General features: G+C 40.3%; 1 protein-coding gene and 1 long non-coding RNA gene across 3 annotated transcripts; both read right to left on the bottom strand.

The window, feature by feature from the left end:
• Window positions 1-34,406: 34,406 nt before the first annotated feature.
• Window positions 34,407-36,974, bottom strand: IZUMO1R (IZUMO1 receptor, JUNO). Its single transcript, XM_016922442.3, has 4 exons — window positions 36,837-36,974; window positions 35,889-36,098; window positions 35,311-35,446; window positions 34,407-35,187 (listed from the first exon to the last, which is right to left on the bottom strand). The coding sequence occupies exons 1-4, from the start codon at window positions 36,972-36,974 to the stop codon at window positions 34,919-34,921; spliced, it is 753 nt and encodes a 250-aa protein (XP_016777931.3). The 3' UTR covers window positions 34,407-34,918.
• A 23,510-nt stretch (window positions 36,975-60,484) lies between these two features.
• Window positions 60,485-143,967, bottom strand: LOC134807370 (uncharacterized). Of its 2 annotated transcripts, none has more exons than XR_010147643.1 (5): window positions 142,811-143,967; window positions 140,247-140,397; window positions 128,535-128,661; window positions 65,534-65,686; window positions 60,485-63,878 (listed from the first exon to the last, which is right to left on the bottom strand). It is a non-coding gene; the product is annotated as an uncharacterized LOC134807370 (long non-coding RNA). The 2 variants fall into 2 exon arrangements; XR_010147642.1 differs by having other exon boundaries at window positions 128,492-128,661; window positions 142,811-142,960.
• Between the last annotated feature and the right edge of the window lie 212 nt (window positions 143,968-144,179).

The following is a 144,179-nucleotide window of genomic DNA, read 5'->3' as shown; positions in this document are numbered from 1 at the left end:
GAAGTTTTCAGGTATATTTTTTCTTCAAATATTTTTTCTGTCATGTTCTCTTTCTTCTGTACTTTTTAGACTCCAATGAGTTGTATATTAGACCTTTCGATGTTGTCCTGTAAGTTCCTACATCTCTATTTTTTTGTCAAGGTTTTCCTTTTTGTTCTTCTAATTTTTTAAAAAATCTATTTTTAAGTTTACTAACTTGTACTCCGTCATAAACATTCTATTTAGCCTACCCAATGAATATCCTATTTCACGTTTTATTTTTCATTTTTGAAATTTTCCTTTCTTTTTTCATAGTTTTTATTTGATGAGCACTTCTACTTTTCCATTTACTTCAGGTGAGACCACCTTTATCTCATGAAGCAAGGTGATAATAGCTTACTGAAAGTCTGATAATTTTAATATCTGGGCTCTCCTTGGGTTGGCATCTCCTGACTGTCATTTTTCCTTGAAAATTTGTCACATTTTCTTGGTTCTTTGTTCGTCGTATAATTTTGGATTGTATCCTAGCCATTTTGAATATTGTGTTGCTTAGACTTGAACCCCCTTATAATTCTGTAAAGAATGTTGATTTTTCGTTTTAGCAGGAAATCGATCCACTTCAGTTTAGCCTACAAGTTCTGTCTCCTCTATTTTGACCAGTGGTTTCAATCTCGGTTCAGTTTTCAAATCTTTGCTCTGCTGTTTCAGGTTTATCTCACGTATGCGCCATTCAGACTGGCCACTGAGTGGTTTAAATTTTTAATTTAGTTCTCAATGACTTTGCCGTGTTTCTATGAGTCTGTCCCACGCATGTGAAGCTTGGGGTAAGCCCAGGACCTATGCTGATTCAAGATAGGAATAATACAGGGTGGTGGCAGGAGAATAGAAAATTCCAGGCAGCAGTTTCGGATGACTAACAAAAAGGGAACTGTTGAAATAGCTGCCTAAGGTAGGGGCCAATAAGATCCTGAAAATCAGGGTGTGGGCCAAGCTGGCTAAGTCCAACCGGACCCAATATGGTACTGAATTGACCTAGGTTTCTCCTAGGACCTCATTATATGCTCATTAACAAACTAAATCACACAACCACCAGCATCATGACAGTTCCAGGAACACTCACATTTGGTATAAAAATGGGTGACACCACAGTTCAAGAAATCTTCATCTTTGTCCAGGAATCTTCATGAATATTCCACTCCTTGAAGAAATCCATAAAGGTAGAAACCTCAAACCCAGTTGTGCATCTCTCTCGAGTACTCCCACTCTCCCCTGTACTTTTTACTTTGCAGTAAATCTCCACACTTTCATTATTTTCTGACTCATCCTTGAATTCCTTATTGCCATGCTGTCAAGAGTCTGGACATCAGCTGGGGTTGAGGTCCTACCAGCATTTGGGAACCTTCCCCAGCCCACCAATAGCAGGTTCACACACAGAATTAAGAAGTCCCCTTTCGCCGGGTGCGGTGGCTCACGCCTGTAATCCCAGCACTTTGGGAGGCCGAGGCGGGGGGGGGGGGGGATCATGAGGTCAGGAGATCGAGACCAACCTGGCTAACACTGTGAAACCCCGTCTCTACTAAAAATACAAAAAAAAATTAGTTGGGCGTGATGGCGGGCGCCTGTAGTCCCAGCCACTCGGAGGCTGAGGCAGGAGAATGGCCTGAACTCGGGAGGCAGAGGTTGCAGTGAGCCGAGATCGCGCCACTGCACTCCAGCCTGGGCTACAGAGCGAGACTGCGTCTCAAAAAAAAGAAGTCCCCTTTCCAGATTCTCTCGTCCTCAGGGCACCCCCCCCCAACCACACACACACACACACACACACACACACACACACACACACACACACACAATACTCCTCCAGCTCACAGAGGCCCCTTATCAGGTTTCTCTGGCCAAAATTATGGAGTTTTGATTGAAATTTTAGGTATCTACACTACTGTTCTACCATGCAGCTTGGCAACTGGGGCAAAACCTGGAGAAAAAAGGAAAAAGCACCCCCAAACCTGGGAGTGCTACCCCTTAGAGTATCACTTCTCCAAGTTTTGACTCACCTCCACAATCGGCTTTTTTTTTTTTTTCACTTTTGAGAGTCCTTAAATAGTTGCTTTTAGAATTTTGTTTAGAGTTTTTAGTTGTGATCAGTGGGAGAGTTAGGCTGTTGCGGCTTCAGCAGCCTTGGTGGTCAGACCTCTGTGCTCAGTTCTTTTGGCTCCCAGGTTCTGCTTTGTTAAGCCTGGCTCCCTGGAGGCTCCCTTGTATTTGCATATTTGAGTGGTAAGCCAAGGATTTTGGCAAAATTTATATTCAGATTTTAAATCTCAGTCTTTCTGTAGAGTTCTAATGTCCAGAATTTCCCTCTTAAATTTTCAGCTGTTCTACCTCTCTGAAACCTGTGTGGCCCTCCCCGATGGCAAGGCTGCCATAGTTAGTTCCTCAGCAGAGCTTGGCAAAGTTGGGGAGCTCCAAGAAGAAAGAGCCATAAACTTACATTTCTTACCTGATATATTATTGGTCATTCAGGAGTAAACTCTTCACAAGTGCCTGCCAGTCACTCGAACTTTTTGTAGTACCTTCAAATAGTTGTTTTTAATAATTTTGTCCAGTTTTTATAATTGTTATCTTTAAGAGGAATTGTATGACCTTCTTATGTCATCATTACAGAAGTCCCATCTATCCCTTGTGTGATTTTTTAAGTAACATCTATTTCTCTGCAGAGATTTTCCATCTGTTCCTCCATTTTGAATATATTTTCTTTTAAAATATTAAAATATTATAATAGTTGTGCTTTAAATCTTCTTGTCTGCAAATTGCAACATCTAGGTCATCTCCAGACTGGTTTCCATTGCCTGATTTTCCTGTAGAGGGTCATATTTATCTGTTTTTTTTGTATGTCTAGTGATTTCTCATTGATTGCCTACTGGACATTATAGTGGCATGTTAGAGAGAGATTTTATATTTCCCTGAACAGTTTTGTTTTTCTTTTTTTGGTCTTGCGGGACGTTAACCTTGATGGCCCTTGTGGTGGGCAGCAGCTGAAATCTCTACCCACTTTCTTCAGCTTTCTCCTGCCGCTTTTTAGCTGGGCTCTCTGAGGCCTCCAACACATGCACACTTTAGTTGTCTGCACAGGATTTGGACCCAGTGTACATTCATATTTTAGGATTCATCCCTTCTGCACCTCTCTCTCCCCTGCAGTTTCCCCCCTAACTTTCCTACCACTCTACAAGCCCTGAGCTTTTTTTTTCTCTTCAAATTTTTTTTTTTTTTTTTTTTTTTTTTGAGACGGAGTCTGGCTCTGTTGCCCAGGCTGGAGTGCAGTGGCGCGATCTCGGCTCACTGCAAGCTCCGCCTCCCGGGTTCACGCCATTCTCCTGCCTCAGCCTCCCGAGTAGCTGGGACTACAGGCACCCGCCACCACGCCCGGCTAATTTTTGTATTTTTAGTAGAGATGGGGTTTCACTGTGTTAGCCAGGAAGGTCTCGATCTCCTGACCTTGTGATCTACCCGCCTTGGCCTCCCAAAGTGCTGGGATTACAGGCGTGAGCCACCGCGCCGGCCTCTTCAACTTTTATCTTAAGTTCTGAGGTACATGTGCGGGATGTGCAGGTTTGTTACATAGATAAATGTGTGTCTTGGTGGTTTGTTGCACAGATCATCCCATCACCTAGGTATTAAGCCCAGCATCCATTAGCTATTCTTCCTGATGCTCCCCCTCTCCCAACCCCACTCCTGACAGGCCCCAGTGTGTGTTGTTCCCCACCATGTGTCCATGTGTTCTCATCATTCAGCTCCCACTTATAAGTGAGAATATGCGGTGTTTGGTTTTCTGTTCCTGCATTAGTTTGCTGAGAATAACCGCTTCCAGCTCCATCCATACCCCTGCAAAGGACATCATCTTGTTCCTTTTTATGGAAGCCCTGAAATTTGTCCCTTGAGTTTCGTGTATATTGGGGAATGTCTCAGATTCCCAAATCACACCAATTGTAATTGCTGTATTTTGAGGGTGGACCCCTATTCAATTTCTACAGGGCCTTCATATAGTTGTTTTAATATTTTTTTCCATATTTTTAGTTGTTACTACAGAATCTGACCAAGCTATTTGGCCATTACCACTCTTATGAGTTTTAAAGTTGTTTCTCAGCTTAGGCTTTCCATACCCTGTGATTATTGTGAATTTGGCCTTACATCCAAACATGGAGCTGTCCTCGATTTCCAGTTTCTTGTGGGTAACTCTATTTTTCCATCCATGGTGCAGGATGAATGAGAAGCTTCTATATCATTACTCATGCCAGTAGTCCCCCTTCCACCATTCACTCTGATAGCACATATATAGGCTTCTACCTTTAGGCAGGGAGTTCCAGCTTCCCCTTCCCCACCCATGAATGTAGCCTCCATATTCATAAAGGCAATATAAATTCAGCATCTAAAATGTATATTAAATCCTGATATCACCATGAGCAGTTATCGCATCAATTCCTACTCCCCATTTAGATGTTAGTTTACTTCTTGTTGATGACGTCTGGACCTTTCCATTTCTTAGTTTTAAAGAACTTTTCTATCTGTTTATAGTAGTCACAGAGCATCTTGCCTCTGCCTTATCATGCATCTTTAACAAAAGTCCCATAATTCACTTTGCATAAGTATTCCTTGAAGAAGTTTTTAAAATCCACCTTCTCTTACGTATTAATTATTTAAGACATGGTGTGCAACTTAGTCAACTTAAAAGCTTACTTAGGTGTCACCATAAACAGAAAATCAAGCAGAAAAGATGCACACATTTCAGACATGATGTGTATTCCAAGAGAATTTGCAATTTAAATAAATGAAAGCATATTCAGGCCGGGCATGGTGGATCACACGTGTAATCCCAGCACTTTGGGAGGCCGAAGTGAGAGGAGGTCAGGAGATCAAGACCATCCTGGCCAACATGGTGAAACCCTGTCTCTACTAAAAAAATACAAAAAAGTTAGCCACTTGTGGTGGTGTATAACTGTAGTCCCAGCTACTTGGGAGACTGAGGCAGGAGAATTGCTTGAACCTGGGAGGCAGAGGCTGCAGTGAGCTGAGACTGCACCACTGCACTCCAGCCTGGTGACAGAGCGAGACTCTGTCTCAAAAAAGAAAAAAAAAACATATTCAGAAAAAAAAATGATGAGAGACCACTACACACCTATTAGAGTGGCCCAAATCCTGAACAATGACAACACCAAGTGCTGATGAGGATGTGGAGTAACAGGAGCTCCCATTCATCGTTGGTGGGGATGCAAAAAGTTGTACAGCCACTTTGGAAGAGAGTTCGATGGTTTCTTACAAAATTAAACATACTCTGATCGTAATATTCAGCAATTGCACATCTTGGTTTTTACCCAAAAACTTTGAAAATTTATGTCCACACAAAATCCTGCACATAAATGTTTATTTTGGCAAGCTTTATTTATACTTGCCAAAATCTAGAAGCAAACAAAATGTCCTTTAGTAGGTGAATGGATAGACAAACTGTGGTACATCCAAACGAGGTAATATTATTCAGTGCTAAAATGAATGAGCTATCAAGCCATGAAAAGACACGATGGAAAACTTAAGTACATATTACTAAATGAAAGAAGCCAGTCTGAAAAGGCTACATACATACTGTAGGATTCCAACCATATGACAGTCTGAGATAGGCAGAACTATAAAGACTTTAAAAAGATCAGTGGTTTCCAGGGGCTGGGGGAAGGGAATAATGAATTAATTAATGAATTAATGAGCATAGAGAATTTTTAGAGCAGCAAAACTACTATGTATAATACTATAATGGTGGATACATGACTTATCCAATGTCCAATGTTTACACAAATGTCCAACACCAAGATTGAACTTCAATGTAAACTGTGGACTTGGGATGACAGTGATGTATCTTTAGGTTCATCAGTTGTAACAAATGTATCACTCTGGTGGGGGATGTTGATCATGAGGGAGGCTGTGTGTGTGCGCAGGCAGAGGATATATGGGAAATCTATACCTAAAACTGCTATTTAAAAAATGAAGCCTTTTAAAAACAACAAGCAAAACCCATGAGTAATTACCTCACTTACAATGCTCCACTTCCTCACTTCTCCCAGACTTTGCTTCCAAACCCTCACCAGTTCCTACTTTTGTTGGTTAAAAAATCATTTTTAATTATATCCAGTGGTATTGTATTGGTCTGTTAAAGCTGCCATAGCAAAAAAAACCAAACAAACAAACAAAAAAAGAACAAAAAAACACAGGCTGGAGGGCTTTATATAAGCTTGTCCAACCCACGGGCTGCAGGCTGCATGCGGCCCAGGATGGCTTTGAATGCAGCCCAACACAAATTCGTAAACTTTCTTAAAACATTATGAGATTTTTAAAAAGCATATCAGCTGTCACTAGTGTTAGTGTATTTTATGAGTGGTCGAAGACAATTCTTTTCCTTTCAGTATGGCCCAGGGAAGCCAAAAGATTGGACACCCCTGGCAATAGAAATTTACTTTTTCACAATTCTAGAGGCTGGAGGTTCAAGATCAAGGTGACATCAGGCTTGATGTCCAGTGAGGGCTCTCTTTTTGGCTTGTAGATATCTGTCTTCTTGCTGTGTCCTCACATGGGTTTTCTTCTGTGTGTATGCAGAGGGAGAGAAAGAAAGAGCGAGAAATCTGGTATTTCTTCCTCTTTTTGTGAGGACACTGGTTCGATTAGGTTAGGGCCCATCCTTATGATTTCATTTAGTCGTAATTACTTCCCCAAAGACCCTACCTCCAAATACAGTCGCACCACAGGCTAAGTCTTGAACACATGATTTTTTTTTTTGGTGGGGGGCGGGGGGGAATTCAGTCTGTAACAAGTATTATTATAAATAATTTTCTTAAACTTCCATTTCTGTTTTATCACATTTACACCACTTACTTTGATTACTCGCCATGAAAAATGACCAAAGCAGCTTCCTACATTTACTTCTAAGACGAAGTCATTGTGGTTGGCCAGAGATTCAAACTTCAAGTCACTTTAAAGTGGGGAATGTTAGAAAGGGCTCAGGTGTCTGATGTGAACAGGACCAATCCATACACTTAAAAAGAGAAAAGAGGACTTCATGGTACTTTGAGTGAGTGCCCAGACAGCCGCAATTTGCTTATTAAGAGGAAGCTAAACCTTCAGTGAAAAATGACTACTTAATTATATTGCAAGGTTGTATATAGGAAACATGTCACTTTTGATAAAAATGTAATTTGGAGGGCAATTAGGTTCCAGTATAAACATTTTCACATACGTCATTCTGAGGGATTTGTCAGTCTTGGGAATGCTTCTTGAAAATGTCAAGGATCTGCTGTCTTGTGTCAATGAGACCCTAGCAGTGAGTCTGCTAGGGTCAGACTAACTGGGCCTTAAATCCAGCTAAGTCATTTACAACGGCTTGCTTTTTCTTCTTTTGAAGGTACAATAATGCAAGTTGGGTGTATGGTGTTTGGTGAATATTTGGCATTCCATGTGGTGCTACAAATAGACATATCTGAGGCAGTGCAGGATGTAAAGCCACCCTCAAACTTCAGCATGAATAAAAAAGCACAGCAATCGGAACAAAGCACAAAGAAGAGGTGTCCAGTCATTAGGAAAGCAAGCTAGTTTCTTTTTCATAAATTCTATTCAAGAAAAAATGATTTTTGAGCCTCAGTCCCTTGGCAATGAATAATTTTATTTTGTTACCCCCAAAATACATTTTATTTTTACCAACTGGGGCATGATCTTGAAAGTCAGAAATGAATCACTGTTGTCCATGAGTCCAAAGGATGGAGCTGTTTGTGATGAAGAATGGTGACATAAGTATTTTGAAATAACATTTTAATTTCGTATTATTTCAAGCTTTTCCAGCTCAATTAAATAAGCTGCAATGAGTTGAAATAAAAGCAAGAAACAACTAGGTTTTGACAGCAAAGAGATGTTCTCAGAGTAGTCCCAGTGAGAGGCTTCAAGACATGAAATTGTTTCCTCAGGAAGGCTGAAAAATTTCTCCTTGGAGGTGCTTGTCTGGGAAACAGGGCTCAGTGGGAGGTCCTTTGCCAGGTATTTGTCTCATCCTGTGGCTCTGAAGCCAGGAGAGGCAGTAGGATGCAGTGGTTAATGTCATGGCTCTGCTAGGGTCAGACTAACTGGGCCTTAAATCCATCTAAGCCATTTACTACTACGTGCCCTTGGGCAACTAAATTAACTTCTCTGAGCCTCAATTCATTATTTGTAAAATAGGTTATTGTAAGGATTAAATAATGCAGATAAAGTGCTTACACTTTTGTAATTGTTCAACAAATGATAGCTCTTATTATCACCTATCAGATTCCCTAAATAGCTCAAAATGAAATTATGAAATGAACATCAAGGGAACAAAAACTGTGGGCATTGTGCTAACAGGACTTTCCATTCACTTTCTCACTTAATTTTCACAACAGCCCTTGAGGCTTTATTTTTCCCGTTCTTCACCTCCGTTTGTTCTCATCCTCGAGGCTTTTGTTATGGTTGGTGATTTGTTTGTTTAGAGGACATCCGAGGAAATATGTTTGAAGACCACTGGTGAAGCACGCGAGTGGATATCAAGAAGCTTCAACTCCATTCTTTTCTAAGGCTGCCTTGCACATGGATGAACACTATCCTCCTTCGCATGATCTTGGCTCTTAAAACTGTGCTACCTCCCACACTGAGGAGCCACCGTCTCTCTTGATAAACTTGTTCCCACATCAGAAGAAAAAGCATCTCTGTTTCCTCCATTGTCATTACACTTTCCCAAGCGTCTCATCCTGAGCAGTCAACCCCATCTTGCTCACCGCAGGAATGAGCTCTTTTTATCATACTCATAGGTGTGTTTATGTATGCTGTTGTATGTTGGGTATAGCAGCATTTTACAGGGTCTCATTTTTAGTAATTACCCCTCCAGCTAGAGGGTTTTCATAAGCACGAATACCTCAGCTGACAGGTAAACGATCAGTTATAAATTCAGCAGTTCATATTCTCAGCGAGCTGGAACTGGGGTGAGGCAAGTTAGGTGCAAGGATGCAAATTTTTATTTTATTTATTTATTTTTATTATACTTTAAGTTCTGGGATACATGTGCAGAATGTGCAGGTTTGGTACATAGGTATACACGTACCATGGTGGTTTGCTGCACCCATCAACTCGTCATCTACATCAGGTATTTCTCCTAATGCTATCCCTCCCCTAGCCCCCCACCCCCTGAAAGGACACAAATTTAAGCAGGCACTTGCACAACCCTGAGAATGAGCATCTCTAAATTTTGTACCCACTATGCCTCCCCTTGGAACACACGATGGTCTCCAAACTGGCCTCCATGTGCCAGCCTTGCCCCTCCAATTAACTCCTCATGCCATGTATTAAAATGACTCAAAGCCAAACTTGTCATGCCTTGCTTAAAACTCTTTCATGGGCCAGGCGCGGTGGCTCACGCCTGTAATTCCAGCACTTTGGGAGGCCGAGGCGGGTGGATCACAAGGTCAGGAGATCGAGCCCATCCTGGCGAACACGGTGAAACCCTGTCTCTACTAGAAATATAAAACAATTAGCCAGGCGTGGTGGTGTGCACCTGTAGTCTCAGCTACTCAGGAGCCTGAGGCAGGAGGATGGCGTAAACCTGGGAGGTGGAGCTTGCAGTGAGCCGAGATAGTGCCACTGCACTCCAGCCTGGGCGACAGAGCAAGACTCTGTCTCAAAACAAAACAAAACAAAACAAAACAAAAAAACTCTTTCATGGCTCCTGTTGCCTACCTACCTATGGAGCCTCACCTCTCACCTTCTCTCCCTGCCTTGGCTCCTGCAAAGCCCAGATCTGGTAACCTCATTCACAAAATGGGGATGACAATAATACTAACCTCCCAAGGGCTATGGAGAGGACCGAGAAAGATAATGCGTGTATTCATATTTACTGAAATGGTGGAGGCTGAAGGTTAATCTTTACAGAAGTCTATTTCCAAACATAATAGCTTTGTGCTGCCCTGAAAACCAAAATTTTTAAGAATATGCTTACCCTCTACTCTGTGCGCTGTGTTTTAACAAGTGATTTTGCCGAGCAAGTGAGTCACATTTTCCCTAAGGCCAAACAGCTCTTAATGTTGTTTATGTAATCACCTGCCTTTGCTACATTCTGTATTTCCTTTTATCTGTAGTGGTTTATGGCTCTCCTGATAGAAAATTATTTCTCATTGAATTTAAAATATTATGGTAGGTGCCAAGAATTCAGAAATGGTTAGAGAAGCAAGGAAGTTATTGGAATGTTAAGGAGTTCTAGAAAACTGTGGAAAGGAGAAAAACACCTCAAACAGCCAAATATCAGAAGTCTCCTTGCTTGCCCATTTGTTTTATTATAGGATGTGAGGTGTATTAGTGGTGGGACTGGGGAGGGGTGGCATTGGTAGAATGTTGCAGAAGATATTATCATAATGAAAAGAGCCTGATCTGTACAGCTTTTGTAAAAGTTTCCTTTTCCGAGATAGACTCGAGGCTTTGTGTGTCCTGTTTCTCCCAAGTTCTGTTCGGCCACCTGAGAAAATCTTTTAAGATTCTATTAACCCAACACAATGTTCACTTCTTCACTGTCAGGTTTTACAGATAAAAGACAGAAGACTCAGGAAGTGGCAAAAATGTATGGGTCACTCAGCCCGCAGTCTGTAAATAATTTATAAGTTATAGCGCTATAGTTTAAATACTGGTGTCTCCCCAAAATTCATATGTTGGAATTTTAAGAGATGAGGCCTTTTCAGAAGTGATTGAGTCATGACGGCAAAGCCCTCATGGGATTGATGCTCTTATAAACGAGATTGATGGAAGCTGCCTTGCACCTTTCACCATGTGAGAATGCAGCAAGAGGCACAATCTGAAGCGGAGGACAAGCCATCACCAGATGCCCAATCTGCTGGTGTTTTGAACCTGAACTCTTCAGCCTCTAGAACTGTGAGAAATAAATTTATATTATTTATAAATTACCCAGTCTAAGGTATTTTATTACAGCAGCCTCAGTGGACTAAGACAGAAATTGGTACTGAGAAGTAGGGTGCTGTTGTAACAAACACCTAAAAATGTGGAAGCAGTTCTGGAACTGGGTAATGGTCAGAGACTAGAAGAGTTTGGAGGAGCAGGCTAGAAAAAGTCTCTATTGCCATGAATAAGCCATAAAGGGTGGTTCTGGTGAGAGTTAGAAAAAGAGGAAATCTGTAGAGAGAGCCTCAATCTTCTTAGAGATTGTCTAAGAGATTGTGATCAGAATGTTGGCAGAAATATGGACGGTACAGTTCATTCTGATGAGATCTCAGATGGAAACAAAGAGTATATTATTGGAAACTGAAGCCGAGACTATTCTTGTTATAAAGTGGCAAAGAACTTGACTGAATTACGTTCTTGTCCTAGTGTTTTATGAAAGGAGGAATTTATGAATGAGAAATGAAATTGGATTTGGCAGAAGAAATCTACAAGTAAAGAGTTCAGAGTGCAGCATGGCTTCTCTTGACTGCTCATAGTAAATACGAGAAGAGAGAAGCAAATTAAAGATGGAATTTATAACCAAAAGGGAAGCAGAACTTAAATATTTGGAAAATTGTCAGCATGGCCATGTTGTAAGGAATAAAATGGCACAATAGAGGCCGGGCACAGTGGCTCACGCCTGTAATCCCAGCACTTTGGGAGGCCGAGACGGGTGGATCACGAGGTCAGGAGATCGAGACCATCCTGGCTAATACAGTGAAACTCTGTCTCTACTAAAAATACAAAAAATTAGCCGGGTGCGGTGGCAGGCGCCTGTAGTCCCAGCTACTTGGGAGGCTGAGGCAGGAGAACTGCGTGAACCCAGGAAGCGGAGCTTGCAGTGAGCCGAGATCGTGCCACTGCACTCCAGCCTGGGTGACAGAGCGAGACTCCATCTAAAAAAAAAAAAAAAAAGGCACAATAGAGACAGAACACCAAGGGTGTGACCAAGCAAGATTAATATGGGTGGGCGGAAGCCAAATGCTCTTCATTAAGACAATACAAGAATGACCCTGAACACATTTCAGAGATAGTCAGGATTGCCTCTCCCAGCACAGGCTCAGTGCAACGCCTGGAAGACAGAAATATGTCAAAAGAGGGGTTTTGGGCATTTGCAGAACCTTGGCATCAGGCCACCTCCAGCCTCTGCTGCCTGCATTCCAGTGCAGCGCTCCTTAGCCACCTAAAGTGTGGCTCAAGCACGCCCAGGTGCAGCAGTGGCTGTTCTTATGGAAGGCACAAGTGGTAAACCATGGCAGTGTCCATGCAGTACCATCTCCACAGGTGTGTAGAGTGTGCAAATCGTAGGAGCATGACTACCTCCAGCTAGATTTCAAAAAATGCCCTGAAGAGCCTTGGCGCCTAGGCTGAGAAGTGCCACAGGGATGGGGCCACTGCAGAGAATCCCCACTAGAGCAATGCTCAGTGTAGTCATGAAGGCAGGTCCACTGCCTAAACCCCAGGCTGGTAGAGCCACCAACATGTAGCTCCAACCTGGGAGAGCTGCAAGCATGTGACTCCAATGCATGACAGTTGCTGTATGGGATGTGCTTAGCAAAACCCTGGAGCCTTCAGGGCCTAACCCTCACCCCAGTGTGTCTGGAAGGTAGGACATTGAATTAAAGATTATTCTGGAGCCTTAAGATTAAATGTTATTTGCCCTGTAGTGTTTCAGACTTACTTGGAACCCATTATCCCTTTCTTCCTTACTATTTCTCCTTTTTGAAGTGGGAATGTCTATCCTATGCCTATCCCGTCATTGTATTTGGAAGTACATAAGTTATTTGAATTTACAGGTTCACAGTTGGAGAGTAATTTACCTCAGGGTGAATCATACCCTGAATCTCACCCACATTGATTTAGGTGATATTTAGATGAGACTCTAGGTTATAGACTTTTGAGTTGGTACTGAACAGGTTAAGGCTTTTGTGGCTACTGGGATGGAATGAATATATTTTATATGTGAGAAGGACATGTCTCTCACTTTAAATCAAAATCTAGAAATGAATAGCTTAATAAGGAAGGCATGTTGAAAGCTGAGATAGGCTGAAACCTAGGCTTCTTGCACCAGTTAGCCAAATTGTGAATTCAAAGGAAAAGTCCTTGAGGGAAATTAAAAGTGCTGCTCCAGTGAACGCATGAATGATAAGAAAGCCAAACAGCCTTCTTGCTGGTATGGAGAAAGTGTTAATAACTTGGATAAAAAAATCAAACCAGCCACAACATTCCCTTAAGCCAAAGCCTAATCCAAAGCAAAGTGTTCAACATTGAGGCAAAACTCTCCACCAGCAAAAAGATCACAACTTGCTGAAGGTTCAGATGATTGTCAGCATTTTTTAGTTATAAAGTATTTTAAAATTAAGGTATGTACACTTTTTTAGACAGAATGCTATCACTCACTTAGTAGACCTCAATATAGTGTAAACTTTAATGTGTTCTGGTAAGCCAACAAATTTGTGTGACTCACTTTATTGTGATATTCACTTTATTGTGGTGGTCTGGAACCAAAGCCACAATATCTCCAGGTTATGCCTCTATTTGACAGAGTTTTGTGATTAGACAACCTTCAAGACAGCCCCCAATGATCCCCATTCCTGGTGTTCATTCCCTTCTATAATCCCCGTCCCACCCCCCACCACCGCACCCAGAGTTGATCTTTCTGGGATAGACCTAATACTTTGCTTCTAATGAATAGAATATAAGGCAAAAGCGATTCAATGTCTTTTCTGAGACTAGGTTCCAAAAGGCTATCATTTCTGTTTTGATTGCAGAGTCTGTTTTGATTCTCTTTCCCTGGCTCTTCTTGGTTTGCTGACTCTTGTGAAATGAGCTGCTATATTATGAGCTGTTCTGTGGAGAAACACATGTTAAAAGGAATTGAAAGTGGCCTCTGGCCAACAGCCAGTGAGGAACTGAGGCTCTTGGTCCAATAGCCCACAAAAAACTAAATTCTGCCAACAACTATGTGAACAGCAGAGTTGTGAGTGAGCTTGAAAATGGATCCTTCCCCAGTTGAGCCTTAAGATGATTACACAACCAGATGATACTTTGACTGTGTCCTTGTTAGAGATCGTGAGCCAGAGTATCTGCTAAACCATACCTGAATTTCTGGCCCATAGAAAATGTGTGATAATAAATATTTTAAGACACTAACTTTTGGGGTAATTTGTTACACTGTGCTTTGGTTCAGATGTGTCCCCCAAAAAGCAGGTGTTAGAAACTTGATTCCCAATTCAACAGTGTTGGGAGGTGGAACCTGATGAAAAGTGATTAGGCCAAGAAGGTGAAGTGAATGGATTAGTGCCATTATTGTGGGAGTGGGTTTGTTATAAAAGGGAGAGCTTGGCCCCCTTTACGCACATTCTTTCTTTCATTCTTCCTCCCTTCCTGCCATCATATGACACAGCAAGAAGACCCTTGCAAGATGTCTGCACATTGATATTGGATTTTCTACCCTCCAAAAGTGTGAGCCAATAAATTTCTGTTTGTTTTAAATTACCTAGTCTCATGTATTCTGTAATAATAGCACAAAATATACTAAGACACGTAGCAATGGATAGCTAATACAAAGTTGATGATGGGAGTCCTCTATGGGAGGACACAAAGTCAGCGTCCTATTGATCACCCATGGGTAGCTGCAGAAAGGGCAGACCAAGCATGATGTTGAAGCACAGAGTATACAAATGGACTGAATATATAAGTGGACAATGGCAGACTGTATATTACAATAGAACTCTGCAGCAACCTGGCCGGGAAGCCAAACCATAACCTTTGTAGCAACTTTCACAGAATGGGGAGGACTTGGTCAATGGCCGCCAGCTTCCTTATTTTTTGCCCTCACTTCCAACTGAGGCCCAAACATAGAATGCTCCCCAAATTAATCATGTAAGGTGCTCCACTTCTAATTATCCTGCCTACAGCTTCCCACACTGACAAATTAAAATCAGAGCATACTTAAAGCTGTTCCACCAACTTTTTTTTTTAACTATAAAGTTTTCCCACTCTCTTTTGCCTGCCTTGAGCCTCTGTCATAGGATAAGTGAGGGTGGCTGACCCCCTTGTTATAACCACCTCTGAATAAATAGCCTCTGCTCGTTCTCATGTTAGCGATCTTCATTACCACAGCACCCTCTTCCCCAACTCCCATGTGTTCTGCTGCCTCCTGCTGGCCACCTGAGGAAGACCAACCTTGCTGGGGGCCACACTGCTCTGGATGTTCCTACAGAAACAGGAGCAGCAACCCAGATGGCTAATGACCAGTCATCCTCTCCCTTCTCCACCTCTTATGCTAGCGTTCACTGTGAGTTGTCTTTTGACTAGTTGCTTGTTTACTGGAGCCTTTAATTAATCCAAATGGGGATTACTGTTTTCTAAGAAATATGCCAAAAGAAGGAATTTGAACTTTGTAATTGCTTGTATTGAGAATAGGAAAGTCTGAAGAAATACATGAATTTTCATGGTGGTAAAATATGTTTCATTTCAGATACCTTGGGGGGTAAAAATGCAACTCAGAGTGGAAAACTTATCATTCCCCCACATTCTCTCCTTCCAGCACTCCATGTCCCAAGTCTCCCCTCCCCATGCCCTCACTTTCTAGCAGAATCAGGGGATGGTAAGATCAATTCTACTAAGTTAGATTAAAGCCATGGACAGTCATATGCAAACAACCATGGTACACTAATGTCCAACAAAGATATAAGGGATAGATTCTTCTGAAAGGAGGGTCAGGCAGGGCATTTGAGGTCTTACAGAGAGGGATTATGGGAAGAAAAGAGAAGAAAAAGAGGAAGAGTTGGGAAGTGGCATGTCTTTGAAGCTTCAGTCAATAAGGCTTTATTCTATTATTCAAAGACTGAAAGGCACATCAAGGATGAGTCTATCACTTTTTTTTCAACCCTGTGTGGCTTTTGGCGGTAAAGATCAGCTTAAATTTTTATCCAAATCCAACGAAGGGAAGGTAAGAAAACAGGAATGAGGTGATACAAGAGCTCATCCACCAGGCTGAGGGAACAACCTAATTACAGACCACAAAGTGGTGAGGATACATCCTTAGAAGGATGGCCCAGTTGGAGAAGTAGTAAGATGGACTCCTTACCTCCCCTCTGCCTGTTTCTCCCTTCCTGGTAGGTGATTAGAAACATAATTTGTGAGAGAGAAAAAGGAGGCACCTGCCACATGGGTTACGTCAATGAGTAAATCTGACCTGAATCTTGTGATGGTTCGTTTGTCCTTTCTTATCTCATCTCTTGGACTCTCCTGGCCTGCAAAAGAAACTTGGGGCTTGGGCAAGGGTGCATTGTACTGAATGGTGTTTCCTATAACAGAGGTGGTTATAAGGATGAGAAGGAATGTTATACCTGGAAATTCCCAGCACAGAACTCAGCACATGGGAGATCCTTGGTAAACTGTAGCACACTCAGGATCTAGGAACCAAAATGTGATATGGGATGAAAGGTTGCTCTTGTCTACAATCTTTTCTTCAGTAGTGTAGTGCTCTGGAAATATTAGTACCACCTCAGTGAAACATAGAAAATGTTTCTTGCCACTGAGAAGTAGGGGGCAGCTGGAGGAAGAGTGGCTCTCCCTTACAAGAGTCTTCCTCTCTCTTTCCTTGTGGCAGGGGCCTTTGCCTAGGATCTACTTCTATCTACTTCACCACATTCAACTTTTCTTGTGTTCTTTTAGAGCTGTTTTCCTTAGGCAACAATTCATGTTGTGTGTTATGTGTCAGTAAAAGGGTGCTGATTGAAGTTATTAAATTAAAAATAAATATGTTGGGAGGTATGTATGCCTTCCTCTTCAAATTTCTAGGAGAGTTTTTGTAGACTTGGTATAATTTCTTCCTTAAATGTTTGTTGTAATTCACCAGTGAATCCATTTGGACCTTGTATTTTCTTTGTGGAATAGTTTAAACTACAACTTTAGTTTCTTTAATAGATATAGGGCTATTCAAATAATCTATTTCTTTAAAAAACTTTTTTGGAAAGAGGGGTTCCTACTATGCTGCTCAGGCTGGTCTCAAACTCCTGGCCTCAAGTGACCTCCCACCTCAGCCTCCCAAAGTGCTGGGATTACAGGCATGAGCTACAATGCCCAGTGAAATAATAATTTCTTGAGTGAGCTTTGATAATTCATGTCTTTCAAATAATTCATCCATTTCATCTAAATTGTGCAATTTATTGACACAAGGTTGTTTTTAATAATCCCTTATGTTCATTTTTATATCTGTAGAATCTAGAGTGATGCTACCTCTCTCATTCCTAATATTAATAATTTGTGTCTTTTTTTCTGATCAGTCTGGCTAGAGAATGATCAATATTATAATCATCTGAAAGACTCAGTTTAAAAATATATGTGTATATATTTGAAGTGTTACTTTAATAAAGATGATACATTTTGTTAAATGAATGCAAAGCATAATTATGAGTAAATGCACATATATACACATACAGGTTTACACATATATATTGATAAAAAAAGATTTGCATTTGCTTTCATAGTGTCAGGGAAGGCTTAGTCTTGAAAAAAGTCTGCATTAATTACAATGAAAGAATCATTGATTTTCTTGAGTATTTTTTCTTTTTTCTTTTCTTTTCTTCTTTTTTTTTTTTTTTTTTTTGAGATGGAGTTTCACTCTTGTTGCCCAGGCTGGAGTGCAATGGCGTGATCTTGGCTCACCGCAACCTCCGCCTCCTGGGTTCAAGTGATTCTCCTGCCTTAGCCTCCTGAGTAGCTGGAATTACAGGCATGCACCACCATGCCCGGCTGATTTTGTATTTTTAGTAGAGATGCGGGTTTCTCCTTGTTGGTCAGGCTGGTCTCAAACTCCCGACCTCAGGTGATCTGACCACCTCGGCCTCCCAAAGTGCTGGGATTACAGGTGTGAGCCACCTGGCCCAGCCCGTTTTTCTGTTTTCTATGTCATTGATCTCCGCTCTAATCCTTAGTATTTTCTTTCTTTTCTTACTTTGAGTTTAATTTGCTCTTTTTTGAAAAATGTAATTTCTTACAGTAGAAGCTGAAGTCATTGGTGTCATGCCAGACTCATGTCCAAGAGGCTGAAGAAGAGACCCAAAGACAGCAAATGAGTTTATTGAGAACTTACATACAGGGTGTTCTAAAAGTGGTGGGCTGGACAGGAGAATTGCTACTGTTCATGAGAAGCAAGTTTCACTTAGCACCCTCCACCTAGCAAACCTCACGAACCTCCATTTAACCCAAAACAATGGGTCTCAGTTCCTTGCACATCCTGTGTTCCAAGAACAGGTCAGGGATTCTGATGTCCTTCATAGATGAGGAGTGAATCTGTGGGTTGGCCGCTCCCAGATTCCTTAGCTGAGAACTTTGAACACACACTCTTAAACCATAGGGTCATCCTCAGGGTATGCTTAAGTTACTCCTCTCAGGGGCATTGGCCATACAATCAATTTGGCTTGAAACTTTTCTTCTTTTCTTTTCTTTCTTTCTTTTTTTTTTTGATGGAGTTTCGCTCTTGTCGCTCAGGCTAGAGTGCAATGGCATGATCTCGGTTTACCTCAACCTCCGCCTCCCAGATTCCAGTGATTCTCCTGCCTCAGCCTCCCAAGTAGCTGGGACTACAGGTGTGCGCCACCACGCCTGGCTAATTTTTGTATTTTTAGTAGAGACAGGGTTTCACCATCTTGGCCAGGCTGGTCTTGAACTCCTGACCTCATGATCCACCCACCTCACTCAGCCTCCCAAAGTGCTGGGATTATAGGCGTGCGCCACTGCGCCCGGCCTCTTCTTTTCTAATATAGACATTTGGTGTTATGAATTTCCCAGTAAATACTGCTTTTATAGTATCTCATGAATTTTTGATATGGTGTGTTTTTATTTTCATTCAGTATAAAGTAATATCTAATTTTTCTATGTCTTTTTTGATCAATTATTTAAAAGTACATTGTTTAGTTTCCAAATACTTGGGAATTTTTCAGAGTTTTTTTATTGATTTCTAATTTAATTCTGTTATGGTCTAAAAATAAATCTGGTATGACTTGAATTTTTGTAAATATATTGAGACCTGTCTTGTGACCCAGAATATGGTCTGTATTGGTAAATATTCTGTATGACTTGAATATGTAGTCTTCCATTCTTAAGTGGAGTATTATAGAAATGTCAATTAGGTTAAGTTGGTCGACCATGTTGTTCATCTTATATATCCTGATTTTCTGTGTACCAACTGTTATACCAATTATGGAGATAGAAGATAAACATCTCTGACTAAAATTATACACTTTTTATTTCTTTCAGTTCTGTCAGGTTTTGCTTCACATATTTTGAAGCTCTGTTATTTGATATATAAGAGGTAAGGATTGTTATGCCCTCCTGATGAAAACCCTTTTTCATTATGAAATGACCTTGTCTTGTAATACTCTTTGCTCTCAAATGTACTTTGTCTGATGTTAATATAGCTGATATAACGATCTTTTGGTTAGTGTTAACACGGTATATCTATTTCCATTCTTTGACTTTTTGTTTTTAATGTGAGACAGGGTTTTGTTCTGTTGCCCCGGCTGGAGTGCAGTGGCACAATCATGGCTCACTGCAGCCTCAACCTCCTGGGCTCAAGAGATCTTCTCACCTCTGTCTCCTGAGTAGCTGAGGCCATAGTTGCACACCACCATACCCTATTAATGTTTTTTATTTTTTGTAGAGGTGAAGTCTCCCTATGTTGAACAAGTTGGTTTCAAACTCCTGGGCTTAAAATTTAAGTAATTTTTAAAAATCTTGGATATCTACCCACATAGTTCATCTTTCCAGTGTTCCTCATTCCTTTGCATAGATCTACATATCAATCTATTATTTTTATTCTGCCTATTTAACACTTCTTATTGTCTGGGTCTGCTGGTGATGAATGTTTTAGACTTTGTATGTCTAAAAATGTCTTTACTTTGTCTTCATTTAAAAAAGATATTGTGTTAGGTTTCTAGGGCTGCCATAACAAAATACCACAGAGTAGATGGTATACACAACAGAAATTAATTTTTTCATAGTTCTGGAGGCCAGAAGTCAAAGATCAGGGTTTGGCAAGTTTGGTTTCCTCTGAGGCCTCTCTCTGTTGTTTGAAGAAGGCCATCATCTCACCATGTTCTCAGAGGGTTGCCCCTCAGTCTGTGTGGTGTTCTAATCTTCTCTTCATATGAGGACACCAATCATATCGGATTAGGGTCCACCTGTATCACTTTATTTTACCTTAATTACTTCCATAAAGGACTTATGTCAAAATATAGTCACATTCTGAGGAGTTGCTGGTTAGGACTTCAGCATATGAAGTTTAGGGGGTGAGGGAACACAATGCAGCCTGTAAACAGATATGTTTTCTGGGCATAGATTTATAAGTGAACAGTTCTCTTCTTTCAGCACTTTAACAATGTTGCTCCACTGTCTTCTTAATTTTGCTCCTCTGAATGTATCAAATGTTTTTCTCTCTTTGCTTAGAGGTTTTCTCTTTATCACGTATTTTGAGCAATTTGATTATGATTTATTTTGATGTCACCTTCATGTTTCTTGTGCTGGAGATTCATTCAGCTTCTTGGATCTATGGATTTATCATTCCAGGCTGAAGTAGAAGTGACATTTCCTTAGGATTTTTCATGGAAGTAGAATTGTGAACTAAAAAGATTTGACAATTTTATATTTTAATGCATTTGAACAGTTTTCCTTCTATAATGCATCCATCAATTTACATCCCCAGAAACAGACAGTACTATTTTTTTGTATTGTTCGAATTTTTCTTTTTTTTTAATTATTATTATACTTTAAGTTTTAGGATACATGTGCACAATGTGCAGGTTAGTTACATATGTATACATGTGCCATGCTGGTGCGCTGCACCCATTAACTCGTCATTTAGCATTAGCTATATCTCCTAATGCTATCCCTCCCTCATCCCCCCACCCCACAACAGTCCCCAGAGTGTGATGTTCCCCTTCCTGTGTCCATGTGTTCTCATTGTTCAATTCCCACCTATGAGTGAGAACATGCGGTGTTTGGTTTTTTGTCCTTGTGATAGTTTACTGAGAATGATGATTTCCAATTTATTTATTTATTTATTTATTTTTATTATTATACTTTAAGTTTTAGGGTACATGTGCACAATGTGCAGGTTAGTTACATATGTATACATGTGCCATGCTAGTGCGCTGCACCCACTAACTCGTCATCTAGCATTAGGTATATCTCCCAATGCTATCCCTCCCCCCTCCCCACACCCCACAACAGTCCCCAGAGTGTGATGTTCCCCTTCCTGTGTCCATGTGTTCTCATTGTTCAATTCCCACCTGTGAGTGAGAATATGCGGTGTTTGGTTTTTTGTTCTTGCGATAGTTTACTGAGAATGATGATTTCCAATTTCATCCATGTCCCTACAAAGGACATGAACTCATCATTTTGTATGGCTGCATAGTATTCCATGGTGTATATGTGCCACATTTTCTTAATCCAGTCTATCATTGTTGGACATTTGGGTTGGTTCCAAGTCTTTGCTATTGTGAATAGTGCCGCAGTAAACATACGTGTGCATGTGTCTTTATAGCAGCATGATTTATAATCCTTTGGGTATATACCCAGTAATGGGATTGCTGGGTCAAATGGTATTTCTAGTTCTAGATCCCTGGGGAATCGCCACACTGACTTCCACAATGGTTGAACTAGTTTACAGTTCCACCAACAGTGTAAAAGTGTTCCTATTTCTCCACATCCTCTCCAGCACCTGTTGTTTCCTGACTTTTTAATGATTGCCATTCTAACTGGTGTGAGATGGTATCTCATTGTGGTTTTGATTTGCATTTCTCTGATGGCCAGTGATGATGAGCATTTTTTCATGTGTCTTTTGGCTGCATAAATGTCTTCTTTTGAGAAGTGTCTGTTCATATCCTTTGCCCACTTTTTGATGGGTTTGTTTGTTTTTTTCTTGTAAATTTGTTTGAGTTCTTTGTAGATTCTGGATATTAGCCCTTTGTCAGATGAGTAGGTTGTGAAAATTTTCTCCCATTTTGTAGGTTGCCTGTTCACTCTGATGGTAGTTTCTTTTGCTGAGCAGAAGCTCTTTAGTTTAATTAGATCCCATTTGTCAATTTTGGCTTTTGTTGCCATTGCTTTTGGTGTTTTAGACATGAAGTGCTTGCCCATGCCTATGTCCTGAATGGTAATGCCTAGGTTTTCTTCTAGGGTTTTTATGGTTTTAGGTCTAACATTTAAGTCTTTAATCAAGCTTGAATTAATTTTGGTATAAGGTGTAAGGAAGGGATCCAGTTTCAGCTTTCTACATATGGCTAGCCAGTTTTCCCAGCACCATTTATTAAGTAGGGAATCTTTTCCCCATTGCTTGTTTTTCTCAGGTTTGTCAAAGATCAGATAGTTGTAGATATGTGGCGTTATTTCTGAGGGCTCTGTTCTGTTCCATTGATCTATATCTTTTTTTTGGTACCAGTACCATGCTGTTTAGGTTACTGTAGCCTTGTAGTATAGTTTGAAGTCAGGTAGCATGATGCCTCCAGCTTTGTTCTTTTGCCTTAGGATTGACTTGGTGATGTGGACTCTTTTTTGGTTCCATATGAACTTTAAAGTAGTTTTTTCCAATTCTGTGAAGAAAGTCATTGGTAGCTTGATGGGGATGGCATTGAATCTATAAATTACCTTGTGCAGTATGGCCATTTTCACGATATTGATTCTTCCTACCCATGAGCATGGAATGTTTTCCATTAGTTTTATCCTCTTTTATTTCATTGAGCAGTGGTTTGTAGTTCTCCTTGAAGAGGTCCTTCATGTCCCTTGTAATTTGGATTCCTAAGTATTTTATTCTCTTTGAAGCAAATCATGTCCACTCATGATTTGGCTCTCTGTTTGTCTGTTATTGGTGTATAAGAATGCTTGTGATTTTTGTACATTGATTTTGTATCCTGAGACTTTGCTGAAGTTGCCTATCAGCTTAAGGAGATTTTGGGCTGAGACAATGGGGTTTTCTAGATATACAATCATGTCATCTGCAAATAGGGACAATTTGACTTCCTCTTTTCCTAATTGAATATCCTTTATCTCCTTCTCCTGCCTGATTGCCCTGGCCAGAACTTCCAACACTATGTTGAATAGGAGTGGTGAGAGAGGGCATCCCTGTCTTGTGCCAGTTTTCAAAGGGAATGCTTCCAGTTTTTGCCCATTCAGTATGATATTGGCTGTGGGTTTGTCATAGATAGCTCTTATTATTTTGAGATACGTCCCATCAATACCTAATTTATTGAGAGTTTTTAGCATGAAGGGTTGTTGAATTTTGTCAAAGGCCTTTTCTGCATCTATTGAGATAATCATGTGGTTTTTGTCGTTGGTTCTGTTTATATGCTGGATTACATTTATTGATTTGTGTATGTTGAACCAGCCTTGCATCCCAGGGATGAAGCCCACTTGATCATGGTGGATAAGCTTTTTGATGTGCTGCTGGATTCAGTTTGCCAGTATTTTATTGAGGATTTTTGCATCAATGTTCATCAAGGATATTGGTCTAAAATTCTCTTTTTTTGCTGTGTCTCTGCCCGGCTTTGGTATCAGGATGATGCTGGCCTCATAAAATGAGTTAGGGAGGATTCCCTCTTTTTCTATTGATTGTAATACTTTCAGAAAGAATGGTACCAGTTCCTCCTTGTACCTCTGGTAGAATTTGGCTGTGAATCCATCCGGTCCTGGACTCTGGTTGGTAAGCTATTGATTATTGCCACAATTTCAGATCCTGTTATTGGTCTATTCAGAGATTCAGCTTCTTCCTGGTTTAGTCTTGGGAGAGTGTATGTGTCAAGGAATTTATTCATTTCTTCTAGATTTTCTAGTTTATTTGCGTAGAGGTGTTTGTAGTATTCTCTGATGGTAGTTTGTATTTCTGTGGGATTGGTGGTGATATCCCCTTTGTCATTTTTTATTGCGTCTATTTCATTCTTCTCTCTTTTTTTCTTTATTAGTTTTGCTAGTGGTCTATCAATTTTGTTGATCCTTATACTATTTTTTTAATCATTGCCAATCTAATTAGTTTTAAAAAGGTTCTCATTATTTTAATTTGCATTTATTTAACTACTCATGAAACAAAATTTTTGTTAATGTTTATTGATTATATTTTCTCATTTTTCTTTATTCATTCATTTAATCATTTAACAAATATTTGTTGAGCCGCTACTATGTGCCAGGAAATGTTCCATATACTGGGGATACAGCAGTAAATAAGACAGGTGAGGTTCTCCCCTCATGGAGCCTGCTTTCTAAGAGTGAGGTGAGGGAGACAGTGCAGATACACATACACACAATTTTCGATGGTGATATAAGCTATAAAAAATAAGACAAGGTGACATGGAGTATGACTTGGAATGGTGACTTGAGTAATTGCAGAAGGCTTCTCTGAAGATGTGATATTTGAACTAAAACCCAAATTATGAGAAAGAGCTAGGTATGCAATGATATGGGCAAAAGCATCAAAGGAATAGAAAACAAGCAAGTACAAATGTTCTGAGGTATAAATGAGCCTAGTTTGTTTGAGAATGAGAAGAAATCCCAGGTCACTGGAGAGTGGTAAGTAGGAGCAAAAGTCTTAGGAGCTAAGGTCAGAGTTCTAGTCAGGAGTTTAAAGTTTATTCTAAATGTGAATTACCTATACAAATCCTTTGCTTATATTTTAAAAACTTTTATTGTACTAAAAATATTAACATCTGTATGTATATGTTGCAAATATTTCTTCCTATTTTTATCTGTCTTTGAATTTTATTTAGAGTGTTTTTAAAAAAACCCTTTCCTTTTTCTTTCTTGCGTTTTAAAAATATTAGTAAATATATTAATCTTTTACTTTATAGCTACTGCCTTTAGAAAACTCACCTCATCAAAACTATGAAAATATTCACCAAAATTACTATCCTACTCATTATTTTCACACACCATCAATTTTTAAGGTTTTTTTTGTGTAGTTATTAAGTCATGTGTAAGACAAATGTTTTTATCTTACCTCTGAACTTCCTTGGGCTAGGAAATGGGTTAAGAACTGGGTGGTGTCATACCTCTTACTTAATAGTAAAACCATAGCAACAACTATTATTTAATGCCTTGCTGTGGCTATTTTGGAGTCCTAGAGTAAGGAGGGGGAAGGGGACCAACCACATTTGACTTGTATCCACAGAGGATAAACTCAACTTAGCTATTGGTGAGAAATGCGACCCTTCTGCTTGCCTTTCTTTGTTCTTGTCTATGATCTGGCTTACTGGGGCTTGTTGTTAAGGCTCCAAATTCCATTCCAGGGAAAATTGCTCTTTCTTCCCAAAGATCTCCTTTGAATTGAAGTAATCAGAGCCTGATAAGTGCTAAGTTCTTCCTTCATGAAGTAGTCAGCAGGACTAACCCCATCAGCTTTACAATCAGGGGTTGTTCTAGGATCTGGAACCATAGCCCCTCTCTCTATAGACAGATGCAGAGCTCAGAAAAGGTGGAAATGAATTTGTTTTTTGCTTTTTCATTGCTGGTGCCAATTTTTAATCTCTAGTCATAAAATGTCCTGACTCTGAATATAATCCTGTCTCAGTTTTTAAAATCTCACTGATAGCAACAGGAGGCAGCCAAATGCCTAGGCAGATAGGGGCAGGTCCCTGGTGAAAACCCACCTCTGAGCCAAAGTCAGTTTAAAGCCTGAAAGGAAAGCTACAAATCAAATCTACGCACTGGATTGAGAACCTGTCTTCCCATTTGGCATACTTTCCTCTGATTGATCCCCACCCTTTGCCTCTTTTACCTTTATCTACCCTGTCCTAATTTGTTTTCTACACTGTTATGCCCACCTTTGAGTGGCGTCTTCACTTTAACCTTTTTTGTACACTGACAAACCAATCAGCATCCACTCCCCATTCTGAGTCCATAAAAAGCCCTGGACCCAGCCACACAAGGAGAGAGACAAACCACCTGACTGCATCCTCTCTCCACTGAGAGCTTTTCCGACGCTCAATAACAGTTTCCACCCTCATCATCCTTCAATAGTCAGCATGACCTCATTCTTCTTGGACACTGGACGAGAGCTCGGGACCCACTGGGTGTGGGTACACAAAGGTTGTCACACTGGCACTTTGCCCTTGCCGATAGAGGGCAGCCAACCCATGTGACAGGGCCAGGGGCCAACTGAGCTGCTAACATGACACCATCCATAGAGTTGTGGACAGCAGAGCTAAAAGAGCTAATTATCACACTGACACCCTCTCTGGGGCTTTGGGGTCATAGATACCCTTGTCTGGGTGATGCCACATTCACCTTGAGGCCACATTCCTGGTCTGGCTGTGGGCCTCACATGGAGCTTGCTCCCGTGTCGGTGCTCAGAGTGGGCAGCCAGATCCTGCACTGGCTCACTCACATGCTCCCTCCTGCAAAGGGCTGAGCTCAGCAGGCTGAGTAGATGGGGTACCCCAGCTGTGAGTCCAGCAAAGGGCTGAGAAAAATCCCGCATTATCAACCTTGGGTGGATTTTGATTCTTTGGACATTTTACATTTACCATATGGCTGGGAATAGACGAGCTGCCCAGGCTGTGAATTTGGGAAGCTGGATGTGAGGAGTAGCTGCCCATGTGACACATTGCAGCCAGAATGTTCCCACTGGCCCACAGATATGGGCTTCTAAACTCACAGCAGGTGGCAAGCCTCAATGTTAATTGAGTCAAAGGTTACATTTGAAACATTTTAATTCTGAAATCACTTTTTAACATTTTCTTTCTTCTCTCATTTCAGTGGAAAAACTATCCCACCTCCAACAATCTTTGTGTTCAATGCTGGGTCTCCTAACCCCTTTGAAATCATGCCCTAAGTTCTTCTGCCCTGTTTTAAACCTCATCTCAGTAGCACTTTCCATTTATCCTACAAACATGAGCCCCAATCTTCAAAATGTTTTCTCAAGCTTCCTATTCCTTTAATATATCTACCTTATCTAAATTATCCACTTCTTCAACTCTCTCTGGGTCCTTGTATGCTTCTTTCCTAAGAATCATCTTATTTGTAGTTCCTTTAATTTTAACCATCTGCTTATATTTTTTAATGTATTTCTTATCATAGTATAAGCTCCTTGTGGCCAGGAATGATGTTTGTCTTCTTTGCTGTTCTATCTTGTGGAAATAAATGGAGACCACCCATATGAGAACAAGCAAAGGCTACTCATTCAGAGCTTGCAGAGAGTCAGCCACCATCACTTACATTTTGCCAGAGACTCAAGGCAAGCAGGGGAGTGGGAAAGTTTTAGAGTAAATAAAAGAGGAGGCTTCAGATCTGCTCAGATCGAAGGCTGTGAGCAGGGGCAAGCTGTAGGCAGTTGTATTAGTCCATTCTTGCATTGCTATAAAGAAATACCTGAGACTGGCTTATATATAAAATATATATATAATAGGTTTAACTGGGTCACATTTCTGCAGGCTGTACAGGAAGCATTGCAGCATCTACTTCCGGGGAGGCCTCAGGAAACTTCCAGTCAAGGCAGAAAACAAAGGGGGAACAAGCACATTATGTGGCAAAAATAGCAGGAAGAGAATTGTGGGTGGAGGGGCAGAGGTGCCACACACTTTCAAATGACCAAATCTCATGAGAATTCATTATCACGAAGACAGCACCAAGTCATGAGGGATCTGCCTCCATGCTCTAAACACCTCCCACCAGGCTCCACCTCCAGCATTGGGGATTACAGTTCAACATGAGACTTGCCTGGCTGGAGACAAATGTCCAGACTATATCAGCAGCTAACTAGAAGCAGGGCATTCCATGTGATTGGTGAGGGGGCATATTTAGCTTTCTCCAGTTGGTCCTAAGTTAAAAGCAGGAGCTGAAACAGGAAAGCTGGAAGTTATTAATCAATTCCTGATCATTTTGGGTCAATCGTTATAGGGGTTATCCTTTGGCTTCCTGGAATGGATACTGTGGATAGTAAGTTGGCTTCCTGGGCTGGCTGTTACAGGTTGTGGGTCAGAGTCCTGCTTTATACATTGCCTTGTCATTGCTCATTTGTATATTCAATCTTTCAATTCCCAGGACCAGCATTTTCCAGCATAGAGTAAGAACGCAGTAATTATGAGTTAATTAATATGAAGCGGGCAACTTCGAATTTGACATTGCCCCTCAGAGATGCAGCTCCCTTCCATCCTCTTTCTACCTGGCTTCTGCATCCCTGTGTCTTTACTAGCTCCATTCCCTGTCACTTCTTTGACTGTAGGTGAGTCAGAGAGACTCTCCACAAGCTTTTCCTTTTTCTCTCTTTATTTTCCTTAGAGAACTCATCTACTTCCACACTTCTACGAAAGTGAGTCCAGGATTCTTATCTGCAGCCCACACCTCTCTCCTGCACTGTGGGTCAATTGGCTGATGGACAACTCCTCGCTGACATCCTGCCAGCATCTCAGAGCCCATCATCAGCTCCTCCTCACTGGGAAATCCTCTCTCCTCTTCCAGATGTTTCTTTCTTTTTTTTTTTTTTTTTGAGATGGAGTTTCACTCTTGTTGCCCAGGCTGGAGTGCAATGGTGCGATCTCGGCTCACCACAACCTCTGCCTCCCAGGTTCAAGCGATTCTCCTGCCTCAGCCTCACTAGTAGCTGGGATTACAGGCATGTGCCACCATGCCCAGCTAATTTTGTATTTTTAGTGGAGACGAGATTTCTCCATGTTGGTCAGGCTGGTCTTGAACTCCCGACCTCAGGTGATCTGCCTGCCTTGGCCTCCCAAAGTGCTAGGATTATAGGCATGAGCCACCGCGCCCGGCCCTCCAGATGTTTCTATTTAGTTTTTTGTGGCAAAAGCACTATTGAACATGGTTTCTGATTCTGTGGGAGAGTAAATCTGAGGATGGATGTAAGGAAAACCAAGTAGGAGGGAATACAGAAAAAGGGCGACTGGTGTTGTTGGCAGGAAAAGTGTCCCCTGGGGATGCAAGAAGGGAGTGGACACTCAAGCTATCTCAAGGGCTGGAGCTGGGGAAAGTGATCTGACCTTTTCTCCTTACCCCCTAGTCTCCAAAGTCCATTGTATCATTCGTATGCCTTTGCATCCTTGTAGCTTAGCTCCCACTTGTAGCTTAGCTTCCAACACCAGCCTGGAACACCAAAATAATCTTCATTTCTGGGTCTTCCAACAGACAAAGCAACAGGACATTGGGAAGCAACTAAGGAAGCAGTCCTTTTTGTGGAGGAGGTCAGTGGGGGTGGGGTGGGAGAGGAATGGCAGGGGTGCTCAGTGCTCCTCCGTCAGGCAGCAGAGGCGGTCTAGGAACAAGATCTCTGTGCATGACTGTCGGGCTGCAGCAACTCCTGCGCTTGGTAAGGGATCTCACTGAGGAAAGTTACTCAGAAAGAATCTTAAAGCAAGGGCAGCATAAAAGAGGGCCATTTTGTTTTGTTTTTCATTTGCCTCCCAGGACTTCCCATTGTCCCTGAGGAAGGACTTGAATAGGGTTTGATGTTCCCACATCATCAAAAGTGACTGGGTTGCCTCCAGGAGAAGGAACACCCTCCAGTAGCTCCCTGCTACCAAGACCTAGTACGATCCAAAGTGGGGAAAGTTCCTCTTATAAATGGAAGCATCAGAGTACAGTTATCCAAGGCTGTTGGTTTCTTTGTGATAGTTCTCTGTCCCTAACGTCTTATACCTATTTTGTGGCACTTTATGCAAAAATATGCTCTAAGCTTCTATTGATTCTATCTTCTAATAGTTCCTGAATCTGCCCCTCTTGTGTCCACTGCCTCTACTGTGGCTTGGCTTCATGCCTCCTAGAAAGTTGCTCGCAATTAGGTTTCTAGCACCTGCCTTCTGATTTTCTTTCTTTCCTGCACATTCATTCTACATATTGTCCTTATCCTCCTTGTCTTCCATTTGGCTTTCTTCTAATCTACTGTTTAAACAACCGTTGAGTCTTTAATAAATCTACAGCTTCTGGTTACAGAGAGTGGAATGAATACCTGGGATTCCACTAAAATGATTATTTCCATGTTCCTTTATGAAGAGCATGTGAAGGAAACCATCAGTGAACAAGAGATTTCAACAAATATTTAGAAGACAGGAAGCACATGAGGGCACATCAAAGGAAACAAGGAGGCCAGAGAAATTGGGGGTGGCAGCTGTAGTGGACGAAGGAGCTGATTCATCATGCAGAAACTCTGAGAGGATCTGGGCTCAGAGTTGGCAGGTGTTGGGGGCAGAGCAAGAAAGTCTCTACATGCCCCTGGCCCACATGTCCTCTGCCCAAATCTAGTGCTCAGGCAACCCAACTTTAGCCCCTGGGGTAGAAGAACCTTCTCTAAAAAATTAAATTCTGGATAGTGCTGAAGTTGGGTTTTGTTTTTGTTTTTTAAGATAGGGTCTCGCTCTGTCACCAGGCTGGAGTGCAGTGGTGCAATCTTGGCTCACTGTAGCCCCAACCTCCTGGGTTCAAGCAGTCCTCCTGCCTCAGCCCCTCAAGTAGCTGGGACTACAGGTGCATGGCACCACGCCCAGCTAATTGGATAGTGCTGAAATTTCACATATGGTTGTTAGCATCCCAGAGAGAACCATCCCTATTCTGGCATGCAAAGGCTCCATACCCCAATATAGCTATATAGCTCCTGCTAACTTGGTCTCGAGATGGACAATGGTCAGACCACATATAACAATAGAACTCTAACCCATTATCTATAGTAACCAGCCCAGAAGCCATCCTACTATCTTGCAAGTCAGACTCGTAGGACATCAGTACTGTCTCTCTAGCAATTAGCCCAGAAAGCCAAACAATCAGCCCTGCAGTAGCCCCAAACAGCCAGGAGTTGATTAATAACTGTTAGGTTCCCTAATTTTTATCCCTGGGATTGAAAGACTGAATCTACAAATGAACAATGGCTAGCTGTATATAAAACAGGATTCTGACCCACAAGTAGCCCAAGAAGCCAACCTACTAACTGCACTTGGTAAGGGATCTTACCTTCAGGAAGATCCAGTCCAGGAAGCCAAAGAATAATCCCTATCACAATTGACCCAACATGGCCAAGAATTTATTAATAGCCAGCTTTCTTATTTTTGGCTCCATTTCCAACTTAGGACCAATCAGAAAAAGCTAAGTATGTTCCCTGAACCAAACACATAGGATGCCCATTTCTAGTTAGCCTGCCTACAGCTTGCCCCTGCCCACAGCCTCTGAGCCTAGCAGACCTAAAGCCTTCCCATTTTTTTTTTTTTTTGAGATGGAGTCTCGCACTGTTGCCCAAGCTCGAGTGCATTGGTGCGATCTCAGCTCACTGCAACCTCTGCCTCCCGAGTTCAAGCGATTCTCCTGCCTCAGCCTCCCAAGTAGCTGGGATAATAGGCACCCGCCACCATGCCCAGCTAATTTTTTTGTATTTTTAGTAGAGACAGCATTTCACTATGTTGGCCAGGATGGACTCAATCTCCTGACCTTGTGATCTGCTCACCTCAGCCTCCCAAAGTGCTGGGATTACAGGCGTGAGCCACCACGCCCAGCCGAAGGCTTCCCTTTTATCCACTCTAAAACTTTCCCACTCTCCTCCCTGCCTTGAGTCTCTGGCAAAATGCAACTGATGGTGGCTGACTCCCTTGTAAGCTCTGAACAAATAGCCTTTGCTTGTTCTTATTTGAGTGCTCTTCATTAATTTTCACACTCTGAAGCAAGGTCTTTCTCTCAACAAGCTCTTCTCACATACCAGTAAACCTTTACAAATTGTTACAAATAGCAGCACTGAAATGAAGATCCTTATATAAAACCATGGAGGAAACCTATACTAGCTTGCTATAAAATCAACTCGGCTCCTCATTCTTAAATATGACAGCCAAAGATAGACAGCCAAAGCCACCAGACTCAGAGAGAACGAGCAGCACGTAGGAGACGATAAAGAAAACAGAACAGATTGACCTTGGAGGAAACAGGTCATTCAGAGACTCAAAACAAGCTTAAAAACATTCTAATTAGATCTTCAGTGACATTTGAGAAGATATTACATCCATGAAACAAAAAACAGCAGGCTGTGGAAAAAAAAAAGTCTCTTGGAAATTAAAAGTGAACTGCCAGAATTAAAAAGATTGGAGGATTAAGTTGAGAAACTCAAACAGAACAGACAGCAGAAAGATAGTCTGAATGTGTGGCAGAAAAGGTAAGTCACATTTTGTCACTTTTTTATAGCTAAACCCAAAAATGGTTAGAAGGGGTGCTCCCAGGGTAGGAACCTGATGGATGAGTGAGCTGGCAGCTGCTCTCTTGCTTTGCATTAGAAATCCCTTGGCCGATGTTTGTGAGCCATGTGCATGGATCACTCTGATTAAAACACACAATCCAACTGCAAATCTGACAGTTGTACTCCTTTGCTTAAAACCCATCACTCCTCCTGTTGATCAAAATTAAGGCTATTTGTAACAATTTGTAAAGGTTTATTGGAAGCAGAAATAATTTGTAAAGGTTTATTGGAAGCCAAATGTGAATAATGACCCAGGAAGACACACTAACAAAGTTGGGAGTCTTCTGGACTCTGTCTCAAAAAAAAAAAAAAAAAATCACCCTTTTCAATGTCGGTAGGCTACACATTAATCAGTATGTCAACAATTTGGGAACTCATAATAAGATTCTTTCTCAAGGAAAGGATGTCACCATGAATCACAAGACCTACCCCAGGTGAGTTAACTTGGAAGCCTTTTTACTTTTAAACTGTCAGTGTGACCTGTGGGTTATGACTCCTAATCACATGAAGGGGTAGAACTCAGTCTCTTTCCTGACTGTGACTTGCCACCAGCTATCCCTCCCTCTCTCCCACCACTCCCAAATCCACATCAGTTCAACTCAACTACAGATCAGGCTGTTCAGTGTAAGCCTGTGAGCTGGAACCGTGGGTTCAGACTTAGCTGGTTTCTACTTATATTTATGTCCCAATCTGAAAAATGAGAATAGTAAAAAATGATATTATAATACAACAAGGATAATAGGGCTTTTGTGAGGATCAAATGAGCTAACATATATTATGTACTTCCCAGAGATCCTGGGTGCATGGTAAGTGATCAATAAGTATCAAGTTATTAGGGCTTCCAGACTACTCTTGTTTTGTCCATTCCAGTTTTAACCTTCTTTTGGCAATTCGTTATATTTAAAAACACTTTAAAAAGGGCATTAACCTCTCAGCTTTATTATCAACCACACACCCACAGACACCTCAGTTTTCAAGAGATTTTAAATTTCTTAAGCTCTTTAAGAGATTTTTGATACATTTATATGTACTTTTTAAGCCACAATTTATTAATTTAAGAGCAATTGAAGGTCCTGCTTTGTCTGGCTCATACTTTGGGGCCTCCACTGGGTTTTGACTAGCACTTCCCTTCTGTTCTCAGCTGCTCTCCTTTTTTGGGGTTCCAGCCTCACCCCTTTGTGAGGCCTTCTCAGAGACCCCCACCCAGCCCCTTTCTTTCAGACTTCCTATGAACAGCTTTGTCCCCACTGCAGCTGTCATCTATCTACTACTCTAGACACCGAGGGCCACACTTGGAAGGACGCTCTTTGTAGGTTTTGTGACTCCAGTGCCTCCCCTGAGACAAGATCTGCTCTGTGGATGGGCCTGTGAGGCCAGTGCAGAAGGAATGGAGGCCGAGTTTAAGCAATGAGCAGGGCTGGCTGGTGTCTGGCAAGAATGGACAGTTGTTAGAAAAGCCAGTCAAATCAAGTGCAGCCATGCTAGAACTTTCTCTTTGTCAAAGAAAAGGTTGTGGGGAAAGCATCATCTACTGCTGGGAAGCTGCCCGGCTCCAGGCTCTGGAAAGTGCTGGGTGGGCAGGTCAGCTGCTTGTCTACTTACAGCTGGGGTGCGAGGTCAGGGCCCCATCCCCAGTTCAGTTCTAATACTTCATTCTTGAGGTCTTCTCAGATAGTATGCTATCTGAGAAGCACACACTATCTCCTGGCAAACAAGGTTGCTAGCTTTTTCCTTTTTCTTACTTCTTTTTCATAAGTTAAATCCAACTAACTCATTCCTTTCAGCAGAGAGAGAAATTAAGGCAGTCTTAATGAAGATCACAGGAGTTGCCAAAAGTCATATAGAAAGCAAAAAGGTCAGATTAGAACTTGGGTTTCCAAAATGTTAGACCAGTGTGCTGTGATTCTGGGGGTAAAATGAATGGGTTAAAAGGAAGAGGGAACCCTGAAGGCAGTCGAGGTAGCTGCTTCAATTTTGGCAGCCAAAATAGAGCTGATGTGCTGGGTGGCCCCATCCCTCTCGCCCTGGCTTTGGGTCCTTTGTGTGGTGTCACTTATTGAAAAAAAAGGGGCATTGAAAGTACTCCCATCAGAGAGGTATTGTGAGGATGTGTGGCAGATATTAAGAAGTTAATAATTGTTAGGCAAGTAACAACCTAACTTTGAGGCTTCAGTGCAGTGGGCAAACTGGCTTCCTCTGTGTGCATGTTGGGTCCCTGCACATAAAGCTAAGACACAGGAAGTCAAGCAGAGGAGAGGTTGAGTGCCGATTTATTGAAGACACCATCGGAGGATGGGAGGCCAGGTCTGCCACCATCAGCTCTGTCACAGAAAGGGGTAGGCGTGCACTGGATGGGAAAGTCCTTGAGCCCCTTGAAAGCTCTCATCCCTCAAGGCAGGAGGTGGCCAGTCACCTTGGCACTTCCAGCCCCCAGCTGCCTCCTAGGCCAGCTAAGATAGAGCAGAGCAGTGGAGGGGGTCTCGGACCAAATGTGCAGGTTGCAGGCACCAGCCGCTGAAGCCTCAGGGGCACTTCCTTCCTCAGGCCCTCCCCTAAAAGCAGTGGCATGGGCTAGGGACTGGGTGGGACTGCAGTCCCTAGCCCATGCCACTGCTTTTAGGGGAGGGCCTGAGGAAGGAGGTAGGCCATGGCCTGGCCTGACCCACAGTTGGTGGACATGCAGGAATGTGAGTGGGAGAAGAAGGGCTCTCAGGAAAGGAACGGCAGGAACAGGGAGCAGACCATGATGGTGTAGGACAGTTCCCAGGATGGGGCAGAGCTGGCGAAGAGGCGGGCCACGGCCACATTGGGGTTGCCCTGAGCAGGCTCAAACCACTTCTGGAGACACCGCCCACTGTTCCGTCGCTCAGGGCTGGCTTTGAAGGAATTGCTCCAAGTCTTCTCACACAGGTCAGCTGGGGTGGGGAAGTAATGGGAGAAAGGGAGGCACTGGGCCCCTTTGGGGCAGCGGTTCTTCCCTGCAGGGGATGGAGGAGGGACAGCTTACCTCCTACTCCCTCATTGCTAGCCTTTGCACCTGCACCCTTGTGGGGACCACCAAGGGGCCTCTTCCCGACCAAGGCCTTGTCAGCACCACTCACCCTGACTCCAGTCCCAGCCACCACGCCAGTTGGATTTGCATGTGTAAGACATGCGACAGTCTTCCCACCACTCCTCACAGTCCTCCTGGCACAGCGGCACATTCACAACTCGCTCTCCCTGCCCACTCGGGGCTACCTGGGTGCAGTCATAGCCAGAGATTAGAACATTAATAGCAGAGATGTGAAGACTACTAATAGCTACAGTGGTATTTGTACCAGGTACCATATGTACATCATCTTCCATAAAGTCTCTAAGTGTTATTTTACAAATAATACCAATGAGGCTAAGAGATTTAATAGTTTGTCCTGGGCTATACAGCTGGTAGGGACAGAACATGAGACTGAAGCTCAGGTCTGTCAACTCCACCAAGCCTCCTGTGATGATAGCCCCTCATCCCACTGTTGTCAGAACAGTCTCCCCCATGTGGTTCTCCAGCAGGGGCCTCTGGCTCTGCTCTTGTCCATAGGGAAATAACACCTCCTGTTCCTACTAGCATCCTGGCGGCATCAGCATAAGATCGGGTGAAAGCTCTGGCTGTTAATATAATAACAGGGCATGGCACAGATCTGCTTCCTACCTCCCACCCCAGGCTTCCCACTGGCTGGATCCAGGGCCCCAGGTTTGGGGAGCACTCATAGAAGCAGATAGCCTGGATGAAGTGCTTCCGACAGCCAGGCATCAGCAGTCCACAGTGAAACAGGCTGAAGTTGTAGAGTGGGGATACGTCCAGATGGGCTTCCCAGCTTGTCGTGAGGGTGCAGCAGGCATTGTCCTTCCAGGGGATGCACTGAAGGCAGAGGAAGAAACAAAAGGCCCAGGCAAAAAGGGCAAGGATCGGCAAGTGTCTAGGGAAGAAAGGTGGTGAAATGAAAATGTCCCTTAGGAGGCCTGAGCAAGTGGGATGCCTTTGGCTAGTAAGCCCCTACATAAGAGGAACCCTGATAATCTCTCAATATTTACCCAAAGGGCAGAGGCACCTGCACAATGACCCCCTGCCACAGGCTGCTACAGTCCTCTAGGAACACAACTTCCGGGCTGTCAGCTCCTGAGAGGCAGCAGAAGCCTTTTAGGGCAAAGCAGGTAGAAGAGCCCCAGAGAGACCCAGGGGAATCTGGGGTTGCATTGGGTGGGAGGGTCTCATAGGCCAAATGCCAGCTGTGTTCTTCCTCCCATATCCCTGGCAATTGCCTTTAGGAGCTTGGGGAGGGGTCACATAAGTCATATGTTTCCCCAGGACCTGTTGGCAGGAAGGCTTGTTTTCATCTGTGCCGAGTCAACAATGGATCTCTGGGATCACCAGCGGTCCCTGCTTTCCCAGTGGCTAGAGCAGCTCAGAAATGGGAACTTTGAATCGCTTGGCTCTTATTGTCTCAAAAAGGCATAGTCTCTTTCCATCTAGTTGCCTTTGCTTAACTCCTAACCCCAGGAACCAAATGATCAGGGTTGATGAGGTTCAGAGACCATCTTGGCATTTGTGTCCCTTCCCTGATCTTCCCCATCCCATACCCAGGTCTGGCCTCTGTACCTCCTCATAGAGCTTGTCTTCTGGGCTGGGCACTCTCTTGTGGTGTTTGGCATTCATGCAGATGTTGAGCAGCTCGTCCCCAGCCCAGGTGGGCATGACTGTCCACAGCTCTAGCAGGAGCGGCCACCACCATGCCATGGCCTGCTACAGAGAGACCCATGCTGCACACTCGATGGAAATGACACCCCACTCCACCCCCTTCATCATAGCAGGCACTGAGAAAGGGGGATGGGCTTCAATCTCCCTCAAATAATTGCAACACTCTGGCTGCTCCTAGGACCTTCTGTTGGAGGCAGCATCACAGAATGTCAGGGCAGGAAGAATAATCCTTGGAGGCCTGACACAGTGCTGGAGGCCTTGCTGGCCCTGCAGAGCCAGGGGCATGCCGAGGCATGAGTCAGATAGGAGGAGCCTTCTACATCCAAAGCCTGATCCCCATCACAGGAATGAGGAGGAGGGCCCTTCCTATTTCCAACTCTGTTCTGGGTAGTAGTGGTAATGAGAGGTAGTGGAAAGAGAGACAAAACAAAGCAAAAGGCAGAGGGGCCCCAGGCCTCAAGCACCCAACCTCTTAGGACACAGGGCCCCTCACCTTGATAGCCCAGGAGCCCATGGCTCCCCCAGCCCCCCAGGTCTGGCAGGAGCCTGACCTGGACCCATCATGGTGAAACTGGAAACTTCTAGCCTACCCTGGTCTAAGAGCCTCAAACATCCTGGGGAAGAAGAGCCCAGCCCCCCTCTTCAGAGCCCAACCTCAAGTCCAAATCTAAGGCTGTTCTCTCTCCAGATGACCAGTTTCAAGCTCAGCCATGGCCTTGAATATTTTTAAAGAATCAGATCTGTTAGGTAAAAGGAGGAAAGATGCTGCCCCTTCCAGCACTCTCTTCATACTCACTTTCAAGGCAGGAGCCTCCAGGTGCTCCTGCTCCCTCCTCCCCCTGAGACTATGAGGCTGAGGGGAGTTCCATGTCCCGCCCATTTATTACCCAGTCTGATTTCTACTAGGTCCAGGTGCAGGAGGAGAACTCCACGTGGCTCCCATTAAACAGCATCTGTCTCACCCAGCTCTGCAGGCCTGTGGGTTCCGAGGAAGTTTGCTTCCTCAGAGAAACAGACCCCATCGTAGGCAAGATCCGGGGCTCTACAATAAGTTACCGGGTTCGGCTCTCAGCTCTGTTACTTACTAGCTGGCTGCCCTGGAGAAAATGACTCAAATTCTCTGTCAGTTTCTCTCTCTGTAAAGGAAGTTTTTATTATGGGATTGGAAAAATAGAAAGTTCATGAACAAAAACCTTGGCATTGTGCCTTGGATAGAGGAAGTCTTAATGGTTTTAAATTTTATTCTTTTATCCTCTCTCCACATGCCCCTCCTATGTTCTGTTCCGTAGCTCTACCTGCCCCTTCACTGTTAGCCAAGCATCAGCTCAGTCACCTGGTGGCTTTTCTGACAGTGTCCTCGCACAGCCCACAGGAACTATGGTCCCTGCTGGAGCACAGACCGAGGACACAGGATGCAGAGGTGAAGTGTGGCCTTGGGGACCCAAGAATTTAAACATACAAACAAAGCCAAAGCAAACAAAACAAAGAAAGTCCCTCCATAACCCGCCAAGCAGCCTCCCTTAGCATACAGGAATCATTGTCCTGTGAAATATTCTACAAGTGTTCTCAGCAGTGATCATATTTGCAAGACTATCCTTTTCAGCTAAGGAGAGACTGGAAACTGGGATAGGATTCTTGGGAGAGTCCCAAAGATGATAAAAATGCTGGAAAAGGAGCATATTTCTTTGTTTTTATAATATGTCCTCTCTCTCTCTGAAAGAGAAGTAGCTGAAATCATTGAAGTTTTATTGATACAAAGGAAATGAAAACAAAACACTAAAAGCATTTTTTTAATGGAATAAAATACATTCTGTGGTGTTCAGCTACACAATTGATGTGTAAAGCATATACTAATGTTGGAAAATGACATTCTCCACACCTGGGTAATCACAGCCACTGAATGCTGAGCACAAACAAGGAGCCAGGCACTGGCCTGGTACTGTCTACAGGATCTGAGGTCTCAAAAAGACCTCCAATATGAACACCCTCTTTGTTTTAGCTGTGGGGAAACTGAGGCTCAGCAGTGAGTAGCAGAGCTGGGATATAATTTCAGGTATTCTCGACTCCCTATCTAATGCTTAAGGACCAGGTGAGGGAGAAACCTCCGGGACTAAAAGAGTAGATACTGCCTGGGTGCCTGGGTCTCAAGTGAGGTCTGCTTTTTTTTTTTTTTTTTTTAACGTTAAATGCCATAATGAGGTTGTGCATGTATTGGGAGGTGTGTGTTGGCTTTATTCTAGAACAGTGACAATTATCAACCCAGTCTCCCATGTCCCCACATTAAGCAGAGCCTGGAGTCTCCTCCTTAGGGTCAGATACCAAATGGTAATAGCGTCTCTATAGCCTGACAGAGGGAGAAGCAGGCTCTCATGTTCTGTTCAGTTCCTCATGAATATTCAGGAAGCTCCAAGCATTGATAAGGTAAGAGATTTGGGGTTTAAGGTTCAGTTTAAAATGGCTGTGGAGGTGCCAGAGCCGAGAATCCAGACATGAATCACAAGAGTAATTATTGAAATGGAAATAGGTCCTCTGACAACCGTCCTTCATAGGGTGGGAAGAAGGACGAAGGGCGGCTTGCTAACAGTCTCCAGGACAAAGCTGTAGGAAATGAGCTAAAATTGCAGCCAGCGCATATGCAGGTGGAGGGAGGGAGGGAGGGAGGAAGGAATTACCCAGTGAGTGAGGCTGCCTTTCAGAGAACCATCAGGCCGGCCAGCATCTGCTCTCGGGAGACGCAGCTTGAGACCCTTGAGCAAAGCTCATTTTTGCCTTATTGTGACTGAGCCTTCCATAGCAATCTGTTTTCTGACTGAAAGCAGATAAATCAAAGCTGACTGTAGATGAAGCAATTTGAAGTGGCTGATTCAAAACAATTTTTATTCTAAAACACACACACACACAACAAAACCAACACTTCCGTTTCCAAAAGAAGAGGTACAGCAGCCTTCAGCGGGCTCTGAGGGAGGACAAGGAGGGCAGGGCAGTAGGTGAAGCAACCCAGCCTTGGCTCTGGTTTGGGGCCACTGGAGATGCTGGGCAGTGATGACTTCCTTCCCCTCTCCCATCCTGAGGTCACTCCCCCACTGAGTTTGAGAACAGACTAGGAAAGTGAAGAGCTAGAGCCAGGAGTCTTCTGGTGAGAATCTGATGTCAGAGGCCAGCCGAAGGGGACTTCAGTGATTCAGAGTTCTTACTGGGTCTCATGAATTCTTCTCACCCCAAACCTGATTGACCATCCTCATGTAAACTCTTAATTGGTTTCTGTCTAGGGAGGTAAATAGGGATATTAATTTATTCTTCGCTCTATGTCTATCCAATCGCCGAAGCTGTTGATTTAACTTTCTAAATATCTCTTGAATTCACATCCCTTACTTACTGTCTGGACCATGATCGGCTCTTGCCTCAGTTACTGCAACAACCTCCTAACTAGCTCTCCCACCCTTTTCCAGAGCTTTAATCAAGTAGCAGCCATAATGATCTAATTTCTCAGAATTTTTTTTAATTTGTATAAATTTAAGGGTATAAGTGCAGTTTGGTTACATGGATATATTGCATAGTGGTGAAGTCTGTGCTTTGTACATTGTACTCATTATGTAATTTCTTATACCTCACCCCCTCCCGCCCTTCTGAGTCTCCTACATCTATTATTCCATGCTCTATGTCCATGTGTACACATTATTTAGCTTCCACTTTTAAGTGAGAAAATGCAGTATTTGACTTTTTGTTTGAGTTGTTTTACTTAAGATAGTGGCTTCAGTTCCATCCATGTTACTGCAAAAGATACGATTTCATTCTTTTATATGGATGAATAGTGTATCATTGTATATATTTTACCACATTTACTTTATCCATTCATCTGTTAATGAACACTTAGGTTGATTCCAAATCTTTACTATTGTGAATAGTGCTGTAATAAACATAAGAATGCAGGTATATTTTTCATATAATTATTTCATTTCTTTTATCAGTATTTTAATTATGAAAGTTTTCAAACATAAAGTTGAGATAATTTTATAGTGAACTCTCTCTCATATGCCCACCACTTAGATTTCACCATTACCATTTTATTATATTTTCTTTATTATATATTTAGCCAACCATCCTTCTCTCTATTCAGGTATCAGTCTTATTATTTTTTATGTATTTCAAAGTAAATTGCAGATATCAGTAAACTGATGTCTTCCTAAGTAATTCAAACATGCATATCATTAACTAGGGTTCAACATTTGTTTGCAGTCTTTGTTTTTCAGAATGATCTTTTAAAAATGTAAAGACAATTATGATACTCCCATGTTTAAAACCTTTCTAGACCTTAAGGTAAGTCCCAGGTCCTTAACATGGCACACCAGCCCTTTTAAATGTGGTTTTTATTTACTTTTAGATCTTAATCTGTTGTACTTGCTCTCATTGATGCTCTGGGCACTCCTGAGGCCTGACGGCCTGTCATTGTCCTGCCGCTTGCAGGGGCCCCACTTTCAGGGCTGTTCTGTCATAGCCCAGCCTCTGTGTCTAGGGATACATACCCCTCAGCTCTCGGAACTGAAGGCTTCCTGTCAGGGAAGATTGTATGGCCGTCATGGGCTGGTGAGATGTCTCTTGGAGCTTATGCTGCTGCAGTCATTGCACATACCTCCTGCCCTTGGAAATGAATGCCTGCAGACAGGCTCGACATTGCCTCTTCTGTAAGCAGCTCCAGGAAGACAGTAATAGTCACAGGGTCAAACACAGTCCCTGGCCCAGAGTGCATACTCTGCAATTTGTTGAGTAAATGAGGAGAAATACCTGAGTAGAATAAAACTGCATTTCTTTTCTTTTCTTTCTTTCTTTTTTTTTGAGACAGACTCTCGCTCTGTCGCCTAGGCTGGAATGCAGTAACACAATCTCGGCTCACTGCAACCTCTGCCTCCCGGGTTCCAGCGATTCTCCCACCTCAGCCTCCCTCCCGAGTAGCTGGGATTACAGGTGCACACCACCATGCCCAGCTAACTTTTTGTATTTTTAGTAGAGATGGGGTTTCACCATGTTGGCCAGGCTAGTCTCAAACTCCTGATCTCCAGTGATCCACCTGCCTTGGCTTCCCAAAGTGCTGGGATTACAGGTGTGAGCCACCGTGCCTGGCCCAAACTGCATTTCTTAAAAACATAGTTTTAACTCAGACCCTTCTCTAGTTTAACCTCACGTATCCCATCTCTCTTTTCTGCCTCTCTTCTTTCCTGCTGCTGAGTGTAATAGCTCGTAACTGAGGTTTGTATACAGTTTTACAATATGCAATTTTTCTTGATACATTTTCAATCCACCCAGCATCTCTTCCTGGAATACTAATTCAGACACCTCCCTAGTTTAACCTGACCTATCCCGTCTCTCCCTTTCTCCTGCCTTCCTTCCTTTCCTCTCTCTCTTCTCCTTTATCATGTGCTCACCCATCCTTTTCTCTCCAACTTAAGGTGACATCTCCTTTCTCCCTCTCCCCATCCTTCTTCCCATCTCTTCCCTTCTCTCTCTCCTCTCCCTCCCTCCCCTCTCCTCTCTTCCTTCCTATCCCCTTTCTTTTCCTTCCCTCCTCTATTCTTCCTCCTTCTAGTTTATAGTGACCTCTCCTCTCAGCCTTTTCTCCCACCCCTCCCCTCCCTGCCTTTCCTCTCTCAGTTTTCTTCCTCACTCTCAGATTTTCCAACCAGAGCCTCTTCATTTTCTGATAATTTCTGTGATATTTCAGAGCGTTAATGCTGGGGCCTCTGATTGCCACTTGAAGAAGGCCACTTTTTAGGTCTAATCACCACAAGGGAAATGAATGCGAAGCTCATCAACTGTTGAAGAGAGTCCAAGTAAGGGGAGAACAGAGAGCAAAACACCAGTGTTCTATGGACAAGGAATTAACTGAAAATTACAGACAGGGGAGAAAGAACAAACGTCTTTACTCTCCATATTTTCCTTCTCGGGCCGATGGCTCCCTTGCTCACCATTACACTTATGTCACATTGTCACATTCAAACCGGGCTGCTGCTGGGTATATCAGAGAGCATTATTAACTAGTAACTAAGATTTGCATGCAGTTTTAAAATTTGCACTGTTCTCCATACATTTTCTTTCTTTTCTTTTTTTTTTTTTTGAGATGGAGTCTTGCTTTGTCACCCAGACTAGAGTGCAATGGTGCAATCTCAGCTCACCGCAACCTCCGCCTCCCGGGTTCAAGCAATTCTCCTGCCTCAGCCTCCCCAGTAGCTGGGATTACAGGCACGTGCCACCAAGCCTGGCTAATTTTTGTATTTTTAGTAGAGACGGGGTTTCACCATGTTGGCCAGGCTGGTCTCGGACTCCCGACCTCAAGTGATCCACCTGCCTTGGCCTCCCAAAGTGCTGGGATTACAGGTGTGAGCCACCACGCCCGGCCTCTTCATATATTTTCAATCCACCCAACGTCCCTTCCTGGAACTGTCCTTTGACCCTAAGTTCCACCTCAGCTACCAAACTGTCTTTTCTTCCTAGCCATGTTTTGTATAAAACCTGTGTATGTTCATGGTGGCTCCTCTGTGTCTCCTTATGCTCATTATCCCTCCCTGCTGCCTGGCTCCACCACCGTTCCCTGGAATCCACTCTGGCCATATTCAGCAGCAACTTCTAAATTATCCAATCCAGTGGGTAAGGTCCATCTGTATCCTACCTGACCCTTCAGCTGCCTTTGACCAAAGTACTCAATCCCCCTGGCCTTCTTGAAAGTCATGTCTTCTTGATTCTCAGGACTTTCCTCCTGCGTCTCAACTAGTTCCTTGTTGGTCCCTTTGATAGGTTCCATTTCTGCCTTCTGCCCTTTAAGTGCTTTCTGGGGCTCTGTTCTTGGTTGGACCTCTTCTCTTCTTACGGTACACACTCTCTCTCTGGGCAATCTCACCCCCAACATGGCTTTAGTGATCATCTATATGTGGGTACTCTTAAATCTCTATACAGTCCCGACCTGTAGAATTACATACCTACATACTTCCAATGGTATTGCACTTGAATTTCTCACAGGCACCTTACACTTACCTGTTTTAGCTCCTCATTCAATCTGCTTTTCTATGCTGGCTAATGGCACCCCTTCCCTCCAGTCACCCTGCCTGGAGCTATCCTGGACCCCTCTTCCTCTGCCACCTAATGCAAATACTTTAACATGGTCATTCGAGGCTCTTCATCATCTGACATGGGTTACAACAGAAACTTCTCACTCCCCATCCCATCCTCATCCTTCAGGCCAGCCACACTGAGCTACTCCCTGCTCTCTGAATGAGCCACCACTGCTCTGTTCCTTTTCATCTGCAGCTCCATCTGCTGGGGATGACCTTTCCCTGCTTCTCCGCCAGGCTGCTCATCATCTCGGGCTCTGCTCAGGCACCTTCATCACAAGACAGCCTGCTTTTGCCCCTTCCTCTGTGGACTCTCATGGCATTCAATGCTTCTTTTCAGCATCGTATTTAATACAGGGTGATGCAATCTTCTGCATATTTGCTTGCCCCTCCCTCCTTAGACTCTTGAGTTCCTTAAGGGTGAGGACTTTGCTTTATCCTTCTGTATTAGTCTGTTCTCACACTGCTATGAAGAAATACCTGAGACTGGGTAATTTATAAAGGAAAGAGGTTTAATTGACTCACAATTCTGCATGGCTGGGGAAGCCTCAGGAAACTTACAATCATGGTGGAAAGCAAAGGAGAAGCAGGCATCTTCTTCATAGGGTTTCAGGACCAAGTGAGTGCAAGCAAGGGAAATGCCAGACGCGTATAAAACCATCAGGTCTTGTGAGACTCACTACCATGAGAACAGCATGGGTGAAACCACTCCCATGATCTAATTACCTCCACCTGGCCCTGCCTTTGACACATGGGGATTATGGGGATTATAATTCAAGATGAGATTTTGGGTGGGGACACAGCCGAACCATATCACCTTCTGTCACCTGCTCCTGCCAGTTTATGCTACATAGAAGGGCCTCTCAATATTTGAACACATGAATGAGTGAGTGAGTGAATGGGATGTGTCAGGTGTGACAACCCACAGGGCCTGAACCTGGGGTAGAACTCAGTGTTTCTGACTCCACAGGCCATGCTCTTTCCTCACAGTCCAATTTTCAGTGGATGCCCCTCCTGCCAACCTAGTATGCTTAAAAAGATAAGTATTTGAATAGGTGCAAACTTATCAGTAGCTCCTCTCAAAGGACCTTGAAACACCCCTACATATGTTCTTTTAGACTGGGACAATTTTACATGGGTATAATACGTATGGTTCAGTGGCCCCCTGCAGGCAAGGCTGCCCAAAGCATGACTCTCAGTGTGGCTGTGTCCTCCCCCCATCTCTCCCCTTCACTTTCCAAGGATGTAAGCCAGTGTTGGTGGCAGCATTAGAATTGTATCCACAATCCTATCCTTCCTAGTGTGGGAAAGTCCAGCTAAACGGAACTATCTTCAATACTTCGAACTCTCTATGATCACTGTTGCTCCAGGCTTTTGTACATGCTGTTCCATTTCACATGGGACCTCCCCCGTCATCCTCAAAACATGTAGTATCTTCCTTTAGCTAACTTGTTATTTTCTAGATCTCAATTTGAAGATATCTATATCCAAGGAAGCCCAAATCTGGGTTAGGTGTCCTTCCAGGTACTCTCTCTCATAGCTCTTGGGTTACCTCCATCATGTCACTTGCCACACTATTCCAGAGATGCCTGCTGACTCATGTGTTCCCCACTGGGCGGCTGTAAGCTCCTAGACCAGTAGAGACTGTGTCTGTCAGTCTTACACCTATAACCACAGTTCTGGGTACATGATAGGCACTCAGTAGGTATTTGTTAAATGAACAAGGGATTGTTTTTTGGTTAAAAAAAAAAAAGATTTCTCCTATGATTCATTTTTGCCAAGAAGCATACCAGGAAAAATTCTTGGAAATCTGAGTTTCTGTGTATGGTCATATTTAGATGGTCATGTACATATGTGATTTGCAGGCGTTTCAATTTCTACTTTGTAGAAAATGATTGTTTTTCTTCTCTTTATTCACCTCTCTTATCACTAGATGTCCTGTGTCTTGCTGGGCTCATCTTCCTGACTCCCCACAGCTCTATAAACCATGAGGCTTGGCAAATGCAGTTGGTGAATTGTTTTTTGTTTTTTTCTTAGTCAAGTACACAATTTCAAGTTTGAAGAACGGAATCAGTTGGGTTATACTTCATAGCCTAGAGAAAACAAATATGCATCTTTTTGGATTTGTTTTAGTCTTTGTCTTACATTGAAAATATCTGAGAAATCTCGCAGAAGAGCTGGAAGGTCCGCAATGTATTTTACAGTTTTTATAGACAGAAAATAATGGAAAGTATATAGTTTCAAGGTGGCAAATATTTGGCTCTTTATGCCCTTGTGCTTACAAATGAAAAGACAGAGAGAGGAAAATCAATTTTCCAGGAGGCTGTGGGTAAATTGCCTTGCAATACAATCATTAAGCAGTTGCCATTTCTAGAAAAGTAAATTTTGTGATTCTTCAGAGACCTTTATTATAGACCAGTGAGATGTACCATTATGTGAAGCTCTTGAATTGCTTTAAGTTTATTTAAGACTTAAATCTCTGAAAAATGTTAATAGTTGGGAATATTCAAAGACTCCAATTTATGAAACTATAATAGATTTTAAGTTGCTAAGTGTCTTTTCATATTTGAGTTGATGCTTCCGTTTTATGATCAAAGTGTGTGGAATGTCTGGTTGCCATGCAAACTGGGGCTTAAGAGGAAACATTGAGGCCTCTTGCTGTATTTTCCTTAAAGACAAAGCATTGCACTCATTCATAGAAATGTGGAAAGCCTTTATCTCCTCCTTTATCTGCCAAATCCCTTGGCATGGTGTTTTCTTTGAATCTGGAGGAAGTGTTCTGTGATTATTTCTACTGAAGGATAAATGGTCTCTTTGGGTGAAGAAACCTAGGATATGAGGATGGTTGTTCTCAGAGCGGTGCCTTACCCATTCCATGAATAAGGGGAAGGCAACTAAGATTTCTCAAGCATTGGCTCTGTTCCAGGTCCCGTATCAAATTCTTGAGACATCTCATCTCACTGTCTGTCTGCTAATCAAGGGCAAAGATTGTATCATATATGAATGTCTTTGTGTATACAACACAGTTGACATTGATTGGTATGAATGACTGCTGAATGAAGGAATGAGAAAACAATCCTGTGTAGGTGTTTTAAACCCATTTTAAAGATCACCTCAGAGAAGTTAAATAAGTTATTCAGTCTTACCTCTTTCATAGAACAGAAGACATATTAGTAATAGTTAACTTTATTTATTTATTTTGAGACAGAGTCTCACTTTGTTGCCCAAGCTGGAGTGCAGTGGCATGATCATGGCTCACTGCAGCCTCAAACTCCTGGGCTTAAGTGATCCTCCCACCTCAGCCTTCCAAGTGGCTAGGACTACAGGCATGCACCACCACACTTGGCTAATTTTTTTTTTTTGCAGAGATGAGTCTCACTATTTTGCCCGGACTGGTCTCAAACTGCCAGGCTTAAGTGATCCTCCCACCTCAGCCTTCCGAAGTGCTGGGATTACAGGTGTGAGCCACCATGCCTGGCCAATAGTTAACTTTATATCACAGTACAGTCATGTGTTGCTTAACAACAGGAATATATTCTGAGAAATGTGTTGTTAGACAACTTTGACATCATGCAAACATCATAGAGTATACTTACACAAACCTAGAGGGTATAGCCTACCATACACCTAGGCTAAATATAGTAGTATAGCCTATTGTTTTCAGGCTACAAACCTATACAGCATGTTACTGTACTGAATACTGTAGGCAATTGTAACACAATGATAAGCATTTTTGCATCTAAACATATCTAAACATACAAAAGGTATAGTAAAAATACAGTATTATGATCTTATGGGGCCACTGTCATCACTGTCATATGTGGTCTACTCTTTGTATTTAAGCTACAAGATATGAAAGGAAAAGAGTGAATATCACCCAAGAATCTGCATTCTGTTCTGGGGAAAGGATTAGCATGTTTCTGTTTGCACACAGGATAGCTGTGTCATGTTAGGGGGAAGTATCACTTTGTTGTCTTATTTGGATATTAAATATGGCTTAAGAAGATGTGTATGGGTGCCAGGTTGTCAAAGGGTGGATTCATGTGGTCGTTATGTATGAAATTATCTAGGCTATTGCCCCCTATTCTCAACAAAATGGTAATCTAGGTGTTGCTAGGAAGGTATTTTGTATCTCTTGTTAAAGTCTGTAATCGGTGGCGAGCAATGAAACAAGAATTTGAGGCCCAATCTATCTAGCTCAAGTCTGTGTTCCCCCTATTCTATATTAAACAGAAAATAAAAGTCTGTTGAGTGTTTCATAGGCAATTTAATCTAATAAACTCTGCAAAGTTTAAACACCTGCCATGTGGCAGCCACTGGGCCAAGTGTGTCACTCAGGTTATCACACAGCAACCCTAAATGCCACCACCCCAACTATGGTCATGAAGAAACGGGGGTTTAGAATATCTCTATTTTTTTGCTTAACTTTGCTATGCACGATTCTCTAAAGAATGTTCCCTGAAGTTCCAGTCTCAAAAAGAACAGATTCTTTCCACGATGAAAATGTTTGGGAAACATTCGTGTTATCACTACCTCCTGAGGACTCAAAGTGTACTTGCACAATGTGTTACAGATTCCAATAAGTACTGCAGTAAAGACTTTAAAAAAAAATTTTTTTTTTTAAGACAGAGTCTTGCTCTGTCAGCCAGGCTGGAGTACAGCGGCATGATCTCGGCTCAATGCAATCTCCGCCTCCCGGGTTCAAGTGCTTCTCCTGCCTCAGTCTCCCGAGTGAGTAGCTGGGACTACAGGCACATGCCACCACGCCTGACTAATTTTTGTATTTTTAGTAGAGACAGGGTTTCACTATGTTGGCCAGGCTGGTCTGGAACTCCTGACCTCAGGTGATCCACCCGCCTCGGCCTCCCAAAGTTCTGGTATTACAGACGTGAGTCACCGCATCCAGCCAAGACCTTTCTTAAACTCCATTTAACCCAGCATTTCAAACATATTTGGCTACAGCAGCCCTTTTGTGTGTTATACCCATTAACATCATGGCGTGAGACTTCTGCCAAGCAGACTTAGAAAAATTTTGGCTTGCTATGTAGCACCAGGCCTCAATTTCACAGGAGCAACTGTAGGCAGGTTCTCAGACCATGTTGAACTGCTAGGTCATGCTTATTACCTAGATAATGCTTCATGTTTATTTATATTATATTTTTGCTAAAAATCTTATGTGGGCTGAATTTCTGTTCAGAGGAGTCTCATTTTGCCCACAGGCTATGTGTCATATTCCACTGAAAGCCAATTCTTGCACCTGTTGGCAAAATGAGCCAGAGGACCTCTAGATTATTTTCTTGTTTTTTTCTTGTGTGCCATTTTGATTCCCACCTCATTTCCTTTTCTGTATGTTTCTTAGTTATTTTCTTAGTGGTTACCCTGGAGATTATAATTAACATCCTAAATTTCTTTGAATTGATAGCAACTAACTTCAACAGCATAGAAATCTCTGCTCCTGTACAGCTGCTCTCCCTCTTTACATTGCTGTTGTTAACAGTTTCGTCTTTATACATTGTGTGCCAATTAGCAGAAATTTATAATTAGTGCTTTTTGCACTTATATTTTAAATAATATAGGAAAAGAAAGATGAGTTACAAACCAAAAATACAATAACCCTGGTTTTTATATTAATATTCACTTATGTTGTTACCTTTACTGGTGTTATTTCTTCATATCGTTTTGAATTACTGTGTAATGTCTGTTCATTTCATCCTGAAAGACTGCTTTTAGCATTTCTTGTAGGGCAGGACTGCTAGCAATAAACTTTCTCAGTTTTTATCTGAGAATGTCTTAATTTCATTTTAGTTTAGTTTTTTGTTTGTTTGTTTGTTTTGTTTTTTTTTGAGATGGAGTCTCACTCTGTTGCCCAGGCTGGAGTGCAATGGCGCAATCTCGGGTCACTGCAACCTCCGCCTCCTGGGTTCAAGCTATTCTCATGTCTCAGCCTCTCGAGTGGCTGGGATTACAGGTGCCCACCACCGCACCCGGCTAATTTTTGTATTTTTAGTAGAGACGGGTTTTTGCCATGTTGGTGAGGTTGGTCTTGAACTCCTGACCTCAGGTGATCCACCTGCCTCAGCCTCCCAAAGTGCTGGGATTACAGGCGTGAGCCACCACACCTGGTCTTTTTTTTTTTTCTTTTTGAATTTCATTTTGATTTTTAAAGAATATTTTTATAAACATATAATTCTTAATTTACAGGCTTTAAACTATGTCACCCCATTGCCTTTTGGCTTTCATGGTTTCTGATGAGAAATGAGCTGTTAAACTTATTGATGATTGCTTGTATATGACGAGATGTTTCTCTCCTGCCACTTTCAAAATTGTCTTAGTCTTTTTTTTCTTGACAGTTTAATTATCATTGTGCCTCAGTGTAGATGTCTTTGAGTTTATTCTACTTAGAGTTTGTTGAATTTCTTGGATATATAGATACATGTATTTCATCAAATTCAAGCCATTTTAGCCATGATTTCTTCAAATAGCTTTTTTGCCTTTCTCTGTCTTCTCTCCTCCTGGGATGCTTCTTGGTATGCTTGATGGTGTCCCACAGTTCCCTTAGACTCTGTTCCTTTTTCTTTAAAAAAATATAGTTTATTTTTTAATTTTATTTCAGTAGTTTTTGGGTAACAAGTGGTTTTTGATTGCATGGCTAAGTTCTTTAGTGATGATTTCTGAGATTTTGGTGTACCCATCACCCAAGCAGTGTACACTGTACCCAATGTATAGTCTTTTATCCCTCACCACCCTCCCATCCTCCCGCACTGAGTCCCCAAAGTGCTTTATATCATTCTTATGCCTTTGTGTCCTCACAGCTTAGCTCCCATTTATAAGTGAGAATATACAATATTTGCTTTTCCATTCCTGAGTTGCTTCACTTAGAATAATGGTCTCCAATTCCATCCAGGTTGCTGTGAATGCCATTATTTCATTTCTTTTTTATGACGGAGTAGTATTCCATGGTATGTATATGATATATATGACATTTTATTTATCCACTCATCACTCATTGGTTGATGGGAATTTAGGCTGGTTCCATATATTTGCAATTGTGAATTGTGCTATTATAAACATGCAGGTGCAAGTGTCTTTTTCATATAATGACTTCTTTTCCTCTGGGTAGATACCCAGTAGTGGGATTGCGGATCAAATGGTAGCTCTATTTTTTGTTCTTTAAGGAATCTCCATACTGTTTTCCATAGTGGTTGTACTAGTTTACATTCTCACCAGCAGTGTAAAAGTGTTCTCTTTTCACCACATCCATGCAAACATATGTTATTTTTTGATATTTTAATTATAGCTGTTCTTGCAGGAGTAACGTCATTGTGGTTTTGACTTGCATTTCCCTGATAATTAGTGATGTTGAACATTTTTTCATATTTTTATTGGCCATTCGTACGTCTTCTTTTGAGAATTGTTTATTCATGTCTTTGCCCACTTTTTGATGGGATTTTTTTTTCTTGCTGATTTGAGTTCCTTGTAGATTCTAGATATTAGTCCTTTGTTTGATGCATAGTTTGTGAAGATTTTTCTCCCACTCCATGGGTTGCCTGTTTACTCTGCTGATTATTTCTTTTGCTGTGCAAAAGCTTTTTAGCTTAATTAGGTCCCATTTATTTATCTTTGTTTTTGTTGCATTTGCTTTTGAGTTCTTGGCCATGAACTCTTTACCTAAGCTAATGTCTAGAAGAGTTTTTCTGATGTTGTGTTCTAGAATTTATATGGTTTTAGGTCTTAGATTTAAGTCTTTGATCCATCTTGAGTTGATTTTTGTGTAAGGTGAGAGATGAGGATCCAGTTTCATTCTGCTACATGTGGCTTGTCAATTATCTCAGCACCATTTATTGAATAAAGTGTCTTTCCCCCACTTTATGTTTTTGTTTGCTTTGTCAAAGATCAGTTGGCTGTAAGTATTTGGCTTTATTTCTGGGTTCTCTCTTCTGTCCCACCAGTCTATGTCCTGATTTTTATACCAGTATTAGGCTGTTTGGGTAACTATAACCTTGTAGTATAATTTGAAGCTGGGTAATGTGATGTCTCCAGATTTTTTCTTTTTCTTAGTCTTGCTTTGGCTATGCAGGCTGTTTTTTGGTTCCACATGAACTTTAGGATTGTTTTTTCTAGTTCTGCAAAGAATGATAATGATACTTTGATGGGAATTGCATTGAATTTGCAGATTTCTTTTGGCAGTATGGCCATTTTCACAATATTGATTCTACTCATCCATGAGCATGGGATGTGTTTCCATTTGTTTGTGTCATCGATAATTTCTTTCAGCAGTGTTTTGGAGTTTTCCTTGTAGAGATCTTTTTCTTCCTTGGTTACGTATATTCCTAGGTGTTTTTCCTTTCTTTCTTTCTTTTCTTATTTATTTATTTATTTTTGGTAGCTGTTTTAAAAGGGATCGAGTTCTTGATTTAATTCTCAGCTTGGTCATTGTTGGTGTACAGCAGTGCTACTCTTTTGTGTACATTGATTTTGTAACCTCACACGTTACTGAATTCATTTATCAGAACTAGGAGCTTTACGGATGAGTCTTTAGGGTTTTCTAGGTATACAATCATGTCATTGGTGAACAGCGACAGTTTGACTTCTTCTTACTGATTTGGATGCCCTTTATTTATTGTCTGATTGCTTTGGCTAGGACTACTTTTCTTGATTATTTTTTCTTTTCTCTACTCAGACTGGATAATTTTTTTTGTCTTGGAATTATTTTATTTTCCACCCTTCCCTAATTTGTAGGCTTATTACGGTGTTATCATCTATCTCTACTTAGCATTCTTTTCCCACTTACTTTCTGATGCAATGGAAAACGTGGCCATCTTCCTGTATAAAGCCAATTGACCCATCCAGCTAAACTTAATCATGATTCTCTCTCCTCTATCTTTGAACTTTCCCTCTTGCTCAGACTGGATAATTTTAATGAACCATTCCTCAAGTTACTGAGTGTTTGTTCTGCATGCTCAAATTTTCTGTTGAACTCCTCTAGTGAATTTGACAAAAGTAGCTATTATACTTTTCACCTCCAGAATTTCTATTTGGTTTCTTCTTATACTTTCTGTCTATTGATATTCTCTGTTGAGACATCATTTTCCTGGTTTTCTTTAGTTCTTTTTCATAGTTTCCCCCAGTTATCTGAGCATCTTTAAGACAGTTGACTTAAAGTGTTTACCTGCTAAGTTCAATGTCTGAGCTTCCTCAGGGAAAGCTTCTGTCAATGTCTCTTTCTTGTTCTTCCCGTGAATGGGTCATACTTTTCTGTTTCTTTGCATGTTCATAATTTTTTGCATGTTTGTAACTCTGGAAGTCAGATTATCTCCTTTTCCAATAATTGGCTACTGTTGTTTGTTTTGGGCTGCAGCCATCCATTTGTTTAGTAACTTTTCCAAAGAATTTGGCAAAGATTGTATTTCTTCTTATGTATGGTCACTGTTATGTCTTAGCAGTTAGCCAGTCACCTGAGAGATACTTACTTAAATGCTTGGAACCAAAAATAAAATGAAAAATACTTAGTGGCATCTGCAGTCTTTGCAGATTATTTTTGAGCTGGAGCATTCAATGCTTAGCCAAACCACCAACAACTCTGTCTTAACCCTTATCCTCCTGCTTCTGCAGGGCCCAAAGATCAGCCAGAGATGCAAGCACCGAATCATCCCAGATCTTTCTGAACATTTATTCGGAGCATGCACATGGCTGTCTGGATTCCCTGATATATTCAGGAGTCCTTCAAAGTCCTTATTTCCCCATTTATCTTGATCCTCAGGCTCCTCATTCCCAGGATTTTTGGTCTGTCTCCTGCTTGTCCCATTCTCCACCTCTTTCTCCAGGTGGCTGTCCATTGTATAATGTCCTTATGTGCTTTTGACAAATGCTGTCCAGGAGGCCTCCAGTCATGAGAGAATTCAAAGTGAGGTAAAAACAAAGGCAGTTCTCTAAGCCAGCCTCTCGAGGAACTGCCAAAAAGGTTAAAATGCATGCACAACCACAATTTATTGATAACAAGGTCTGTACTGATCTTTCTGGCACTAGCAACTAAACCACCAGGAACATGGCCACCATTCCTGTGGCCACCACCAAGCTAGGGTATAGGGGGTGATAGGTGGATAAGCAAAAATGCCACACAATTTCTTACTGAAATTTAGAAGTCTCCTCTTTATTAAGCACTCTCCTGGTTGTTGTAAGTTTTTTCTTATTAGATTCTCACATTCCAAAATAGTTTAACAGCTTTCACTAGCTTAACATTTGCTTCAGTGGAGGAACAGGTCCTTAGGGCTCCCTATTCCACCATTTTTGGTGACATCTATCCTCCAGTGTTTTTGAACCTGGATTCTATAATTTCCTGAATCACCTTGGGGGTCCATGGAAAGGTCCTTAGAGTCCATAAGAAGAGTTAATGAATCATCTTGGGGGTCATTGTCCTTACTCCACCATTTTTAGTGATGTCTCTTCACTAAATTCTTTTTGAACCTAGATTCTATGGTTTCCTGAATTACCTTGGGGTACATTGTAAGAAGCTCTTAATTTTAGGCCATGTTCATATTTTCATCCTGTTTTGATTGTGCGTATTTTTGAATGTTATTTTTAATGTTACATATAAATATACCATAATGTATTCAATCATTTACCTAGAGTTGACCATTTAGTTCTTTCCAGTTTTTTATTGTAAGTGAAACCATGATAACCATTCTTGTATGCAAATATTTGCTTACAAGATAGATTTGTCTGGATTTTGAGGATTTCTAGAAGTGATATTGTCAAGTCAACTTTTAAAAAATTCTTTATGTGTTAGGAAATAATTTATATTCCTATCAGCATTGTTTAAGAATGACAACATCAAAACTCCCCAGGCAGTGAGCACTAGTGTTTTAAAATCTTTGCTGATACAATATTGAAAACGTAGAAAATTTAAATAATTTTTTTATGCTTGAATTAGTAGTTCCTTCTTGGACCTACCTCATAATATGGCTTTGAGATGAAAAGTCAGCTCATAAACAGTGCCCAGAATAGCACCTGACATATCATAAGCATTATATTAGCTCTTGTTGTTTTGTTTTTGTTTTGTCATTTTGAGATGGGGCCTGGGTGACAGAGTGAGATCTTGTTATTTTTGTTGTTGTTACTTTGTAAATTGTTCACTTCTGTGACTTATTTTTAAAAATTATAGACTTTCATAGGTTTTATTTTACCTATTTATTTCTTTATCTATCTGTATGTCTATCTATCATCTAGTGTTCTTTCTATCTTTTGATTCTTTATTTTGTTTTAATGCACCTTGGTCACAAAGGTATCAATGTATCAAGTTCTGGCACTGAATAGAGAAAGCCAGCCAACTCTCAGGAGAGGAGAGATTTCTTTCTGGCGTAGTTTCTCTAGAGTTTATTTAAAGAACTCCTGCAGCAGAATCACCTGAGACATTTGTTAAAATAAAGATTTATGTGCTCTATCCCTCAGATTCTGATTCAATAGACCTGGGGCAGACCCCAGTAATATTCTCTTTCAGCACTTTAAATATGTCATCCCATTGCCTCCTGGCCTCCATGGTTTCTGATGAGAAATCAGCCCAAGAATCTTCATCTTTTAACATGCTCCCCCAGGTGATTCTTAGGTTCATGAACATTTAGAGGACCACTTTTTTGAAGGAACTTCACTTCATCTTGCCATTCAGATAACAGAAAATAAGAAAGGGCTTACTTTTTCCCCTATCCTCTCTTAATGCATGCTATTATTATTGGTTTGTGTTTGAATGAAATTCTTAATACTCTGGTATGACTCATGTATATATATCCTCCCTTGGTGAAAATCCGGAAGTCCCCTCTTTTAATAATCTGTCTTCACGGGCATTGGTTTCTCAGTCTGTGAAGCAGGAGCAGGGACTAGCAGTGGGCCTTCTTTTTTTTCACTCTCAGTCTCTATCCTCACCCTGTGATTAATGCCTGTTGCTTTACCTGTCCACATGTTCCCCTGCTTTGGGAGTTGGTAATCCCCTTATCCAGGGGTCTGATTCTCTCTCAACTTCCTTTATATGGAGGGGCTGCTGTATCCTTTCAAGACCCTCCCACTGGCATAATTTTTTGGTTTATAGGGACAATGCCTGACCCAGGCTGGGCCAGTGAGATCTTTCCCTGGATTTTTCAACATGAGATTAAATATATCAGGTTAGTCTCTGCTATGGAATGAACCTTCGTATTCCCCCAAATTCATATGCTGAAGCCTAAATCCCCTGTGTGATGGTATTTGGATGTGGTGCCTTTAGAAAGTATTTAGGTCATGAGGGTGGAGCCCTCATGAATAGGAGTAGTGCCCTTATTAAAAAAAAAAAAAAAAAAGACATGGCGGAGGCAGGAGAATCACTTGAACCTGGGAGGCAGAGGTTGCAGTGAGCCAAGATTGTGCCACTGCACTCCAGCCTGGGTGATGGAGTGAGACTCCATCAAAAAAAAAAAAAAAAAAAAAAAAAAGAAAGACATGAGAGCTTGCTCTCTCTGTTCTGTTCTTCTTTGAAATGTCATCACAAGAGGAGATGGCCATCTGCAGATCAGGCTCTCATCAGGACCTGATCATGCTGGCACCCTGATCTTAGCCTTCTCAGCCTCTAGAACTGTGAGGAATAAATTTCTGTTGTTGGATCCCCCTTGTCTATAGTATTCTTTTATAGCAGCCCAAACTAAGACAGTCTGTCTGTGATAGCTAAAACTATGCTCATATTTTCTGTCATGTAGATAAATTCAATTTCTAATGAGGGAGAATGAAATGAGAAAGAGTAGAGCTGATGTGCAGGAAAAAAGGCACTGATATGAGACGGGAAGGAGAGGTTCTGACATAATTTTATTTCATGGTTTTAGTCTTCCAAAACTAGAAGTACCGTTGATTTTCCCCACTCTTTCATGGGATACTCAGTACGGTCAAATACATTGCCTTTTCTACCCACTCTATTTCGAGTTGGATTTCTGCCATTTGCATGCAAGGATTCTTAACATACAAACTTTCTCTGCTTAAAAAAAAATTTCTAGTAGTATCATCGCCACCTTTCATGAAATTTGGAGTACAAGCTATCATTGGCAAAAATGAAATTGCTTTAAGTTGTATCATAAGTGGCTCAGCTTGAAGGTCACTTGGATCTCTAAGTAGCAAGACTGCCGTTGGCCAAAACATTTTGTCTCTAGAACTAAGACAGCAAGAAACTTCAAATGAAGAGAAAGAGATGGAGATCATCTGTGCTCAAAATATAATAATTTCCAGCTAGAATAAGATTTCATTTAACAACAATTTATTAAGAATAGTATCATGGGGCCGGGCGCGGTGGCTCAAGCCTGTAATCCCAGCACTTTGGGAGGCCAAGGCAGACAGATCACGAGGTCAGGAGATCGAGACCACGGTGAAACCCCGTTTCTACTAAAAATACAAAAAATTAGCTGGGTGCGGTGACGGGCGCCTGTAGTCCCAGCTACTCAGGAGGCTGAGGCAGGAGAATGGTGTGAAGCCGGGAGGCGGAGCTTGCAGTGAGCCGAGATTGCGCCACTGCACTCCAGCCTGGGCGACAGAGCGAGACTCCGTCTCAAAAAAAAAAAAAAAAAAAAAAAAAAAAAAAAAAAAAAAAAAGAATAGTATCACCAACTCTGTCCTGGAGAAAATCCCAGGCAATCCTTCTTATTCTGCAGCACTTTTTTTTTTTTTTTTTTGTATCTCAACTGCTTCCTTTTGACTTGGGGTCACAGTTAAGGAAACAAGAGTCTGTAATCCCAAAATGAATTAAAATAGTTTAAACTTTATGCAATATCTTGATGAAACAAATGTTTAGAAAACAAGTTATAAACTTGCCTTTTCTCTCTAACCTGTATGGCATCTTCTCTTTTACTTTCTCTCCTTCCTCATTCTGAAGTCTCCCAAACTCATAAACACAACCTGTGCAGGGCTTTTTATTTTTATTTTTATTTTATTTTATTTATTTTTTTGGTTGTTGTTGTTTCTTTATCCCTTTTCCTATAACTCTCTGCAAGCTTAGAGGTAAATACATTATGTCCATCCAGTTTCTCTTGTCATTCTCACTATTCATCATCCTAATCTGAATAATAATGTCCCAGGGTCAACCAGCAAAACAGAACTTTACCCAGTGGGTGGAGGTGTGGGAGAGGTGGCAAATATTCCATCACTGAAGCTCTTTCTGCATCACTTGCTACATAAGCTAGCCCAGGCAAGCTTATAAGCTGAATTCAGGTCTACTGGGAATGGGCCTCCCTGCTATATAGATAAGGGCATGACTCTTTTTTTAAACAAACCTCGTTCATCAGCTTTATAAACTGGACTCCCTATGCTGAATCAGGCAAAATTGCTTGAAAAGGGCAGCTTGTCAGAACCCCACAGACCTTGGGGCCTCTTCTCCTGCCCAGCCAGGTCTTTTTGGAATAAGAATGATGTAGGGTTGATTCTCTCTGACCTAAATAATTGCCTGCTAAATTTTTTAGGCAAAATCGCTTGAAAAGGGTAGCTTTTCAGAGCCCCACAGACCTTGGGGCCTCCTCTCCTGCCCAGCCAGGTCTTTTTGGAATAAGAATGATGTAGGGTTGTTTCTCTCTGACCTAAAGAATTGCCTGCTAAATAACAAGCATGTTGTTTTCTTCTTATTACTGAAGGGCTATTACAGAAAAGTCAAGTGCTGCAGGGCCACGGTGCTGTGTCTTTCTTTGAGTAGCTGCCAAAACTAACAGAGATTTTTGAGGCAAACACCCAGCATTTGCCAAGTTTTTCTTCTCTCCCTCTGTCTAACTAGCCTCTCATGAGTCCTCACCTAACATTCCCTCTCTATCCAGAAGGGGGTAAAAGTTGGGGAAATGCCAATTTCAATTTTATTATGCATTTATTCATTCATTTTAAAATTGTATAAATTTTATCCATGAGCCAGGTATTGTTGTAGGCACTGAGAGTAAAAGAGGGGATTAACAGGCAAAGTACCTGCTCCCATTGCATGTATATTCTAGTGGGAAGAGCCAGAAAATAAACAAGCAAATAAGTAAAAAGAAAAAAGATTATGATATGCTATGAGCATATAAAAGTATTGATGCCATAATTTTGGGGGTTGCAGCTACTTCCATTTGGGTGCTCAAGAAAGGACTCTCTGGGGAGGTGATATTTGAGCTTAATCATGAGAGGAACCCTGTTCTGTGATGATCTGAGAGAAGACTGTTCCAGAATCTATTATGTACAAAACCCTGTGCTGGGAACATTAAGAGGCAGAGTTAGATAAGAAGAAACTCGACGCCCACAGATACCAACGTAATAATTGCTTGGGTTAGTAGAAGCTGTGAGATATCATTGTAAGCCAGTAGATTATGAGAAACCCTAAACTAAAAACCCTAAACCATAACTAAAACAGAAAGGCATAAATACAGCACCTGAGTTAGGGGAGGGAATGTGGCATGTACGCTACTTATCTTCCTTAAGGAATGACATGTCCCATTCTCGGAAATAGCATAGAACCACAAAAGCCTATGGAATCAGATATGTGAGTTTTGAAAAATCATTGTTCCATTTGCTTAAGATGGTCTAAAAATTGCAAATGTATTGTCTTTCTAGAAAATAGCAGCAGAGAAAAGTGAATAGCACTTTGATAGGCTTCATTTGATGATGACATTGCTGTCATGCCATCTCTACCTGGTGGTGTTTATGGGGGAGAGCTTTCTCTCCCTTGGCTTCTTATGAGAGGCATCCGTCACACTTCCCCACCCTCGCATTCAAACTCCTTAGGGGGAGGAGGAGTGATCTAAATTGTGATCATGGGATGAGGGGCTGTCAAAGTGTGGTCAGTACTGGCCTCTTATTTTGGGGGGTCTACTCATCATTCCGGTTTGCTCCTTCATACTGTAAGTTTTTCAGGGGCAGGCTGCAATCAGGAGGCCTGAAGTTGCTTAGCACTGCCTGTGGCTGGGCAGGTAAGCTCTGTTTGAGGTTTAGGATTAGGAAGCCATATTTTTCATTATTAACTTAACTTTATCAGTAATAAAGCCAGTATTTGAATGCCCATCTGCTTTTTCTTCTCTATTTCTCAGTGGTTCCAAACTCAGATGGGAAAAAAGTAATGCTACTTATTTGGCCTGTCTCAAATCCCTACACAATTTTCCTCGTTTGCCAGCAGATCTTGCTTGTCCATATTGGACTGAAGACTTCCTGGTTTTCTATTAATTAATATTCCATTTATTAACAACTTTATTTTAATATTTTACCCACGGATGATTACGAATTATTTATTAGAAATGGCAATTATTTGAAAATGATTTTAAAAGAGAAGTTTTCCTCCTCATTAGCAATATCTCACTGTCTAAGATTACGAGAAACAGTTATACCTTAGGGCAGTGTTTTCCAAAAAATAAGTCAAAACTCACTCAGCCATAATAACAGTTTAATGGGTCATGACAGCACTTTAAAACAATAAAATAGAATAGAAACTATGAGACTATATCACACACAGAGGATTATTTAATGAATTTTTTGCTCTAGTTGTATTTGTGTTGAGTGTGTGTGTGTGTCTCGGTGGGGGGGTAATGGGTAACAACATAAAAAATATTTTGTGGCAAAAACAAGCTAGTGATTTTCCAATGAACTCACAAATAAGCAACATCCCACTGCCTCTTTTATTCTTAGGAATGGTTGTATGCCCGAGTTTTAATTAACAGTGACAGTGATGAATGTCCCTTCTAGATCTGGTTCATAAAAATCTGCCACACAGTTCTCTACTCTCCTTCTCTCCTCTGATATACCACCTGGAGTCTAAATACTGAGCCCAGAACAACTCTGGAAACTATATGTTGAAGATGGCCATCTTCATCAATATGAATCTCTGAATGGTTGTGTGGAACAAACCCCTTTACCACCTCCCCTCCTCACCCCCAGCACCAATGGAACCCTATGAGAACAGGAAAAGACTTCTAATATGGTAAGCTACTCAGATTTGGGGGTAGAGAGGGTTACCTACTACAGCAGATAGTGTTACCTTAACAAATAAATAATTCTTAGTATTCTTGTAAAAGCCACTGTGCGCTCTTTAATTATTCAGGACCCCGGACAGTGACACAATAGTACCCCATCACCCACTCCCATGGACTAGGACTGTCAGGGTAAGCCTGCAAATTCTTGTAATGTATGGCAAGCCAGACTGATATCTCTCTTCACATGTTGCCTTACTGACACCAAAGCCATCATATTTATTGAGTGGGAGGAATATAAGTACCTTTGGTTGGAGTTTTCACAGTCAGATGAAAAGTGAGAAGACCACATTAAGTTGGGAGCCAGCATAAACAAAAACGTGAGATCAAGGGAACTAAGTGCACTTGGCTATAGTGAGCCCATTCATATTACTGGAGCACAAAGTTTCCATGCTGTATAAGGTAGCTATCACATTTCACAGATGAGGAAGCTAAAGCATGGAGAGGTCGAATCATTTACCTGAAATTTCACCAGGTCATGGCAGAGCCACAGTTGAACCTAGACAGCTTGAAGTTGTAGTCCCGGCTGCTAGCCATAATGCCCTAGATGGCTCATCTATTGTTAATGGCCTCAGCAGCATGCAGGATATTAGAAACAGTTGGATTTCAATTACCAAGATATGGGGGCTGCTACTGGAATTCAGACACTGGTATAAATTCCAACTTTACATTAATATATGTCTTTATTAAACTCAACTAGTTCATAGTGCATACTTAGGAGGGAACATGGCATGGGGCAGGAGTAATAAACACTTTCTAGAAGAAGGCCCTCTTCTTCAAATGAAACCTCAGGCAAAAGCCCAATGTTTAACACAAACAGAAGCAGAGATGCCCTGGTTGGAGTAGAGATAGGGAGCCTGGGGCCCCATGCTGCTAGACAGCCACTCATACTAACCCTCCTCATGTTACCCAAGGCCTTTGTGGCACACAATTTAAAAACCACCCGTACAGAGGATAGAACATGAACACTTGGGTTAGACAAGCCTACCTGCTTGCTTGCTTGCTTCATCTTATTTACTCATTCATGTATTCATTGCTCAATAAATATTTATTGAAGACCATGTGCTGGGTGCACTGGTTTGAATCCTGGACCCACAGCTAATTAGCTGTATGACTTTAGCATCTTTCTTAGTCACATTGGGTTTTATTTGCTTTCTTTGAAAATATATCATACACAGTGATAACTGCCTCACAAACCTTCAGGATCACAAGAGAGAGCGGTGGCATATGTGGTATTCAGGGAGCTCCTGGCCCTTAGTGAATGCTCTCAGTGAATATTTGTTCCTTCTTCACTTCCTATGCTGATCTTCAAAGTATGATGTAATTCCGAGAAAAGTCATTTTAAAAATATATCTAGTACACGCACTCACACAAACACAGAAACATTTTTAAAACAGCTCTACATGTTCCCATTCCTTGTGGTATACTTTGTTTCAAACCTGTATGCAACTTTCAAAGTCTTCTTTGTTCCCCTCTCACCTTCAGCTTAATACCATTTCTCAATTCCTGTTCTTGGACACAGCAAGAAACCGCCCTTCCTACCAATCTTCTTCTCATTTTCTCAGTGTGAGCTTCCCCAACTCATTCTCTCAGAATCTTCTCCAGATTAGCTGATCCCAGCTTCTCTGTTAGCATCTACTGAGCCACCCTTACTTAAAACAAAAAAAAGCAATTTCCAGAGATTGAAAAAAAAATTACTTTTCTTTCCAGAACATCCAGCATCTTCCAGTTATCAGAGGATTTCACCCTCATTTCTTCTGGGTAAAATGTGTTTCTTCAGTGCTGGTAGAAGACTACACTTGGCCTGGCTTTGCAAATGGCCATTAATGAGGGGGGTTAGTACTAAACAGACTTTCAACAGTTTCCCAAGGAATAGGAATTTTCAACTAGCAACCACTATCGGATTTTTAAACTTATATCATTCAAGTCAGCAAAGAAAACTGTGCATTTCAAGTTTTCTCTAAGGTCAAACATTTCATTCATTAGACAGACCATATAATGGCCATGAATGGAGGCTCTGCAGCTAGACTGCCTGTATCCAAATCCCAGCTCTCTCTCATACTAGCTGTGTGAAAAACTAGCATTTTAATAGTGCCTGTTTCATCATACTCTTACAAAGTATAGTTACAATCATTTTAAATGGTTATTACATTGCTTCACATACAAAAAACACTGAATATATGTTATCTATTATTGTCATTGTCATTATTTTAAAATAGTGTTCTGAAGAGTGTTTTCAGAGCTCTGGTAGTGGATGAGTAAACCTCAGGCAAATTATAAGAAATAAAACATTTGCCAGGGTCTGTGTAGGAGAGAGAAAAATGAAAAAGACAAAGTCTTTACAGATTCCTTTAGCTCTCATCATGAAGCAGAAGATTGTATTCACATCCTTGGATCTTTTCCTGCCCTCTCTCTAGCGATATGGTAGGCATACAATCATGATTGTAGAATAAGTGAAAGAGAATGGATGGAGGAATGAATGAATAAATGAATGGATGGGTAAGCAAATGAACAAACAAGCAGATCACTGGTAATGGAATAAACTAAGCAGTCATGTTCCTTTCCATAATCTTTGATGTTCATAATCTTTGAAGTATGATGATGTTTATCATACTTCACCTAAATACACAGGTCTGATGTACTCCATTCTCTTTCAAATGAAGAATCCTGTTGGTCACTATATGTTGTCCCTCACCTTCCACCCACACAAACCAAAAACAGGGTTCTTGGCTTCCAGCTGTGCTTTCTGGGCTTCTTTGTGATTTTTCCTGGCATCCTCTTGGTCTGCTCCATCCTTGGCCTCTGCTTTCCAGGAAGACACAGCAGGAGCCCACGTGTCTGATATAGAAAAAAGCAGTCCTAGCACTGTCCTGGGAAGAAACAAAGACAGTGCTGTGAGAAACACATATTCACCCATCCAAACCCAAAGAATGGACTCGGAGACATGAAGAGTAGCCGAAGTGAGACTTTTGATGGGGGTCTTGCAAGATCGGGTGTCTGGTAGACAGGTACACCCTGGGCAGTTACAGCAGGTAATTTACCTCCTACCATGCAAATCCCTCCCCCAGTTCCTCATTGGTCAAGTACTGTGGGGTTACAATCTTCCTGGACGTCGCCTAAGTTTAATCATCCCCCTTATAAGGTTATACCCTGGTCCCCTTCCTGCTTAAGCTTTGATTTCCCAATAACGAAACTTTCTTCCCTTTTATGGGCTGACCCCTCCTCTACATTCTGTTTACATATCGTGACCTTCTAGATGCATGCATGCTGTTTGTTACATCTGCAGGCTGGCTGCCAGTACTTAGATTTATCATGCCTTGAAAATGGACCATTTAAAATGTTTTCTCACAGGGCCTTGTGGCTCTGCTTTTCAGAAAGACTGGAGGACACTCATAGTCACAGGAAGACTAGGATATTCATGGGTAGCAGGCCTGAATTTTCTGGCAAGAACCCTTGGACTAAGGTTTCAAAAGGGAGAGAATTTCCATGCGAGGCTGTAGAGTGTTAGCATATCTGCTGGATATTTCTCTTGTGTATTGACTCAGGTAAGCCCCATTTTTCTAAAACATGGCGGTGACATGATGCACAATTTTCTAGTGGGATGAGACAGTGTACAGGATATAATTTCAGAATCTATCAGAGTGACCTGATACAGGGGCTTCCTTTAAGTTTTCCTAATGCACTGGAAGTGGAAAGGGGCAATGCTTGCAATTTGGTCAGATCGAGGTAGACAGTAACAATGCAGTTGAGCATAGAACAGAGTGAATTCAAATTGTAGCAATTTTAACAACCTATGGCTATACTTAAGTATCTTATTTCTTTCAGCTGCCAAAGACGAAGTGATAACTTAGCACAAGGTGTGAAAAAAGAGGAGTTGTCAATAACTATATATCAAAGTGCTATGTCAACTGTTGAGTGCTTCACTGTTGTGTTAATTTAATGGCATTTATTTTTATTTATACAATTTTTCAATGATGAAAATCTAGTATGTAGAGTTACCTACGTGACTGACAAGCCCAGTCAAAGTTACTTTGACACACTGACTCCCACAGCATAAGAGGGATCAATGTAAAGTCTTATCCTTAGATCCAAAGATCAATTGCACAAATGAGGCAATAAATTACAGCTCTTTGGAGAGCTGTCTTAGGCTGAATCTGGGTTTGAATCTCACTTCCACCACTTATAGTATTGAGCAAACTATTAGACCTCTATGAGCCTCAGTTTCTTCATCTGTAATATTTGGTCAATTATACTAGCCTTGAAGAATTATTTAAGGATTCTGTAAATTAACTCTTATTAAGTGCCTGGAACTTTAGTAAATGGTCAATTATTTATCATCCCTCCCTCTACCCTACACTGGGCAGAGGATCCTCTAGGACATCCCAAGCAGAGGGCCTCCGGAGCTCCGAGAGAGGTCACACTCTTGTTTTTCAATCTCTATATCAAAGACAAGGTGAAGGGAAGCAGGAGCCTGTCTCATCTCCATTTCAGGATGTGTTTTGTTTCACTTCCCCCTAATAATTACCTGACGTAGGATTTTGACGCTTGGCCATTGTTCGGCCTATTTTCTGTTTCCATCCTGATTCTTTACCTCTCTCTCCACAGTATTCTTCCTGATGTGACTTGGTATTTACCGGGGACAATATTCTTCCTGATATCTCCTTGGTATTTGTCTCTCCTTGGGGAGAAAGTTGAGATAAGGTAATCAGCCCTTAGGACTAACGCTAATATTGCTTTAGTGATTCCTTGCAATAAGGTTGTTAAGCTTGTTTTAATGTTACCTTTAATAACTTCCTCTCCTGTAGTAAAAAGAAGCAAAAAATGATGCTGGTGGCAGTGGAGAGGGTGTGAGTTGTCAGGAAGAAAGAAAAAAAAGAAAATAGAATTGTAGCATAGGTATAGTAGATATGGAATTCTGTAATTTCTATAAGTGCAATGATAGAAAATATAGGCAATTTAAATCCACAAACAACTATAGCTTGAATTACATTTTTCTCTATGAAACTTTTACTCAGACCACATAAAAGGGTTCATCATAGATATGTATTCCAAAGAATGCATGTAGTGAGGCACTGTATGGCACAGGGGGAAGTATGGGGGATTGAAAATTGAAGGCTTTGGTTCCAGCTGTGGCTTTGCCATTGACTATCTGTGTGACCTCAGGTAATTTACTCTCTCTGGGCCTCAGACTTCTCATCTGTAAATTAGCAGTAGTATTACCTAACTGTCAGTGTGTGAGGATTAAATGAGAGAATGTGTACAAATTTCCTGGCACTGTGAACAGACCCCTTTATGGGTCCTAGCACCTTTATTAATAAATTCAGGATAATGCAACCTGCCTTGAGGACCTCAGTGCTTCTAAAAATGAGGACAGGCTTTGAAATAGCCCTACAAATGTAAAGTGTTCTTGGGTTCAACACAGGAAGGTCAGCTGACTCATAGCCTGTAATCAGCAAATGTCTAATGAGAGTAATGATGAGATGGCAGAATCTGGAGAGCTTTTGAATTGGTATCCCTGAGAAGTGTGAGCTTTGTAAAGAGTTCCCTAGTACCTTTGCTGATGTCTGCTTCATTTGAATTTACATTCAGGTGATCGCAAAACCTCAAAGTGAAGTTGTGAGCTTGACAATAGTTTATCGTGCTATGCTTAACCAAGTTAAGAACCATCCTTTTGGTTTCTGATTTTGTGGAAAAAGAGGAAGCACCATGGATCTGCAGAGGCTTGGGCCTGAGGCTCCAGCATGAGAAATATGGGCATAAATGGCATAGAAATTAAATTTTGAGGCCTGGGGATCCCATAGTGTCAGGGAGAAGGCTAGACTTGTACCTGTGCTTACACCTGGCACAAAGTTGGTACTGAATGTATATTTGTGCCACGAAAGAAAAAAAGAAAGCAAAATCTGAGCTAACGAGGATGCAGTGCACTCTCCGAGAAATCAGTAGAGCTGAGTTTCATGAATTTTATAATTTTATAAATACTGTATTTAAAAATAACTAGATCTAGAGCATGGCCAACCAATTTGGCAATTTTATTTATAATAATGGCCACAGTTTATTAAACACTATGTAAAAGTCCAGCACTATACTAAGAACTTTACAAATATTATTAAATTTAATACTACAACCCTGTGTCAAACCAAACCCCTATTGGTTACCCACAATTTAGCCATAACCTACCTCTTACTTGGTAACAAAAGCCTGATTTTTTTTTCTGAGCTGCAATGTTCCCAGCCCAGGATATGAATTCTGGTTGGTCTAAACCAATAATGATAACAATTCCCCAATCTCCCAGCTCTTTTCTAAAGAATTGTCATATGCCCTGTTTCTGGGTAACAGGAAGTCTAGTACAGAGACCACAGAGAATCCTTCTATCTTCTTGATAAAAGGAAATATATGGTTTCTTTGAATATAAATGTGATATCTGGAGCTACATCAGCCATTCTGCAAACATGAGGCAATAAGAATGAGGCAAAGGTCAAAAGAACTGGGAGATAGCATTGAGGTACTAATTCAACACAGTTAGCCACCATTTGCAGAGCTCTCGTTAAGTGAGAGAAACTATACTTCTTTCTGTTTAAGCCACTGAAGTCATATTGCTTTACTTGGAACCAAATGATGCAAACTCTGTGTTATAGAATACTATCATTCTCATTTTTAGATAGAAAAATAGATTTAAGTAAGTAGCCAACATTACACAAGTGGTAAATTGTGGTATTAAATTCAAGTCTAGCTTTATCCAAATTTAAAGCCTATCTTCTCAACCACTATGCTGTGTTTAAACTATCAGTATTGTTAATCTAATGTATGTTTTTGAACCCCTGTGAATTCTAAAAGATAGAAAAATGTAGGGCAGCAGAAAAAGAGGAAAAAGCAAGTTCCCACAGACTTTGCTGTGGAGTTTGGGCCTTTTCGAATCTGGAATGCTGATCTCCAGGAAGAGGCTGGAATGGTCCTGCAGACTTGCTTGGTATCACATTTGGAAGTTTCTCCAGCAGCAGAAGGAGACAGGGGGTGCCCACCTGGTATCGTATTTGGAAGTTCCTCCAGCAGCAGAAGGAGAGAGGGGGTGCCCACATGGGGTGAGGTCAGAGAGTCAGCAACTAGGATTGAGGTTTTGGGGTGCAGGCTTTGCTGGCTTGGTGAGGAAATATGAAGCAATGCTGGAGAGCTAGCCACGGAGCTAGATAGAGACTCAGCCTTAATAATGACTTAATGGGCATTGGCCGTGTGCCTGTGTCTCCTGCACATAGTTAGGAAGCATGGCAACTCAGAAAAGATGCAACAGGAGCCAGGGAATGCCACTCGCTTGTAGCATGCTTATCACGTAAGCAGAAAGAAGGGAGGATCTGCCTGAAAAACATACTCAAAGATGCATATCTAGGGGCAAGACACTTTGGGTCTGCCTAACGGTTATGGAAAACAACTGAATCTTGCACTCCCAGGATTTTCCAAAGAAGGGTAATGATACATTCACTCAACCCTAAGTCTACTGCACTGGAAAACAAAAATGAATAGGTTTCTGTACAATGTGCCAAATGTTGAATTGGACACTTTATGTATCTTATTTAATTTTTACTACAACCCAGGAAGGTAATTGTGTTAATATTCTTAAGTTGTCAATTTTTAAAAAATTGAACCACAGGGACATTAAGTAACTTTTCCAGGATGCACAGCTAGAAAATGATGCGGTTGGAATTCCAGCCTAAGTCTGTTTTGAAAGCCCAGGCTGCACCACACCAACTCCAAGGAAGCTCAGGGTAGAAGGAAACAGATGACGTATGTTTCTTCTATACTACAGAGAGAAGGCAATTAATATGTAATCCCAACACTTTGGGAGGCTGAGGCAGGAGGATCACTTAAGGCCAGGAGTTCGAGACCAGCCTAAGCAACATAGCAAGATCCCATCTCTACAAAGAATAAAAAAAATTAACTGGGCATGATTATGTGAGCCTGTAGTCCCAGCTCCTAGGGAAGCTGAGATGAGATGATTGCTTGAGCCCAGGAGTTTGAGGCTGCAGTGAGCCATGATCGTGCCATTGCCCTCCAGCTTGGGTGATAGAATGAGACCCTTTTCAAAAAAAAGAAAGAAGAAAAGAATTCAGGAGCTCAGTTTGCAAATGTTGAGTGAGTGGTATCAGCAAGATATTCAGACAAAGGTATCCAAGAAACTCCTCTTTTTATAAGAATTTGGGTATTGGCCAGGAACCACAGGCTGAAATCCTAACATGGTTGTCATCAGTATAGAGAATTATCAATTCTAATAGGGTAACAGAGGTTTAAGGGTGAGAATATCTATTGAGAGGAGAAGTGGGCTGTATTAATGAGTTTACTAATGTGGATGCTATTATATCTCAGTGAACCACACTTCCCAGTATTCATGCTCTTGTGAAGTTTTTCCCTTTGCACCTGGCCTGGCCCTGTGACCTGCTTTAAGCAATAAAATGCTGAGACTGTGATACTCTGAAAGTCTAGGACTAACCCTTAACAAAGGCCAGCAGCTCTACTTCGGTGCTCAGGCTCTGAGGGAAGCCAGCTGTTATTCAAGAAATCTGAACATCCTGTGAAAAGTCCAACCCAGTCATGTGAAAAGGCCATACAGACAACTAAGGCTGTCCTTAGAGAGCCTAACATTAAGATAGACTAACATTCTATCTTTCAGTTCCTATCATTCTTAGCTCTGCTGGTCAACAGACACAGCTGTGTTCCTCGTCAACAAACAGCAACAACTGCCTGCCATGTGAGTGAGAACTTCTTGGGATTTGATCTTCCAGCCCCCATTGAGCCATGCCAGTCGATGCAATCAATGTAGGGCAGAGATGAGTTCACTCCACTAAGCTCTGCTCAAAGTTCAGAATCACGAGCAGATAACTAGAATGGTGGTATTTTTTAAGCCATTAAGTTTCGGAGTTCAACATACAGGAATAAATACCCAAAACAAGTATGTACCTTGACTGATATGTATATGAGCCTGTTTATCTCCATAGATACATGCTTGCCTGAGGCTATTATTTTTTCCTTTTGAAGACTCTCTTAGAAACAGAACCAGAAGATAATTGGAGATTCAGGAAGATGAAACCTCTCAAAAGCTGTGATCAGTTTGTTTTATATTTTAAAATATAGCCTGTTATTTATAGGTCATGGTTTAGCATCCTGATGTTCCCTTTCAAAGTGCTAACATCTAAAAATATGTATTTTGTAGGAAATGAAATTATATGTATCAGTTTTATTAATGTTCACATCCTTTAGTTTCCAGGGGAATTATGAAGAATTTTTAAAAGAAGCAAAGAAATGAAAACAAAACAAGACTTTCAAAGGAGCAAGGGGCTTAACCCGCCTCCATTTACAAGATCTTTCACTGAACTTCTATGTGTGTGACTCACATTTTGTTGTATTTGACTAACATTCTATCTTTCAGTTCCTATAATTCTTTCAGTTCACCTGGCAACCTGAAATATTTATTATGTCTCATCGTATCAGTCATGTTTAATTATATAGCAGTATGGCCTCAGTGAAATGAGGCCATACTCATTTCACTGATATGTGAAATGAGTATCCTCAGACATGATACAGCCTGACTTCCAATTCTGGTTTGACCTAATCTCCTTACCATGAAACTAAGAAAATGTTCTCTGAACCGCATTGCTGTTAGATGGGGGAAAAAATATTGTCAGGCTGCACGTGGTTGCCCGTGCCTGTAAGCTATGATTGCACTACTGCACTTCAGCCTGAATGACAGAGCAAGACCCAGTTTCTTAAAAAATAAGAAAGTATTGCCTAGAGATACATTTTCAAAACCATAGCCACTATCTGTAGGCAGCTACTAAGAATGTGAAATGTGACTCCTCTGAATTGAGATGCTCTGTAAGTGTAAAATACACACTTGATTTCAAAGATTTAGTATGAAAAAGATATAAAATAATAATTTTTATATTAATTATATGTTGATATAATTTGGATATATTAGATTAAATGAAATATATTAGAATTAATTTCAGTGGCACATGGTGGCTCCTGCCTGTAATCTCAGTGAGTTGGGAGGCTGAGACAGGAGGATCACTTGAGCCCAGGAGTTTGAGGCTGCAGTGAACTATGATCACACCACTGCACTCCAGCTTGGGCAAAAGAGCAAGGCCCTATCTCTAAAACAAATAAATAAATAAAGTTAATTTTATCTGTTTCTTCTTTTACTTTTTTAATGTGGCTATTAGAAAATTTAAAATTACATATGTGGTTCACCTTTGTGGCTCACATTATATTTGTACTGGATAATACTAGTCTAGAGCACTAGGCTAAAGGTACAAATAGAGATGCAGAATTATACATTCAGGCTGATACTACTACAAAAATATCAGGAGATTTCACATTAACTGACCCCCTTATTGTGGCCTGACAATCTTCGTGACTTCACTTAGTAGAATAATGGTCTCCAACTCCATCCAGGTTGCTGTGAATTCCATTATTTCATTACTTTTTATGACTGAGTAGTATTCCATGGTATGTATGTATGGGTATATACGTACCACATTTTCATTATCCACTTGTTAATTGATGGGCATTTAGGTTGGTTCCATATTTTTGCAGTTGTGAATTGCAGTTATGAATTTTGCAGTTGTGAAACATGCATGGGCAAGGGTCTTCTTCATATAATGACTTCTTTTCCTTGGGGTAGATACCCAGTAGTGGGATTGCTGGATCAAATTGTAGTTCTACTTTTAGTCCTTTAAAGAATCTCCATACTGTTTTCCATAGTGGTTGTACTAGTTTACACTCCCACCAGCAGTGTAAGTGTTCCCTTTTTCACCACATCCATGCCAACATCTGTTTTTTTGTAGTTGTTTGTTTGTTTTTGTTTTTTTAATTATACTTTAAGTTCTGGGATACATGTGCAGAACGTGCAGGTTTGTTACACAGTGATACACATGCCATGGTGGTTTGCTGCACCCATCAACCCATCACCTACATTAGGTATTTCTCCTAATGCTATCCCTCCCCAGCCCCTCACCCCCTGACAGACCATGGTGTGTGATGTTCCACTCACACACGTCCATGTGTTCTTATTGTTCAACTCCTACTATGAATGAGAATGTGTGGTGTTTGGTTTTCTGTTCCTGTGTTAGTTTGCTGAGAATGATGGTTTCCAGCTTCTTCCATGTCCCTGCAAAGGACATGAACTCATCCTTTTTTATGGCTACATAATATTCTATGGTGTATATGTGCCACGTTTTCTTTATCTAGTCTATCATTGATGGGCATTTGGGTTGGTTCCAAGTCTTTGCTATTGTGAATAGTACTGCAATAAACATACATGTGCATGTGTCTTTATAGTAGAATGATTTATAATCCTTAGAGTATCTACCCAGGAATGGGGTTGCTGGGTCAAATGGTATTTCTGGTTCTAGATCCTTCAGAAATTGCCACACTGTCTTCCACAATGGTTGAACTAATTTACACTCCCACCAACAGTGTAAAGCATTCCTATTTCTCCACATCCTCTCCAGCATCTGTTGTTTCCTGACTTTTGAATGATCGCCATTCTAACTGGTGTGAGATGGTATCTCATTCTGGTTTTGATTTGCATGTCTCTAATGACCAGTAATGATGAGCTTTTTTTCATATGTTTGCTGGCTGCATAAATGTCTTCTTCTGAGAAGTGTCTGTTCATATCCTTCATGTACTTTTTGATGGGGTTGTTTTTTTCTCATACATTTGTTTAAGTTCCTTGTAGATTCTGGATATTAGCCCTTTGTAAGATGGATAGATTACAAAAATTTTCTCCCATTCTGTAGGCTGCCTGTTCACTCTGATGATAGTTTCTTTTGCTGTGCAGAAGCTCTTTAGTTTTAATTAGATCTCATTTGTCAATTTTGGCTTTTGTTGCCATTGCTTTTGGTGTTTTAGTCATGAAGCCTTTGCCCATGCCTATGTCCTGAATGGTATTGGCTAGGTTTTCTTCTAGGATTTTTATGGTTTTGGGTCTTATGTTTAAGTCTTTAATCCATCTTGAGTTAATTTTTGCATAAAGTGTAAGGAAGGGGTCCAATTTCAGATTTCTGCATATGGCTAGCCAGTTTTCCCAACACCATTTATTAAATGGGGAATTCTTTCCCTGTTGCTTGTTTTTGTCAGGTTTGTGAAAGATCAAATGGTTGTAGATGTGTGGCATAATTTCTGAGGTATCTGTTCTGTTCCATTGGTCTATATATCTGTTTTGGTACCAGTACCATGCTGTTTTGGTTACTGTGGCCTTGTAGCATAGTTTGAAGTCAGGTAGCGTGATGCCTCCAGATTTGTTCTTATTTGTTCTTTTTGCTTAGGATTGTCTTGGCTATGTGGGCTGTTTTTTGGTTCCATATGAAATTTAAAATAGTTTTTTCTAATTCTGTGAAGAAAGTCGGTGGTAGCTTGATGGGGATAGCATTGAATTTATAAATTACTTTGGGCAGTATGGCCATTTTCACAATATTGATTCTTCCTATCCATGAACATGGAATGTTTTTCCATTTGTTTGTGTCCTCTCTTGTTTCCTTGAGCAGTGGTTTGTAGTTCTTGAAGTGGTCCTTCACATCCCTTGTAAGTTGTATTCCTAGGTATTTTATTATTTTTGTAGCAATTGTGAATAGGAGTTCACTCATGATTTGGCTGTTTGTCTATTATTGGTGTATAGGAATGCTTGTGATTTTGCACATTGATTTTGTATCCTGAGAGTTTATTTTTTATTTTTAAATTATGGCCATTCTTGCAGGAGTAAGTTGGTATCTCATTGTGGTTTCGATTTGCATTTGCCTGATAATTAGTGATGTTGAGCAGTTTTTCATATGTTTATTGGCCATTTGTATATCTCCTTTTGAGAACTGTCTATTTACGTCTTTTGCCCATTTTTTGATAGGATTATGTTTATGTTTTTTTCTTGCTGATTTGTTTGTGTTCTTTGTAGAGTCTGGGTATTAGTCCTTTGTTGGATGCATAGTTTGTGAAAATTTTCTCCTGCTCTGTGGATTGTCTGTTTACTCTGCTGATTGTTTCCTTTACTGTGCAGAAAAGCCGTTTAGTTTAATTAGGTCCCATCTATTTATTTATTTATTATTATTATTTTTTGCATTTGCTTTTGGGTTCTTGGTCAGGGATTCTTTGCCTAAGCCAGTGTCTAGAAGAGTTTTTCCAATGTTGTCTTCTAGAATGTTTTTGGTTTTGGGTCTTAGATTTAAGTCTTTGATCCATCTTGAGTTGATTTTTGTATAGGGTGAGAGATAAATATCTTGCTTCATTCTCCAACATGTGGCTTGCCAATTATCCCAGCACCATTTGTTGAAGAGGGTTTTCTTTCCCCAATTGATGTTTTTGTTTGCTTTGTTGAAGATCAATTGGTTGTAAGCATTTGCCTTCATTTTTGGATTCTCTATTCTGTTCCACTGGGCTACATGTCTATTTTTATACCAGTACCATGCTGTTTTATACCACTACCATGCCTTGTGGCATAGCTTGAGGTCAGGTAATGTGATGCCTCCAGATTTGTTCTTTTTGCTTAGTCTTGTTTCTGTTATGTGGGCTCTTTTTTGGTTCCATATACGTTTTAGGATTGTTTTTTCTAGTTCTGTGAAGAATTATGATGGTACTTTGATGGGAATTGCGTTGAATTTGTAGATTGCTTTTGGCAGTATGCCCATTTTCACAATATTGATTGTACCCATCCATCAGCATGGGATGTGTTTCCATTTGTTTGTGTCATCTATGTTTTAAGCAGTGTTTAGTAGTTTTCCTTGTAGAGATCTTTCACCTCCTTGGTTAGGTATATTCCTAAAGTGGTGTGTGTGTGTGTGTGTGTGTGTGTGTGTGTGTGTGTGTGTGTGTATGGAGCTGTTGTAAAATGGGTTGAGATTTTGATTTGATTCTCAGCTTGGTCATTGTTGGTGTATAGCACTGCTACTGATTTGTGTACATTGGTTTTGTATCTTGAAACTTTACCAAAATTCACTTATCAGATGTGAGCTTTTTGGATGAATCTTTAGTGTTTTCTAGGCATATGATCATGTCATTGGTAAACAGTGAGAGTTTGACTTCTTCTTTACTGATCTGGATGTGCTTTATTTCTTTCTCTTGTCTCATTGTTATGGCTAGGACTTCCAGTATAATGCGGAATAGCAGTGGTGAAAGTGGGCGTCCTTGTCTTGTTCCAGTTCTCAGAAGGAATGCTTTCAACTTTTTTTCCATTCAGTGAAATGTTGGCTGTGGGTTTGTCATAGATGGGATTTATTACCTTGAGGTATGTCCCTTCTATGCCAATTTTGTGGAAGGTTTTGATCATAAAAGGATGCTGGATTTTGTCAAATGCTTTTTCTGCATCTATTGAGATCATATGATTTTTGTTTTTAATTCTGTTTACGTGCTGTGTCACATTTATTCACTTGGGTATGTTAAACCATCCCTTCATCCCGGTATGAAATTACTCGATCGTGGTGTGTTCTTTTTTTGATATGCTGTTGGATTTCATTAGCTAGAGTTTTGTTGAGGATTTTGTTCTCAAAAAATATTGAGCATCTGTGTTCCTCACTGATATTGGTCTGTAATTTTCTATTTTTATTATGTCTTTTTCTGGTTTTCAAATTAGGACGATACTGGCTTCATAGAATGATTTAAGGAGGATTTCCTCTTTTTCTGTCTTTTGAAATAGTTTCAGTAAGATTGGTACCAGTTCTTCTTTCAATGCCTGATAGAATTCAGTTATGAATCCATCTGGTCCTGGACTTTTTTTATTGGCAATTATTTTATTACTGTTTCAATATCTCTACTTGCTATTGGTCTGTCCAGAGTTTCTATTTCTTCTTGATTTAATCTAGGAGGGTTGTATATTTCCAGGAATTTATCCATTTCCTCTAGATTTTCTAGTTTGTGTGTGTGTAATGGTGTTCATAGTAGCCTTGAATGATCTTTTGTATTTCCAACGTATCAGCTGTAATATTTCCCATTTCATTTCTAATTGAGCTTATTTAGGTGTTCTTCTCTCTTCTTTTCTTGGTTAATCTCACTAATAGTTTATCAATTTTGTTTATATTTTCAAAGAACTAGCTTTTTGTTTCATTTGTCTTTTGTATTTTTTTAAATTTCAATTTCATATAATTCTGTTCTGATCTTTGTAATTTCTTTTCTTCTGGTGGGTTAGGGTTTGGTTTGTTCTTGTTTCTCTACTTCCTTGATGCGTGACATTAGATTGTCTATTTGTGCTCTTTCAGACTTTCTGATATAGGCATTGAATGCTATGAGCTTTCTTCTTAGCACTGCTTTTGCTTTATTCCAGAGGTTTTGATAGGTTGTGTCACTATTATCATTTAGTTCAAAGAAATTTTAAATTTCCGTTTGATTTCATTGTTGACCCAAAGACTATTGAGGAGCAGATTATTTAATTTCCATATATTTGTATAGTTTGGGGGGTTTCTTTTGGAGTTAATTTCCAGTTTCATTCCACTGTGGTCTGAGAGGGTACTTGATATAATTTAGATTTTCTTCAATTTATTGAGACTTGTTTTGTGGCCTATCATATGGTTTATCTTGGAGAATGTTCCATGTGCTGATGAAAAGAACGTATATTCTGCAGTTATTGGGTAGAATGCAGTGTAAATATCTGTTAAGTCCATTTGTTCTAGGGTATGATTTAAGTCCATGGTTTCCTTGTTTACTTTCTGTCTTGATGACCTAGCTAGTGCTGTCAGTGGAGTATTGAAGTCCCCACTATTATTATGTTGCTGTCTATCTCATCTCTTTGGTCTAGCAGTAATTGTTTTATAAATTTGGGACCTCCAGTGTTAGGTGCATATATATTTAGAATTATGATATTTTCCTGTTGGACTGATTTTTTCATCATTATATAATGTCCCTCTTTGTCTTTTAAAATTGTTGTTGCTTTAAAGTCTGTTTTGTCTGATATAAGAATAGCGACTCCTGCTCACTTTTGGTTTCCATTTGCATGAAATATCTTTTCTCATCCATTCACCTTAAGTTTACTTGAGTTCTTATGTGTTAGGTGAGTTTCTTGATTATTTAATAAGTAACACCATTTAGCTAAAGATAATATCAATCTCTATCTCATACCCACAAAATAAACACTAGATAGACAAAAAAACCTAAATATGAAAATCAAAACTTTAAAGATTTTAAAAGAGCACACAATAGCCAAAACCAGACAAAGACACAGCAAGAGAAAAGAAAAACCCTACAGGCCAGTATTCCTGATGAATATTAAAGCAACAATACTAAACCTAACATTAGCAAACTGAATTCAACAGCTCATTGAAAGGATCATACACCATGACTAAGTGGATTTATACCTGGAATGCAAGGACTGTTTAGTATACAAAAATCAATACATGTACTATACCTCATTAACAAAATAAAATACAAAAACTACATGGTCATCTCAATCAATACAGAGAAAGCATTTAACAAAACTCAAACCCCTTTCATGATAAAAAACAACAACAACAACAACACTCAACCAACAAGGAATAGAAAAAAATCTACCTCTGGACCAGTCATGGAGTCTCATGCATGTAATTCTAGCACTTTGGGAGGCTAAGGTGGGGGGAACACTTGAGGCCAAGAGTTCAAGACCATTCTAAGCAAGACAGTGAGATACTGTCTCTCCAAAAAAAATTTTTAAGTAGCCAGACACAGGGTGCATGCCTGTAGTCCCAGCTACTAAGGAGGCTAAGGCAAGAGGACAACTTGAGCCCAGGAGTTCAAGGCTGCAGTGAGCTATTACTATGTCACTGCACTCCAGCCTGGATGACAAAGTGGGACCCTATCTCTTTAGGAAAAAAGAAGACCTTAACATAATAAAAGTCATATATAAAAATTCCACAGCGAACATGATACTCAACAGAGAAAGCTTTCCTCCTAGTTAAGGAACAAGACAAATAAGTCCACTCTTGCCACTACTATTCAACATGGTACTGGATGTTCTGGTAGAGCAACTCCACAAGAAAAAAAAAGGAATACAAATTGTAAAAGAAGACATAATCTTATATATAAAAAACCCTAAAGAGTACACACACACACACACACACACACACACAGTAGAATAAATTTAGTAAAGTTGCAGAATACAAAATCAGCACTCAAAAATTAGTTGCATTTTTATGCACAAATAATGATCAATCTGAAAAGGAAATCAAGAAAACAATCCTATTTACTATAAATCAAAAATAAAGAAATACTTAGGAATAAACTTAACTGAGGGGATGGAGAAAGACTTGTTCACTGAAAACTACAAAATGCTGCTGAAGGAAATTAAAGAAGACATAAGTAAATGGGAAAGCATCCTATGTTCATGAACTGGAAGACTTAATATTGTTAAAATAGCCATACTACCCAAAACAATCTACAGAGTCAATGCAATCCCTTTCAAAATCCCAGTGGCATTTTCAGAAATAGAAAAAAAAATCCTACTGTTCATACATAATTTCAAGGAATACTGAATAGCCAAAACAAACTTGAAAAAAGTAGGCCAAAGTTGAAAATTTCAAACTTCCTTATTTCAAAACATATCTCAAAGCCAATAGTAATTAAGACAATGTGGTATTGGGATAAAGATAGATATATAAATAAATGGAGCAGAATAGGTAGCTCATAAATAAACCACTGCTATATGACGAAATGATTTTTGATCAGTGTGCCAAGACTACATAATAGATAAATAACAGTCTCTTCAACAAATATTGTTGGAAAAACTGAATATTCACAAGCAAAAGAATGAAGTCAAATCCTTACCTTACATCATATACAAAATGTAACTAAGAATGGATTAAGTATTTAAATTTAATACTTAAAATTATTAAACTCCTAGGAGAAAAAAGGTAAAAACTTTCAGGATGTTGGCTATGGCAATAATTTATTGGATGTAACATCAAAAGCATAGACAACAAATTTTTAAAAAGAGATTATGCAAAACTTTAAACTTCTCAGTGGGAAAGGAAACAATCAGCAGAGTGAAATGCCAGTGGGAAAAGGAGAGAATGGAAGAAAATAATTCCAAATCACATAGCTGACAATGTGTTAATATTCAAAATATTTAAGGAACATCTACAACTTAATAATGATAACAAAATGCCAAATAACCCAATTAAAATATGGCAAAGGACTTGGATAGACATTTCTCTAAAGAAGATATACAAATGACCAATAAGCACATAAAAAACGCTCAGTATCACTAATAATTAGGAAAATGCAAATAAAAGACACAGTGAGATATCACTTCAAACCCATCAAGATGGCTGCTATCAAAAGAACGGAAAATAACAACTTTTGGTGAAGACGTGGAGAGATTGGAACCCATGTGAACTGTTGGTGGGAATGCAAAATGGTGCAGCTATTATAAAAAACAGGAAGGGGGTTCCTTAAAAATTGAAAATAGAATTATCACATGATCCAGCAATCCCATTTTTTTAGTATATATCCATAATAATTCAAAGCAGGATCTCAAAGAGATACTTGCACACCCATGTTCATTGTAGCATTATTTGCAATAGCCAAGAGGTGCAAGGAACCCACATATCCACTACTGAATGCATAGATGAAGAAAATGTGGTATATATATACAATGGAATATTATCCAGCCTAAAAAATGAAGGAAATTCTATCACATACTACAACATGAGTGAATATCTAGGGCATGCTAGGAGAAAGAAGCCAGTCACAAAATAACAAACACTATATGATTTCACTTATATGAAGTATAGTAGACAAAATCAGACGAGAGAGTGACACCAGCAAGATGGCAGAGTAGAAGTTCCTTCAGCATCATTCTCCTACCAAAGTACAACTAAAAACTACTCAAAGAGAAGAATACTACCCTAAATTCACCATATATTGGGGAGGGGAGTGGAAAAGCCACCTGGACCCACAGAATCAAGAAATGCTTCAACTAGTAAGGGGAACACTCATTTTAGACTGGACTAACCCCTACCTCAAGCTGGCACAACGCCACTCACGAAAAATTTTCCTAAACCCAGGGTTTCTGAGGTGGTAGGAGAAAATTGGAGGTGGACATTAATATCCCCACCAGTCTGGGAATCTTCTTGGGAAGCCAACTCCAGTTCCATCTCACAGAAAACACTGAGAGTACCAAGAAGGCTGAACCACCTGGGGTGAATTGGGGACAAAAAGTAGGGGCACTGATCACAGCAACTGGCATGCAAATCTTGGTGGCTTCTCTGAGCTTAAATCAAAGGGGACACCATGCTGAGGAGACTGACTGCTGCCAGAGCACTATAAGGGAAACAATCCACAGGAAGATCGAAATCCCTGGCCAGATTCCCCACAAAGCCCAGGTGCTTTCATGAAGCCTTCTTCTGACCTGGAAACAATTAAGTTCTGGTGCTTATTTAAGTCTTCTTAAGACTAGAAAACAATGGTAGGGCAGTGATATAGTTCTGGTGCTTAAGTTCTGGTGCTCACTGGGAGTCTTCCCCAGACCAGGCAAGCAATGAGTTAGTTCCAATGCAGTGTTTTAGTTCCAGTGCTTATTGTAAGTCCTTCCTAAAATGAGGAGCAATAGCAGGTCAGCAATTAAGTTCCAATATTAAGTAGTAAAGGTCTAACACCACCAGAGAACACCTGCAAAAGCTGGAAGTGGTGGCTGTCTCCTCAAGTGCATGGGCATCAGTGTAAAGATGCAAGAATTGTGAAAACTCAAATAAATCTGACACCACCAAAAGAAACCAACAAAGCTCTTGTAATAGACAAAAAAGAACTGAAGAGCTATGAAGTGTCTAACAAAGAATTCAGAACATTGCTCTTAAAGAAGTTCAAGGACTCACAAGATAATATGAATAAAAAGCTAAATGAAATATGGAAAACAATCCAGGAAGAAAATTGACAAAAATTTTGTTTTTTATAAACAGAAATCCTATAAATAAATAATTCAATAACTGAATTTTAAAACACATTAAAAAGTTTTAACAGCAAACTGGTTCATACTGAGGAAAGAATCAGTGAGCCTGAAGACAGAACATGAAATTGCCAATCAGAGAGGCAAAGAGAAAATGAATAAAAAAGAGTGAAGAAGGCCCATAAGAATTATGGGACACCACCAAGTGAACAAACTTTTGCTTAACAGGAGTTCCTGAAAGAGACAATAGAGAAAAAGGCCTAGACAGCATATTTATAGAAATAATGGCTGAAAATTTCCCAAATTTGAAGAAAGACATTATCCAAGTACAGGAATCTCAGAGGTCACCAATCAAATTCAATCCAAAAAGAAATTCTTTAAGGCACATCATAATCAAATTATCAAAAATCTGGGACAAAAAAGAAAATTGAAAGCAGCAGGAGAAAAGAAACATATCATATTAAATGAAGCCCCAATATGGCTTGCAGCTGAAAGGAAATAATGCTAATGTGCAAAAAGAAAACATTTGAAGGTATAAAAAACTCGGTGGTAAAAGAAAGAATATAGAAAAATTCAGAATAATACTTTAACTGTGATATGTAACCTACTTATATCTTAAGTATAAAGACTACAAGACAAAACTATTAAAGAAAATAATAATAATCATGACAATTGGTAAAGAGATAGGCAATACAAAAAGATGTAAATCAAAATATCAAAAAGTCAAAATTTGTGTGTGGGGGGAATGGTGTTAAAGCATAGTTTATTTTTGTTAATTTTTTGTGTTCAAAGTTAAGTTATCAGTTTAAAATAATCTGTTATAACTATAAGATGTTTTAAAATAAGCCCCGTGGTACTCATAAATCAAAACCCTGTAATAGATAGAGTAAAAATAAATAGCATGAAATCAAAACATAATACCAAAGAAAAATCACTTAACCACAAAAGAAGATAATAAGAGAGGAGAAAAGAAAAAAAGGATCTACAAAACAACCAGAAAACAAGTAACAAAATGGCAGTAGTAAACCCTTACCTTTCAGTAATAACCTTGAATGTAAATGGATTAAATTCTCCAATTAAACATACACAACATACCAAAACCTAAGGGACACAGCAAAAGCAATGCTAAGAGGGAGGTTTATAGCAATAAACACCTAAATCAAAAAAACAGAAATGTCTCAAATAATCTAATGTTACACTTCAAGGAATTAGAAAAACATGAATAAATGAAATCAACAATCAGTAGAAAGAAAGAAATAACAAAGATCAGAGCAGAAATAAAATACGAGATTTAAAGAACAATACAAAAGGTTAACAAGACAAAGAGTGGGTTTTTGAAAAGATTAAAAAATCAACAAACCTTTAGGAAGACTAAGAAAAAAAGAGAGAAGACTCAAAATCAGAGGTGAAGAAGTAGGCATTACAACAGAAACTACAGAAATGCAAAGGATCATAAGACTATGATGAACAACTATACACAAACAAATTGAAAAAATCTAGAAGATATGGATATATTCCTGGACACATACAACCTCTAAGTTTGAACCATGAAGAAATACAAAACCTGAGTGGACCAATAATGAGTAACAAGATTAGAGCAGTAATAAAGACTCCTTCATCAAAGAAAAGCCCAAGACATGATGACTTCATGGCTGAATTCTACCAAACTTTTAAAAGAAGAACTGGCTGGGTGCGGTGGCTCACACCTGTAATCCCAGCACTTTGGGAGGCTGAGGCGGGTGGATCACAAGGTCAGGAAATCGAGACCATCCTGGCTAACATGGTGAAACCCCATCTCTACTAAAAATACAAAACCAAAATTAGCCAGGCGTAGTGGTAGGTGCCTGTAGTCCCAGCTACTTGGGAGGCTGAGGCAGGAGAATGGCGTGAACCTGGGAGGCGGAGCTTGCAGCAAGCCAAGATCGCGCCACTGCACTCCAGCCTGGGCAACAGAGCGAGACTCCATCTCAAAAAAAAAAAAAAAAAAAAAAAAAAAGAAGAACTAATACCTATTCTTCTCAAACTCTTCTAAAAAATTGAAGAGGAAGAAATACTTTCAAACTCATTATACAGCACCAGCACTGTCCTGAAATCAAAACCAGACAAAGACACCACAAAAAGGAAAACAACAGGCCAATATTCCTGATGAACATAGATGTAAATATTCTCAACAAAATACTAGCAAACAAAATCCAACAACACATTAAAAAGATCATCATAATCAAGTAGGATTCATTCCAGGAATGCAAGAATGGTTCAACATATGCAAATCTATAAACATGGTACATCATATCAACAGAATGAAGGACACAAATTATATTGCCATTTCAATAGATGCAGAGAAGAGTTCAACATTGCTTCATGATAAAAACTCTAACAAATTAGGTATAGAAATAACATATCTCAACACAATAAAGGTCATATATGACAAACCCACAGCTAACATCATACTGAATGGTGAAAAATTGAAAGCTTTTTCTCTAAGATCTGGAATAAGAATGCCCTGTTTTACCACTGTTATTCAACATAGTACCAGAAGTCTCTGCAAGAGCAATTAGAAAAGAGAAAGAAATAAAGGGCATCCAAATTGGGAAGGAGGAAATCAAATTGTTTCTTTTTGCAGAGAAAATGATCATATATATAGAAAATCCCAAAGACTTCACCAAAGACTATTAGAACTAATAAATGAATTCAGTAAAGCTACAGGATACAAAATCAACATATAATAATTAGCAGTCTATCAGCCAATAACAAACTTGAGGAAAAATAAATCAAGAAGCAATCCTATTTACAATAGCTACAAAAAATAAAATACCTAGAAATAAGTTTAACAAAAGAGGTGAAATACATCTTCAATGGAAACTACAAAATACTGATGGAAGAAATTGAATGAGACACACAAAAATGGAAATACATCCCATGTTCATGAATTGGAATAATTAATATCACTAAAATGTCCATACTATCCAAAGCAATCTACAGACTCAATGCAATCCCTATCAAAATTCCAATGACATTCTTCACAGAAGTAGAAAAAAAAATTCTAAAATTTATATGGAACCACAAAAGACCCAGAATAGCTAAAGCTATCCTGAGCAAAAGAACAAAGTTGGCAGAAGCAGATTATATTACAAAGCTATAGTAACTAAAATGGCAGGGTATGGGCATAACACAGACACATAGACCAAATGGAATATAAGAGAAAATCCAGAAATAAATCCACACATCTACAGGGAACTCATTTTTGACAAAGGTGCCAGGAACATACACTGGGGGAAAGGACAGTATCTTCAATAAACGGTGATGGGAAAACTGGATATCCATATGCAGAAGAATGAAACTAGAACCTCATCTCATAAACAAAAATAAAAATGAATAAAAGATTTAAATCTTAGACCCCAAATTATGAAACTACCATAAGAAAACATTTGGGAAACTCTCCAGGACATTGGTCTGAGCAAAGGTTTCTTGAATAATACCCTAAAAGCACAGGCAACGAAGGCTAAAATGGATGGATGGGATCACATAACTTCTGCACAGCAAAGGAAACAATAAACAGAGTGAAGAGACACCTAGAAAATGGGAGAAAATATTTGCAAACTATGCACCAGACAATAAATTAATATCCACAATATATAAGGAACTCAACTCAATAGCAAAAACAAAAACAAAAAACAAAAACACATAATCTAATTTTTTAAATGGGCAAAAGACCTGAATAAACATTTATCAAAAAAATACATGCAGGTATATAATAAGATGCTCAATATCACTAATTATCAGAGAAATGCAAACTAAAACCACAATGAGATCTGACCTCTTACCCCAGTTAGAATGGCTATAATCAAAAAGACAAAAATTAACAAATGCTGGTAAGGATGCAAAGAAAGGGAACTCATACACTGTTGGTGGTAGTGTAGATTAGTTCAGCCATTATGAAAAACAGTATGTTCTTGCCTGGTGGTACTAGTTTATCTACTAAAAAGGAAAAGAAAAAAACAGTATGAAGATTCCTCAAAAAACTAGAAATAGAACTACCAAAAGATCCACCAATTCAACTACTGGGTATATAGCCAAAGGAATTCAGTAAGTATATTAAAAAGATATCTGCATTCCTATGTTTATTTAAACACTATTCATAGTAGCCAAGATATGAAGTCAACCTGTGTGTACATCAACAGATAAACAAATAAAGAAAATGTAGTATAAGTACACAATGGAATACTATTCAGCTATAAAAAGGAATGCAATCCTGTCATTTGTAGCAAAATCAATGAACCTGGAGGACACAATGTTAAGTAAAATAAGCCAGGTGCAGAAAGACAAATACTGCATTCTCTCACTTATATGTGGAATCTAGGAAAGTTGAGCTCATAGAAGTATAGAGCAGAATGGTAGTTATCAGAGACTGAGGAGGTGAGGGATAAGGTGAAGAGAGGAAACTCAGCCAATGAGTACAAAATTATAGTCAGATGGGAAGAATAATTTTGGTGTTCCATTACATAGTAGGATGACTATAGTTAAGAACAATGTATTGTATATTTTAAGATAGCTAGGAAAAAGGATCTTGAAAGTTATCACCACAAAGAAATGATAACGGTATAAGGTGAAGGACATGCTAACTATCCTAATTTGACCATTATATAATGTATACATATATTGAAACATCATACTGTACACCATAAACCTGTACAATTATTGTATGTCAATTATAAACAAAATTTTTAAAAAATAGAGTAGTCGAAATCATAGAACCAGAAAGTAGAAAGGTGGTTACCAAGGGATGGAGAGAGGAGGAATTAGAGTTTAGTGAGTATGCAGTTTTAGTGTTGCAAGATGAAGAGCTTCCATAGATTTGTTGCCCAACAATAGAACTATACTTAACACTAGTGAGTTGTGCATTTAAAAATGGTTAATAATAAGTTTAATGTTACCTGGTTTTTTAACCATATTTTAAAAAGTGAGGTACAGGAAGGCAATGTTAAATGTTCAATTAGAGAGAAGAAATGGTCTTTTAGAAGAAGAGTGGATGGAGGAAGAGACTATGGTATAATTGTAAGACAATATTATGGAACCGTGTAGTCAGTGTTCAGATTTAAGAGGTTACCAGTCATCATGATTGAGTTTTTCTTCAGCATTGGTCAACTCTGCATGTGAAGATACCATGGAAGCAAAAATTTTTATTTAACCAGATTTTGATTTAGCTAAGGGAGTAAGAGACAGTGAGAAGTAAGAGGTTTAAGGATTTGTGCAAGGGACAGTGAATAGCAGTAGAATTGACAACATTTTCCACCTTATAGCTATGCAAATAATGTTTTGCTGTACTTAATAAAAATGGAATTTCAGAAGCAGTAATAAAAAAACATATAGGAGAACATCTTTATCACACCAGAGTATGGATAGAGTTTTGATAAGCCACAGAAGGTATACACCATAAAAGAAAGAATTGCTAAATCTGATGACATTAAAATTGAAACACCTGGGCTGGGTGCGGTGGCTCACACCTGTAATCCCAGCACTTTGGGAGGCTGAGGCGGGTGGATCACGAGGTCAGGAGATCGAGACCATCCCGGCTAACATGGTGAAACCCATCTCTACTAAAAATACAAAAAATTAGCTGGGCATGGTGGAGCATGCCTGTGGTCCTAGCTACTTGGGAGGCTGAGGCAGGAGAATCGCTTGAACCCAGGAGGCGGAGGTTGCAGTGAGTCAAGATCATGCCACTGCACTCCAGCCTGGGCTACAGAGCAAGACTCTGTCTCAGAAAAAAAAAAAAAAAAATTGAAACACCTCTGTGGCAAAGAGCACTATAAAGAAAAGGAAATTCAAAAACCGACCTAGTAATTGTTTTCAATACATTTACTAACAAACTCTTTCAAATAATAATTTTTAAAAATTCAATAGAATAGAAAATTGGGGAATTCACAAAGGAAAACCAAATGGCCACGTAAACATGAAAAGATGTTGACCTTCACTCGTTTATAATCAGAGAAATATACTTTAAAATAACCACATGATATTTTCACCACTCCAATTGGTAAAAAATTTTCAGTTTGATGATTGCAGGGGACTGATCCTCACTCTTGAGGTCTCAATTCAGGGAATTTTAATGCTACAAACATTTCCCAAACTCCTTTGTCTCCCTGTACTTCCCAGAGCAGAATTATTTCTTTGCTTTGTCCTTACTGTTAATACGTATTTTTTCACCATTATTTTGGTGTATCTATCTCTTTAAGTCATAGGCACATAGAAAGCACATGGGACAAAGCACATGGGAGGTGTTTTGAATTAATTAAGACAAGGTCCTATGTGGCAGAGGAAATTAAAATCATAACTTTGCTAATCTGTCTTTTTTCTGCCCCTGCCCCTGGTACTGTTCATGGCTTACAGTGGGCTCACAATGAAAGCTTGCTGCATTAAATGTAAGCCACCTTTTTTCTTCCAGAAAAGTACACAGGCCAGTCACCAACAAACTATTCTGAGTTTATGTAGTTTGGGCTTATGACTTATAAAATGTGGATGAGCCCAATCCAGAAATTTTTATGTCAAGGAATGCTGGGGAAGAAGCTGATGGTTAGGCATGGATGAGTGGAATGTTTCTGTCACTTATCTGGATTCTTTAACCTTTATTCTCAAAAGTATTTTCTCCTGGTGGGAGAGGCTAACAAGAAAAGTGATATGAGAGGCTGCTTAGGCATCAGGGGACCTTTCTATCAGGCATTAATAATTTGAATCTCATTTGGAAATTCTTTTATCATTTTAGCCGATGGGACCTGAGGCACTGACAATCAATTTTTAAAAATACAAGATGCCAATAAGGACTGGATTGTTTTGAATTAACTAAGAAAAGGTTCTATGTGGCAGAGGAAATTAAAATCATGGCTTTGCTAATCTGTCTTCCTTGTGAAATTGTTCTGTATATCTGATTTCATTTTTAATGCAGAAGTTTTAGTGGGCCTTTGAGGAGATGGAGAGACAGGAGAGTGGGGAGCTGGACATAATGTTTCTGATCAATTGTACCCTTCAGTGGAGAAGGTAATAGGGGAGGGACTTCTGGACCTTGTGTGTTGGGGGGAGTGGGGGGAATATAGATAGGGCAGTAGGGTACTGCTAGGGTAATTCACTGTAATTAAATTACAGTAATTTAATTATATATTTAGCTCTGCCACTTATTAGCAATGTGGTCTTGGGCAAACATCTTGAATTCTCTCCACCTCAGTTTCCTCATCCATAAAATATGTATAATATTAACAATGAGAATTTAGAAATGTAACATATGTAAACATTTTATGTCCCTGACACACTATAAGTACAGTATGCATTAGTTTTTGTTGTTATATAAGGGTTAGCTATTCCTGTTGTAGTACAGTCATGATGTCACACAGGATGTTTAGGTCAATAATGGACTGCATATATGACAGTAGTCCCATAAGATTATAATGAGGCTGAAAAATTCCTGATGCCTAGTGACATCACAGTCATCTTAATGTTGTAGTGCAACCCATTACTTGCATGTTTGTGGTGATGCTGGTGTAAACAAATCTGTGCTGTCACTCATATAAAAGTATAGCACATACAATTATGTACAGCACATAATACTTGATAATGATAAATGACTATGTTTCTGCTTTATGTATTTACTATATGTTACTGGTTTCTTTTTTTTTATTATACTTTAAGTCCTAGGGTACATGTGCACAATATGCAGGTTTGTTACATATGTATACATGTGCCATGTTGGTGTGCTGCACCCGTTAACTCGTCATTTACATTAGGTGTGTCTCCTAATGCTATCCCTCCCCCCTTACCCCACCCTATGACAGGCCCTGGTGTGTGATGATCCCCACCCTGTGTCCAAGTGTTTTCACTGTTCAATTCCCACCTATGAGTGAGAACATGCAGTGTTTGATTTTCTGTCCTTGCTATAGTTTGCTCAGAATGATGGTTTCCAGCTTAATCCATGTCCTTAAAAAGGACAGGAACTCATCCTTTTTTATGGCTGCATAGTATTCCATGGTGTATATGTGCCACATTTTCTTAATCCAGTCTATCATTAATGGATATTTCGGTTGGTTTCAAGTCTTTGCTATTGTGAATAGTGCCACAATAAACATACGTGTGCATGTCTTTATAGCAGCATGATTTTAATCCTTTGGGTATATGCCCACTAATGGGATTGCTGGGTCAAATGGTATTTCTAGTTCTAGATCCTTGAGGAATCGCCACACTGTCTTCCACAATGGTCGAACTAGTTTACAGTCCCACCAACAGTGTAAAAGCGTTCCTATTTCTCGACATCCTCTCCAGCACCTGTTGTTTCCTGACTTTTTAATAATCATTATTCTAACTGGCATGAGACAGTATCTTATTGTGGTTTTGATTTGCATTTCTCTGATGGCCAGTGATGACGAGCATTTTTTCATGTGTCTGTTGGCTGCATAAATGTCTTCTTTTGAGAAGTGTCTGTTCATATCCTTTTCCCACTTGTTGATGGGGCTGTTTGATTTTTTCTTGCAAATTTGTTTAAGTTCTTTGTAGACTCTGGATATTAGCCCTTTGTCAGATGGGTAGATTGTAAAAATTTTCTCCCATTCTGTAGATTGCCTGTTCACTCTGATGGTAGTTTCTTTTGCTGTGCAGAAGCTCTTGAGTTTAATTAGATCCCATTTGTCAATTTTGGCTTTTGTTGCCATTGCTTTTGGTGTTTTAGTCATGAAGTCTCTGCCCATGCCTATGGCCTGAATGGTATTGCCTAGGTTTTCTTCTAGGGTTTTTATGGTTTTAGGTCTAACATTTAAGTCTTTAATCCATCTTGAATTAATTTTTGTATAAGGTGTAAGCAAGGGATCCAGTTTCAGCTTTCTACATATGGCTAGCCCGTTTTCCCAGCACCATTTATTAAATAGGGAATCCTTTCCCCATTTCTTGTTTTTGTCAGGTTTGTCAAAGATCAGATGGTTGTAGATGTGTGGTATTATTTCCTAGGGCTCTATTCTGTTCCATTGGTTTATGGAACAGTACCATGCTGTTTTGGTTACTGTACCAAAACAGCTGTTTTGGTACTGTTTTGGTTACCAGTACCATGCTGTTTTGGTTACTATAGCCTTGTAGTGTAGTTTGAAGTCAGGTAGTGTGATGCCTCCAGCTTTGTTCTTTTTGCTTAGGATTGTCTTGGCAATATGCGCTCTTTTTTGGTTCCATATGAACTTTAAAGTAGTTTTTTCCAATTCTGTGAAGAAAGTCATTGGTAGGTTGATGGGGATGGCATTGAATCTATAAATTACCTTGGGCAGTATGGCCATTTTCATGATATTGATTCTTCCTATCCATGAGCATGGAATATTCTTCCATTTGTTTGTGTCCTCTTTTATTTCGTTGAAGAGGTCCTTCGCATCCCTTGTAAGTTGGATTCCTAGGTATTTTATTCTCTTTGAAGCAATTGTGAATGGGAGTTCACTCATGATTTGGCTCTCTGTTTGTCTGTTATTGGTGTATAGGAATGCTTATGATGTTTGCACATTGATTTTGTATTCTGAGACTTTGCTGAAGTTGCTTATCAGCTTAAGGAGATTTGGGGCTGAGACAATGGGGTGTTCTAGCTATACAATCATGTGATCTGCAAACAGGGACCATTTGACTTCCTCTTTTCCTCATTGAATACCCTTTATTTCCTCCTGCCTGAGTGCCCTGGCCAGAACTTCCAACACTATGTTCAGTAGAAGTGGAGAGAGAGGGCATCCCTGTCTTGTGCCAGTTTTCAAAGGGAATGCTTCCAGTTTTTGCCCATTCAGTATGATATTGGCTGTGGGTTTGTCATAGATAGCTCTTATTATATTGAGATACGTCTCATCAATACGTAGTTTATTGAGAGTTTTAGCATGAAGGGATGTTGAATTTTGTCAAAGGCCTTTTCTGCATCTATTGAGATAATCATGTGGTTTTTGTCTTTGGTTCTGTTTATATGATGGATTACATTTATTGATTTGCATATGTTGAACCAGCCTTGCATCCCAGGGATGAAGCCAACTTAATTGTGGTGGATAAGCATTTTGATGTGCTGCTGGATTCAGTTTGCTAGTATTTTATTGAGGATTTTTGCATTGATGTTCATCAGGGATATGGGTCTAAAATTCTCTTTTTTTGTTGTGTCTCTGCCAGGCTTTGGTGTCAGGATAATGTTGGCCTCATAAAATGAATTAGGGAGGATTCCCTCTTTTTCCATTGATTGGAATAGTTTCAGAAGGAATGGTACCAGCTCCTCTTTGTACCTCTGGTAGAATTTGGCGGTGAATCCATCTCGTCCTGGACTTTTTTTGGTTGGTAGGCTATTAATTCCTGCCTCAATTTCAGAACCTGTTATTGGTGTATTCAGGGATTCAATTTCTTCCTGGTTTAGTCTGGGGAGGGTGTATGTGTTGAGGAATTTATCCATTTCTCCTAGATTTTCTAGTTTATTTGTGTAGAGGTGTTTATAGTATTATCTGATGGTAGTTTGTATTTCTGTGGGACTGGTGGTGATATCCCCTTTATCATTTTTTATTGTGTCTATTGATTCTTCTCTCTTTTCTTCTTTATTAGTCTTGCTAGCGGTCTGTCAATTTTGTTGATCTTTTCAAAAAACCAGCTCCTGGATTCATTGCTTTTTTGAAGGGTTTTTTTATGTCTCTGTCTCCATCAGTTCTGCTCTGATCTTAGTTATTTCTTGTCTTCGGCTAGCTTTGGAATGTGTTTGCTCTTGCTTCTCTAGTTCTTTTAATTGTGATGTTAGGGTGTCAATTTTAGATCTTTCTTGCTTTCCCTTGTGGGCATTTAGTGCTATAAATTTCCCTCTACACACTGCTTTAAATGTGTCCCAGAGATTCTGGTATGTTGTGTCTTTGTTCTCATTGGTTTCAAAGAACATCTTTCTTTCTGCCTTCATTTCGTTATGTACCCAGTAGTCATTCAGGAGCAGGTTGTTCAGTTTCCATGTAGTTGAGTGGTTTTGAGTGAGTTTGTTAATCCTGAGTTCTAGTTTGATTGCACTGTGGTCTGAGAGACAGTTTGTTATAATTTCTGTTCTTTTACATTTGCTGAGGAGTGCTTTACTTCCAACTATGTGGTCAGTTTTGGAATAAGTGTGATGTGGTGCTGAGAAGAATGTATATTCTGTTGATTTGGGGTGGAGAGTTCTGTAGATGTCTATTTGGTCTGCTTGGTGCAGAGCTGAGTTCAATTCCTGGATATCCTTGTTAACTTTCTGTCTCGTTGATCTGTCTAATGTTGACAGTGTGGTGTTAAAGTCTCCCATTATTATTGTGTGGGAGTCTAAGTCTCTTTGTAGGTCTCTAAGGACTTAATGAATCTGGGTGCTCCTGTATTGGGTGCATATATATTTAGGATAGTTAGCTCTTCTTGTTGAATTGATCCCTTTACCATTATGTAATGGCCTTCTTTGTCTCTTTTGATCTTTGTTGGTTTAAAGTCTGTTTTATCAGAGACTAGGATTGTAACTCCTGCCTTTTTTTGTTTTCCATTTGCTTGGTAGATCTTCCTCCATCCCTTTATTTTGAGCCTGTGTGTGTCTCTGCATGTGAGATGGGTCTCCTGAATACAGCACACTGATGGGTCTTGACTCTTTATCCAATTTGCCAGTCTGTGTCTTTTAATTGGAGCATTTAGCCCATTTACATTTAAGGTTAATATTGTTATGTGTGAATTTGATGCAGTCATTATGATGTTAGCTGGTTATTTTGCTCATTAGTTGATGTAGTTTCTTCCTAGCCTCGATGGTCTTTACAATTTGGCATGGTTTTGCATTGGCTGGTACTGGTTGTTCCTTTCCATGTTTAGTGCTTCCTTCAGGAGCTCTTTTAGGGCAGGCCTGGTGTGACAAAATCTCTCAGCATTTGCTTGTCTGTAAAGGATTTTATTTCTCTTTCACTTATGAAGCTTAGTTTGGCTGGATATTAATTTCTGGGTTGAAAATTCTTTCCTTTAAGAATGTTGAATATTGGCCCCCACTCTCTTCTGACTTGTAGAGTTTCTGCCGAGAAATCAGCGTTAGTCTGATGTGCTTCCCTTTGTGGGTAATCTGACCTTTCTCTCTGGCTGCCCTTAACATTTTTTTCCTTCATTTCAACTTTGGTGAATCTGACGATGTGTCTTGGAGTTGCTCTTCTCGAGGAGTGTCTTTGTGGCATTCTCTGTATTTCCTGAATTTGAATGTTGGCCTGCCTTGCTAGATTGGGGAAGTTCTCCTGGATAATATCCTGAAGAGTGTTTTCTAGCTCGGTTCCATTCTCCCTGTCACTTTCAGGTACACCAATCCGACGTAGGTTTGGTCTTTTCACATAGTCCCATATTTCTTGGAGGCTTTATTTGCTTCTTTTTTCTCTAAACTTCTCCCCTCCCTTCACTTCATTCATTTGATCTTCAATCGCTGATACCCTTCCTTCCAGTTGATCAAATTGGCTACTGAAGCTTGTGCATGCATCATGTAGTTCTCCTGCCATGGTTTTCAGCTCCATCAGGTCATTTAAGGACTTCTCTACATTGTTTATTCTAGTTAGCCATTTGTCTAATCTTTTTTCAAGGTTTTTAGCTTCTTTGCGATGGGTTTGAACATCCTCCTTTAGCTCGGAGAAGTTTGTTATTATTGATTGTCTCAAGGCTTCTTCTCTCAACTCGTCAAAGCCATTCTCCATCCAGCTTTGTTCCATTGCTGGCGAGGAGTTGCGTTTCTTTGGAGGAGGAGAGGCGCTCTGATTTTTAGAATTTTCAGCTTTTCTGCTCCGGTTTCTCCCCATCTTTGTGGTTTTATCTATCTTTGGTCTTTGATGATGGTGACATACAGATGGGGTTTTGGTGTGGATGTCCTTTCTGTTTGTTAGTTTTCCTTCTAACAGTCAGGACCCTCAGCTGCAGGTCTGTTGGAGTTTGCTGGAGGTCCACTCCAGACCCTGTTTGCCTGCGTATCACTAGCAGAGGCTGCAGAACAGCAAATATTGCAGAACGGCAAATGTTGCTGCCTGAGCCTTCCTCTGAAAGCTTCGTCTCAGAGGGGCACCCGGCTGTGTGAGGTGTCAGTCAGCCCCTACTGGGAGGTGTCTCCCAGTTACGCTACTCGGGGGGTCAGGCACCCACTTGAGAGGCAGTCTGTCCGTTCTCAGATCTCAAACTCTGTGCTGGGAGAACCACTACTCTATTCAGAGCTGTAGACAGGGATGTTTAAGTCTGCAGAAGTTTCTGCTGCCTTTTGTTCAGCTATGCCCTGCCCCCAGAGGTGGAGTCTACAGAGGCAGGCAGGCCTCCTCTGCTGCAGTGGGCTCCACCCAGTTCAAGCTTCCTGGCCACTTTGTTTACCTACTCAAGCCTCAGCAATGGTGGATGCCCCTCCCCCAGCCTCGCTGCTGCCTTGCAGTTTGATTTCAGACTGCTGTGCTAGCAGTGAGCAAGGCTCCGTGGGTGTGGGACACTCCGAGCCAAGCATGGGATATAATCTCCTGGTGTGCCGTTTGCTAAGACCACTGGAAAAGCACAGTATTAGGGTGGGAGTGTCCCAATTTTCCAGGTACTGTCTGTCACGGCTTCTCTTTGCTAGGAAAGGGAATTCCCTGACCCCTTGTGCTTCCTGGGTGAGGTGATGCCCCACCCTGCTACGTGGGCTGCACCCACTGTCTCACAAGCCCCAGTGAGATGAATCCAGTACCTCAGTTGGAAATGCAGAAATCACCCGTCTTCTGCGTTGCTTATGCTGGGAGCTGCAGACTGGAGCTATTCCTATTTGGCCATCTTGGAACCTCCTCTTAGTGGTTTCTGTATTAACTTTTAATTGTGATTTTAGAGTATACTCCTTCTACTTATATATATAAGTATATATATTTAAAAAGTTAACTGTAAAACAACCTCAGGCAGGTCCTTCAGGGAACATTCCAGAAGAAGGCATTGTTATCATAAGAGATGACAGCCCCATGCATGTTACTGCCTCTGAAGAACTTCCAGTGGGACAAGATGTGGAGGTGGATGACAGTGACGTGTAGGCCTAAGCTAATGTGTGTCTTTGTGGGCTAGTTTTTTTTTTTTTGATGGAGTCTCGCTCTTTCGCCCAGACTGGAGTGCAGTGGCATGATCTCAGCTCACTGCAACCTCTGCCTCCCAGGTTCATGCCATTCTTCTGCCTCAGCCTCCTGAGTAGCTGAGATTACAGGCACCCACCACCACGCCTGGCTAATGTTTTGTGTTTTTAGTACAGATGGGGTTTCGCCGTGTTAGCCAGGATGGTCTCGATCTCTTGACATAGTGATCCACCCGCCTCGGCCTCCCACAGTGTTGAGATTACAGGCGTGAACCACTGTGCCCAGCCTGTGGGCTAGTTTTTAACAAAGAAGTTTAAAAAATAAAAACAAACAAGCAAAAAACTTGAAATAGAAAACAGCTTATAGAATAAGGAAATAAAGAAAGAAAAAAAATTTTTTGAGACAGTCTTGCTCCATTGCCCAGGCTGGAGTGCAGTGGCTCAATCTTGGTTCGCTGCAACCTCCACCTCCCAGGATCAAGCAATTCTTGAACCTCAGCCTCTCAAGTAGCTGGGATTACACATGTGTGCCACCACACCTGGCTAGTTTTCTGTATTTTTAATAGAGATGGGGTTTTACCATGTTAGCCAGGCTGGTCTTGAATTCCTGCCTCAAACTGATCCACACACCTCAGCCTCCCAAATTGTTGGGATTACAGGCATGAGCCCCACTGTGCTCGGCCAGAAAGAAAATATTTTTGTACACCTATACTATGTGTTTTAGTTTAAGCTAAGTGTTATTATAAAAAAGCCAAAATGTTTAAAACTTAAATTTAGAAGTTTGTAATGAAGTTACAGTAAGTTAAGGTTAATATGTTATTAAAGAAATAAATTTTTAAAAATAAATTTAGTGTAGCCTAAGTGTACCATGTTTATAAAGTCTACAGTAGTGTACAGTAATGTCTTGGCCTTCACATTCACTCACCACTCACTCACTGACCCACTCAGAGCAACATCTAGTCATGCAAGCTTCATTCATGGTAAGTGTTTTATAGACACAGCTATGCCATTTTTAATCTTTTATACTGTATTTTTTATGTTTAGATGTGTTTAGATACACAAATATTTACCATTGTGTTATGCTTGCCTACAGTATTCAGTACAGTGACATGCTGTACAGATTTGTAGCCTAGGAGCAATAGGCTACCCCATATATCCTAGGAATACATTACTTTTAATGGCAAAAACCAAAATTACTTTTGCACCAACCTAATAGTAGGCTATACCATCTAGGTTTGGTAAGTGCACACTATGATGTTCACATAATGACAAAGCCACCCAACAATGCATTTCTCAGAACACGTTCCCATCATTAAGCATGACTGTAGTTGTTATAGAGGCTGAGCCCTGAGCTAGGTTCGGTTAATACAATAATGAATTCTGTACACCCTATTCTTAATAAGGAATCTGGTGGTGGAGACAAGTAAGCAGGCTGTTACTATAAAGTGGTCTGTGTTACCATGGAGACAAGTGCAGGGCATCCTTGGGACTGCAAAGGAGGGGTACCATCCCAATTACAGGTGTCAGAAACTACTTCCTGATACCCGTAATTGGCTGCACATTCTTCCCTGCCATTTTTTCTTTTCTCCTACTGTGCTTTCACTGTATACTACTCATATAAGCCTCTCTGGGTTTCCTTAGCAGTCCTCAGGCCTGAAGAAGTTGGGACATCTAGGCTACTCACCCATGCCCAGGCTGAGATGCCTTTGCCAGTGCTGGATGACACAAGGCTTTGTCCAAGCTTTGAAAACTCCTAAGCCTTTCATCAGACCAACCTTAGAATTTAGCCTTACCCAGCCCTTCCTTGCCCTGGTTTCATTTTCTTTTGTCCAAACTGCCTTTGTGGTTTCCACAGAAATGAAAGCTTCTGGCTGGGCCCATCCCCGTGGAAATTTTAAGGTGATTAATAGGCACCATTGCCATATTCTATTTATTTCTCATTTGCTTGCTTGATTAAAAACTCACAATTCCACCTTCTTACCTCCCTGGTGCAAGGGAGAGGGGAATACATGACTTTTTTTTTCAAATATACATATAAACTTTGTTTATTAGGTTACATATGACATTCACGTTTGATTCCCAGGCCACTGCTCTGCAGTTGTGCAAACATCATATTTGCTGGCTTGGAGTAAAAAAATACGTATTTTCATAGATGCTGATGGCTGATGAAAATGACTGACTCTTAAGGTTCCCTTGTTAACTGATGGGATCTTGAAGAATAGACAGAACATTACTTTTGTTTCAATAGGTATGGATGGTCATGGTGGCTCTGAGCTATACTTGGTCATACCTAGCCTGGCCCCTGGGGCTGAGTCTGTTTACCCTAAAGCAACAAGTCCCCCCAGGCAGGGAGGAGTTGGCAGACAGTCTTAGAGGCTGAGGAGGGAGGGTTACGGGAAAGACAATCTTGGCTTATAAGACCCTCACTAACTCAGGGAGCTCAGAGTGTGACTAAGACCTTGACTACCTCAGCAAGCTCAGAGCTGTGACTAAGCCTGTACAGCTTGTCTTGGTGAGCCAGACTGAGAGAGTTATTGAGTCTGCACCTTTTACATCCTTCCATTAATTTTAAAAGCAGGTTTATTGAGGTATAATTTACATACTGCAAAATTCAACCTTTTTAGTGTATAGTTCTGTGATTTTTGGACAAATACATACATTTCTGTAGCCATCACTGTAATCAAGATACAGAACGGTTCCATTGCCCTAAAAATTATTTTGTCACCATTTGTAGTCCACCCCTCTTCCCACCTCTCACCTCCACTGATCTGTTTTCTGTTACTATAGTTTTGCCTTTTCCAGAATGTCATGTAATGTAGCCTTTTGAATCTGCCTTCTTTCCCTTAGTATAATGCATATTAGATTCATCCATGTTGGTGCATGTCTCTAATTCTTACAATAACTCCTCAAGGTGAGAGTTCTCTTAATTTCATAGATGAGGTCCCCAAGAGCCTCAGAGAGGATTCATGATCCACTAAAGGTCACCCAGCTCATAAAAGTGAACCTGAGATTTGAACTCAGGTCCATGTGGTTCCACAGTTCACACTCTGTGCATTGCCCTTCCAGCAAAGGTGATGCTGGCCAAGGAGGCTGCATCTCTCTCTACCTTCACCAGCCGAGGGAGGTGGAGCCATGAGGGAGGACTTGTGGGCAAAGACCAACCATCTGAGTGAGACCATCCATCCGTCCAACAGAGCTTCCTCCCACCTCTCTCCATGCCAGGTGTCAGGATGTTTGAATTCCATTAGCAGCTCAGAGCTAGGAGTGCTCCCATAAGAGAATGTGGAGAATCTCTCTTCCCATGCCTTGGAGAAGGTCTATGAGTATATCCTAGTCATTGTAATATTATAAAACTGCTATTCTGTAAGAAGGCTTTCCAGGGAAAGAATTGGGTGGGGCAACTGAGTTCCACTCATGTTGTTGCAAATGGTCAGAGAAGATCCTCTGGGCAAGGAAAAGAACAGAAGCATATGCTACTAGGCACTGTGCTTCACTTCCTTTTTAATGAGCATTGCAAATTTTAAATACAGACCAGATTTCGTTGGTGCATTAGTTATGTATTGCCTTAGAATAAATTACCCTAAAATGCAGTGGCTTAAAGCAACAACTATTTATTATCTCATAGTCTCTGTTGGTTGAGAATCCAGGCATAGCCTAACTGGGTGTCTCTGGCTCAGGGTCTCATTCAAGGCTACAATCAAAATACCAGGAGGGACTGTGGTTTCCTCTCAAGGCTCAGCTGGGGGAAGAGCTGCTTTCAAACTCACTCATGTAGCTGCTGTCAGGTCTCAAGTTCTTGCTGGCTGTTGGTCAGAGTCATCAGTTCCTTGCCATGCGGGCCTCTACATACAGCAGTTCACAATAGGGAGCAAGCGAGGCAAGAAGGGCAAGAGAGCACCTGAAAGCCACAGCCTTTTTGTAACCTCATCTCGGAAGTGACAATGCCTCACTTTTGCTGTATCTATTTGTTGAAAGGGAATTGCTAGGTTCAGCACACAATCCAGGAGAGGGAATTCCACAAGAGTGACTGTGAGTACCAGGAATCAGGGATCATCGTAGAGGCTGCCTGCCACAAGGTGTAATTTACGTATCATAAAATGCACAGATCTTAAGTATTCAGATCAATGAGTTTTGACAACTGTATGTGTCATGTACCCATCACTCAATAAGATCTAGAACATTTCTGACCCTCTGGAAAGCTTCCTGATGATCTTTTCCAGTCAATTCAACACATTCCTTTCTCACTCCCCACCACCCCTCCCCTCCATCACAGAGCCAACCACTTTCTTATTTCCACCAGCATAGACCTGTTGTGCCTGTTTGTGGACTTTATATAAATGGAATCCTCCAATCTGATTTTTTTTGTGTGGGTACATACATTTTGTGTGGGTGTATATACATTTATAGGATACATGGCATATTTTGATATAGGCATACAATGGGTAATAATTATACTAGGGTAAATGGGATATCCATCACCTCAAGCATTTATCCTTTCTTTTATGTGACAAACAATCCAATTATACTCTTTTAGTTATTTTTAAATATACAATAAATTATTGTGGACTGTAATCACCCTGTTGTGCTATCAAATACTAGATCTTATTCATTCTTTCTAACTACATTTTTACACTGATTAACCATCCCCACTTCTCACCCCGCTGACTACCCTTCTCAGCCTCTGGTATCCATCATTCTACTCTCTATCTCCATGAGTTCAATTGTTTTAATTTTTTAGCTCTCACAAATTAGAACATGCAAAGTTTGTCTTTCTGTGTCTGGCTTGTTTCACTTAATGTCTTCCGGTTCCATTCATGTTGTTGCAAATGACAGGATCTCATTCTTTTTATGGCTGAATAGTACTCCATTGTGTATATGTACTACATTTTCTTTAACCATTTGTCTGGCGATGGACACTGATCCACTTAAAAATGGCCATTGTCCATTTTTATGTTCAGCTTTTTGGTTGTTTTCAAAGACATGAGGAAAAAGATCCTGGGTAACTCTGTCCTACTTAAAATTCAGTAGCACAAGAGAAAAAGCAGGCAGGAATGGAGGCTGTATTCACTGGTAAAACCAACTTTAACAATCATCAAACATGCTGCAGGGAACCCCACAGGACAGAGGGAACATGGCCAATGCTGAAGGAAAAACTTCCAGGGCCTGGAATTAGAAGCCCTGGAATCAAAGCTGGCCATTTTGAGGCACTTAGAGACTAAAAGATGAATCTTTACGGCCAGCTTGAAATCTACCTTCTTTATTTAATGGGGATACCCTGGGTAAAGTGGGGTGGGGTGGGGCCAGGCCTTGGTCTGGAGAGATTAGGAAGGAGGCTCCTACTGGGCCTGAAAATCCCACCAGCAGTAGCAGTCTTATTACCAGCTTGGATTTCCATGGTCCACAGCTTGCACAGCCATTCTGATCATTGAGGATAAGTCCCCAAGGATGACGTGAAAAGGGAAAGTAGGAGACTGGGCCTCCCATTTGTTTTCAGGAAAGTCAAAGAAATGAAGACCTGGAGAGAACAGGCTGCCCTGAAGGGATCCCAAAGTGAAGGTGGCAGTTCAACAGAAGGAATGTCAAATGTGCCTTTTCAAGATTCTAAGGCAGGTGTGGTATGGTGAGGAGAAGGACCTCTGGTTCTACTTCTCATTCTGCTGAGTGTAAATGCCACAGAAACTTGAAAAATTCTGACAATGTACAAGAGGACATTCTGCCTCTGTGCTATCATCCTCGGGCAGCACAGAGGGAATGAACTTCCATCTTTCTAGGCTGATTCATCTAAATCTTTGTTTTCTCAGTCTGCCAGAACTTTGCTCAGGCCTGCCTTTAGGGTTGTTTTGTTTTGTTTTTCTTTTTCTCTCCCAAAATCTGCTGGGAATTTCAATTATATTTTCAATCTCTTTCATTGGTCCTCCAAAAAAGAATTTGTCTCATAAACTCACCACTTAAAATATAGAGATGCTACTATTTTCTCAAGCAATAGATTGCTTTAGAAGCCTAATTTTTTTTCCCGAAGCAGCTTCTTTTTTATTTTTTACACAAGCAGATTTTGGGAGAGAAAAAGAAAAACAAAATGTTTTATCATGCCTCCTCCATTAAAGGGAAGCAGGATTTCATCTGTCAGACAGGATGTGGGGGCTCCAGCTCTTTGGCTCTACTGCTTTACAGCCCTCCTGTCCTAAGAGAAACTTGAGTACTTCAAAGGCTCCCTGGAGTCTCACCTTTTCCAGAGAGCCTGCCCTTCTTAACTCCAGGGTTCTTTGACAGTTTCCTTCTCAGAAACACACCTATAAGAGTTACCAACAACTAGTGAGTGGAGAAGCACATTTGAGATGACTCAGGAATGATAAGTAAGTGTCTGGTGGTGCCTTTAAGGCAGTGGTGCTCAGTCTTGAATTCATTTTGGAATCTTCTGGGCAGCTCTGAAAAATCCCAATGCCAAGACCCAACCCCATTAAATCAGGCACACTAAATCAGAATCTTGGGGGATGAGGATCAGGCATTCATATTTTTTTTAAAAAGCAGGAAAGATCTAAAATTGACACCCTGACATCACAATTAAAAGAACTAGAGAAGCAAGAGCAAACACATTCAAAAGCTAGCAGAAGGCAAGAAATAACTAAGATCAGAGCAGAACTGAAGGAAATGGAGACACAAAAAACCCTTCAAAAAATCAATGAATCCAGGAGCTGGTTTTTTGAAAAGATCAACAAAACTGATTGATAGACCACTAGCAAGACTAACAAAGAAGAAAAGAGAGAAGAATCAAATAGATGCAATAAAAAATGATAAAGGGGATATCACAACTGATCCCACAGAAATACAAACTACCATCAGAGAATACTATAAACACCTCTATGCAAATAAACTAGAAAATCTAGAAGAAATGGATAAATTCCTGGATACATACACCCTCCCAAGACTAAACCAGGAAGCTGAATCTCTGAATAGACCAATAATAGGCTCTGAAATTGAGGCAATAATTAATAGCTTACCAACCAAAAACAGTCCAGGACCAGATGGATTCACAGCCGAATTCTACCAGAGGTACAAGGAGGAGCTGTTACCATTCCTTCTGAAACTATTCCAATCAATAGAAAAAGAGGAAATCCTCCCTAACTCATTTTATGAGGCCAGCATCATCCTGATACCAAAGCCTGGCAGAGACACAACAAAAAAAGAGAATTTTAGACCAATATCCCTGATGAACATCGATGCAAAAATCCTCAATAAAATACTGGCAAATTGAATCCAGCAGCACATCAAAAAGCTTATCCACCATGATCGAGTGGGCTTCATCCCTGGAATGCAAGGTTGGTTCAACATACACAAATCAATAATCATAATCCAGCATATAAACAGAACCAACGACAAAAACCACATGATTCTCTCAATAGATGCAGAAAAGGCCTTTGACAAAATTCAACAACCCTTCATGCTAAAAACTCTCAATAAATTAGGTATTCATGGGACGTATCTCAAAATAATAAGAGCTATCTATGACAAACCCACAGCCAATATCATACTGAATGGGCAAAAACTGGAAGCATTCCCTTTGAAAACTGGCACAAGACAGGGATGCCCTTTCTCACCACTCCTATTCAACATAGTGTTGGAAGTTCTGGCCAGGGCAATCAGGCAGGAGAAGGAAATAAAGGGTATTCAATTAGGAAAAGAGGAAGTCAAATGGTCCCTGTTTGCAGATCACATGATTGTATATCTAGAAAACCCCATTGTCTCAGCCCAAAATCTCCTTAAGCTGATAAGCAACTTCAGCAAAGTCTCAGGATACAAAATCAATGTGCAAAAATCACCAGCATTCTTATACACCAATAACAGACAGAGAGCCAAATCATGAGTGAACTCCCATTCACAATTGCTTCAAAGACAATAAAATACCTAGGAATCCAACTTACAAGGGATGTGAAGGACCTCTTCAAGGAGAACTACAAACCACTGCTCAATGAAATTAAAGAGGACACAAACAAATGGAAGAATATTCCGTGCTCATGGGTAGGAAGAATCAATATCGTGAAAATGGCCATACTGCCCAAGGTAATTTATCGATTCAATGCCATCCCCATCAGGCTACCAATGACTTTCTTCACAGAATTGGAAAAAACTACTTTAAAGTTCAGATGGGACCAAAAAAGAGCCCGCATTACCAAGTCAATCCTAAGCCAAAAGAACAAAGCTGGAGGTATCACGCTACCTGACTTCAAACTACACCACAAGGCTACAGTAACCAAAACAGCATGGTACTGGTACCAAAACAGACATATAGATCAATGGAACAGAACAGAGCCCTCAGAAATAATGCCACATATCTACAACTATCTGATCTTTGACAAACCTGACAAAAACAAGAAATGGGGAAAGGATTCCCTATTTAATAAATGGTGCTGGGAAAACTGGATAGCCATATGTAGAAAGCTGAAACTGGATCCCTTCCTTACACCTTATACAAAAATTAATTCAAGATGGATTAAAGACTTAAATGTTTGTTAGACCTAAAACCATAAAAACCCTAGAAGAAAACCTAGGCAATACCATTCAGGACATAGGCATGGGCAAGGACTTCATGACTAAAATGCCAAAAGCAATGGCAACAAAAGCCAAAATTGACAAATGGGATCTAATTAAACTCAAGAGCTTCTGCACAGCAAAAGAAACTACCATCAGAGTGAACAGCCAACCTATAGAATGGGAGAAAATTTTTGCAATCTACTCATCTGACAAAGGGCTAATATCCAGAATCTACAAAGAACTCAAACAAATTTACAAGAAAAAGACAAACAACCCCATCAACAAGTGGGCAAAGGATATGAACAGACACTTCTCAAAAGAAGACATTTATGCAGCCAACAGACACATGAAAAAATGCTCATCATCACTGGCCATCAGAGAAATGCAAATCAAAATCACAATGAGATACCATCTTACACCAGTTAGAATGGCAATGATTAAAAAGTCAGGAAACAACAGGTGCTAGAGAGGATGTGGAGAAACAGGAACACTTTGACACTGTTGGTGGGACTGTAAACTAGTTCAACCATTGTGGAAGTCAGTGTGGTGATTCCTCAGGGATCTAGAACTAGAAATACCAATTGACCCAGCAATCCCATTACTGGGTATATACCCAAAGGATTATAAATCATGCTGCTATAAAGACGCATGCGCATGTATGTTTATTGTGGCACTATTCACAATAGCAAAGACTTGGAACCAACCCAAATGTCCAACAACGATAGACTGGATTAAGAAAATGTGGTGAAGGAGGAGCCAAGATGGCCGAATAGGAACAGCTCCGGTCTACAGCTCCCAGCGTGAGCGACGCAGAAGATGGGTGATTTCTGCATGTCCATCTGAGGTACCGGGTTCATCTCACTACGAGTGCCAGACAGTGGGCACAGGTCAGTGGGTGCGTGCACCGTGCATGAGCCGAAGCAGGGCAAGGCATTGCCTCACTTGGGAAGCACAAGGGGTCAGGGAGTTCCCTTTCCAAGTCAAAGAAAGGGGTGACGGACTCACCTGGAAAATCGGGTCACTCCCACCCGAATATTGCGCTTTTCGGACTGGCTTAAAAAACGGCGCACCACGAGATTATATCCCACACCTGGCTCAGAGGGTCCTACGCCCACGGAATCTCGCTGATTGCTAGCACAGCAGTCTGAGATCAAACTGCAAGGCGGCAGCGAGGCTCGGGGAGGGGCACCCACCATTGCCCAGGCTTGCTTAGGTAAACAAAGCAGCCCGGATGCTTGAACTGGGTGGAGCCCACCACAGCTCAAGGAGGCCTGCCTGCCTCTGTAGGCTCCACCTCTGGGGACAGGGCACAGACAAACAAAAAGACAGCAGTAACCTCTGCAGACTTAAATGTCCCTATCTGACAGCTTTGAAGAGAGCAGTGGTTCTCCCAGCACGCAGCTGGAGATCTGAGAATGGGCAGACTGCCTCCTCAAGTGGGTCCCTGACCCCTGACCACCAAGCAGCCTAACTGGGAGGCACCCCCCAGCAGGGGCACACTGACACCACACACGGCAGGGTATTCCAACAGACCTGCAGCTGAAGGTCCTGTCTGTTAGAAGGAAAACTAACAAACAGAAAGGACATCCACACCAAAACCCCATCTGTACATCACCATCATCAAAGACCAAAAGTAGATAAAACCACAAAGATGGGGAAAAAATAGAACAGAAAAACGGGAAACTCTAAAACGCAGAGCGCTTCTCCTCCTCCAAAGGAACGCAGTTCCTCACCAGCAACGGAACAAAGCTGGATGGAGAATGACTTTGACGAGCTGAGAGAAGAAGGCTTCAGACGATCAAATTACTCTGGGCTACGGGAGGACATTCAAACGAAAGGCAAAGAAGTTGAAAACTTGGAAAAAAATTTAGAAGAATGTATAACTAGAATAACCAATACAGAGAAGTGCTTAAAGGAGCTGATGGAGCTGAAAACCAAGGCTCGAGAACTACGTGAAGAATGTAGAAGCCTCAGGAGCCAATGCGATCAACTGGAAGAAAGGGTATCAGCAATGGAAGATGAAATGAATGAAATGAAGCGAGAAGGGAAGTTTAGAGAAAAAAGAATAAAAAGAAATGAGCAAAGCCTCCAAGAAATATGGGACTATGTGAAAAGACCAAATCTACGTATGATTGGTGTACCTGAAAGTGATGGGGAGAATGGAACCAAGTTGGAAAACACTCTGCAGGATATTATCCAGGAGAACTTCCCCAATCTAGCAAGGCAGGCCAACGTTCAGATTCAGGAAATACAGAGAACGCCACAAAGATACTCCTCGAGAAGAGCAACTCCAAGACACATAATTGTCAGATTCACCAAAGTTGAAATGAAGGAAAAAATGTTAAGGGCAGCCAGAGAGAAAGGTCGGGTTACCCTCAAAGGGAAGCCCATCAGACTAACAGCGGATTTCTCAGCAGAAACTCTACAAGCCAGAAGAGAGTGGGGGCCAATATTCAACATTCTTAAAGAAAAGAATTTTCAACCCAGAATTTCATATCCAGCCAAACTAAGCTTCATAAGTGAAGGAGAAATAAAATCCTTTACAGACAAGCAAATGCTGAGAGATTTTGTCACCACCAGGCCTGCCCTAAAAGAGCTCCTGAAGGAAGCGCTGAACATGGAAAGGAACAACCGGTACCAGCCGCTGCAAAATCATGCCAAATTGTAAAGACCATCGAGGCTAGGAAGAAACTGCATCAACTAACGAGCAAAATAACCAGCTAACATCATAATGACAGGATCAAATTCACACATAACCATATTAACTTTAAATGTAAATGGACTAAATGCTCTAATTAAAAGACACAGACTGGCAAATTGGATAAAGAGTCAAGACCCATCAGTGTGCTGTATTCAGGAAACCCATCTCACCTGCAGAGACACACATAGGCTCAAAATAAAAGGATGGAGGAAGATCTACCAAGCAAATGGAAAACAAAAAAAGGCAGGGGTTGCAATCCTAGTCTCTGATAAAACAGACTTTAAACCAACAAAGATCAAAAGAGACAAAGAAGGCCATTACATAATGGTAAAGGGATCAATTCAACAAGAAGAGCTAACTATCCTAAATATATATGCACCCAATACAGGAGCACCCAGATTCATAAAGCAAGTCCTGAGTGACCTACAAAGAGACTTAGACTCCCACACATTAATAATGGGAGACTTTAACACCCCACTGTCAACATTAGACAGATCAACGAGACAGAAAGTCAACAAGGATACCCAGGAATTGAACTCAGCTCTGCACCAAGCGGACCTAATAGACATCTACAGAACTCTCCACCCCAAATCAACAGAACATACATTTTTTTCAGCACCACACCACACCTATTCCAAAATTAACCACATACTTGGAAGTAAAGCTCTCCTCAGCAAATGTAAAAGAACAGAGATTATAACAAACTGTCTCTCAGACCACAGTGCAATCAAACTAGAACTCAGAATTAAGAATCTCACTCAAAACCACTCAACTACATGGAAACTGAACAACCTGCTCCTGAATGACTACTGGATACATAACGAAATGAAGGCAGAAATAAAGATGTTCTTTGAAACCAACGAGAACAAAGACACAACATACCAGAATCTCTGGGACGCATTTAAGGCAGTGTGTAGAAGGAAATTTATAGCACTAAATGCCCACAAGAGAAGGCAGGAAAGATCCAAAATTGACACCCTAACATCGCAATTAAAAGAACTAGAAAAGCAAGAGCAAACACATTCCAAAGCTAGCCGAAGGCAAGAAATAACTAAGATCAGAGCAGAACTGATGGAGATAGAGACATAAAAAAACCCTTCAAAAAATTAATGAATCCAGGAGCTGGTTTTTTGAAAGGATCAACAAAATTGACAGACCGCTAGCAAGACTAAGAAAGAAAAAAAGAGAGAAGAATCAAATAGACACAATAAAAAATGATAAAGGGGATATTACCACCGATCCCACAGAAATACAAACTACCATCAGAGAATACTACAAACACCTCTACGCAAATAAACTAGAAAATCTAGAAGAAATGGATAAATTCCTCGACACATACACTCTCCCAAGACTAAACCAGGAAGAAGTTGAATCTCTGAATAGACCAATAACAGGAGCTGAAATTGTGGCAATAATCAATAGTTTACCAACCAAAAAGAGTCCAGGACCAGATGGATTCACAGCCGAATTCTACCAGAGGTACAAGGAGGAATTGGTACCATTCCTTCTGAAACTATTCCAATCAATAGAAAAAGAGGGAATCCTCCCTAACTCATTTTATGAGGCCAGCATCATTCTGATACCAAAGCTGGGCAGAGACACAACAAAAAAAGAGAATTTTAGACCAATATCCTTGATGAACATTGATGCAAAAATCCTCAATAAAATACTGGCAAAACGAATCCAGCAGCACATCAAAAAGCTTATCCACCATGATCAAGTGGGCTTCATCCCTAGGATGCAAGGCTGGTTCAATATACGCAAATCAATAAATGTAATCCAGCATATAATCAGAGCCAAAGACAAAAACCACATGATTATCTCAATAGATGCAGAAAAGGCCTTTGACAAAATTCAACAACCCTTCATGCTAAAAACTCTCAATAAATTAGGTATTCATGGGACGTATTTCAAAATAATAAGAGCTATCTATGACAAACCCACAGCCAATATCATACTAAATGGGAAAAAACTGGAAGCATTCCCTTTGAAAACTGGCACAAGACAGGGATGCCCTCTCTCACCACTCCTATTCAACATAGTGTTGGAAGTTCTGGCCAGGGCAATCAGGCAGGAGAAGGAAATAAAGGGTATTCAATTAGGAAAAGAGGAAGTCAAATTGTCCCTGTTTGCAGATGACATGATTGTATATCTAGAAAACCCCACTGTCTCAGCCCAAAATCTCCTTAAGCTGATAAGCAACTTCAGCAAAGTCTCAGGATACAAAATCAATGTACAAAAATCACAAGCATTCTTATACACCAACAACAGACAAACAGAGAGCCAAATCATGAGTGATCTCCCATTCACAATTGCTTCAAAGACAATAAAATACCTAGGAATCCAACTTACAAGGGATGTGAAGGACCTCTTCAAGAAGAACTACAAACCACTGCTCAAGGAAATAAAAGAGGATACAAACAAATGGAAGAACATTCCATGCTCATGGGTAGGAAGAATCAATATCATGAAAATGGCCATACTGCCCAAGGTAATTTACAGATTAAATGCCATCCCCATAAAGCTACCAATGACTTTCTTCACAGAATTGGAAAAAACTACTTTAAAGTTCATATGGAACCAAAAAAGAGCCTGCATTGCCAAGGCAATCCTAAGCCAAAAGAACAAAGCTGGAGGCATCACACTACCTGACTTCAAACTATACTACAAGGCTACAGTAACCAAAACAGCATGGTACTGGTACCAAAACAGAGATATAGATCAATGGAACAGAACAGAGCCCTGAGAAATAATGCCGCATATCTACAACTATCTGATCTTTGACAAACCTGAGAAAAACAACCAATGGGGAAAGGATTCCCTATTTAATAAATGGTGCTGGGAAAACTGGCTAGCCATATGCAGAAAGCTGAAACTGGATCCCTTCCTTACACCTTACACAAAAATCAATTCAAGATGGATTAAAGACTTAAACGTTAGACCTAAAACCATAAAAACCCTAGGAGAAAACCTAGGCATTACCATTCAGGACATAGGCATGGGCAAGAACTTCATGTCCAAAACACCAAAAGCAATGGCAATAAAAGACAAAATTGACAAATGGGATCTAATTAAACTAAAGAGCTTCTGCACAGCAAAAGAAACTACCATCAGAGTGAACAGGCAACCTACAAAATGGGAGAAAATTTTCGCAACCTACTCATCTGACAAAGGGCTAATATCCAGAATCTACAATGAACTCAAACAAATTTACAAGAAAAAAACAACCCCATCAAAAAGTGGGCGAAGGACATGAACAGACACTTCTCAAAAGAAGACATTTATGCAGCCAAAAAACACATGAAAAAATGCTCATCATCACTGGCCATCAGAGAAATGCAAATCAAAATCACGATGAGATACCATCTCACACCAGTTAGAATGGCAATCATTAAAAAGTCAGGAATCAACAGGTGCTGGAGAAGATGTGGAGAAATAGGAACACTTTTACACTGTTGGTGGGACTGTAAACTAGTTCAACCATTGTGGAAGTCAGTGTGGCGATTCCTCAGGGATCTAGAACTAGAAATACCATTTGACCCAGCCATCCCATTACTGAGTATATACCCAAAGGACTATAAATGATGCTGCTATAAAGACACATGCACACGTATGTTTATTGTGGCACTATTCACAATAGCAAAGACTTGGAACCAACCCAAATGTCCAACAATGATAGACTGGATTAAGAAAATGTGGCACATATACACCATGGAATACTATGCAGCCATACAAAATGATGAGTTAATGTCCTTTGTAGGGACATGGATGAAATTGGAAATCATCATTCTCAGTAAACTATCGCAAGAACAAAAAACCAAACACCGCATATTCTCACTCATAGGTGGGAATTGAACAATGAGATCACATGGACACAGGAAGGGGAATATCACACTCTGGGGACTGTTGTGGGGTGGGGGGAGGGGGGAGGGATAGCATTGGGAGATATACCTAATGCTAGATGACGAGTTAGTGGGTGCAGCGCACCAGCATGGCACATGTATACATATGTAACTAACCTGCACAACGTGCACATGTACCCTAAAACTTAAAGTATAATAAAAAGAAAAAAAAAAAAAGAAAATGTGGCACATATACACCATGGAATACTATGCATCCATAAAAAATGATGAGTTCATATCCTTTGTAGGGACATGGATGAAGCTGGAAACCATCATTCTGAGCAAACTATTGCAAGGACAAAAAACCAAACACTGCATGTTCTCACTCATAGGTGGGAATTGAACAATGAGAACACGTGGACACAGAAAGGGGAACATCACACACTGGGGCCTGTTGTGGTGTGGGGGGTTGGGGGAGGGATAGCATTAGGAGATATATCTAAAGTTAAATGATGAGTTAATGGGTGCAGTACGCCAACATGGCACATGTATACATATGTAACAAACCTGCACGTTGTGCCCATGTACCGTAAAACTTAAAGTATAATTTAAAAAAAAATTTCCTTAGCATTTTTTATGTCTTGCCAAGGTTAAGAATTACTGCTCTAAGGACAGTCCTGGTCCAGCTGCCAAACAGAATAAAAACAGGCCATCCTGAGCTTACTCCAAATATCCTGTCTCCCGTCTCCCAGACTGGTTTCAACTATGCCTCCCCATATACACCTCAAGGCTGGCTGTACTCCCACTTAGCTCCTGGTGTCTGTCCATCCCGACCCCTGGTACCTGGCAATCCAGGCCTCTCAGGCTGGGTGTGACTCTCACTCCCACTCTCTGCAGCCGGGACACTCCATCTCCATCTAACTTTGTATGCTATTGGGTGTGATTCCCAGATTGCTTCAGGAAAGTCTCACTTCCTTAAGGAGATTTTAAACTCATCCAAGTCAGAGTCCTAATCTATTTCCGGGAGGGACTAGCATACTATTGAGCATATAGCAGACAGAGCCTCAATGTCTTTATCTGTAAAATGGAGATATCTGTAAAATTGCCTGTAAAATAGAGATATATATAAAATTTATAGGCACAGAAATTTATACCTTATTCCAAAAGAGATACTTGACATGACGTATAAAAAGTGCCCAGGAAGATCTAAAACACAGCAAGGACCCCATAAGTGGTAGCTATTATTGGATCCATTGAAACCCAGGCATTATGACTTCTGGACCAGTGTTTCTTCTAGATCTCAAGTCAACATGACCTACCAGAAAATAACAGTATCTGAGTCATTCAGAGTACTAATGATGTGGCATCAGGAGCCCATCAGCCATGTCAGCCTGCCTGTGTACGTTATGCCAGGCCAATGGTTAACTTATTCTATGAAAGATGCAACTGGCTGGCATTGGCCTTCCTTTTTCTCTTCATTCGGCCTGAATTTTCTGAGAAGACTGTGAGGACCTGCTGTTCTGGACAGTGTGTAGGATGGGCATCTTGTTTTGCCACTCAGCAGGAGGAAGGACACATGCTTTCTGTTTTGTCATCAAAGGAAATAACAACTCTCAGATGTTGCAGTGTTGCCAATAGAGAGAGAATGCAGAACTGTCCCAATCCTGCCTCAGTTTGTCTCTTCTCTTAAGAATCAATAGTTGTCAGACTGGAAAAAGCAGGGTCATACTAGCTAGACCCTATAGAGATCCAAGAGCAAAAAAGACCATAAGAGAGTTCAGAATTCATCTAAGTGACCTTGAGGCTCCCCTGATAGAATAATTCTCACTGTGCTGGGAGAAGTTGCAGATGAAATTGCGGATCTTTTGTTAGTACTTCGGTGGAAGTAGTGGAAGAGAAGATCAAGACAAGGGAGACCACTGTTACCCTGTTTTAGTTAAAGTGACTCTAGCTGCTGTATGCTAAACCCTGCAGTCTCTGTGACTTAGCACAATATGGGTACGTCTCCCTAGGACACAGTCCGGTGTGGTGGCATGGCCCAGCAGCCTTCAACATCAACATTCAGGTGCCCAGTCTCTTTCCAACTGTGGCTCGGCCTTCCTTATGGTGGTCCCATTCAACTGGTAAATGAGGAGAGAGACAAAGAAAAAGGTACATCCACCTGCTTCTGTCCAGAAATGATACCTACTACTTCTGGCCATGTTTCATCGGCCAGAGCTCAGTCATATGGCCACAGCTGATTGCAAGAGACATGGAAAATGTGGTCTAGTTGTGTGCCCAGGAGGAAAGGGAAATGGGCTGGATATGACAAAGCAGCAAGCCAAAACATAAAGCTAACTGAAATACAAATGCATTAGTATAAATTAAGTACTCAGAATTTTAATGTTGATGTCCCAATTTATTTCAAGCTGGTAAAGACAACCCTTGAGTATTTTGTTCCATTCAAGATGCTACACGAACAGAGACATTGAAATACTGGAGTGCATCAAAAAATGAGTGCAATAATCTGAACACTTGTGTCCCCCCAAAATTCAAATATTGAAATCTAAATCCCAATGGCATGATATTGGAGGTGAAGCCCTTGGGAGGTAATTAGATCATGAGAGTAGAGCTTTTATCAATGGGATTAGTGTCCTTATTAAAGAGACCCCAGAAAACTAGCTAACCCCTTCCACCATGGGAAGACACAGAAATAAGGCACCATCTATGAACCAGTTAACAGTTCCTCACCAGTCCCTAAATCTGCCAGTGCCTTGATGTTGGACCTCCCAATCTCCAGAACTGTAAGAAATAAATTTCTGTGGTTTATAAATTAGCCAGTATATTAGTCTGTTCTCACACTGCCAATAAAGACATACCCAAGACTGGGTAATTTATAAAGGAAAGAGGTTTGACTGACAGTTCAGCATAACTGGGGAGGTCTCAGGAAACTTACAATCATGGTGGAAGGGGAAGCAAACACATCCTTCTTCACATGGCAGCAGCAAGAGGTGCAGAGGGAATTGGGGGGAAAGTCCCTGATAAAACCATCAGATCTCTTGCGAACTCACTCACTATCACAGTAACAGCACGGAGGTAACCACCCCTATGATTCAATTACCTCCCACTGGGTCCCTCCCATGACATGTGAGGATTATGGGAACTACAGATGAACTACATTTGGAACTACAGATCGCAAATGTCCCCTCCTTTGTGAGCCTTCTCTGTGGCCCCCAGGTAGTCAGAAAATCCCATTCTCTGTATTGTTGTGTCACCTTGTTTGTACATACAAGGATCCAACTCCATCGCTCTTCTCTTGACTTGAGCCATGATGGCTTGTGACCTGGGACCATACTTTATTCTCCTGGAATCTCCAGGAGCTAGAACAGAGTAGGCTCTTAATCACTGATTACTGAATAAAAGATTTCTGGCAGGGAATCATCTGAATTAATGACACAGCCCTGGCTTCCCTGCCATGGAGATGTACCACAGTTTCTACATTCCAACCTGGTGAGAAGCTGATCAAATATACATTTTAAGCATAATTAATATAGAAAAAGAAAGAAAATGCCAAGTGTTGATGAGTATGTGAAGGAACTGCAACTTTCATCGACTGCTGGTGGCTGTATAAATTGGCACAATCTCTTTGGAAAACAGCTCAGCCATATCTCCTAAAGCTGCACATATGTATACCCTATGACTCAGCATTTCACTCCTAGGTGTGTAGCCTATAAAAATGCGTATATCTACTCACCAAATGACATGTTCTGGAATGTTGAAAGCAATACTATTTATAATAGTCACAGACTAGTCACTGCCCAAAAGCCCATCAAGAGTAGAACGAATAAATTATAGTATAGGCTACAGCAATAAAAATGAACTATGACTACACACAACAATGTAGATGGACCTCACAACTATAATGTTGAGTGAAAGAAGTTAGACAGGAAAGTGTCTATATTGTTTTATCCTATCTATATAAACTACAAAACAGTCAAGTTGGAGTCAGAATAGTGACTTCCCTTGGAGGTGAATAATGCCAAAATAGGACAAAAGAGTTTTCCTGAGTGCAGATAATGTTTCTTCATCTGACAGTCGGCTATAAGAATGCATTTGTTTGTGAAAATACATTAAGTTGGAATTTTGACTTATGTTTCTTTTGCTGTGTGTATATTTTGATAAGAAATTCTTTTTAATATTAGTATCCTCAAACCACAAAAGTCTCAAATACCTTGAGACTTCACTGTGCCTAGATAGGCCTTGCATATGGTAAGTTCCAGAAAAAAATAATTTGAAAAATGTTTATTTAGCCATTGTTATGTTTAAGACCCAAGCAATCCAAAGATGAATAGGACAAAATCCCTGACCTCAAGCAACTGATAATATTGTTTAGAATAAAGCAAGATCTCCGATTATAACATGGCTAGAATGCTGTCGTGGGATATGGGAAAGGATGATAACAGCTAGCACAAAGTACACAGGTACTATGTGCTTTATGCATATTAATATTTCATTTTCATAGTAGCCCTAAATATAGATATTACTATTATTCCCATTATATAGATGAAGATATTGGGGCATGGAGAGATTGAGTGCTTTGCATCATCTTCTCTGTTCCTCTCCAACTTACTATCCTTTAATATTCAAGCTCTTCTTTGCTCTGTTTTCATCACAGTAGTCTCAGTTTCTCTAGGTGGGTCCCCTACCTCCTGCTCAGGACTTTGCAGACACTGTTTCCTCTGCTGGAACCATTCTCCCTCCTCTAAGCCCTGTTATTGTCCACTCATTTATTAGCTCTCTACAAAAACATCACTTCCCCAGGGACTTCCAGATAGGTACAATCTGACTGTTATAGGTTCTCAAACACCATATGCTTACTACCTTCACAGCATGTCTCAGCTGAAAATTTACATATTTTTAGTGAGATGATTTTATTAAGACTTTCTTTATCCCTAGACTATAAGCCTCATGAGAGCAGGAACCATGCATGTTTACCACTGTTATCTCAGTAGCTAGCGTAGTAGATACATAATAAATATGTGCTGAGTAAACGAGTTAAGTATCCACCATGGCCAATCACTATATTTTTAAGTGATACAAAATTTGGAGCAAGAATTAAATATAAATGACATGATATCATCTGGTACAATTTTCATTAATTAAGTGTAATCACTGCTTATTCTTCAAAGCCAAGCAGAACATGTTCTTCTAACTTACTCTGAGCCTTTTTATTAGAATAATAAATTCTTAGAAATATTTAGAAACACATTCAGAGGTCTGTCTACAGCCTGTTTTCCACTTTCCTGTGGTTTTCTTTCTTGCTCTGGTAGGAAAGAGAGTCTTTGAGTTGCCTGCTTAAATGTTCTCAAGGGAAAGGCCTTAGTTGTCCTGCCAACTCCTTTGATCTTTCCTCAAGGCAGAAGCAGAGAGATAAGACTGTGGGGAAAAAGATTGAAAGCATAGCATATGCCTATATATCAGCAGTGTGCATCCCAATAATTGTGTTTTTCCAGTTACTGGTTTTCCCAACAGTAGACTGGGCTACCATTCTAGAAACTTTTTCTCCCATAAGATGGCTTAAAATTCCCAGATAAATAGTATCTTCAGTAAACTCTTGGGTTTCCAGAGGTTATAACTGGGTCTCTGACTCTGCTTTCTTGATTTTAAATGTAAGTTTTTTGCTGCAATCAAACAGAATATAATAACATTCTCAAAGAGAGACAAAAAAGCAGTTGTCCACTGTAACTATGCTATGTTAGGAATTTTATCTGATCTAAGAGTCAAAGGCTATTCCTGGTGTCAACCAAAGTGCCTTCTGCTACATCATCAAAGCTTTTTATGATGGGTTTCAAGTTTGTAGGGTACTGATGCTACAAGTTCATCACCTTTTCCACATGTGAATACACCTTCCTGTAATCACCCAATCTTCCAGGGAAGCAAAAAATAAAAATAAATAAATAAATAAAAAATTCCATTAGAACCTTCCTTCGCCCTGTGCAGTACGTGAAATGTGAATTTCCAACTAGAAGCAAAAAGTTAAGATCTATAGTTTTATCCCAGCATCCTTCCAAAGGGCTCAATATTTGGAAACCAACACCAAAAACAGTGTAAAGGTGCCACCAGTCCAAGTGAGCATAAATGCTTCCCTAAGGGATTCTTGGAAGATCCTTCCAGTCATCAAGGCTGTGCAGATAAGATGCCCACCTCAGCCCCAGTGATCACTCAAATATCTGCCTGGTAGGGGCTTAATACAAAATCTGTCCTCCAATTCCAAATGTCTGCTTCATAGGCAGGGGCCTAGGAGATTCAGCAGCTTTTGTAGGGGGGAACTTGAGGCCAGATAATAATCGATATCCAGTCACCTTATAGGGAGCCAATACATTTTTGAGAGAGAAAAATGTAATAGTATCTTACTAGGGAACCTCCTAAGGCCCTCCTTCTTAGCAATCATACTACAACAGTAAAACAAGAACAAACAAAAATTCATAAGATTAAAACAAATCTCCCCAACTACTCCCAGAGAACAAACACTGACATTTATCCCAAGTAGGCCTTTTTTTGCCCTACTCTTTGAGAACATAATGGGATCTTTGAGTGGTGGTTTCTTTCTTTGAGGAGAGTCCTCACTCACATAAATTGCTGTTAAGTTAAGCGCTCTGCCAATCTCTGAATCTGTGGCTCAGCATTAGGACAGATGAAGAGAATCTAACTCTTTAAGAATACTTGCTATCTGTCCAGTGTTCACATCTGCAGTTTTACTTGTACCTCACAACTACCTGAATTAGAATGGAAGCCATGAGGCACATATTTCTGTCTAGTTTTTCCACTGCCATATCCCTGGCACCTACAATAGTATCTGGCATGTAGAAGATGCTCAATAGAAACATGAATAAATGCAAGCACATTATTATGGATACTATTATTCCTGATTTTCAGTTAAAAAACCGAATCTCAAATTATGAAACATATTCAAAGTCACAGGTTTTGTGAGTAGCAGAGGCCTTTCTGATGCCAACTTTTATGCTCTGTCAACTCTGCCTTTCAAGGCTCATTCTTCAATTTCCCTATCCAAGAAAGCTTCTTTTCTCGATGTTTGTCTTCCTTATCTTTCTCCTCCTTTTTCCCCTCCTTCTTACAAGCTACACCACACTTATAGCCAGTTTATTCATTTCTTTCTCCTGTGCTTGTTCATCTGCGCAAAGAGGGGAATAACCTCCACTCTTATGGAGAAAGAAACCTCCTTATGACAATAAGGAAGAGAGAGGTCTGAGCTGTAAAGGTGCTGTACCTACTGCTGAACACATGGACTGCTCCTAAATGTGTGATTTTTTGTGTGTGTACTCACCCATCCAGAGAAACACTTGTTAGACCTCAATGCCAGACCAAGGTTTCTCCTCTTGAACTACTGGTTTGGTTTCCTTTTGAAGATAGTCTGATTCTTCTTGCTGATTCTTTTTCTGTCGTCATTTGCTCACTACAAACCTCAACGGTGGGAACTTTACAATGTGTGCTTCTCCTCACCAAGATTGGTGTAGCCTTTCCTTCAAAATTCACATCCACTTGGATTCTCAGAATGTGACCTTACTAAGAAATAGGGTCTGTGCAAAATGTAATTAAACTAAGAAGAGGTCATACATGATTAGAGTGGGCTCTAAATCAATGGCTGGTGTCCTTACAAGAAGAAAAACAGAAACAGACAGAAATACAGGAAAGAAGGCTGTATGACGATAGAGGCGGAGACTGGGATGATGCAGCTGCAAGTCAAGGAATGCCTGGGATTGCCAGTGACCACCAGAAGTTAGGAAGAGGCATAGCAGGATTCTTCCCTAGAGCCCTCAGAGGAAGCATGGCTTGCCTGGTACCTTGATTTTGGACTTCTAGCCTCCAGAACTGTGACAGAATAAATTTAAGCCACTCCATTTGTGGTACTTTGATATGGCAGTCCTATAAAATTAATACAGGGAGTCTGAAACATCTTGTTATGCCAGAGAGCAAGGAATCTATCAAAAACCAGTAGGACCTTTTCAAAAAAACTCAGGAACTAAGTTGAGGAGCCTCCCACTGGCCAAAGATGAAACAGCTTGAACAACAATAAGGATAAAAACTAAAATGAATTTAAACATGTTAAGTATGTTTAAATTCATGATTTATAATACAGAATTGGTCATTGATCATCTTTGGAGGGTGCTCTAAACCCTACATATTATTTGAAAACTGGCAAATAAAAGGAAATAAGCATATTTCCTTTTTTCTTCTGGGTAACAAATAGTTAATGAAATGAAGCTTCTCTATATAAAAACAAAGAAGGAACGATAGAATAAGAGCATCAACATTTGTAACCCCTAAGGAATTAACAGATCTAAGTCATGATCAGCAACAGCTGCTGGCATCACAGAAAGAGAAACGGTCGGAACTTATGTGCTTCCTGAAGGAAATACTCACCACCACTTATGAAATGGTCTGCACACACACACACACACACACACACAAATGTGAATCTGATTAAGTCTCTAGATTTACCTACCTATTTGCAAAAAACATAGAGAACAGTGAAACATGTTCACCATGACAAATGAAAAATGGCATCATGAAGATGAGTCAGCAACATCAAGGCTGTGGGAAATCCTATAGGAATAACAACTTGTTTTCGTCAACAAATAATTGCAAGGAGAGGAAAACAGATGAAGGGTGTATTACTAGATAAAAAAGACATATTATTCATAGAAATGAAAAACAATGAATGGCTCTTAATTGAACCTGATTCAAACAAGCTCTATCTGTCTGTCTGTCTGTCTGTCTGTCTATCTATCTATCTATCTTCTATCTATCTATCATTTATCTATCATCTATCTATATAAAGAAAAAATTCATGGACAGAATATTTTAAATTTAAAAATTATGATTAACATTTAGGTAAAATAAATTCATTATAGCTTTTTTATATTTCTTTCAGAAAGACATACTGAAATACCTATGGATGAAATTACGTCTGAAATTTTCTTCACAATAATCCATGGGGTGGGAGGCGGTATAAATGAAACAAGACTGGCCATGAGATGAGAATTGTTCAATCTGGGGGGTGGTTACATAGGGGTTCATCATACCATTCTCTCTATTTCTCTACATGTTTTAAACTTTTGTCATAAACAGTTAAAACATATTTGTACCACAGTCAGGATTGGCTTAGGAAAATAGGGTACACCAGAGGCTGCAGGAGGGTAGGCATTGGTGAGGTCAACTATGAGAAGTCGTGAGCCTGGAGAAAGAGCCAGGGTGACATGGGAGTTGGGACTCAAGTATAGAACTTGCATCCTGGGGTCACTTGCCTAATCTTTTCCTCCTATGCTCACACATTTTTTTCCTGCACATCCACTTGCCAAACCACCCTTACTCCCAAGCTTTATCTTCCCAAGCTATGTACCCAATAACCTTCTAGTGGCACTCACCAATCCCCCATTCACTAACTCTGTTTCCTTCTCTTTCTCAATGTTTGAGTACAGAGACATGAGGCAGTGGGTAGGCCTATATCTGCTCAAGAATGAACAAGTGGTCTTTGTTGTGTTTAAATACTGTTGAGTTTCTAGAAGTCAGTAAACCTCTTACTGGCAAGTAGAGACTTCTAAATTCCCTCACAGTTCCTATCCCAGCTATAAACATTCAGTTAATATTTCATCTATAATATTTTCAAATCTGACTTTCATAGTATGAAACAAATCTCTGGTACATTTAGAGAATTGATGTTTTCCAACTTGACGGCAAAACATTTCTGGTTGCTTCACTTTTTCCATCGAGTAAGGAGTAGCCCTTGTTCTTCTCTGCTTCATATGGACTATTTCCATAAATCCTCAAACAGAAGGCACTATGGAATTCCAAGGCAATCTAATGTTGGTTTAATGCAAACCTGGAGACAAGAGTGAGTGAACTAAACTAATTGTGTTGTAATCCCATAGCTTGGCTCCTTTAAGTCACATACACAGTCTAAACCATTATTTACAATAAATTTGCCTTAAGATAGCTTATTCAGAAATATTATAGAGGCAAAGGAAAGGAAAAGTCAGAATTAGCTCTTACTAAGCACCTTCAATGTGCCAGGCATGATGGTGTTTATCATTACTCACATGCATTATGTCATTTAGTACTACAAGGGTTTAAAGAAGAGTAAATGAGTTGTAAAGCAATAAGCACAGAAGCTGGTTCATAGGAAATATCAAAAAAGTAGTGCTCTAAAACAAAATAAGAATACGTTTTATTATTAACTCTGGAATAGGTATTGTTACCCTAATTTTATAGATAAGAAAGCAGGGGCTCAGAGCCACTCACTAGCTTTCCTAAGATCACACAGCTAATAAGTAGTAGAGCCAGGTCTTGAACCAAGTATAAAGCATATACTTGAATCAAAGTATAAAGCTTATGTGGGTCAGAGCTCAACCAAAGGGAGATATATAGAGAGATGTTAATGAAAGCAATTGGGTTATGCAATTATGGGGACTGGTAAGAGAAGCTGGAAATCCGTAGGTCAGGAATGAACTCTTGGGCACAGGCCAATGCTGCTATCCACAGGCAGAATGTCCTCTTCTTCAAGGAATCCTCAGCTCTGCTCTTAAGAATATTTAGCTGAATCAGGCTCACCCAGGTTATCTAGGATAATCAACTGATTATGGATCTTAATCACATCTATACAATATGTTCACAGCAATACCTAGATTAGTGTTTGATGGAATAACTGGGGCTGTAGACTAGCCAAGTTAACATATCAGAAAACCATCACAAAGTTCTTCCCACTTTGCTTTCTAAATATAAATTTAGAGCAGGAAGTTACCCTTAGGCCTTATCAACTCTAACTTCCAGTTTAGAGGAGAGAGAAATGAGGCTCAGAGTGGTGGAATGGCTTGGCCAAGCTGGTACCAATGACAGAGCTGGTACCAATGCCCAGGCCTCCTGGCCCTCAGCACAGTGCTCTTCCCATAATAGCAAATGCATGAGCTCACTCAACAAGGATTTGCAGTGTCCATGCTGCACCTTGTGGGGCACAAGAGATATGATGTAGTGTATGATCAATGCTGTAATAGGTGTGTGTAGTGCACAGTAGAGGCACAAAGCAGGCCAATTCTACCTTGCAGAGGAGTAGGGTCAGAAAGGGCCTCAGGATAGAAGAAAAGCTGCGATTTGGAAAATGTGCTGATATTGGCCAAGCAGTCAGCGAGCAGACAGCCATCACTGAAAGAGGAAACAATGGGAGCAGAGGCCTTAAACAGGATTTGTTTGAGGTAAGAAGAGAAAGGTCTGGCCACAAGGAAAGCACAGACCTTTTCACATTACAGTATAAGCAATAAACTAGCTGAGGCTCACCCAGGCATGCTGTTCTGGGCCCTGCTGGGCCCTGACTTTATCTTGACAACCACTGCTGCGCACTAACATATAAAAAAAGAGGTAAACAGGTATCTCAGTTGTTAAATATAGAGGACAATTGGGAACTCTGGCAACTCAGCTAGACTCATCCAGCTCTGAAGCAAAATCTCACCATTCTCCAGTGTTCATGATTAGGAAGAGCCAAACCTTCACCATAACAGGACGTGTCAGCACTGTGTCTCTGGGGATTTTTCTCTGCCTCAGGCATTGTCTGGGCCTCTAGCTGGAGTGGTCTAAGGATTGAAGGATCACTGTTCTGTTCGATGGAATCCTTTTATCTGGTGGATAAGACTTCCTCTGTGATGTGGTGGAGTGACATTTACTACCCTCTGACAAAGGGGTACAGTGAGGACAGTCCTGCTGCAGCCAAAATGTGCAGGGAACAGTTCTCTGAAGCAGCTAAACATCTTGAATAAATTTAAGCTGGCTCTAATACTGCTTCTACGTAAAAGACTGGAGGGCAACAGGACCTTTGAGAGTTTGGAGAGGTATACTCCCAGGGGTAGGACAAAGGGCATATGGGGCTCCTGCATGGGAAAGAACTCAGCATTTAAGTCCATCATATACTAGCAGTGGGATCTCTCTGAGCCTGCAAGGAAAATGAAACAATATAAAACCCTGACTCCAGGGTTGCTGCAAGGGCATTGGGAGGTAATGCAAGGACAAATGTCCAAATGGTATGTGGAAAATGTTTGTGGAATTTCAAAATCATGAAAAATCTATACTACACGTCAGACCCTAACTGTTGCAGGAAGTCAGGGACCTTGAACAGAAGGACCGGCTGAAGCCATGGCAGAAGAACATAAATTGTGAAGATTTCATGGACATTTATTAGTTCCCCAAATTAATATTTTTATAATTTCTTATGCCTGTCTTTACTGCAATCTCTGAACATAAATTGTGAAGATTTCATGGACATTTATCACTTCCCCAATCAATACTCTTATAATTTCCTATTCCTGTCTTTACTTAAATCTCTTAATCCCATCATCTTTGTAAGCTGAGGATGTATGTCGCCTCAGGATCCTGTGATGATTGCGTTATCTGCACAAATTGTTTGTAAAGCATGTGTGTTTGAACAATAAGAAATCTGGGCACCTTGAAAAGAACAGGATAACAGTGATTTTCAGGGAACAAGGGAGATAACCATAAGGTCTGACTGCCTGTGGGGCCGGGCAGAACAGAGTCACATTTCTCTTCTTACAGAAAGCGAATAGGAGAAATATCGCTGAATTCTTTTTATCAGCAAGGAATAGCCTTGGGAAAAGAATGCATTCCCAGGGGGAGGTCTCTAAATGGCCACTCTGGGAGTGTCTGTCTTATGCAGTTGAAGATAAGGGATGAAATATGCTCTGGTCTCCTGCAGCACCCTCAGGCTTGCTAGGATTAGGAAATTCCAGCCTGGCAAATTCTAGTCAGACTGGTTGTATGCTCTCCAACCCCGTTTCCTGTTAAGATGTTTATCAATGACAATGTGTGCCCAGAGAGACATGGACCTTCATCAGTAATTCTAGTTTCACCCTGGTCTTGTGATCTCACTCTGCCTCTCCGCCCTTGTGACCTTTTATTGCCCTCTGAAGCATATGATCTCTGTGACCCACTCCCTATTCATACCCCCCTCCCCTTTTAAAATCCCTAATAAAAACTTGCTGGTTTTGCAGTTTAGGGGGCATCATGGAACCTGCTGACATGTGATGTCACCCCCAGAGACCCAACTGTAAAATTTCTCTCTTTTGTACTCTCTCTCTTTATTTCTCAGACCAGCCAACACTTAGGGAAAATAGAAAAGAACCTATGTTGAAATATTGGGGGCTGGTTCTTCTGACACCTAACTCCCCACAGTTAAACTTAGTTAGACATACAGTAAGAGAATGTTCAAAAGGGGATTAAAGCTACCAAAAGTCTTCTCTGAACCCATCCCCCATTTCCCACACCAAATAAATTAGTTTCTCCAGCTAGGTAATCCCATAGCACCCCAGTACATCATCAACATAACACTGACCAGACTTTTTAATACTTGCTGGCTAATTGTTGGGCTTCCTTGATGGACTGTCAGTTCCATGAGTGCAGGGTCCATATTTGTCTTGTTCCCTACTGCATTCCCAGGGGCTAGGATAGGTTTAGCCCATGGTAAGTGCTCAATATTTGTCAAATGACAGATGGTAGGAGGGAGTGGGCACCCCCAGTTGCTTTGCCTTCATCTTCTGCACCCTTGGCCTGGCTTCCAGCATAAGATTTGGGAAGAGCATCCAAGGGAGCCAAAATCAAGTTATGGAAGACCTAGACCCAGCTTTGCCTCCAAGTCACCCAATAAGACCTATGGTCTGACTTCTATATGATCTGGTCATTTACGGTCTGACTGGGGCAGAGGGTAAGGAAGAGATGACTGGAACACAGCTTCTCATGAGCAAGTTATAAATGTGTGGTATATTGATTACCTAAGCCCATCAGGCAGAGCCTAGGATAGCTGGAGCTCACAGGTTTGTCACCTCCAGCCAGAAGTGGCTTCAAGTATTTATCCCAGGAGGCCAGGTAAATATTCTCATGCATAACATAATATAGAGAGAAATAAGTCGGGAAGCACTGTATTGGATGAATACAGATATGGTCCCCGGCCTACAGCACTACTAGTCCTCGCTTAGGAGGAACTGGGCATTTGGAGGCTGAAAAGGACTCTTTAACAGCAAAGCTAACCTGAGAAAATTGAGCTGCCCAGAAAAAAAACATTAGAGGAGAGGGCCCATGGGATCTGTCTGTGGTGCTGAATCAGCTCCCAGCAAGTTGACCCCATCTCCTCTCTTACTTGGCCCTGACTTCTGCTATTTTGATCTTTTCTATTTTTACTGGTCTTGGAACAATGATGTTGATGTCATCTCATTAGGCCACTACAAGCAATCAAGGCAAATTCATTTGTGACCCAGCCCAAATATCCACTGTGCCGATAACATTCATCACATCTGAGGTTCTCTCTACCCTCAGCCAGTCAGGAATCTGCCCCTTCCCAGCTCTCCTCCTCTGGACTGTATGTCCTGCAGATTAACAGTTTAAAATTTGGTTACTAAAGATTCAAGGGAAAAACAGCCAAGGAGATTGCTGAATTGTGTGAGGGAAGATAAGTTGTGCATGACAAAATATGCCTCTCTGAACACTAGCCTGAGCTCTAAGGGAGAGAGACCCAGTCATGTATGGAGTCTGCCAGTATTATTTAGGGTAGGCTAGGTTATGCTGTGGCAACCAACAATCCCAAAATCTTCTTGGCTGACCACAGTGAAAGTTAAGTTCTTGCTCAAGCAAAGTCTTCTGCAGGACCAGATAGCTTCCTAGAGAAAATTTCCTCCGTATGTTGACTCATCATTCTAGGCTATTTTTGTCTTACAGCATCTCCATATCAAAAAGTGCTTCTGGAAGTTCTAGCCAGAGCAATCTGGCAAGAGAAAGAAATAAAAGGCATTCAAATAGCAAAAGAAGAAGTGAAACTATCTCTCTTCACTAATGATATGATTATATGCCTAGAAAACCCTAAAGACTCTGCTAAAAGGCTTTTGGAACTCATAAAGGACTTTGGTAAAGTTTCAGGATACAAAACCAATGTTCAAAACTCAGGAACATTTCTATACACCAATAACATTTACGCTGAGAGCCAAATCAAGAACACAATCCCATTTATAATAGCCACACAAAAGATAAAATACCCAGGAATACCTCTAACCAAGGAAGTGAAAGATCTCTACAAGAAAAAACTATAAAACAATGCTAAAAGAAATCACAGATGACACAAACAAATGGAAAAACATTCCGTGCTCATAGATTGGAAGAATTAATGTGGCCATACCACTCAAAGCAATCTACAGATTTAATGTTATTCCTATCAAACTACAAATGTCATTTTCTCACAAAACTAGAAAAAACTATTCTAAAATTCATAAGGACCCAAAATAGTGCCCAAATAACCAAAGCAATCCTAAGCAAAGAGAACAAAGCCCTTGGCATCACGTTATCCAACTTCAAACTAACTATAAAGCTACTGGTACAAAAACAGACACATAAACAACTGGAACAAAATAGAGAACCCAGAAATAAAGCTGTGTACTTACAGCCATCTTATCTTCGACAAAGTTGACAAAAATATGCAGTGGGGAAATGACTCCCTATTTAATAAATGGTTCTGTGATAGCTGTCTAGCCATATGCAGAAGAGTGAAATTGGATCCCTACCTTTCACTTATACAAAAATTAACTCAGGATGAATTAAAGATTTAAGTGTTAGACTGTAAACTGTAAGAATCCTAAAAGAAAACCCACGAAACACCAATCTAGACTTTGGCCTTGAGAAATAATTTATGACTAAGTCCTCAAAAGCAATTGCAACAACAAAAAATTGACAGGTGAGACCCAATTAAACAAAAGAGCTTCTGCACAGCAAAAGAAACTATTAACAGAGTAATCTGTGACCTATGGAATGGGAGAAAATATTTGCAAAATATGCATCCAACAAAGGTCTAATATCCAGAATGTATAATGAACTTAAACAATTGAACAAGCAAAAAAAAACAAATTACCCCATTAAAAAATGGGCAAAACACATGACCAGACACTTCTCAAACAAGATATACAAGTGGCCAACAAACCTATGCAAAAAAGTTCATCATCACTAATCATCAGAGAAATGCAAATCAAGACCGCAATGAGATACCATCTCACACCATTCAGAAGGATTATTATTTTAAAAATAAAAAATAGCAGATTCTGTCAAGGCTGCAGAGAAAAGGGAATGCCTATACATTGTTGGTGGGAATGTAAATTAGTTCAGCCACTGTGGATAGCAGGTTGGAGATTTCTCAAAGAACTTAAAACAGAACTACCATTTGACCCTGCAATCCCATACTGGGTATATACTCAAAGAAAAACAAAACATTCTACCAAAAAGATACATGCAAATGTATACGCATTGCAGCACTATTCCCAATAGCAAAGACATGGAATAAATCCCGGTGCCCATCAATGGTGGATTGGATAAAGAAAACATGCTACATATACACCAAGGAATACTACACAGCCATAAAAGAGAATGAAATAATGTATTTTGCAACATGGATGCAGATGGAGGCCATTATCCTAAGTGAATTAATGCAGGAACAGAAAACCAAATACCACATGTTCTCACTTATAAATGGGAGCTAAATATTAGGTACTCATAGACAAAAAGATGAAAACAACAGACACTGGGGACAATTAGAGGGGGAAGGGAAAGGGGAGGGAACCATTGAAAAACTAACTATTGGGTACTATGCTCAGTACTTGGGTGATGGGATTAATTGTACTCCAAACTTCAGCATCACACAATGCAAACTTGCACAGGTACCACCAAATCTTAAATAAAAGTTGAATTTTTTTAAAGTGCTTCCATGTGTTAAAAGCTGTAGCAAGGGAAGAGGGAAAACTGGTGAGTTGACCACTAAGACTTAAGCACTTGGTCCAAAAGCAACACACATCCCTTTTGTTCTCATTTTATTGGCTATATCTGGTAACACAAACATAGCCAACTTTAAGAGGGCAAGGAAGCACAGTCTTACTTATCTGGACATAGAGAAGAACCACACACTGGCACCCATTGGCAGGGTCTACCACATTGGCATTGGGCCTTGGCGTGATGTATTTAAGTCAGATATACCCTGTTCGAGTCCCAGCTCTGCCACTTGCAGGGACAAATCACTCAATCTTGCTGAGTTATTTTTTCTTTTTGTGTAAAATGGAGACGACACCTGTTCCTGTTGAGACTCAAATGAGCTAATGTAATTGCAAGTGTTTTGAGAACTGTAAGCACTAGCTATTAATTGTTAAGATTATCAGAAGCCCTTGCAAAATTTAATAGAAGAGGGAGCTGAGGTTTCTATATAGAGAAATGACAAAGTACAAAAATACCCTCAGGGGAAACATTTCTAGCAGTTAGGACTAGAGAAGGAATTCATTTTTCATCTGTTCTTAGTCCTCACTGTCTTATATAGCTATTTTTTGTTCTTCTTTTATTTATGAATTGTTGATTGACTCATAATGTACATGTTTAAGGTTTCAGGGACAATGAATTGCATCTCTCTTTTCTATCTAAGTTTGGAATCAATTGAAAAGTAGAAGTCAAGCAGAGGGAAAATAAAATGTAAATTTTGTTAGTAATAAAGCTGATATTGGAAAACATAGCATTAGTGTATGCACGGTGGGTTTCTTAATACTAAGTACTAGAATTAAACAGATCCTCTCAAATCATTTCAATATAATGCAAGTGTGTTTAAAGAAATGTGTGCAAAGAGCTATGGAAACAGGGCAAATTACTCCTCAGCTCTGTGGTGCCAACCACAAAATAAGGATGGATTAGAATGTCAGCCCACCATCCATGGCTGTGCAATTGTGTACTGCACAACTCTAGAGGATATTATAGCCTATGTGCTATTCCCCCTTCCCTCCAACAAGAAGTTGAGTAAAACACAGCTTGAATGACTGCACATAGAATAACTGCATGAGAAGAATAGACAACCTTTAGGGCGTGTAAACCACTTTGAAGATCTATTGAAATACAGGGATAACACTATCTGTAGAAAGATTCACATACTCAGTGTAGAATTTCACAAATAATTTCAGGGGTGACACAAACTGTCAAAAGCTCATCTTTGAAGAGCCAATTAAGAATTGCTTCAGAAAATGATCTCCAAAACCTTTTATAGCTCTGATAGTCCATAATTCTGGATTGCATGGTTTACCTGGCAACAATCTGGGGAAAATGTATGAATGATAAGGTTAAAAAAAAAGATAAACTTCAAAACACAATGCACACATCAGCACAGAGCACAAATGGCCCAAGCCTAAAAAGCTCAGGCAAAAATCTACAGTAGTTACTAGGATAGGCTTTTGAAATTATGGATAGCTTCATTTCTCTCTCTCTTTTGACATTTAGAAATTGCTGTGTTATTTTTATAATGTTTAAAAAGAAAAAAGAAAGAGATAAACAACCCCTGTGGTTTCTGTGCCATTGGCATTTCTTTGAGAGTAGACGTTGTCACTGCAGGGGAGGTAAGATTTCCATGACTTCTGGCTTACCATTTCAGTTGACTCTCCAGAGGTCACGGTCAGTGAGACTCACCTGAGTCCCAGCCCCTGGCCTGGTTTTACTTCTGAAATCACATTCAGAAGAAAGTTAGACCAGCAGGGCTATGTGAGGGGCTGACTTTAAATGAGCTTTGAAGTTTCCTTCCAAGATGCGGCGGACCCTGTAAAGACACAGTTCGGTGTATATTAAGCTTTTCAATTACTTTACTCTGAATGAAGGTGCCTCTTCCCTCTCCATTCCCTTCAGTTAACATATTATGGGATAACACAATATCTCAAATGAGGCTTTTAAAAGACTTCACTTTGACTTTGAAGAACATTCTCATCTTTTCATGGGAAGCAACTACTTTTTATTTCCCAGGGATGTAGGAACACCGAGGAGGTAGAACAGAGGGCACACAATCAGAGGCATGGGAAAATGGGAGGGATGAGAACATGGACAAGGAGACCGATATTCTCTCCTCTGAAGGACTTCCCTGTTCTGAGAGCTTCCAAACAGTGAGAAGGCAGGATAAAAGCCACAGTAACCTGCTGGGAGACCTCCCAAGGAAATTAAAGTCTTCCAATCCTTGTTAGTTTAGACTAGGCTAAGCAGACATTTTATATGTGTTTAATTGGTGCCTTCCATCATGTGAAATGGTTTAAATCTGTTGTTCTTGGTGCAGTGTGGTGGCTCATGGCTATAATCCCAGCACTTTGGGAAGCTAAGGCAGGAGGATTGCTTGAGTCCAGGAGTTCGAGACCAGCCTGGGCAAAATAGTGAGACTCTGCCTTCACAAGAAAAGTTAGCAAGGCATGGTGGTGCATGCCTGTAGGTCTAGCTACTTGGGAGGCTTAGGTGGGAGGATCGCTTAAGCCCAGGAGTTGAGGCTGCAGTGAGTTGTGATCACACCAGTGGATGCCAGCCTGGGAGACAGAGCAAGCCCCTGCCCCCATCACACATAAAAATTAATTGTTCTCAAGCTTCAGGATCATCTGGATGATTAAAATAGTTGGTTAAGATAGTGGCCTCACCCCCAGAGTCTCTAATTCAGTAGATGTGGGATAAAGACCAAGGGTTTGCACTTCTCACAAGCACCCAGGGAATGCTGTGGCTACTGGTCCACAGACTACACTTTGAGAACTACTGGTTTGACTGCATTTCCTATTTTCTATTTTCAGAATGAGAGAAACAGAATATGAACAGTGTGTTCAGGGCAATAGAGGATGCTGGAGAGATAAGGAGAATCCAGTTTTCCTGGAATGTCAAGAAAAAAAGTCTATGTTTATTCTAAAGTAATAAGAAGTTACTGAATGATCTTAAAAGAGTGAGTCAGACGGCCTAAATTAAAATTTAAGAGATTATTCAGGAGGCATTCATCTCCCCTCTTCCCTTAGAAAGACACCAGAAAGATGTTAAGGGTTAGGCTTACACGCCAGGAACTCCAGGTGAAAAATGGATTGAAGATACTATACAGTCAAGAAAGGTGATGCCCATTAAGACATGGGTAGAGGGCTGAGGTGGAGGAGGTAGTCAAAGGAGCAGCATGTTTCTAATACCGGTTTAAAGGCTGTAATGAGGATCCATTGTCTGGGCTCTGGGAACAGGCTATTGATTATATTCTGCAGGCAGCATCACCAAACTTTCAAATTTAAATCTCTGGCTTTTTCTCCATATAATACTCATTATACATACATCACGTAGAAGAAAATATAGATGTAAAAGAAAACACATAGCGCATCACACAGATCATGGACATTGTATAAATTATACCACAATGCTTATCATGAGAAAATTTTCTGGGCAAAAGGAGAAGGAATTACAGAGAGTGAAAGAAGCAGCTATCCCATATGGGATGGGAGCTGGGGTTATGACATTTCAAGATGGAAGGCATGTAGTGGCAATATATATTTGCTGAGAAGTGAATGGATACATGAATGCATAATTTAACAGTGTCAAATTAAAATCTATTGAAAAGATTTAGAATGGAGCAAACCCAGTGGCTTTAAATGCTATGCACTCAATGGTTTTCAGATCATGAGAATTAACCCCACTGGATCTCTGCCCTTTCATACTACAAATGGGGACTGTGCTCAATTCATAACAGGACATTTTGAGAGGGCAGTCACATGTTTTTGTGAACTGAGAGAAAGATAATGGCTCTAGGTAAATGGATCTATGTGAGAAGTTGCCTGTGTCATCTTGTGTGGATGCTTGATTCTGATTGCCCTTGGAGAGCTTGGGTCCTCCTCATTATCTTATACATGTCTCATGCAGATTCTCAGCTTTCCTTCAACTTTCAAATGATAGTCACTTCTGGGTTGAGGTTGGCACTAGAGTACACAGAGTTCGCCTCTACCATCAGTCTCCACCTGCCCCGCTTCTGCCATGATGAAGCCTGGGACCTGCCCTAGGGCAACACAGTGATTTTGAGAACCAGGAGATTTCAAATGTCTTTGCTTGTTCAAACAATGCCCAGTTATTTTCCTTTGCCAATAATTCACAACTTCTGGCGAGACTGTTTCTGGATGTTTTGTTCATTTTATGGCTACATATGTCTTCAAAGCTGAGACACAGCTTCCGACACAGTCTCCTCTGGCTCTGGTTCAGAACTGCCTGAATTTTCTCTTCATCACATCCTTTTGATGGATCACATTTGGGTCACAAAAAGTGATTCCTATGGTCAGTTTGGGCTTTAGAGTCCTATAAAATTCTGGATGAAGCACAGAGGACCTTTGCACTAGATTTTAATGTTTCACTGTTTGAGTGGGCTCTGTCTGTTAACTGTGCACATGGGGTGCCTGACTGCGATACATGTCTCTTTCTGAAGCCAAGAAGTTCATCCAAATTAAACTGCTAGAATCTGCAATGAGCTTCGAGGCAAATACTCTGTCTTCCTAGTGGTTTCAACTGTGTAGATAGAAAAAATTGTACATGGAGCTAACCACACACACACAAAAATCTGGTTTTGGCCACTGGTTTGGGCACACTCAAATCCAAAGTTGGTTTCTTGCTTTCCTCAGCTTTACTGAGGTGTAGCTAACAAAAAAGTATACATTTATTATGTAACAACATATTTTGAAATATGTACATTGTGAAATGGCTACATTGAGCTAATTAACATATGCATTACCTCACCTACTTATAATTTTTGTGGTGAGAAAGAACATTAAAAATCTACTCTTAGTGATTTTCTGGTTTTCTTCCTTCAACTTTTATTTTAAGGTCTGGGGTACATGTGCAGGATGTGCAGTTTTGTTACATAGGTAAACATGTGCCGTGGTGGTTTACTGCACAGATCATCATATCACATAGGTAGTAAGCCCAGCATCCCTTAGCTATTCTTCCTGACGCTCTCCCTCCCCCCAACCCCTACCCGCCACAGGCCCCAATGTGTGTTGTTCCCCTGCCATGTGTCCATGTGTTCTCACCATTCAGCTCCCACTTATAAGTAAGAACATGCAGTGTTTGGTTTTCTGTTCCTGCATTAGTTTGCTGAGGATAATGGCTTCCAGCTCCATCCATGTTCCTGCAAAGGACATGATCTCATTCCTTTTTATGGCTGCATAGTATTCCATGGTGTATATGTACCACATTTTCTTTATCCAGTCTATCATTGATGGGCATTTGGGTTGATTCCATGTTTTTGCTATTGTGAATAGTGCTGCAATGAACATACACGTGCATGTATTTTTATAACAGAATGATTTATATTCCTTTGGGTATATACCCAGTAATGAGATTGCTGGGTCAAATAGTATTTCTGCCTCTACATCTCTAAGGAATTGCCCCACTGTCTTCCACAATGGTTGAACTAATTTACACTCCCACCAACAGTGTAAAAGCATTCCTTTTCCTCCACAGCCTCACCAGCATCTGTTGTTTCTGGACTTTTTAACTATCACCATTCTGACTGGCATGAGATGGTATCTCATTATGGTTTTGATTTGCATTTCTCTAATGATCAGTGATGTTGAGCTCCTTTTCATATGTTTGTTGGCTGCATGAATGTCTTCTTTTGAGAAGTGTCTGTTTATGTCTTTGCCCACTTTTTAATGGGGTTGTTTTTTTCTTATAAATTTGTTTAAGTTCCTTATAGACTCTGGATAGTAGATCTTCAACAGATGGGTAGATCACAAAAATGTTCTCCCATTCTGTAGGTTGTCTGTTCACTCCGATGATAGTTTCTTTTGCTGTGCAGAACCTCTTCAGTTTAAATAGATCCCATTTGTCAATGTTAGCTTTTGTTCTAGTTGCCTTTGGCATTTCATCATATAATCTTTACCCATGCCTATGTCCTGAATGGTATTGCCTACATTTTCTTCCAGGGCTTTTATTGTTTGGGATTTTACATTTAAGTCTTTAATCCATCTTGAGTTAATTTTTGTATAAGATATAAGGAAGGGGTCCAGTTTCAATTTTCTGCATATGGCTAGCCAGTTCTCCCAGCACCATTTATTAAATAGAGAATCTTTTCCCCATTGCTTGTTTTTGTCAGCTTTGTCAAAGATCAGATGGTTGTAGGTGTGCAGTCTTATTTCTGAGTTCTCTATTCCATTCTACTGGTCTATGTGTCTGTTTTTGTACCATTACATAATGTTTTGGTTACTGTAGCCTGTAGTATAGTTTGAAGTTGGGCACCATGATGCCTCCTGTTTTGTTCTTTTTGCTTAGGATTTTCTTGGCTATATGGACTCTTTCTTGATTCCGTACGAATTTTAAAATAGTTTATTCTAGTTCTGTGAAGAATGTCAATGGCAGTTTAATGGGAATAGCATTGAATCTATAAATTACTTTTGATAGTATGGCCATTTTCACGATATTGATTCTTCCTATCCATGAGCATGGAACATTTTCCCATTTGTTTGTGTCCTCTCTGATTTCCTTGAGCAATTTTCAAGAATATAATACACTGTTATTAATTGTAGTCACCATATTTTACAATAGATTTCTGGAACTTATTCCTCCTAACTGAAATTTTTCATCCTTTGATCAACATCTCCCCAACTCTCACCTGCTCTTAGCCCCACCATTCTACTTTCTGCCTAAGTATGTCTTTTAAAAATTACACATATAAGTGGGATCATATGGTATTTATATTTCCGTACCTAGCTTATTTCACTTAGCGTAATGTCTTCCAGATTCATCCATATTGTAACAAATGTTAGGATTTCCTTATTTTTGTAAGGCTCAGTAGTATTCCATTGTGTGTGTGTGTGTGTGTGTGTGTGTGTGTGTGTGTGTGTGTGTATATAATTTTCTTTATTGATCCATTAAGGGACAATGAATTCCATATTTGTTAATTCCATTCCTTGGCTATTGTGAATAATGTTGCAATTAACATGGAGTACAAAGATCTCTTTGACAAACTGATTTTATTTTTTTAATATATACCCAGTAGTAGGATTGCTGGATCATAGAGTAGTTCTATTTTTATTTTTTTCAGAAACTTCCAGACTGTTTTCCATAATGGCAGTATTAATTTACATTACCACCAACAGTGTGCAAGTGTTTCCTTTTCTTCACATCCTCGCCAACACTTATCTTTTGTCTTTTTGATAAAAAGTAGTCGTTCTAAGTGGTGTGAGGTAATATCTCATTGTGGTTTTAATTTGCATTTCCCTGATGATTAGTGATGCCCATTTTTCATATACCTGTCAGCCATTTGCATGTCTTCTTTCATGAATGTCCATTCAGGTTGTTGGCTCATTTTAAAAATCAGGTTATTGGTTTTCTTGCTCTTGAGTTGAGTTCCTTATATATTTTGGATATTAGCCCCTTGTCAGATATATGGTTTGCAAATATTTTTTTCCCATTCTGTATGTTGTCTCTTCACTCTGTTGATTTTTTTCCTTTGCTGTTCAGAAGCTTTTTAGTTTGATACCATCCTATTTTCACTTTTGTGCCTATGCTTTCGGAGTTATATCTGAAAAATAAGACAAATGTCATGCAAGTTTCCTTTATGTTTTTCTCTAGCAGTTTTATAGTTACAAGTCTTATGTTTAAGTCTTTTATCCATTCTTACTGACTTTTTATGTGGTGTGAGATGAGGGTCTACTTTTCTTCTTCAGCATATGGATATCCAGTTTTACCAACACCATTTATTTGAAGAGACTGTCTTTTCCCCATTGTGTGTTCTTGCACTTTTAGCAAAAATTAGCTGACCATAAATGCATAGGTTTACTTCTGGGCTTTCTACTCTGTTCCATTGGTCTATGTGTCTGTCTTCACACCAGTACCATGCTGTGCTAATCACCATAACTTTGTGATATATTTTGAAGTCAGATAGTGTAATGCCTCCAGCTTTGTTCTTTTTACCTTGGCTATGCAGGGTCTTTTGTATTTCCATATGAATTTTAGGGTTATATTTTCTACTTCTGTGAAAAATGCCATTGGAATTTTTGATAAGGATTATATTGAACCTATAAATTACTTTGGGTAGTAAGGACACTTGATAATATTCTTCTAATTCATGAACATAGGGTATCTTTCCATTTATTTGAGTCATCTTCAATTTCTTTAATCAATGTTTTATAGTTTATAGGTCTTTCACTTCCTTGGTTAAATATATTCCTAAGTATTTCATTCTTTTTGATGCTTTTTAAAATAGGATTGTTTTCTTAATTTCTTTTTTGAGTAGTTTTAGTATATAGAAACATAATTTTTGTGTATTGATCTTATAACCTGCAACTATACTGAATATGCTTATTAATTCTAACTGAGATTTTATGGAATCTTTAGTGTTTCTATTTATGATCATGTCATCTGCAAACAGAGACAATTTTACTTCTTACTTTAGGATTTGGATGCCTTTTATTTCTTTGTCTTGCCTAATTGCTCCGGCTAGGACTTTCAGTGCTAGATTAAATAGAAATGGCAAGATTGGGCATGCTTGTTTTGTTACAGATCTTGGATGAAAAGCTTTCAGCTTTTCACCATTGAGTATGATGTTAACTGTGGAATTGTCATCTATGGCCGTTATTGTGTTGAAGTGCATTTCTTCCGTATCTAATTTGTTGAGGTTTTTTTTTTTTAATCATAAAAGGACATTAAGGGCCAGGTGCAGTGGCTCATGCCTATAATCCCAGCACTTTGGGAGGCTGAGGCGGGTGGATCACCTGACATCAGGAGTTCGAGACCAGCCTGGCCAACATGGTGAAACCCCATCTCTACTAAAAATACAAAAATAAGCTGCGCATCATGGTGGGTGTCTGTAATCCCAGCTACTCTGGAAGCTGAGGCAGGAAAATCGCTTGAACTTGGGAGGCAGAGGTTGCAGTGAGCGAAGTTTATGCCATTGGACTCCAGCCTGGGTGACAAGAGTGAAACTCCGCCTCAAAAAAATAAAAATAAAAGGACATTAAAAAAGGAAATTGAATTTTGCCAAAGGCCTTTTCTGCATCTATTGAGATGATTATATGGTTTAAATCCCTTATTCTCTTAATGTGATATATCACATTTATTGATTTGCATATGTTAAATCATCCTTGCACCCTTGGGATGAATTCCACTTAATCATGGTGTGCAGTCCTTTTAATGTGTGGTTGAATTTGGTTTGCTAGTATTTGGTTGAGAACTTTTGAATCTATGTTCATCGGAGATATTGGCCTATAATTCAGTTTTCTTGTCTGGTTTTGGTATTAGGGTAATGTTGCCCTTGCAAAATGAGTTTGAAAGTGTTCCCTCCTATTGAATTTTTTGGAAGAGTTTGAGAATGATTTGTATTAGTTCCTTAAATATTTGGTAGAATTCTGTAGTGAAGTCATCAGGTACTGAACTTTTCTTTGATGGGAGGCTTTTTATTACTTGTTCAATATCTGTACTCATTATTGGTCTGTTCAGATTTTCTCTTTCTTTGTGATTCAGTCTGGTAGACTATAGGTTTCAGGAACTTATTTCTTCTAGGTTATCTAATTTGTTGGTATATAATTGTTAATAATAGTCTCTTATGCTCCTTTGTATTTCTGTGGTATCAGTTGTAATGTCTCCTTTTTTCTGATTTTGAGTCCTCTCTCTTTTCTTCTTAGTCCAGCTAAAAGGTTATCAATTTAGTCCAGCTAAAAGGTTATCAATTTTGTTTATCATTTCAAAAATCCAAGTCAGTTTTGTTCATCTTTTGTTTCTCTAATCTCTTTTTTATTTATTTCTGCTCTGATTTTCATTATTTTCTTTCTTCTATTAACTTTAGGATGTTAGTTTTTATTTTTCTAGTTCCTTGATGTGTAAAGTTAGGTTGTTTATGTGAGACTTATTTTAACTTCCTGTTGACATTTTACCACTATAAACTTCTCCCATAGAACTGCTTTTGTTGCATCCTATACAAATTATTATAGCTATTGCTATTTTTAATACTTTCATCTTTTAACCTTTATACTATACTTATAAGTGATTTACAAAGAACCACTACAGTATTATTCTATTTGACTTAGCTTTACCAGTGAGTTTCAGACTTTCAAATGTTTTCATGTTACTGATTATGATCTTTTCATTTCAGCTTAAAGAACACCCTTTATCATTTCTTGTAAGATAGGTCTAGTGGGAATGGACTCCATCAGCTTTTCTTTGTCTAGGAAAGCTTTGCTTTCTTCTTCATTGCTGAAGGACAGCTTTGATGGGTGAAGTATTGTTGGTTAAAAATTTTTTTCTTTCAGCATTTTGAATGTATCATCCCACTCTCTCCTGGCCTGTAAGGTTTCTGCCAAAAGCCTGTGGATAATGTTACAGAGATTATTTTGTATGTGACAAGACTCTTTTCTGTTGCTGCTATCAAAATTCTCTTTAATTTTTGATAGTTCAGTTATAATGTGTCTGTGAAGTCTTCCTTGAGTTGAACCTATTTGGGATCCTTTGAGTCTCGTGTACTGGATATCCACATATCTCCCTAGGTTGAGAAAATTTTCAGCCACTATTTCTTCATATAAGTTTTCTGCAACCTTTTCTCTCTTTTCCTTCTGATACTTTCATAACATGAATGTTAGCTCTTTCTTGATGGTATCCCATAAATCTTCTAGGCTTTTGTCTTCTTTTTTTAATTCTTTTTTCCCTTTTCCTCCTCTGACTCAACATTTTCAAGTAACCTGTCTTTGATGTCATAGTTTCTTTCTTCTGTTTGACCAAGTCTGCTCTTAACTCTATTGCATTTTTAAATTTTATTCCTTATATTCTGTATCTCTGGAATTTTGTCTGGTTCTTTTTAAGTGACTCCTATCTCTTTATTGAACTTTTATTTAGTTCATGTATTGTTTTCTTGATATCATTTAGTTTTTTATTTGTGTTCTCTTGTAGCTTTCTGAGCTACAATGGTTAAAACAATTACTTTGAATTCTTTGTCAGGCAATCTGTAGATGACCGTTTTTTGGCATCAGTTACTGAAATATTATTGTGTTATTTTCGTATTGTCATGTTTCCTTAATTTTTCCTGTTCCTTGAGGTCTTGTATTGCTGTCTGTACACTTGAAAAAACAATCACTTTTTTCAGTCTTTACTGACTGGCTTCAGGAAAGAAATGCCTATACCAGTTATCCTGCCTATGGATTCTGAGGCTCACTCAAAACTTTTTTATGAATGTGCCTGTTTCATACTTCTTGTTCCCTTTTGGCAGGGAATTCTTGAGATTGTATTGCCTCTCTCAATCCCACAAAGCCAGATCAGATGTTGAAAGCCTCTCATTTGTTTTCCACAGGGTAGTGCCCTGAAACGCTCAACTTTGTATGCCTTCTCCTAATCCTGTAGAGTCAACTATCTGCATGGGATGAACTTACCATCCATGGGGACAGGCTTGAGGAGGAGCTGGCCTGGGGAGGGAAGATGAGGTGCACAGAGCATTTGGGATGCTGGTGGATCAGGTGTGGAGGGGGTCCATAGATGAGGTGTCCCAAACAGCTCATGGGCAATCTTCCTGATGGAATCTATGGAGCAGTTAGTAGGGTACACAACATCTCTTCCTTGCTCCCAGACTCTCCCAACCTGTCAGCTTTGCTGATCACCTCACTAATACGGGTGAGGTAAGAAAGAGGTGGGCCTCGTTGGCAGCACCTTGCATGACTGGGAGAGCTGGATGGTCACTCACTATGCTCTTACTTTCCCCTACGGGAGAAATTGGACTGGGTGGGGGTGTCTCTTGGCACCAAGCTATGCCACCTTAGAGGACAGGTGATGTGCGTAATGTGAAACTCTTTTTGTATATTTTATGTTTTAAGAGACAGGGTCTTGCTCTGTCTCCCAGGCCGGAGTATAGTGGTGTGATCATAGCTCACTGTAACCTGGAACTCTTGGGCTCGAGTGATCCTCCTGCTCTAGCCTCCTGAGTAGCTGGGACTGTAGGCACATGCCACCATTCCTGGCTAAGTTTTGTTTTGTTTTTAACATTTTTTGTAGAGACAGAGTTTCACTGTGTTTCCCAGGCTGGTCTTAAGCTCCTGAGACCTCAAGTGCTCCTCCCACCTTGACCTTCCAAAGTGCTGGGATTATAGGCATGAGCCACTGCACCTGGCCAAAACTGTTCTTCTTACTCTTTTCATGCATCTATTCTCAGATTTTTTTCTCCAACAGTGTGCTGGAACTTCTCCACTGGTATCGTGTCACCGCACTCCAGCCTGGGTGACAGAGCAAGACTCCATCTCAAAAACAACAAAAACAAAAACTTCTCCACTGGACTCCCAGACTCCCACTATTCATGAGTACTTGTCAAAACTGATGCCTCTGCAAAAGAATAACAGTAGAAAGCTTCTATTCTGTCAACTTGCTGACATCCCAAAGCTGGTTTATTAAGAATGTCATGCTTTGTATATAATATTGATAATAAAAATAATAAATAATTTGTTTTGAGCACCCTCTGGCCTGATAACTTTGTATATGTTATCTTATTTAACGATGACATTGGGAACAATAACATTTGCCATATAGTGTGGATTTTCATAGGCTAGCCTCTGTGCTTTATGTAAATTATTCAATGGCGCTTATCAACAAATTTACATTGTTATCTGCATTTAACAGATGGGGAAATTCAGTACGCTCATATTTAAGTGGCTGACTCAGCATTTGAACCCAAATCTGTCCAGGACAAGGGCCATACTCCTCTATCCACTAGGACACTCTGGCTTCCTCACAGGGAACAAGGTCATGGCCTATGCGGCTTAACCAAGCCCTAAAAACCTCTCCCACCCCAACATACATAGGTGCAGCTGGTACATCCACATGCATTCTGGCCCTATGACAGTCAGGGCTCCTATTAGCTGATACACAGAGAGAACACAACCCCCCGGGAGTATTTCATTAGACCTACATGTGGTCTGTTAATAGATGTTGCTCTAGCATATTCAATGGTACCAATTTGGCCCCTGACTTTTAATTTCCACAAAAAACCCTCAGTGGTGTATCATGGAAGCGGATCTGGAAAGCCAGACTGACAAACTTAGGCTGAGAGCTAGTCCTAACTGCTTGTCTTTCTTGGGTTAGGTCAGACCCTCATGATTCTCAAGCACACTAAGCCACCTAGCAGAATTCTAAGCAAAAGGTTGCTTCCCTGGCCCAGCAAATCCTCAGTTTCTTTGTCTGAAAAACAAGATGATTAGACTAGACTAGGGAAGTATTTTTCAAACTTGAAAGGTTTTGTTCATAAAAACAACTTAGACTTAGCATTGACAACCATTTTTTGTTATATAATGCATTTTTCACATCTGTTTGCTTGTCTTTTTTTCCCTTTAGTCTGTTCATGTTGCCATAATGAAAATACCAGAGACTGGGTGGTTTAAGCAACAAACTTACTTTCTCACAGGTCTGAAAAAGGCTGGGAAGTCCAAAATCAAGGCACCAGGAGGTCCAGAGCTTGGTATCTGTGGGGGGCCACTTCTTGGCTTGTAAAAAGCACTCTGCTTTCTACCTTACTTGCATCATTTCATTCATTTCTCCTAGCAACCTAAAGGCACAGATATTATTCCAATTTTACAATTGAGGACATAGAAAGTAAAAGGCTTAACTAAAGTTAAGCCTAATAAGTGAAATAACTGAGATTTGAACCCAGGTCTAGATTGAGCCTAAAGTACCAATACCCATAATCACTGTGTAGGCTGCTTCTAATGGAATTTTCCACATCACAGGTGCCCTCATCTCCTGTCTCCACTGCTTTTTTTCATCCAGATTTACCACCATTTCCACCTTTGTTTTGGAGCTTCTTGCTGTCCCTTCACAGGTAAGGGAAGATGGAGAGGAGAGAGAGATAAATATATTTTATGCATATCCATATTCCCAGCCTCTTGCACAGTCCCTGGCACACAGTGGACATTCAGACAATATTTGATGAATAAATGAACATATGTATAAATGAGTAAAGGAATGGATGGAAGACTGGATGGATGGATGGATGAATGGATGTCTGAAACAATCAGGAGAGTTGCTGAAGATGTGGGAATAACCCATGATGTCGTGGTAGACGACCTCTTATACCAAAGGACGAGAAGTGATAAAGAAATGGAATATGAAGACCTTATTCCAAAAAAGCATAGATGTGGCAATGGCATGAAGCCATCAATGAATGTAGTGATATCTCAAACAGACCGCACTTAAAGTTTACTTGTCTAGCCAACACATATTAATAAGCATCCATTATGTATATATGAGTGCATGTTGGCACTGTGCTGGGAGCTCCAGAATCAGAAATGAGTAAGACACAGCTTGTACCCTTAAAAAATTCTTGGTTATGAGGACAGACAAACATATAAACAGAATTTTTACAATACAGTCAGTCTAAAACAGAATGTATCAATCAGTATAGGTCAGTTAATACTACAGTAACAATCGACAACTTTCAGTGTTTTTAATCAACAAAGCTTGTCCTAAATGTTCATGGCCTCCACTCATATAATTCTCACTCTAGGGCCCAGGCTGACATAGCAGCTGTTGCTGGTTGCTGTGGCAGAGGGAAAGGAACCCTAGTACACTGTGCATTAGCTCGTAAGGAGCATGTCACTTTCACTCATGTTTGCTTCATCAAATTCATGTGGCCATATTTAACTCCAAAAGGGCTGGGAAGAATTTAACTCCAAGAGGGCAAAGGGAACACTGGAAGCATCTGGTAATTATTAAACAGATGTATAAATAAACTGCACTGGGAGTACACAAAAGGGCATTACTATGAGCAGCCAGGGTCCCGTTCAAAGAGGAGCTGCCGTTTGAACTGAGTCATGAAATGCATGCACTAGTCAAACTGATGCACAGGGTCTAGGAGGTTAGTCTACAGGGAGGTCAGTCACCTTCATGCTGTCTGGAGGTGCCCCAGGGGTCCCTATCATTGTGCAGTGCACAGTGACAAAACTCCATCTGCAGTATGTGTGGTGGTTTCAGCTTCACTGGAGACATTATGATGATGCTGAAAATTACTAATTTTTTTTTCTTTTTTTTTTTCTTTTTTCTTTTCTTTTTAGACAGAGTTTCATTCTTGTTGCCCAGGCTGGAGTGCAATGGCTTGATTTTGGCTCGCTGCAACTTCTGCCTCCCAGGTTCAAGTGATTCTCCTACCTCAGCCTGCTGAGTAGCTGGGATTACAGGTGCCCGCCACCACACCCAGCTGATTTTTTTTGTATTTTTAGTAAAGACAGGGTTTCACCATGTTAGCCAGGCTGGTCTCGAACTCCTGATGTCAGGTGATGCACTCATTTTAGCCTCCCAAAGTGCTGGGATTACAGGTATGGGCCATCACTAAATGAACACTTACTCTGTCCAGGGAGGTTTATTGAGGCAGAATGCTGGGCAGCTCAGTCACAAAGGACCACAAGTTTTGACTATGACATCATGTTCAAACAATTTATAAATAAAATCACAAAGATTTCCTGAGAAGATGATATTTATCATTCAGACTTTGTGTCTAATTTCTAGACACAGAGTCATGAGGAACCTTGAATTAATATTTCTAGAATTCCTATAATCTTGCATTGTATTTTTGTACTAAAAAAGTGATAATTCAAAAAAAGTATACATAAAGCTCTTCCTCAATTTATGTAATATTGTTGCTATTCACTTTCTATCTAAGAGCCTTAAAAAATGGGAGGTCTGCATCCCTCTTGGCCTGGGCAAGGCTCCCATAGGTACCAGGCACTCTGCTTTCTAACTTCCTTGTATCATTTCGTAATTTCTCCAGGCAACCTAAAGGCACAGTATTATCTCAATTAAAACAAATGAGAAAATGAAGGCTGAAAGGCTTAATTAACCTTAAGCCTAATAAGTGGAGGAAGTGAGATTTGAACCCAGGTATAGCTTGATCTTAAAGCCCTGACACTTATAATCACTCTGTAGGCTGCTTCTGATGGAAATTTCCACATTGCAGGGCCACTTACCCTCCTTGTTGCTTTTTTTCACCTGGGTTGACCAACATTCCCACCTTTCTCTTGGAGCTTCTGCTTCCGATTGCTCCTCCTGACCCAGATGGAGGTGGCAAGCTGGGAGAAGCAAGCACAGAGAGTCAGCATTTTGTCAAGCATAAAGTCAGGAAGGAATCCCACTGTTGCACTAGAATCTGATGGTTTCCATAGCAACAGAATCAATCAATCAGTTAATCAACAATAAATTGTTGAGCATCATCCGTAAACTCAGTTCAGTGTTGCAACTTGAAGGGCAAGGAAGAGGGAAGAGGGTGGGAGCAGAATTATGAAGATGAAGGAGGCACGGGGCGAGCTGTGGGCGTGGGTATGGCTAGTTTCCTGCACCAAATCTGTGCAGAGAGGCCAGAAGTTGGCTGTGATTCAGAAAGGCAGATGGGTATCATTCTGAGCTGCTGCTCAAAACTCTAAACCCCAGAGCCACTGTTGGTTGATCCACTGTGTTCAGGTACTTTTACAGAAACCCTGGCAGCTCCTGAATGTCAATAGAGGAGGAATTAGGGGCAGCCATATAGTTGCTTGAGCGTGGGCTAAAGGTTTTGTTGTGAAACTGCATTTATTTAGAAAGCATACTGACTTTTACTTAAATTTAAATTTAAATTTCGGATGGCTGGGAGGTGGGCGGGTCTAATTAGGAGGAATTAAACTACCCCCTCCCTGTTCTTGACCAAAGTATTTATTAAAGACCTCTTAAGCACATGTTACTTTGCCTTTTCAATGTGGATTTTAAAAGCAGAACAAAGACTGAGGATAATTAAACATACTCTAAGGAATGGTGAATACATTCATAACAAATATAAATTGTAAAAATTGAAATCTACCAGCATAACTACGATGCAGCTCTGATGGCATCTCCAGTTCCTTCTCACTAGGCAATGGGTAAAGTTCTCAGCAGGGAAAGCACAGCAGTTCTTGGTGGCCCTGTCACTTCCTTTGTTCACAGATGTCATGCCAGTCACGGAGTTAGCTCTCTCCCTGTTAGTTTTAAGGGAGAGAGCTTTTGCCAATTGTATTTCCAGAGCGCTGCCTACTTCTGCTGCCTGCTGCTGTGCAGATCCCTGTTTAAAGACTGGAAATGAGGAGGCAGGAGAGCCAATTCTCAAGCCCCAACACACATAAGAATCACATTCAGAGCTTGTGAAGAATTCATATTTTGGGGCCTCACTGTCAAGATTTACTGAGTCAGAGGAGGGGTCAGGAATCACTCTCCAAACACCCCAACAAGATTCTGAAGCCTGTGGGACCACCTCTGGGAAACACTAGTGTGCATGGTGGTTGGGAGAATGAATTCTAGTCAGGGAAGTCTGTATTTTCACCTCTCATATCT

The sequence above is a fragment of the Pan troglodytes genome, chromosome 9 (assembly GCF_028858775.2).
Source record: "Pan troglodytes isolate AG18354 chromosome 9, NHGRI_mPanTro3-v2.0_pri, whole genome shotgun sequence".
Classification (NCBI taxonomy): domain Eukaryota; kingdom Metazoa; phylum Chordata; class Mammalia; order Primates; family Hominidae; genus Pan; species Pan troglodytes.
This window is presented reverse-complemented; position numbering and strand designations above follow the sequence as displayed.

Coding starts and splice junctions, on each gene's coding strand:
- IZUMO1R (XM_016922442.3), bottom strand. CDS start 36,974: ATGGCATGGTGGTGGCCGCTCCTGCTAGAGCTGTGGACAGTCATGCCC. Junction 36,099..36,836: donor AAGACAAGCTCTATGAGGAG/GTACAGAGGCCA, acceptor CTCTGCCTTCAG/TGCATCCCCTGGAAGGACAA. Junction 35,188..35,310: donor TGGCTGGGACTGGAGTCAGG/GTGAGTGGTGCT, acceptor CATCCCCTGCAG/GGAAGAACCGCTGCCCCAAA.